Consider the following 144,179-nt stretch of genomic DNA (forward strand, 5'->3'; position numbering starts at 1 on the left):
ATCAATACTTCACAATACGTAACAAAGCGTAATAAACTGAATACTTCATTTCTGCAGAAATTAATCTAATTACATAGATAAAACTCAAGACTGACATAAAGCAGTAATATAAATACAAACTCCCACTAAACCAGAATGTTCTCAAATAGAACAACACCCATCTGAGCAGTGTGCTCATGAAAGACCTTGGGTGGTAGTCCCTTCGTAAGTGGATCCGCTATCATGGAGTTTGTCCCAATGTGCTCTATAGAAATCTGTCCACTCTGCACTCTTTCTTTTACAACTAGGAACTTGATATCAATATGCTTTGATTTTGTCGAGCTCCTGTTGTTATTGGAATATAAAACTGCAGACTTATTGTCACAATATATCTTAAGTGGTCTTTCAGTGCCTTCCAAAATACGCAACCCAGTGACAAAATTCCGCAGCCATATCCCTTGGTTTGATGCCTCATAACATGCTACAAATTCTGCAGCCATGGTGGATGAAGCTATGAGCGTCTGCTTTGCAGACCTCCAAGAAATTGCTCCGCCAGCTAACAGATAAATATAGCCTGATGTGGATTTCCTACTGTCTTGGCATCCAGCAAAATCGGAGTCGGAATATCCAATGACCTCTAACTTATCCGATCTCCTATATGTGAGCATATATTCCTTTGTTCTCTGTAAATATCGCATAACACGCTTGACTGCTTTCCAATGATCCATGCCAGGATTACTTAAATATCTGCCTAACATGCCAACTATAAACGCAATATCCGGACGCGTACATACTTGAGCATACATTAGACTCCCTACAGCCGAGGCATAAGGAATCTTCTGCATTTCTTGAATTTCAAGACTGTTCTTCGGGCATTGGCTGAGACTAAACTTGTCTCCCTTAGCAACCGGGGTTTCACCTGATTTACAATTTTGCATGCCAAATCTAATGAGTATTTTTTCGATATAGCTCCTTTGTGATAATCCCAGAATACCCCGAGAACGATCTCGGAGTATTTCGATTCCTAATACAAAGGAAGCATCACCAAGATCTTTCATTTCAAAATTCTTAGATAGAAATCTCTTGGTGTCATGCAATAAGTTTATATCGTTTGTGGCAAGCAATATGTCATCAACATATAAAACCAAAAATATGTGTTTACTCCCACTGAACTTGTGATACACACATTCATCAACAACGTTAGTTTCAAAACCATACGAAGTGAGAACTTGATGAAATTTGAAGTACCACTGACGAGAAGCTTGTTTGAGTCCATAGATGGATTTAGTCAATTTGCAAACCACATTCTTTGGGTCTCCTGACACAAAGTTTTCTGGCTGCACCATATAAATTGTTTCTTTAATGTCACCATTAAGAAAAGCTGTTTTGACATCCATCTGATGCAACTGAAGATCAAAATATGCAACAAGCGCCATAATTGTCCTAAAAGAATCTTTCGAAGAAAATGGAGAGAAAGTTTCTTTAAAGTCAATTCCTTCTTTTTGAGTAAAGCCTTTGGCTACAAGACGTGCCTTATACCTCTCCATATTACCATTTGAATCCCTTTTGGTTTTAAATATCCATTTACAACCTACGGGCTTCGCACCAACTGGTAATGAGACAAGTTCCCAAACTTTATTGTCTTGCATAGACTTATATTCTTCATTCATGGCTTCTATCCACTTATGAGAGTTGGAACTTTCCATGGCTTGACGAAAGTTGATTGGATCATCTTTCGACATTCCATTTTCTACCTCATGTTCCTGGAGATATACAATATAATCATCTGAAAATGCAAATCTCCTTTCTCTGGTGGATCGCCTTAATGGCACAGATTCTTGAGGTTGAGGTTGTAGAGTTTGTTCTTCAGGAACAATTACCTCATCTTGAATGGGGGTTTGAACTATATTATCTTGAACAACATTGTCAGGTTGAGGATCCGAAATTACTTCTCGAGCAATGACAGGTATAGGAACCTGTGATTGGTCAAAAGTAGTAGTAGGAAGTGGGATTACTCCTGCTTCCTCCTCAAAGACAATATCTCTAACTGGATTTCTCCCCCCAAACTCAACATCCTCAAAAAATGTTGCAATTCCCGTCTCAAATATTGACCTATTTGTGGGATCATAAAACTTGTAACCCCGTGATCGTTCGGCATAGCCAATAAAGTAGCTGCTAATGGTTTTAGAGTCCAATTTTCGTTCATGAGGTTTATAAGGCCTCGCCTCAGCAGGACACCCCCACACATGCAAATGTTTTAGACTAGGCTTTCGCCCAACCCAAAGCTCATAAGGTGTTTTTGCAGCTGCTTTAGTTGGCACCCGATTTAAGATATAAGTTGCTGTCTTTAGAGCCTCACCCCAGAGGGACTCTGGTAAAGTAGAATGACTGATCATACTTCTTACCATATCCTTAAGAGTCCGGTTTCGTCTCTCAGATACACCATTCATGCTAGGTGATCCTGGCATGGTGTATTGTGGGACGATTCCACATTCCTCCAGGTATTTTGCAAACGGTCCTGGACGTTGTTCACCTGATCCATCATATCTGCCATAGTATTCACCACCACGGTCAGACCTGACACTTTTAATCCGTTTGTTGAGTTGTAACTCAACTTCGGCCTTAAATTTTTTGAATACGTCCAAAGACTGTGATTTCTCATGGATAAGAAATAGATACCCATATCTGGAATAGTCGTCTATGAATGTGATAAAATAATGTTGACCATTCCAAGACGCCATAGGGAATGGGCCACAAATGTCCGTATGAATTAATTCTAAGACATCTGTAGTCCTATGGGCACCATATTTCTTTATTTTGGTCTGTTTTCCCTTGATACACTCAACACAGACATCAAAATCTGAAAAATCAAGAGAGTCCAAAATTCCATCAGACACAAGGCGCTCAACTCTAGATTTAGAGATGTGACCTAGGCGTTTGTGCCATAATGAGGCTGAATTTTCCTTAGTTAATTTACGCTTTGTACCTCGTGATTCCACGTGCAAGGTTGCATTATAAGATGCAATAGTTTCGAGCAAATATAGATTATCAAACACATTAAGTAAACCAGTACCAACAACATTGGAATTAATAGACATACTAAACTTCATATTTCCAAAAGAACAATAATATCCCAATTTGTCCAATACAGAAACAGAAATTAAATTCCGTCTAAAGGACGGTACAACAAAAGTGTCTAATAAATCCAAATAATAACCAGTTTTCAGTAATAATCTAAAGTGCGCTATTGCCTGCACTTCTATCGACTTGCCATCACCCACAAAGATGTATCTTTCAGCATCAGTTGGCTTTTGGTAGTTCAGGCAACCCTACATAGAAACACATATGTGAGTAGTAGCACCAGAATCTACCCACCAAGTGTTTCTTGGTACTGAAGCTAAATTTATTTCAGAACAGACCAAAACATGAAATGTACCTTTCTTTACACGCCAGGCGACGTATTTGGCACAATCCTTCTTTCTGTGTCCGGGCTTGCCACAAAAGAAACAACCATCCTGCACTTTCTGTTTCTTTGGTTCCGGACCCTGAGGAATAGCAACTTCCTTTCCCTTATGCGTTCTTTTGCCCGTATGCTTGGAGGTGCTTGCCAGATGAGCACTTTCAGTCCTTTCTTGCTTCAATCTCTCTTCCTCTTGCACACAAAATGAAATGAGCTCATTGAGAGTCCATTTCTCCTTCTGGCAGTTATAACTGACCTTAAATTGGTTAAATTGTGCAGGAAGAGAGATGAGAACTAAATGCACGAGCAAATCATCAGATAAGTCGAGCTTTAGTGCCTTAAGTTTTGAAGCCAGATGAGACATTTCCATGATGTACTCGCGAACATTACCCTTGCCTTTATACTTTATTGAAATCAAGCTTGCTAAAAGCGTGCTTGTTTCAGCCTTATCGTTTTTAGCAAAACGCTTTTGAATTTCTGAAAGAAATTCACCGGCAACGGTAACATCCTCTGTTATTGCACCCCGAAAAACTTCTGGAATCCCACGCTTCATGATCATAAGACTTAGCCTGTTAGAACGATCCCACTTTTCAAAGTACACAGTTTCCTCAGGAGTACTTTGTGCAGTGAGAGCATTCGGTTTTGGCATTCTTAATGCCAAGTCTATGTCCATGCAGCCGAGAACAATCAATATGTTCTCTTTCCAGTCCTTAAAGTTTGTTCCATTTAACATTGGAACATTGTTCATGTTGGCAGAGATTGAAGTAGTCGACATTAAAGCTGAATAGACAAGAAAATAAAAGGAATGCTCACATTAAGTTACCAAACAGATAATCTCTAAATAAAAAAATGACAACATCTCAAGATACCTAGCACAACATTAATACCAAACCTTTGGGTAGTGATATTAACTGTAAGTGGTATTCTTGTTGTAATGATCAAACATTGACAATAAGTTATGTCAAATAACAAATCTATCTTTTGATGGATTTATTATTCACATTAGGTTTTCTTGACAATTGGCACATGTTTATCACCACAAAATGTGTGTGTAATTCTGCCAAGTTTTAATCATGTCTTTGGACCGATAAATACCCGCATGAGATACACAGACATGAACTTCAAAACATTCCATATAAAACAATCTAGACAAGAGAGATCACTTTTGTGACATCTTGTTTGAATTGACTTATATTGAGAATGTTAGAAAATTAAATTTCTGTAGACGTTGTATGAAATTACATTAAATTTAAAGATTTCTAAATTTGTGACCCCGTATATGTTATATAATCTGAAGCAATTCCAATTATATATATACATATATAAATAGAATTGACGGGTCCAAAAAAAACTGAATCCACCGAATCATTTTACAATGCCAGAAAATAGATTGCCATTTTCACAGAACAAAACAAGAAAAAACAGAATTTACATCCATAATAAAATTCAGAATCTGATTCCAGGAAACTAAATAGAATGAATAAAGCATATCAATTCTGATAAGACACATGATATGTTGGCTCTGATACCACTTGTAAACATAAAATTTCAGAACATAAACCTTACACTTTGGATCATTTACCATGTGTATTATCAAGAGATCAAGACAAAATGACATACCTGAATCCATTGATGAACGGTTAAACGGAAGCGTCTGATTGTCAATAAAACCTTAATATTGACTTTGTTAGAGCCTTCTAATCCTTTCCCTTATGTGCCTTATGTTTCTCCTTGAGAGGATTTAGAAAACAAAACAATATTCTTGTTTTTTCACTCTTGGGAAGGAATAGGGACCATAACCTTTTAAAGGTTGTAATTGGTTTTCATAACTGAAAGGTAATGAAAACCAACTTTAACCAATATGTTTTAATTTCTATTTCTGCCCCTCATAGAAATAGAAATTATACAACTAGTATCTACACGTTAGGTCCATAACACATATACCCTTAAGCCTATTAACTAAATTGAATCACTTAAATTGTAGGCTTCTTATAAATGATAACACCACATTTAATTATGTGGTCCCATTGAGACATTATCTAACATCCAATCCTGATCGTACACGTGGTGATGATAATTGGTTCTCACATGGTCTGAGCAACATTGGATCAGTAAAGAAATGCAAGGTGACGTGGCTTCAACGGTTACTCATATTCAAATTCAAATACAGGAGGGAAACCTAACTGCAAATGGTGGCATAATGGAGCTACTTCTAAGGCAACATGATCAGCGATCATGGAGGGGCAGTTCGACGGTTCGAAGAGCAGTTTGAAGGTCATCTTTGACAAGTATAAATAGCAGAGAGACCCCTAGGAAAAGGGACGGAACTCAGATCATACACACCAGTCTTTATTTCATATTTTTACTTTCCAGTTTTACATTCCTGTACTTTCAATACCTGCACTTTACATATCTGCACTGCACTTCAATTCATAAGAGTAGTCTCAAGTAGATTCGAGTGGACTGTTGCTGTAAACCTCTTCGAGGCTGAGTTTGGACTATTGTAAGTTTTTCATTTTTATGAAATACTTCAATTGTTCTTCATATTAATTGTTATTTCTCTTAATTTCTCCTAAGTCGAGCCACCAGTAAAAGTCCTCTTCATTGAGGCTGAAAGAACTAAAACACAATCGTCTGGTAATTGGTTGGCAATCACAATTTCTGTAAGGACTGATTGATCCTTGCTGGCACGCTCACATTTACAAAAATACCCTTCGAAAAGCCAAAAAGCCAACATATATTTTTGGCACGCCCGGTGGGACCATTAAAGCATGGCTAGACGAAGACGACAAGGAGAAAATGAACGCTTGTAGGAAGGCGTAGAAGGAGAGGTAGAAATACCTAATCCAGAGGATAATGTGGTAACACATCCTGTGGAAACTCCCATGTTATCAGAACCTTTGGTCGAACAGACCAGTACTTCTGGACAAGAACCATATGCTCGTAGTATTGGACGAAACCAAGGAATTGGGCCATCCACCATTTCATCTACTCAGCCAACAAATCCATGGGATGGCTTAGTAGATGCTATGGGACAACAACTAATGAACACAATGGAAAAATAGGCAACATCCTTCTTGGATCGAATGAATAATCACCAACTAACAAACACAAGACACACGGAGGAGGTTTTAAATGTCCCTCAGCAAAGATTGGCTAGAGATAAACAGCCTATGCAAGTTAATGGACATTCTAATGGTCAAACTAGTACCCATAACTTGGAAAGACCATCACCTCAGTCTTGGTATGAACCTGTTTCGAGGCCTACAGTGAGCCAAAGTGCCTCAGTACTCAACAATGAGGCCACACAAATTGGTGGACCTGGCCAAATACAAGAAACTGGCATAAGAACGGTTACAAATCCCATGTTCGAAGCCATACCTGGTACTAGGGGGTATAATAATCCTTTATTCGAATTCATACCCGGGGGGTTGGAAGGTTTTCCCACAAATGGAAGGGATACAACATCTGTTCCAACACCTTTTGCAGGTCCTTTCACAGGACAGGCTCAAAGGGGTTACCCACACCCCCAACAGCAACTTGCACCACAGGGGCACCCAGTCCCAAATATGCAACCTTATGGACCAAGAGGACAACAGGCACAAGTTTGCCCACCAAACCCTGTGTTTGTCCCTCCAGTAGTGGTTCAGCAAGCACAAAATTTGGTTCCTAGAGACCAGATTGCTGATATTGTTAGGGAGATATGTGGACCAATGGCTCGGGGGGTCCAGACTCCTATATACAGAAAACCATACCCAGAATGGGTAGATAGGGTACATGAATACCCAAGAGGATTCAGAATACCAGATTTTACTCTATTTTATGGAACTGGAAATCAGTCAACTGTAGAGCATATTGCTAGATTTGCTGCTCAATGCGGTGAATTCACTAATCATGATTATATGAAACTGAGATTATTTCCAAATTCTCTGACTGGAGGAGCATTCGTATGGTACATCAACCTTACACCTGGGTCCGTTCAAAATTGGCAACAGATGGAAGAGGCATTCCATGCCCAATTCTTCCAATCAGAGCCAGAAGTTTCCATGGCAGACTTGGCTAGATTGAGTCAAAGGCCTGAGGAAAAGGCTACTCAGTTTATTGCCAGATTTAAAAGGGCTCGGAATAAATGTAGAGTCATTCTCCCAGAGCCAGAGTTTGTAAGATTGGCTCAAAACGGTTTAGAGTTCAGGCTTCGAAAGAAGTTTGATTCAACTGAGTTCAGGGATTTGGTCGAATTAACCTATAAGGTGTCTAGATATGAAGCATTATTAGAAGAAGAACAAGATCGAAATAATGCCTCGTATAAGACATATTATAGAGATCCCAATTATGAAATCGATGCAGCAGAGATTGTGGGCAAAGAACCTGTAATTTGTGAAGCATTGATTCATAAAGACACCACCATCGACCAGCAGTTTAAAAAGAAAGATTTCCACAGAAAGTATTCTTTCGATCTGGCAAAAGCAGATGACATTTTTGACCATCTACTTGCAGCCAATTTCCTTAAGTTACCAAAGGGAGTAAAATTGCCATCTCCAAATGAACTTAAAGGAAAAATATATTGTAAATGGCATAACTCTTGGTCTCACTCGACTAAAAACTGCATTGTTTTTCGAGACAGGATCCAGGAGCAGATTCGGAAAGGAAGTCTGAAATTCCCAACCAAAACAGAAAAGATCATGGGGATTGATAGTAACCCATTTCCAGAAGTTGGAGAAGGCACAGTTAATGTGGTTGTACCAAACTTCCAGAATCTATCTCTGCAGGAGTTGGAAGAGGTCAACGTGCAAATGCATACTGCCAACCAGACAACTGCTAAGAAGGAGACTAGAAACCCACCAGCTATTGGACAAGGTTTTTCACATCAGAAGGAGCAATCTGACGAAGAAGCACTAGATGACAATTCCTTGGAAGCAGCTGTAATGCAGAGGATGTGTCCCAGGTGCAGACTGAGTCATAAATGGTTGAGGGGACTTCCAATTGATGGAAAGCAATACTACAGAGATGTTCAAAGACATTCTAAGCCAACCAATGCTTACAACAAAAGGCCGTATCCAGGTAGTGATAGGCAGCGACCATCAATGGTTGAACCTGCAGTGGACAGAATGCATGCTAAAGGCAAGAGGTCCTTGTATGAGTCTAGACCACCTAACTACTACAGAGTAGAAAGCAACCATTCTGAAAGAAGATTGGGGAAGAGTTCAGGTTACGGGATTAAAGCCAGGGATTGGCCTCCTAGACTAACCTCACGCAGAACTGAAAGTGGCCACTTTCATCAAAGGCCATAAACAGACTCGAGACATGAAGTCAGGAACAAGCATCTACCTTCACAGCCAGTTTCGAAGGCGGTTTCGAAGGTAGAAAGAAACAGTTCCACATCTGGATCAGTAGGTTCGTGGGTGCCTGGAGTCCCAGACTGGTTTGTAATGCAAAACAAACCTAGGGAAGTGCTTGCTTATGGAGATGTTGTAAACCAAGGCAGGATGATCAAGCCTCCTATGGTGGCTCCGAATAACTGGGTGCTGCTTAAACACCCAAAGACGAGGGAACCAGACATGGTCCCAGTTATCTCAAGATCACAGAGGAGAAAAATTCAGCGCAGGTACACCTAGTACCAGAAAGATCTGAAGGAAAGTGGAGAAAATTCTTCACCAGTCAAAACGGAAGGAAGGAAGAACCCAAAGTCAGACCATGCTCCAAAGCCGGTTCCACAGAGCAAAGTGGTTTGCAGCCGAGAACAATTGGCTAAGGTTCATGCCGAACTAACAGCCAGAGAGAAGGCTAGTTTAGCTGGATTGGAGAAGGCTCTGATGGAGAGTGATAGTGAGACAGAAGAAGAGATTGGCACAAGCCAAAAGAAAGAAATGATGGAAGAAGAGATGTTCGAAGCCTTCATGGCTGAACAAACGTTTCTGACTAAAGAGCCAGTTGAGAAAGATCTTTCGAAGGGATCAGTTAGCAATGAAATACCAGAATGCATCATGCAGGATGTTTCTGAGGAAGTCGATCAAAGTGACCAAGAGGGGAAACAGGTACAGCCAGCCATCCAGTTTGGCTCGTTTCCCCCAGTATCAGTGAACATGGTACACATACTACCACAGGAATTCCAAGCTGGAGATGAGAATCAAGAGGGGCAGGAAGCTGATCCAGTTCAGATCTCTAGTGAAGACTCACAAGCAAGTATGGTGCAAGATAATTTCGAAATGGTTACCCCGATGGAAGATGAATATGAGAGCGAGGAAGTGGTAAGCATCAACCTATCGTATCCATTCGAGTATCCCTCGAATTCCATGACACAACATGTTAAGCCTTTGTACATCAAGGCTTTCTTCGATGGGATATAACTGAATCGAGTCCTAATAGACAATCGGGCAGCAGTAAACTTGTTGCCAAAATCTTCTTTGAAGAAACTAGGGAAAAGGAATCCCAGGTTGATCCCAACCAGCACAACCATCGCTGGTTTTGCTGGAGATAAGCAAATGGCTCAGGGGATTCTACCCATTAATTTAAGTGTGGGAACCAGGGATTGCATGACAGCATTCTTCGTAATCGACAATAATGCTAAATATAATGCTTTACTTGGAAGGGATTGGATCCACACTAACAAATGTGTGCCTTCTTCTCTGCATCAGAAAATCATGATGGCTTTAGGCAATGGAGAGACAGAGGAAATCGATGCAGATCCTCAACCCTTCATAGCCTGTGCAGACTTTGCGGAGGCTAAATTGTATATTGAGGGAGTGACACCGCTCAGTATACTGATGAAAGATGACGGTTCAGCCGAAGTGACGGCTGATGAGGAAGTGACACACTTGAAGCACTTAGTCCAAGAAAGTGCTGGTGAAGAGGTCGTTCTAAAGGATGACAATGATGCCTGGTTATAGGCAAAGAAGTGAAAAGCAAGAAGCCACATCCTTGGCTCTGATTAAATTCTCAACATTGGATATAGAAGCTATAGTCCAGAGAGTACAGGAGCAAGAAAGGGAGGCCATGATACTCGGCTGCAAGCAGAAACAGCAATAGGTCAGAATTTTGACCCTTGAGAAATATTGTGCATTGGACATTGAGACAAAAGTCCAGGAGATACAGGAGGAGGATGCCTTATGGACAGATTTTGTCTATGAGGAGGAGGGCAAGGATGTTGGACTAAAGAACCTAGGAGCAGAACAAAGCAAGAAGGCTACTTCGAAGGTTGAAGAAATCAAGGAAGAAGATTTGGTAAGTCCTCAGGCACAAGACCCTTTAGAAGAAGTAAATCTAGGGGAAGGTTCTGTACAACAGCCCACTTATATAAGTGCTTGTTTGAATGCTCTGGACAGAAACCAGATATTGGTTGTTCTGAAGAAATATAAAGATTGCTTTGCATGGTCTTATAATGAACTACTAGGATTGGATAGGTCATTAATGGAACATAGGCTCCCCATGAAGCCTAATTTCAAGCCTTACAAGCAGAAACCAAGGAGGATGAGTCCAGAAGTAATTCAGAAGGTCAAGGAAGAGATCCTTAGACTCCTCAAGGCAGGTTTTATTAGAACAGCCAGGTATGTCGAGTGGCTATCTAATATTGTGCCTGTAGTCAAGAAGAATGGCAAAATGAGGGTATGTATCGATTTCAGAAACTTAAATCTGGCAACTCCCAAAGATGAGTACCCTATGCCTATAGTGGACTTGCTGGTAGACAGTTCAGCAGGTCACCAAGTCTTGTCAATGATGGATGGGCATTCCGGCTATAACCAAATCTGCATTGCAGAGGAAGATATCCACAAGACAGCATTCAGATGTCCTGGGAATATTGGCACCTTTGAATGGGTTAAAATGCCATTTGGTCTAAAGAATGCTAGAGCTACATATCAAAGAGCCATGAACACTATCTTTCATGACCTCATTGGAGGGTATTTAGAATGTTATATTGATGACATTGTGGTTAAATCCCAATCTATGGAAGAGCACCTGTTTCACTTAGAAGCAGCCTTTGAAAGAATGAGAAGGTTCAAATTAAAGCTCAACTCTCTTAAATGTGCCTTTGGCGTATCATCTGGAAACTTCTTGGGTTATGTGGTACACAAGAAAGGAATACAGATTGACCAGAACAAAGCCAAAGCCATCATTGCAGCCAGGCCTCCATCAAGTAAGAAAGAATTGCAGAAGTTCCTTGGACAGGTTAACTTTCTTCGAAGGTTTATTTCTAACACTGCAGGGAAAACTAAAGTATTTTCTTCCGTGTTAAGGCTGAAAGCTGAAGAAGAATTCGTGTGGTCAGCAGAGCATCAAATTGCTTTCGAAGGTATCAAAGCCTACTTGGCTAACCCTCCAGTGCTGATGCCACCAAAGGGGAACAAGCCCTTGAAGTTGTACATAGCTGCAGCAGAGGATTCATTGGGAGCTTTCTTGGCCCAAGACAACGAAGAAGGCAAGGAGTAAGCTATTTATTACCTTAGTAGGTTTTTAAATTCTTGTGAATGTAAATATTCAGCTGTTGAAAAGCTATGTCTTGCTTTGTATTTTGCTGCAATAAAATTAAGATATTATCTTTTGCCTACAACTGTCTTGGTAATTGCAACCACAGATTTGGTTAAATACATGTTATCTAGACCAATGTTGAGGGGAAGAATTGGCAAGTGGATACTTGCCTTATCAGAATTTCATCTAGAATATGTCCCTCAAAGGGCAGTAAAAGGGCAGGTTTTAGCCAATTTTTGGCAGATCATCCATCTCAAACAGAGAACCAGGAGATAATGGAGCTTGGTATGGCTAATGTTGAGCCATGGCAGATGTAGTTTGATGGGTCGAAAGCCAATGGTTTAATTGGAATTGGTGTTGTAATAAGATCTCCACAAGGGGTAGAAACCACACATGGTTTCAGAGTAGATGAAGCCACTTGTTCTAATAATCAGGCTGAGTATGAAGCCTTAATAGTAGGATTAGAAATCCTTATTGGGCTACAAGTACATGCAGTTGACATATTTGGAGACTCTCAATTGGTGGTTAATCAAGTGAAAGGGATTTTCAAGTGTTAAAGCATAAGTATTTTGCCATATTATGTTGCTGCATTACATTTGCTTTCTCAGTTTCAAATAGCAAATGTAACCCATGTTCCAAGATTCTTGAACATTAGAGCTAATGATGTGGCTCAAAAGGCTTCGAACTTCAAGAGAAAGGATAATTCTCAAAGGGACATAAGTCAGACAACATACCAGAAATTGATACAACCTTTGAATAAAAGGAATATGGTCTTGGAAGCCAACCATAATGACTTACAAGAACAAGATTGGAGGCATCCAATAATGCAATATTTAGCTCGTCCATCTTCGAAGGCCAGCAGGAAGGTCAAATTGCAGTCCATGCAATATATGATATATGGTAATGCTCTTTACAAAAGAGGGGGAGATGGCTTATTGCTGGAGTGTTTGGGCCCAAAAGAAGCATTAACAGCCATGGCTGAGGTTCATGAAGGCATCTGTGGCACTCATCAGCCTGGTGTAAAGATGAGATGGTTGCTTCGAAGGCATTCCTATTATTGGCCAACCATTCTTAAGGACTGCATCGAATATGCAAGAGGTTGCCAGGCATGCCAAAAACATGGCGCAATAAGGCATGTGCCCATAACTGACTTACATGCAGTAGTGAAGCCTTGGCCATTTAGAGGATGGGCCATGGATATGATTGGCAAAATACACCCACCTTCTTCGAAACATCATTGTTTCATTTTGGTGGCCACTGATTACTTCACTAAGTGGGTTGAAGCCAAGCCATATAAGGCTGTAGATCAAACAGAGGTCATTGGATTCATTAAAGACTTGATCCATAGATTTGGCATCCCACAAACCATAACTATAGACAATGGGACTGTGTTTGATGGGAAGATGGTGAGATCTTTTGTGGCAGAATTTGGAATTAGTCTTGTTAATTCCACACCTTATTATGCACAAGCCAATGGTCAAGCTGAATCATCCAATAAATCCTTAAAAAAGGGTATACAAAAGGTTGTGGAAGATAATCCTAGGGATTGGCACAACCTTCTGTTGGATGTTTTGTGGGCTTACAGAACTTCTCCAAGATCAAGCACAGGAATTACTCCTTATGCCTTAGTATATGGGCATGATGCAGTGTTACCTGTGGAAATTAATATTAAATCTTTGAGGGTAAAATGCCAAGATCAGTTAGATCCTGAGCAATACCATCAAAGCATGTGCCTGGAGTTAGAAGGCATAGATGAAGCCAGAATCCTGGCTTTGAATAGCATTCTTTTACAAAAGAAGAAAGCAGCCACGAATTACAACAAGAAAGTTAAACACATTGGCTTTGATAAAGGTGATTTGGTATGGAAAACAATACTCCTAATAGGAATTAAAAGCCATAAGTTTGGCAAATGGTCACCTAACTGGGAAGGGCCATATCAAATTCATAGAGTTTTGCCTTTTGGAGCATATCATTTAAGAAATTTAAATGGTTATGTACATCCCAAAAAGATTAATGGCAGGTATCTGAAACCTTATTTTCCAACCATTTGGGAAACACAAGGAATAGGATAATACAAGAACACAAGGCTATTCGAATGATGCACAAGATTTGTTCTTTTATAAAGAATTAAATACGTTGTGCCATAGATTGGCCCAGAAATCATTACAATGTCTTAATTGTTTTTGTACAGTAGACTTTCTATTGCTAAGTAACGGAAATAATTGGATAGCTGCAGCCATGTCTCCTTTTCGATCAGTCAACTCTTGATTAGTGATGTGCAATTTGGTATCGGTTCGAACCAAGGCCCGGTTTACTGCAGCTAGCTCCTCTTCAAGTTGGGCTTTCTTCTCCAGCAGCTGAATTCGAAATTGAGAAGCAGAAGAGTGCTGTTCCTTGAGATCTGATACTTCAGTATGCACTCGAGAAACAAAACTCTGATCCTTAGCCAGTTTCTCGTCTGCAGCCTTAGCAGCATGACAAATGTTGAGGTAGAAGTCAACAGTAGCTGCTGCCTGAGATAGATAACTTGAAACTTTCATACCAGACTGCTCAGCGATTTTGCAACATTGAAGGAACCCATCTCTGATTATTGGCCTTTGCAGAGCCTCGAAGGGAATTCTTGAGAAAGAAATTAGCAGTTCTAGGCATGTGCCCATATCTATCAAAGGTGCAGAAGGCTTGCTGCTAGAGGAAGAACTCTCAAAAATTTCCAGCAAGGAGTCAGCCAAGACTAATGGCTCAACTTCGGCATTAAATGATGGAGAGGTAGAGGGTGTGTCGGAGAAACTAGCCAGTTTGGCTTTGAAAATGTCTACCTCATCCATAGACATGAGGGGTGCAGAAAGTGTTGTGGTGAAAAGCACAGAGGACTGCATGGGAACAGGAGAAATAGGTGGAGCATTTCTGGCAGCCTCTATGGTCTTAACCACCAATGAATCAAGTGAAGAGGGGCTGGAAGGGGGTAAAGATGATGAACCAAGAGTTGGGGAACTATCAGCACCCTCTGAAGGAGAATCAACTGCCATGTGAGATGAAGTAGCAGTAGGAGGAAGAGCGAGGATCGAAAAAGCAAACTGAGGCAGATCAAGAGTCAAGAAAGGGAGGTATGGCTCTAAGCCAAGGAAAAGAGATGCAGGGATACTTGGACTCGGAAAAGATGTATTGAATATAGGCTTAGGAAGTGGGAGCATGATTTGAATGGTTTTCACGCGTTGCATCTGGTCAACTTTAACTGAAATTGGGGAAGGTCTCGCTGGAAAGATGAATGCAGTGGTCGTTGCTGCAAAAAGAAGAAAATGTGAGGTAATGTCAAGTCTCAGTCTTGAAGATTCGACAAGAAAAGAATAAAGGCATGAAGAAAATTACTTGTTCCAGTGTATAGTTCGATAGTCTGTTGTTTTATTGCCATTTCCTTTGGTAATGCATCAACGGCAACGACCTTCTCTCTTAGGAATTGTTGCTGCTGCCTCCCCTCAGCCCTTTCAAGGACAACTATGGCTTTGGAATATTCTTGTTCTACAGCCTTATGGTTGGGGTCTTCAAACGAGCCGGTAGCTAAAGCAGTAATCTTCCTCCTCTTTTCTATTACTTGGGCAATTGTCTCGGAATCAGAATCTTCAGTAAAATCGAAAGGAGAAACAGTAATTTTTCTTCTCCTTTTCCTTTGAATTGATATCATTCGCTCCTCCATTGTCTTCTCGACCTCTTTAGGTTGGGATCCAGACTCTTCAAAAATGAGCTCCTCCTCTACCTTCTTAGCGGCCGTCTCCTCTTGAGCCAATTGGGGTACTCTTTTGCTTCTTTTCAAGGGAGACTCCTGTTCTTGATCTTCTTCTTCTTCTTCTGTTTCTGGAAGCTCAGTTTTTTCCTTTTCTAGCTCAAGGAGTCTCTTCTTCTTTTGTTGTTGACCACCTTCATAGAAGAAAGATTAGAGATAAGATAGCAAGCATTATGTGGAGAGGTTAGAGAAAAGGAAAAAGAGGTACATACTTCGGGTGACTCTGGGAGGAATTGAAGCAGCAGAAGTAAACTGAGTTGTAGCAGGTATTGTAATTGAAACAGTGGAAGAAATGACAGTCTCAGCTCCCTTGGGCTTGGGCACATCCAGCACCTCCAATAGGATCTGAGGGGGGATAGCCAAATAAACCTCCATGTTGCTCACCCACCAATTTTGGTATCTCTTCAATTCAGTACCTTGAGGAGAGAAATGGGTGAACTCAAAACTGGCCAAATCATCCATAAACTTGAAGGTTGCCTCTTCTAACCTTGATTTTCGAACCTTCAAATCCCTCTTAGTAAGGCTCAGATTGGTGTTGCTGCAAAGAGGGATTGGGACCCCTTGTGTGAGACCAAATTGTCTAGCAAATTGGGCAGGACAATAGGGCTCAGCTATACATTTATAAGCTCTAGGATTGGTGGTCCCGATGAATATCTCTCGAGGAATTAGAAGAGAAGCCCATATCTCCTTATGAACAGGTAAGGTGCAGAGCTTGTCACTTAGGAAATTATTCAACCAAGTTGGGCCAATATTGGATTCGAAGGGACGGAAGTAATGAAGAGGAGGGGTGGCTGGTAGCTGATGAAAGAAAGAAAAATAAAAGGAAAAAGTAGAGGGATAGAGTGAAGCATTGGCCAATCTTATGCCATGAGTAAAAGAAAACGGCCCAGAAAATTTGAGGCATTTGGATTGCAAGTCGGTGAAGTAGGCGAAAAGCCAAAGCTGAAGGATCCAGAATGGCCCTCCTTGGTTAGCATCTAAGGGTTTTTCACAAAAGAGAGAGCAAGCTCTATATGTATGGCCTAAGATATATGGGGCCAAGGCTACTCGTTTCCGCAAGACGAAGGCTTTGGCAAGAGGAGCAAATTCTGAGATTATTCTTTGGGAAAAAGTACAGAAGAGAAATTTGCAAAGCCAGTATAACAAGAAGGAAAAGAATTCCCTATCAGTTACCGGGCCCTCTTTTTTATTCTCAGCTCTAACAAAATCACTATAAGAGGAAGTAAAAGAAGGGAGAAGGAAAGGGACCGTTAAATCAGGGAAATCTGGGGTAATGGGAGTACCAATAGGGGATACTCCTAAAAGATGGCAAATGTCAAGGACAGTGGGAGCCATCATCCCACACCTAAACTGAAAGAAGTTGAAAATAGGGTTCCAAAAACATAAAGCAGCAGGAATTAGAAAAGGGTCTTCTGAGATAGTTACCCTAGATAGTCGAAGAGCATCGAGAAGGCAGAGTTCTTGAAGGTCCAGTGTCCTAGCAGGGACAACCCGGTCGTACCATTCTTGCCACTCTGGTCTCATCGTGGGCCAGCATCGGTGAGGACGATTGACTTTCCAGCCTTTCCAGTCGAAACCACCCTCATACAGAAGACATTGATTCTCCAAACGAGGATACAGGGCGGGAAGCTCAGAAGGGATCTCCTTGAAAATGGGCCCAAGCACGTACTCTCGCTGCACATGGCGACGAGGGATAAAGATACGTCCATCGATGACACTTTTCTTATCACGCTTGTATTTCTCACATTCAGCATCAATAAGCCGTTTCAAAGCCACAGATGAGCTTACGCGCTCTATGGTCGGAACTTTTGATGAGGAAAAAGCCATTGATAGTGAGTTTTTTCGAAAAATATAGAAGGGAGTAGAGAGAAATGGAAATCTAAAGGGGGTTTGAATGCGTAAGCAATTCCGGAGCACAGAGTAAAAAGGTTTTAAATAACTTTTGTGTTCGGGAATATATCTCGTAAGTCGTTAAGTACTAAAACGTGCGAATACAAGGAATCTCTTTCAACATCGATAATTTCTGGAGGGAAAAGCACATTGATGCCAGCTTCGAAGCCAAATTTTGGCGCTAAAATTTCAAACAACAACGGCTTCGAAATGCAGAAGCCGACTTCGAAGCATACTACATGCTTAAAAATGCTTGAATGCTCAAAGTATTGGTCTACTTCAAAAAGTCCAAAGACCTGTTTGAAGGTTATCAGTCAAAGTGACAACATTCTAAGCAAACCCTAGGACTCTTTGAAGAAGAGGGGCACTGTTCGAAACATCTAAAACCAATTATTGGTTTCTATATGTACAAGAAGGAATTGCCATGGGTTGCCCTTCGAAGCCAAAGAAATCAGCTTAAAATTGATTGGCTATATCAACCATGACCATATATTGGTTACAGTTAGTGTTGAAGAGTAAAATTGTTGAAAACGAAGCACTAAGATAATATCTGCCAGAATTGTCAATTTTACTCCATGAATTGGAAAAAGACATGATTGGTTCCTTCTAGTGTTTCATTATTACAAGAAAATGATTGAATATATAATTCGAAGGATGATGTTGTCCAATTCGAAGCTCTAAATTAGCTTTAAAATATAAAAGGAAGCAGAGTCGAGCAATGACGAGTGCAAAAGAACTTTGTTTGTATTAAAGATAAAGAGATTACATTGAATAACCCCATTTGGGTACAAACTCAAGTTCATAAAAATAAGGAATAGAATAGATAACAAGATCATGAAATTTAGTCCAACAATGGTCAATGAATTTCTGCTCTTTCTTTATTATATCTTCTATTTCTTCAAGAGTTGGCTGCATGAGCTGATGTGCTCTCACTTCATAATAGAGCTCTTCAGCCTTTATTTCAAAAGCCTCTTCCTTCAATCTTTGTTCCAATTCATCTACGATCAAATCATCCCAATATGCAGAATCTTTATTCTTGAAGTCGTCGAATTCTTCGGTGAAGTTTTCTGCTTCATACTGGGCCTGAATTCGCAGAGACGAAAGTTGGTCTAAAGATTGCATAGTGACCATGGAATTCCGATGCCAATAAAGGAGCGCTGGAAGTTGGTCCAAAAACAAATGAAGCTCTGCTTGGGCAAGAGGGTTGAGGACATAACCCCTAGTCAGGACATCACAAGCCCATCGAAAGTTTTCAAGAGGAATGTCATCCTCAAGAACATTGAAGGGCAGGTGGGAGAAAGCCGCAAGCAAAAGTTGAGCTTGCTTTCGCTCGGCTGGAGAAGGGGGTGACGGAGGTTGGTAAGGTGGAAAAACTTTGTCCATTGGAAGGGCAAGCCTTAGTTTCTCCATCCAGGACAAAGTAGGAGGAGGAGACGGAGTGGATGGTTCTGCTTCAAACAGTGAAGAAGAAGATGTAGATGCTTCAGCTTCAAAGGATGAAGAAGAAGGTGTGGATGCTTCCATTATAGGAGATGGCGCGGGAGCGGAAGGAACAAAGGCATTAATATAAGCAAGCCAGTCCGAAGAGCAGATCTTCGCCTTCTTGGCTAAGAATGATGGGGTATACCCTTGTGCTTCTTCTGAGCGCCGGATAGCAGGCATTATCTTCGTAGGTATAGAAGATGTATACCAAGCCACAAGCAAGTTCTCCTCCAAGCTACGTCGTTGGTCAATGGGCACATAAGGATAGACCACTGAGCTTCGAGCGTAGGAAGGAAATTCCAAAGGGTCAGTGAATTCAACGAAATGGTGATTGATTCGCTCCCTCAAATCACAAGTCTCAGGTGTTGACCAGTTGGTCCAGCCAGAGACCCCAGGAGATGAAGAAGTTGTAGCCTCATCCCATGCAGAATTTTTTCCTAAATCCATGGCTGCAAATTGCTGAATCGAGGGATCGAAAGCAGTTTGTTCGAAATGCAAGGAAGAATTAGAGGAAGAATTTCTTGTATCTATGGCTGTAGTTTGTCGAATCGAAGTCTTAAGGGCAATATATTCGTGGTCCAAAGGATGATAATTTGCAAAGGCATCCATAACCTGAATATAGGAAGGTGGATAAAGGTGGCTAATGAATGCGTGGAGGTTCTTTCGAGGGGGATCAGCATTACCCAATGACTCTTCATATGCTTGATCAGTAGAAAAGGGAGTTGATTTAGCCATGGTCTGTTTGAATATTAAGGTGTTGGGATATTCAACAGAATCAAAAGGGAATTAATGCAAATAATCATCAAATAGGTGACGGTTATGTTTCCTGGAGATGAATTCCATACACGATCTAAAAGCGCGGTAAAATCTTCTTGGTCCACTAATATCACCAAGTATTGGGTATATTAGTGCGGGGGGTAATGTTAGCTATATATTTTGTAAAAGCCAGTTACAGTCTGACACGTGGCAGAATAAGGGTATTATTGGAAAATAATTTAAGTCTCCAATCCTGATCGTACACGTGGTGATGATAATTGGTTCTCACATGGTCTGAGCAACATTGGATCAGTAAAGAAATGCAAGGTGACGTGGCTTCAACGGTTACTCATATTCAAATTCAAATACAGGAGGGAAGCCTAACTGCAAATTGTGGCATAATGGAGCTACTTCTAAGGCAACATGATCAGCGATCATGGAGGGGCAGTTCGACGGTTCGAAGAGCAGTTCGAAGGTCATCTTTGACAAGTATAAATAGCAGAGAGACCCCCAGGAAAAGGGACGGAACTCAGATCATACACACCAGTCTTTATTTCATATTTTTACTTTCCAGTTTTACATTCCTGTACTTTCAATACCTGCACTTTACATATCTGCACTGCACTTCAATTCATAGGAGTAGTCTCAAGTAGATTCAAGTGGACGGTTGTTGTAAACCTCTTCGAGGCTGAGTTTGGACTATTGTAAGTTTTTCATTTTTATGAAATACTTCGATTGTTCTTCATATTAATTGTTATTTCTCTTAATTTCTCCTAAGTCGAGCCACCAGTAAAAGTCATCTTCATTGAGGCTGAAAGAACTAAAACACAATCGTCTGGTAATTGGTTGGCAATCACAATTTCTGTAAGGACTGATTGATCCTTGCTGGCACGCTCACATTTACAAAAATACCCTTCGAAAAGCCAAAAAGCCAACATATATATATATAATAATAAAGGTGCATTAATTTTAGTTATATTTTTTTATTTGTTCAAGTAATTCTTTATAAATTAACAAATCTTACAACTCATTCTACTAATTAATGTATTAAGCAATAATAAAAAAATTTAAAATTAAAACAAACCTTTTTTTAATAATATGATTGATACCAGTAGTAATAAAAATTTGGAAAAATTACAAAAAAAAAAAAAAAAACCATGAAGATTTGAGTTTCATAACAAAATAAAATTTGAGTTTTTAATTTTTTTAATTTAAACCCTAACTCTTTTTACTTATTTTCAATTTAAACCATTTGTCTAAATAAAAATTGTCAAAAAATATATATTTTAATCAATAAACTCAATAAAAATGAATTTTTACACATTTCCTAGACTCTCATATTAAGTTTAATAATTAAAATATTTTTTTCAATAATATTATTTAATGAAAATAGAAAGATGGTTTAAATTGAAAAAAATTAAAATATTAGAATTTTAACTGACAAAATTAAAAATTTATTTTGTTATAATGTTAAATTTTTATTTTTTTTGGGGTAACTTTTCCTAAAAGTTTATATAAAATTTCATAGTTTTTATTACATTTTTTATTAAAAAATATTTAAAATTCTAAAAAATTTATTCAATTTTTTACTTAAATATGAGATATTTGGTTAAAAAACTCTCCCACGGGATTTAATAAAAAGGGTATTGTTAGAAATATTAAATTTTTTACTAAATAAATGACCAAATGTCTCATGTGATGTCGATAATTTTATAGACTCCATACTTATATATGAAATATTTAGTCACTTATTTAGTAAAAAATTTAAGACTTATAACATTTTCCTAATAATTTTTTTTTTGGTGTCTAGCATTAGACTTTTTTTATTTGCTCCTATCTTTTGCACTATGTTTGGGAACCTAAGAAAAAAAAAATAATTACTTAATTTATAAGAAAAAAAAAAGAAACGAAATTATTGTGATTTCTCTTCTTCTTGTTTCGATAAGTAAGAAATAAAATAAAAGAAATAATTGTAATTTCTCTGCTTCTTGTTTGGTTTGATTTAAAAAAAAAAGAAAGTGTTTTATGTTATATTAACAAAATAACTTCCAAGTCAATCAATCATTTTATTTCTTCTATTTTTATAGGGACAAAATTGATATTATAAAAATATAAGAATACGTAAGTTTCTTTTCACTTCTAATCTCTCTATTTTTAGAAAAATTAAAAATAAAGGTTATAAGAAAAATAGACTTCTTCCTATTTCTCTCTAATTAAATTATCCAAACAAATAAAAAAATACATGTCTCTCAATTTATTTATTTATTTATTTATTATTATTTTTTTCTCCAAATCGCTGATTCCAATGAGCAAAGATCCTCTAGAGTGATTTTTTCCTAAAGTTTCCTAAAGTGCTACAGTGTATGGTTGAGATTTACTGGCAAGTCAGATCAATTTTTCTGATGTGACTTGCCAATAAATCTCAACCATACACTGTAGCACTTTAGGAAACTTTAGGGAAATTTCACTCTAGAGGATCCTTGGTGGATTCCAATAGTGTTGTAGTTGTACCACACCACAAACCAAATTTTCTTCAATTTTCAGTGTGTCGTGTTCATATTTCTATATCACAGCCTCTCTTGTTGAATCGATTCTCGTCCCGCTTCGCACGTCGTACTATCAGCGCTTCACAGACCTCCGCTCTCTCTCTCTCTCTCTCTCTAGTAGAATCGATTCTCGCCCCGCTTCGCACGTCTTACTATCAGCGTTTCACAGACGTCCGCTCTCTCTCTCTCTCTCTCTCTCTCTTTATATATATATATATATATGTTATGAGTGAGTATATAGATAGATATCTGTGACAAAGAAGAAGAATAAGAGATTGCAGAGTGAGAATACAGAACCCTAGAATTTCAAATTCGAGGCGAACTATGGAGGCGAATGGTCCCAAGGAAGAAGATAACCGGCGGCAGGTTATTCCTGGACCGACCAATCCGATGGTGACGCCTCTGCTATCAGATCTCTATCAGTTCAGTATGGCTTATGCTTACTGGAAAGCTGGCAAGAACAACGAACGAGCCGTGTTAGTTCTTTTCTTCTTCTTTTTTTCCCCTACGCAAATTTGCTTCTCTACTCTCTCTGTCAATCCTTATTATTCGTTTTGATATAGTTGTCAAATATCAATAACATTAATTGAGGGTTTTGTTTGTTGTGGACAAATTCAATTGGTCTAGACCCTTTCCTGTAGTTAAATTTTTATTGAAATAATTACAATTTGTGTTGACTAAGAGAGGAGAGGAGATTGATTTCTTGCACATACAGAGATGAAAAACACAAGGAAGGATGAATGTGAGAGAATTGAGAGTCTAAAGGGTCATGGCTATGTTCAATTAATGCAAGTATGTTATATGATAGAAAATATCTTGCTATAAATTTTTTTGACTCATCTACACATGTTTGTTAGGAAAATGATATTGTTCCAGAACTTGTATACAGAATCTTCCATCAGAATGACGTGTTGGTAACATTTTTATAATTAAAATTGATCTTGATGGGTTATTTGTTTCAAAATGATAGTCCCACAATTTAGTCACGCCATTTGTATAAATTTAGGTAAACTACCTATACTTAATTCCTATGAAGTACTATTGAAAATAGTAAAATCGTGATTAAAAATAAATTTTTGTGACAATTTTTTTGCATATGTCGTTAAAAATTGACAATCAGTGACTTTTTTTCACAGTTTTTATAAGTTGTCGCTAAAACTTATAATTAGTGACGTTTTTATGTGTTGAAATTTTCAAACTGTCATTGAAGGTTAAAAATTAATGACTTTTTTGTGACAATTTTTTAAAATTGTCACTAAAATTTATAATTAGTGACATTTTTGGTGATAATTTTTAAACTGTAGTTGAAAATTAACAATTAGTGACATTTTTTAGTAGTGATTGATGAAAAATACCATTAATTCTCATATGACCTATTGGACAATAAGGCCTCGTTTGGCAAGAGGCTATTTTAGCCAATTAGCCAAAAAGTTACTAAATTAGCCAAAAAGCCAACAACCCATACCAAAAAGTCAAAGATTTTCTTTTCTCTTTACTTTTTGCACATTTTTTTGTAATTAGCCAAAAAGTCACCCCAAACATACAAGTTTTTTTTACCTACTTTTTTAGCCAAATAGCTAAAAAGTTACTAAATTAGCCTGTTCCCAAACGAGACCTAAGTCCACCTATTAGACCTACACGCAAGTCTCCCTAAATGTTTTAATTTTTTTTTTTCTTTTGTACAAACTCTATTTATTAACATTGGGAAGTTGGTGTTACATCAACGCATGCTTCACCTGTGGAAATCATATTTGATGCTACTTCTATAATTGTACATTGGTTTCACGTTGCTTTTAGGAAGTGAGAGCTTTTAGAACAGGTCTAGCAAACTTGATCATGTACTCATTACTCACCTACTTATTAAATAGATGAGCCTTGACCATGACTAGAGGTATTGTTGAATATGAAGTTATATATGCACATTTGTTGCACCGTATGACTTTAAATGATCAAGCAACTTGTGTAGAGGTTCAACAATGACTATAGATAGATGATTTCTGGAAACCCTTGCTGAAAATCAACTTTATGAATTAGAATTAGTTTTTTGATTTTTGGCTGCCAGTAGCCATTGAAATTTAAAGGGTGTTGCGTAAGTGTCTATCCAAAAGTACTGGGAAAACAAATCAATTTTTGATTTGACATTACATACACCTATGCTATGGGTGATCAAGCAAGAGAAATTTGACCATTGAATTGGAGAAATTATGAGGATATGAATACAGGAACCTGCCTCCCCCCAACAATTAATAAGTTAATTACTTAATGAAAAAGGCATCCTCCCTCAGAACTTGCGACATTTTCTCTACTGGATTGTTCAACATTTCTATAGCCCCCTGCAACAGATTGTCTCATGATAGCTACCAATCCATGGGCAACTTGTGTTTTCTGGAAAGAGAACAATAGAGAAACCTGCTCTCTTATGCATTCTTTCAAACTTCTAAACTTATTATGAACAATATTATTGACTACAAGCATATCCATTCAGTTTAATGTTTCCCCCCAAAAAGCTCTAAACTAGGGAGACAGAGAATGGGGGCTGGTGATTTTGGTCATCTCCAGATCCTATGCGACTCTATATTACATTAGTTAGGCAATTTGAATTTAATAGCATAGGTCTTGCAGTAAATTGTCATACTGTTAGTCTAAATTTGTGCGAGTGGAATTTACTGTTTGCCTCGTGACATGGTGAATAATTTTCTTTATCTCCCGTTCTTTATTTTCATAAGCTGTGTGGCGCTCCAGTTTCAGTCATTTTCTATTATGGATGTTATGTATATGTAGGTTGGTTTTTAAAAGTGCAGGTGTGGTATGGATTTTGTGTTCATTTCTTGCTGGACAACATTTAGTGAAACCTTCAATGCAAAAGCAACTATGTCAGCACTTGGGTTTCATTTTTTAAAGGAAATCAAAATTTGTTATTAAATGTAAATTTGGGTATTTCCATGTCATGCAACTGCCTTTTGCACTTTGGGCAATGAATCTGAGATAAAGTTAAACTGGCACGATGTTATTCCTACTTAAAAATTTTAAACAGTTTTCTTTCCTCTATATATACTATAATAAGCCCTTAGAGTGAAGAGCTGCCATGTGATGAGGCTTAGAGTTTTACTTGGTAATCTTTGTCCATTTTGAAGGGGTATCCTGTTAGTTTTTCCCGCCATTTTTTAATCTAACCCTGTTCTTTCCATGCTATGAAGCTATCCTCTTTGGGGCTATATCCTTTTGGATACTTCTAATAAACCCATAATTTCTAACGTTTAATATGTTCCAGGTTCGATTTATATTTTCGGAAGAATCCTTTTGGCGGTGAATATACAATTTTTGCTGGTCTTGAAGAGTGCATAAGGTTCATTGCTAATTTTAAATTTAAAGAGGAGGAGATTGCTTTTATCCAGGCATCCTTGCCTAAAACATGTGAGGTTGGTCATATACTTATGTTTGTTCTTCTTTGGTATCTATGGGTAAATAGTAAAAGCCTTTCAAGTTTTCTTTTCACATTTAATTTGTCTTTCAAAGGGAATTTTCAGTATAACTGACAACCCAGCTTAGAAAGATTTTTAATTTTTCAAAATATATAGGTGAAATGGGCTGAGTTACACAATCCCCACGAATACGCAAAAATATTTACATTTTTTATGATGTCTCAGCGATTTGTGCACAGTAAAGCTTTGCTGTGGAACATGGGAAACTGGACATTGCTGTAAACGCATATTTATGGGCATATATACAGTTGAAAGTAGCAACCTAAAAGTAACTACAATCTAATAATATGTGATGTCTAAACAATAAGCTAACACTTGAGAGAATTTTAAACGAGTGATTCTTGCACAATGCTGGGATGTATGTCAGGTACAAAATGGATGTGGTTGTTGACCTGTCTTAATACATTCTTGTATTAGTCTGACGAGTTTGTGGAAACATTGTCATTTTGAGAATTATGCATATTCTGGAGTGAGCGAGATGCAGAATTATGAATACAAGAAGAAATCAAATATAAGGCCTTGTTTGGTTTGTCTCTTGAGAGACAATTTTTTAGAAAAAAGTTCAAAAATTTGTTTGGTTGAAAATGTTTTAAAAAAAAAAAATCCAAAATCAATTCTCCCTACTGTACATCGATCAATCACTTTTTCTCTCTCCTCTCTCATTCTCTCACATCCTACACATCAATCAATCACTTTTTCTCTCATACAAATCTATTCAACTACAAAAAAAAAAAAATTAAAATTAAATCTTTCCAAACTCCAAAACTATTTTCAAAACATACAACCAAACAAATTTTTAAATTTTGTAAACTCTTTCCAAAAATTATTTTTCAAAATTGTTTCACAAATACAAACCAAACACGGCCTAAGTTTTCCTATATGCTAACTATTTCGTCCAGTTGCATTCTCACCAATCAGACACCTGTTTACTAAAATTATCCTATGCTAGAAAATGTGTTTTTTCTGCTGGTACTTTAAAACAATTTATGAGATATTATGCTGCTGTTCATACTTTATTAATCCATGACTTGTAGTTCTAATCTACCTGTATAAGTGTTTTGCTAATCAGTGCTGATTGATGAACTATAGGATGGCTTCTATGATTATCTTAGAGGAATTGATTGTTCTGATGTTGAAGTATATGCTGTTTCGGAGGGTTCTGTCGTTTTCCCGAAGGTACCTCTCATGAGAGTTGAAGGGCCAATTGCTGTGAGTACCTATTCACTTCTCCTTTCTACGTGATGATTGTTGGAGAATTGTTGTTATGCTCTGATGAATGAATACCTACAAAGCTTTCTCTTTGTTCAATGTTAAACTTAGAAACCATTTTAAATGTTGCTAATATTCTTCATCATCATCATGATACATCTTATGACCTTTTTGTTTTCTGTTCTTTCAGGTGGTTCAACTGCTGGAAACTTCATTTTTGAATCTTATAAATTATGCATCACTAGTTACCACAAATGCTGCAAGGCATCGTTCTGTTGCTGGAAAGTCAAAAATTCTACTTGAGTTTGGGCTTCGACGAGCGCAGGTTGTTGAGGTTTCTCTTTGATTTGAATAACTTATCAGGGTATTCATTTTCAATATATTCTGTACCTTTTTTTTCACATTTAGGGGCCCGATGGTGGAATAGGGGCATCAAAGTACAGTTATCTTGGAGGATTTGATGCAACAAGGTGATTCCTGTTTGAATATTAAATTATCACTTCAAAGCTGTGGTTAAGAATCTTATTCATTTGGGATTTCATATCACTTGTTGTGTTGGATGCTGTTTACTTTATTGGTCAGAAATTAATTTCTAAAACGACCTTTCCAGGTTGATCTTTATCTAGATTAATTAATTATTATTTTTTTTAATTGAGTGTGGCTTTAAATCAATTTCGCTTTATTTGTGAATTTGGGATTGATTTAGATTCTGAATCTACTCAAAATTTGGAATATATGGTTAATAGGGAGGATTATTCCACCTACCTGCCTACTTACAATGGACTGAATTAAGGGTGAAATGCTACCACCCTCTTTTTAGTCAAGGTAATGCTTGCCTTTGGCGCCTAGGCAGCGCCAGAGTACAGGCTCATAGAATGCACATTTAAAATATATAAAAGAAAAAAGAAATGGATTTTCTTTTCAGATAAATGGGCCACTGTTATTTATTTATTTATTTAAAATAATAATAATAATGCAGAATAGTCCAATGCAATGGTTTGAAACATCAAATAAAGTGGCCAACTTGTTTTGCATAATTAATTATATTCAGGAAGCTTGATTCTGTGATGGAGTATTCTTTAAGTCATCCTACCTTCTCTCCCTTTTTCCCCTGCTTCTGTTGCCACACGTGTATGAGAATGGAAGAGCTCTCAATTTACTTTAGTCCAACAATTGCTTTAATGGGGGAGCTATTAATGTAAGCTTGAGTCTTGACCTAAAGCTGGAAGACATTCTCTTTGTTTGGGGGAGCTATTAATGTAAGCTTGAGTCTTGACCTAAAGCTGGAAGACATTCTCTTAGTTTTTGGTTCTTCTTTCGGAGCTTTCAGGCAATCTTCATTCTGTGACTTAATTGACATGCTCCATTTTGTTAAAATCTTTGGCTTTCTTTGCCTTTTTGTATACCTCTTTTGTGCGTGGGCTTTATCGCCTTTGTTATCTAGTTAAATGTTCTATCAAGGAAAAAATCACTTTTAAAAAATAACAATATTTATAGCATGAATCTTGCTATTAGCATCACATATTCTGCTAGCAGTCAAATGCTAAAATCTAATTAGTATGGACACTTCTATGGATGAGGGGTGTCATGTTAGACACGACACTCTGCAGGCACTCCTAAAAGTGTGTTTGACACCTCTTCAATGTGTCTTAATTAAAATTTTAAATTCATAATATCGGACACTTCGGCAACACTTCTTGAACTCTCCGAACACGACCTTTGTGATGAATCTCTTTATAGTAATAATGTTTTGTGTTATTTTATAATGAATGTGTTAGTACACTTTTAATTTTAATGTTTTACAATTGTTTTGCATTTTTTAGAATGGAATTGTTACATGAATTATATCTTGACGTTTAAATTTTGAAATGTGGCTTTTTAATTTTTATTAGTGTTATGTTGCTTTTTACATTACCTTTGAATAAATTATTTATAAAATTGACATATAATATTTGTTTATCAAAAAATAAATAAAATTTTGACATGTAATAAATTTATAAAAATATAAATTTTTATCAGCGTGCCCATGTCTATGCTACTTAGGCTAACACCATAACTTGTGACCATTCTTTAAGTAATAATTAATTAAATAATTTAACATTGATCTGCAAGGCCATACAACTTAAGCTATTGTTGGTTCTCCTCCTTAATATGTTTTGTGCATGTGTTTTGCTACTAGTTTTTGCTTCAAATGTAACTCTAGGGGTGTGTGTGTGTTTTTTTAATTGGTCGCCTGTTTAATTTTACCATCGTCATGTTGATAGAGGCAAATCCTTCCTGCTCCTTAAATCAAGATTTGTTGTGGTATCTTTCATTCTGCATAGATTTGTAAATTTTTGTCCCTTGGAAAACTTTCACTACTGATCTCCTAACTTAGCACTGTAGCGTATGTTTTAATGTCTTAAAACCCAACAGGTGTGCATTGCCCTTTGTGAGTGATTTTGGGATGACTAAACCTTATAATCCTTCTTATTGTTTTCCATCAACTGCTTGATCAAAGTAGATTTCAGTGTGGCTCATTTTACTTGTTGGGTTGTGTTGACAGCAATGTTGAAGCTGGGAGGTTATTTGGAATACCAGTCCGTGGAACACATTCCCATGCATTTGTTAGCTCATTCATGGTAGGTGTATAGCTTGCAAGAAATTTTCATACAAAAGCTTGACATTTATTAGGCGTATCTTATAAACAAATGCTTTATCCTAGACAGACACTGGCCAAATGTGTCATTCAACCCACTGGATATTATATTTTCAACAATTCAGGAAAAGGAAAGAGGAACACCATTTTCTGTCTTTGTTGTTCTATTAGGGTTCATACTCCCTGTCACATGAGTTTAATTAATCCAGTGATCTGCAGAGCCCTGATGAGATCATGGAGAAATCACTTCAAACTCGTGATGGTTCAAGTACTTGTGAGGATTTTGTTAGTCTGGTGCAGACATGGTTAAGCAAAATAAAGGTGCCCTGGCTTTTACCCAATTGCTTTATCAATTTCTTCTTTCATCTTAGATTCACTAACACATGGTTTATCCAGCAATTGTTCTCATTATTCTTAAATATCTGTGTAATACTTCATCTGTAGCTATTAGCTAAACACAAAAGCAAGAATTCAAAAAGCGGTGTTACGTAACGGTTGCGGTGGTAAGCATTACCCGTTACACCCGCTTTTGCGATGTGATGGAAATTTATAACGGCCGTTTCGATGTTACATAACAGCCATAGCGATACTGTTACGGCTCATTACACACCATTACAATATTCTAATTAGTTTTCTTTCAAAAAAAAAAAAAAAAATCTTACAAAAAAAGAACAAATACTCAAGTGATCCAAATCCAAAGAAAAATTTTTATATGAATTTTTTTTCTTTATAATTTATTTTTTATTTTTTATTTTATTACATTTGCATGTAAAATAAAAAATATATAAACAGTGATTGTATTTATTTTTATAATCATTTCGTTTAATATTTAATTATAATTTTTTTTTATTTTATTACTATAATGTGTCGTCTAAAAAATATCTTTTAAAAAAAATTTAGCAACTCAAAAATAATTTTTGTTTATGGCACAATTTTTATTTTTATAATCATTTTATTTAATACTTAATTGTAAATAATTTTATTTAGTTAGTTGTAAAGTGTTGTCTAAAAAAATGTCTTTTAAAAAAAATCATTAGTTCAAAAATATTTTTTGTTTATGGCACAATTTTTTTTTATAATCATTTCATTTAATAATTGTAAATATTTTTTATTCAGTTAGTTCAGGTGTTGGTCAAAAATAATTTTATAGACATTTAAAATCAATTATTGTCATTAACTATTGAAATAAAATGTACAAAGCTCATTTTATAGTAATTTAAAAATATGAGATATATTAGATCATACTTAAAAACTAACAAAAATTGATTAAAATCTATTTTAAACCTTAATAAATGTGATTTTGAAAAAAATGTATATTGGTAAGTTTTTTTCAAATTGTGCAAAAAATTAAAAAATTCACTATTCTGGTTACCGCAACTGTTACGCTACAGCCTTTACACACCCTGCAACCGCAACCGCAACCGCAACCGCGCCACCGCAACCATTACCATGACCGCAACCGCTTTTCGAAACCTTGGGCAAAAGTAAATATGATTTGAGCTACTGTGTGTTTTTGAGCTCAAGTGGCTTTCACTTTATGATATTTCCATTTGTCACTTCTCATTCTGTTCTGGATTACTTTTCTGCTTTTGAGACTACCTTTGCAGATAACCATTTAGTTGAGCTAGCACACTATGCAAGACATGTAATAAAGAGTGCAATAATTTTTTATGTGCAATGCAAACTATGATAATGCAAACAGTAATTTTGAACCCATGCACTGGAACACTGAGAATGTCCATGCTTGCCTTAGAACTAAAATGAAAATTCTTATCTTGTATGATAATACATTGGTATAAGTTCATGTGATTCTAGTTTGTTAAAAGACCAGACAAATGTGGTGCTAGATAGTATGAATGCCAAAGTTGCATATTCATGCAAGGCAACCTTGAGTTCTGTAATTCTATTTTCTAACAAAGTGTTTCTTATTCCAATTGACCATTTTCTTGGGCATTGGAATTATTAATGAATGTAAGTGACTCTTCATATATATATATATATATATAAATATATTCTAAGATATCCACCCATGGGTATTTCCACACCACATATTCATTCCAATCCTGAAAAAGTTCCACATTGCCACATACACGGCCATGCCTGTGAAAGATTTCCTTAGGATGTTCTCTAAGGTTTGGAACTGCATACTAAGGCTTAAGACATAGAAGAACAGAAAAAGAATTGATTTGTGAATGATCTTGGCGATCACCCTTCTTTGAAAGTCTAGTAGCGCAGTTTTTCTTTCTTGCTAATTAATTTATTTTGTCAATATATCATCTAAAGATGTCAGACTCTTCAAAATTTGTGAAATACCGATGTTAGACAGTTGACACTTGGGTAAGGGTATGAGATATGTGTATGATATACTTAGTTGGACATGCACCCAATATATATGTACAAGTAGTCAAGTTTAGTATATAATTAAGAGTAAAACGTCCATTTTATACATAAAATGCTTTATTTAGTTTGTAAACATCATTTTACCCTTAAATATAAAAGTATTTAAGAAATATGAAATCTAGCTGTGTTCTGGTGTCCTTGACATGAGAATTGGATAAATCTGACATATAGACACATAACCTCATCTAACACCTGCCCAAGACCTAGGAAGCACGGATACGGATACGGGATACGGATACGATACGATACGGATACGGCGATATGACAAAATTTGAAAAACTAGGATACGGGTACGGCGGGGATACGTTTGTAAAAAATATTATTTTAACAATTTTTAGTAATGCAGTATGCATAAAAATAAAACCTAAAACAAAAGACAACTTGATAAAGAAGAAAGATTCTTATAAAACTAAGAGTCTTCAAGGTCAATAGTTTCAACTTGTTCCCCTTCATCATTGAATATCGCAAGACCTTAGCTAAAGCCAAAGCCAAAAAACCATTCTTAAATAAAAATTTCAGCAAATATACTTTTTTAAGTCATCAATTATAGCCTAGGAAGCACGGATACGAATATGGTGATATGGGGATGTGGATATGTTAAAAAATATTGATAGAGAGAGAAAGAGAATAAATTGTATTATTGATGGATATCTTGATGTATTACAAGATTGATAAATTACAATTCCTATACAATCTATATATAGAAGAAAATGTGGTAGTAGGTGTAGTGGAGGTGATAGTGGGTTAGGTAAAGTGGAGTGTGTGGTGAAGTGGAGTGTGTAGTGGAGTAGGTGTAGTGGAGGTGATAGTGGGTTAGGTGAAGTGGAGTGTGTGGTGAAGTGGAGGTAGGTGAAGTGGATTGCTGGACCCTTGTAGAAACTAACCGGAATCAATGTCGGGACAGTTTACAGAGTCTTGTCGGACCCATAAAGGAGCTAACCGGAATCAATGTCGGGACAGTTTACAGAGTCTTGTCGGACCCTTGTAAAGTTGCACCCTCAAAAGGTGTGCCCAAATTTGTCAAAAAGGCGTGCCATCAAAAGGCGTGTCCAATTCATCAAAAGGCGTGCCATCAAAAGGCGTGCCATCAAAAGGCGTGTCCACTTTGTCAAAAGATGTGCCATGAAAAGGCGTGCCAGTTTGTCGGGCGGCAAGAGGCGCGCGATACGCGTGGCTGCCTCGGCTATTTAACCAAGACGAAGGCTGAGGCTGAGGCATACCATTCTGAAACCTCTGAAACCAACCCTTCGCTGAAAAAACTCTGCCTCTGCGGAGAGAGAAACTGTGGAACACTTTGTTGCCATTCTGTCACCAACCCTTCCGAACATTACCAGTCTGAAATTGCTATTTCGCTGAAACACTTAGCAACCCAAAAACATGGCCTCTTCTTCCCGTCCAGCTACCCAGAACCTGCTCACGCTCTTTCCAGAACTGAACGAGCCCACAAGAGAAATAACTGGTGCGGTGGCCAGTGAACCTCAACCAAACACCTCTGGTTTTGCTCCATTGAACTTTCCGATGCGGTCGGTGGAGCAAAAAATGGCGGTGCAAACTGATATTGAGGCTAATCAATATACTCTGAAGTCATGCGTGGAAACCATGACGGCGGTCACAAATTTGTCAAACCGGCTGCAGAGTAGGACAAATGAGGTGCAGCATTTAAACGCCCAACTGGCTCTGCTCCAACGCATGTATAAGGATGCGCGAGCAGAGATAAGTGTGCTGAAAGCAGAAAATAAGGAGCTGAAGCGGAAGGCCACCGTGATGTTCCGATTTGGAGGTCCACCATATGCTGCAGTGGAGGAGCAGGGAGTAGTGATCATGCCCAGTGGAGTGGGAAACACGGAGGCAGCACCGTCAAGGGCCGCCCAGGACGGAGGCAAGAAGAAGAGACCGGCTGCAGAGTAGAGAAGAAAAAAATCCGCCAGTGGATGTGGTTGTTTTGTTTGTTTGTTTGTTTGTTTGTTTTTTTTTTTTTTTTTTTTTTTTTTTTTTTTTTTTTGTGTAACAATGTGATCGGGGTTGATCCCTGAGATGAATAAAATATGGGTGTTGTGCAAACTCGAATGGTAGGTATGGTAATGCAGAAAAATCAACAGAAAAATTGTTGCTCCTTAAGTTGCTTGGCCACATCTTTAGCAGAAGATCCAGAAACCTCAATCCAAGTTTTTTGAGAACAGTGCACAGGCTGACAGCATGAACTCTAAATAGAAGAGAGCATGAAAGGGATTGGCTGCCATGTCTGCCAAGTTTGATGGTGCAGTGACATAGTAAGCAAAACCACCAACTGGGATAGACTGGCCTGAGGAACAAACATCAATGACTGGAATATGAACAATAGGGTCACACATTAGAGGTGTGAATGGTAGGATCTGGGGTGAACTTGATCTAGATAGTGGCAACCTGACCAGTGGCTCAGGCAGCAAAGTAGGAAAATCCAGAGGGGGGAGATCAGACACATTAAGAGGTGATATTGGTGTCAACACACTAGAAGACCTTGTAGCTGGTAGTAAAGAAGAAAGTGGAGGTAAAGATAGTGATTCAGTGAATGACATAGGCAGTTGTGGAGGTTTTACTGTGTATTGAAAAATTGATGCCATAGGAGGGCACCAACAATAATAGGGAGAAAAAAGGGATGAGCCCATTGAAGGTTCTTGAGATCCTGGGCATAAAAAGGGTGGTGTACCAGACTTGCCAAGTGATTCCAACAAATTTGGAGAGAATAAGCCCATTCCAGTAGCTTCTGGATGTTTATCCTTTCCAGAAAGATTTGAACCAGATGCATCCATGGGGCTTACTGGTGAAGAAGCAACAGACAGGTTATCAACAACTGAAAATTGGATGTCCCCACGTCTCCTCAGCTTTTCTCGGGTAACACTTTTCAAGGAAGTTGAGTTTCTGAGAAGGTAGCAGATTATGTTGCTGAAAATCTGGGAAAGAACATTGTGAAAGCACTTGAATTTGTCAGAGACGAAGAAGATCAGTTAGAAGCAGCCATACATAGCGGCTATTTGGACACTGATAAGGAATTTCTTAGTCAGGGAGTAAATGGAGGAGCATGTGCAGCAAGTGTACTGTTTAGAGATGGAAATCTATATGTAGCGAAAATACTGTTTAGAGATGGAATAGGTAGAGGTCCGGCGGGCGGCCAAGGCGAGGCTGCCGCCCGCCGGTGAAGCAAAATGAGTAGGTTGTTAACCTTGCTCTGATACCATGTTAAAAAATATTGATAGAGAGAGAAAGAGAATAAATTGTATTATTGATGGATATCTTGATGTATTACAAGATTGATAAATTACAATTCCTATACAATCTATATATAGAAGAAAATGTGGTAGTAGGTGTAGTGGAGGTGATAGTGGGTTAGGTAAAGTGGAGTGTGTGGTGAAGTGGAGTGTGTAGTGGAGTAGGTGTAGTGGAGGTGATAGTGGGTTAGGTGAAGTGGAGTGTGTGGTGAAGTGGAGGTAGGTGAAGTGGAGTGTGTAGTGGAGTAGGTGAAGGTAAAGATGGGAAATTCTAACATGGCGATATGTCAAAATTTGAAAAAGTACGATACGGGTACAGCGGGGATACATTCATAAATTTTTTTTTATATAATTTTAATAATGTAATATGCATGAAAATAAAACTTAAAGTAAATTAATAAATAAGGAGAGGGATTCCTATTAACCTAAAAGTGCTCAAACATTCATAAAACATCCAAAACTAAAAGCAAAAGCAAAAGCAAATGCAAATTAAACATCATCCTTACATGCCAACACCAAAAAAAGAATGAGAGCAGAGAGAAGAAACGTGAGAGAGTGAAAAAGCGAGAGAGAAGTGAGAGAGACAACAAGGATACATCAATTTGACAAATTTTATTACTTTAACTCTCACTATATTCCTCTTATCAAAGAACTAAACAAAATATTATAAGTAATATATAACTTCGAGTATCCGATACTTCAAAATTAAGTATCCGATACTTCAAAATTAATAAAAAATTAATTAAGAAGTATCTGATACTTTTAAGAAGTATCCGATACGTATCCGCGAGTATCCGAGGAGTATCGGTATCCGATAAGTATCCGATACGGATACGTCACCCTTTTTGAAGTATCCGTGCTTCATAGCCCAAGACCATGTAAACATATAAATAACCACTGCTTTGTTTTCATGTGATGACAAATAAACTTCTTTAACTTTTCTCTCCATTGTAAATGAAAAAAGTAGACTTTCAATTCAGATAGGCATGCGTTTTTAAGCGTCTTGAATGTAAATATTATCAATTTATTTGTGTGCTTTATAACAGGACCTTTGTAATGTCTACTTTTGAGAAGATTTTCTGGCCTCTACAATAGGATTTTAAATAAATTTTGTTAGAGCCATGACAAACTTGAACTCAATTACTCTTTTATGTCTATTCCCTTCAGATGTGTTTCTTTTTTCCATTTTCTAATTTTTCTGTTTGTGAATACTTTTTCAGCGGTCACATGTATTACGCGGCATTTTTGGTGAGACGAATCAGAGCGAGTTAGCAGCTTTTACTTCATATGCCCTTGCATTCCCCAACAATTTTCTTGCTCTTGTAGACACATACGACGTAAGTATGAGCTTTTTAGATTAACCTTCTAATAGTTGGCATGACATTTTATTCTTATCTTCTGGATACCTAAATCTTTTGTCTATACTTTGTTTTTATTACCAAAAATTTGATCTGTAATGTGAAACTAATTTTTTTTTGCAATGCTTGGCCTACACATTTTTTGACCTAATAATTGTGTTAAGTTTGTTCATTTCATCTAAATTTTGGTTAGATAGGGTGCACAAGATTGTAAGTTCATTATCTAACTTCAGTTTCTCTTAATTTTATCTGATAAACTCTAGAGATCTGCTATTTAATTCAGGGTATTGATCATTTATTGATTGGTGGGTACTTGGGTTATTTCCTTAAAATATCCAACACCACCCATGATAGTTTGGTATCTCTGATGGGTTTAAGCTTTCCCTAGATAAACCATGAGCACCCTATATAAAATTAGTTGCTGATCTACAAAACAACTATAAGCTGGAAGACATTCTCTTAGTCTGAGTTTTGTTTCTTTGTTGGGATCTGTTAGGAAATCTTCATTTTGTGACTTAATTGGCATGTTCAATTTTGTTGATAGCTTTGGCTTTCTTTGCCTTTTTGTATACCTCTTTTGTACTTGGGCTTTGCCGCCTTTGTTATCTTGTTAAATTTTCCTTTTGAAGGAAAAATGTGAACATCAGAGTCTGATCATAATCATATGATAAAGAATCTCATTTATAAAAGTCTACCAAAAATAACCCAATGTTTATAGCATGAATCTTGCCATTAGCATCACATATTCTGCTAGCAGTCAAAGTCGTCTTCTTCTAGTTTTGTATAGTTGGTTGGAGGGTAGGGTAAATCCGGATTTATTTGTGTTTTTAGATTTTTTAGATGAGGTGATTGGTTAGCCCTTGTTTTATTGGTTCCCCTTTCTGGGGTGGTTTTTTTGTATTGGTTGCATCATCTTGATGCTTTCTTAATAATATTTGCTTACTTATCAAAAAAAAAAAATTCTGCTAGCAGTCAAACGCCTAACTAAATAATTTGTGGTCATTCTTTCAGTATTAATATTCAATATCTTAACATTTGCTTTATGTTGCTTCAGATTGGAAGTGAGATAATGTTACTTCGTTTTGTTTATTCATGAGCATAGTACAATTTCACTTTTGTGCAAGCCATACTTTCTTCATATTGGTGCGCTAATATCAATCTTTGTTTTCTTTAGTATAACAACATTCATTTCATTTTACCAGGTTATGCGAAGTGGGATTCCTAATTTTTGTGCAGTTGCTCTAGCCCTCAATGATTTGGGGTATGTGCAGAAGTTCTATGCTTGTATAGGCATCGTTGCTTTGTGTGAACACGGTTTTTGATGTGATACCAATTTTTTCCCGTTTCTCTTCATGCTTGAGATATCGTATCTAGTGTATTTTGTTTGAAATGTGTGCATTTTTTTTCAAAAAACAATCCTCATTACCAACTCAAAATGGAGGGTGTAAGCATTTATACTATAGTGATTGTGGTGAGGTGATGCTTAGTATTAGCAGTGATACTCTTGCTGTAGTAGGTTGCCTGTATAATTTAATAACTAAAGTTACCAATTAACTATTGTTAACTCAGGGCCTTGTTACTTTTATGAAGTAAACATCTTATGGAAAATAATTATAATTAAACTTAATACAAATGTTTGTACCGTGGTTTGTGAGGTTTGAATTACTTGTTCAATTGAGATGTGTTTCGTTATCTGTTCTGATGTTTCTGTTCTTTTCCTGCTCCCCATGGACTACATTCTACAGTATCACATAATTTGAGCAACCTGTAAAAATGCCTATCAGAATTAATGTAAGAGTATTGCATGTTGCTAGAAGCTAATGCACACTATAAATATAATTCATAATGATCCCATTTTATTTTGTAGTTATTTGATTGGTGTGAAAAGATGAATGTTGTATTAGCACAATTCTGCAAAACATATTCATGTTGATGAAGTACCTAAACTTTGCAATAGCTCATAATATAACAATATAATGTTTTTCTTAGTGACATTGCTATACATATTACAGTTTGTCTATAAACACTTTTTGCCAATGTGCCGCTTTCTTTGTTTGGCCATTTTCCTCCAAGATTTGAGCATTGTTGTTTACATTATCTTTTCCATATTACAACTCTCCTCCCCTCATTACCATTATTTTTTTATCTTCAGGACTTGCAATTATTTATTATTATTATTATTCTTTTAACTGTATAGTTTATGTAATGTGCAGGTATAAAGCAATAGGCATTAGGTTAGATTCTGGCGACCTCGCGTATTTGTCTTGTGAGTCCCGAAAGTTCTTTCGCACTATTGAGAAGGAATTCGGAGTGCCAGATTTTGGAAAGATGGGTATTACTGCAAGTAATGACCTCAACGAGGAAACTTTAGATGCTTTGAACAAACAGGTAAATATCTCTAGTTTAATGGTTCCATCATGTTTTCCTTTTTTCTGTTTATTGATTGTCAGAAGGTTTAGTTATGGACTTAAATATTTGTATTCAAGTGATTTTTTTCCTCCACAGGGTCATGAAGTTGATTCATTCGGAATTGGAACGTATCTGGTTACGTGTTATGCTCAAGCAGCTTTAGGTTGTGTTTTCAAGCTTGTTGAAATAAATAATCAGCCTCGTATCAAACTTTCTGAAGATGTTTCAAAGGTTTGATCATGCAATGAATTATTTCAGTGGCCTTATCTTTTATATCATAAAGGTTGACTATTTGTGGTTTTAGGTCTCTATTCCATGTAAAAAACGGTGTTACAGATTGTATGGGAAAGAAGGTTACCCACTTGTAGATATAATGACTGGAGAAAATGAGCCACCTCCAAAGGTATTTCATCTGCATGCTTTGTACCTATTAATATCTCTGTGGATATTACATTTAGATATTTCGCATTTTTTTATTTTCTCCCGATTATCTGAGATGTGCACCACAAATTCAGGAAAGCTGATGAGTTTTGGCTAGTACAAGAAGTACCTCACCCACTACCCTGTCATAGAATTTCATACTTCTGGGTGGGATCTACATTTCGCCAAACTATCTAAAATTTGGCTAAGAAAATAATAATTGATTTCAATTTCAGATTAGAAAAGAATTTCTATTAGTTACTGAGAAACTGTCAATTTTTACCTTTGCACCTTTGAAAGTTCTAGAGTTATTTTAGACATTGCATGGGCAATAAACATTTGAATGGGACTCTATATGTGGAACATATGATTAAATGACTGCTTATGCATCTGTTTTATGTAGTTATAGAATGAAATCAATATCCGTTTGCATGCAAGAGAGGTTCATATGCATCATCTTGGTCATTTCCTATTCAGCTTTTGGGGGCAGTTGGTTAACATGGTATTACTACTTCAGTTCTAAAAGGTCCATAGTTTCCTTGTATGTTTTTGTATGACATTATATCCGTTACTCTGCACTTTAGTTCGTATGTTAGGATGGCTCTTTACATGTAAGAGGAGATTACATTAGTGAGAGTGTGTGTGAGAACTTAATATGTATTGTTGGGCCCTTCACATATCAAGTTCTTTCATATATCGAATGTAGATACACAAAAATAGATACATGCATGTGTGTACTTGTGGAATATATGGTTAGTAGAGACTAGAGGGATCATATACGGTTATGCAGGATAATCAACCCATACAACCAATGTTCCTGATTCATCTTCAAACTTGGAAAGCTTCCTTAGTTGCATAAACTGCAGTCTTCTCTCAGTTTGTTACCATCGTGAACTATTGAGTTCTGACTCGTCCTTGTACCCTGTTAAGTGCTTGTTATTCAGGGGTTTATATAGCAACTTCTTAAATTGAGTTATAAACAGATCTGTGTCATTTTATTTTGCAGGTGGCAGAACGGATTCTGTGTCGCCACCCATTTAATGAATCGAAGAGAGCATATGTGGTGCCACAGCGTGTTGAGGAGCTTCTGAAATGTTTTTGGCCAGGGAGCCCAGGTGAGAGTTTGAGCATATTGAACTTAGATCTTCGAACTACTAAATGCATAATTTTGTGCTTTTATTATAATCATTATATTTCTAGTAGCAGAAACAATGTGTTGTGTGAGTTGGATGTATCAGATTTTCCACATTTCCTTATAATTTTCTTTTACCTCTCCAAATGTTTTCCCAAATCCAAGATCCAAACACAGCCTATCTTATTTATTAACATGGCCATTTTTTTGATCTTTTATTCATTTACTTAACCGTCTTATTTTACTTGTCTCCATATCTCTGAAGTTAAATGTTTGCAGTAATAGATTACATAGTTAACAATTTTATTTATTTATTTTTAATTTGGGAGATGAAAATTTGTTTTATAAGAATTTTCTTAACAATAAATAATATACCTTGTTCAAACAGTTTGCGACAGATTATTCATTTTGCTTACCACTTAACCTTCTTGTTGCCTCTTGAAGATAAACCACGAGAAGAACTACCACCGCTTAAAATGATTAGGAGCCGTTGTAGTAACCAGCTGGAACAAATGCGACCTGACCACGTGAGGAGATTGAATCCAACACCTTACAAGGTATTAAAAATAAATCTCTAGATTTTTTTTATTTGGTAAACCCGGAATCCATAACTTGGGAGAGATTCTTGACTGCAACAAGATTTGAACCCTAAACCTCATTAGGAGCAAGAGTTTTCATCAGAGGTTAGCCCAGTGGCCAAAATTCGTGTTCCTCAAATAGAGATCACGACCAAAAATAAAAAAATATCTTGGTTGCATGACTCATTTATGTATGTTCTACAATATTCCTGTGCAGGTTAGTGTAAGTGCAAAGTTGTACGACTTCATTCATTTCCTATGGCTCAATGAGGCACCTGTTGGGGAGTTGCAATGAGGAGGGCGCAATGGACAATTTACATTATGGAATCGTATGGAAGTGATGATTTCACTGCAGTTGGGGGAGCTTCTTCAAGCAAAATCAGGATTTTATACACATTTCAATTTAGATTGATAGATAAACACTTGTGATTTTCAATAACTGTGATTTGTTTCATCTTGTTGTCTAGTAAACAATAATAGCAACAGTAATGATATGAATAATAAATTATAATGTTTGCTTAAAATATTCTTGCACGACTATTAAGTAGCCAATGGATGGTGTTACAAGCAGTAGCTTCAGAAGCAATTAAAACAGTTTGCCATCCAGTTCTCATTGATTGGACTCATAGCAAAAGATGCATTTGATGAAGCTCGTCATGAACAAGTTTTTTATATAGGTCTCTAGCATAAAAACTTACCAAGTTGAGTTGAAAAAATTAACTAGTTTCAAAACTTATTGAAACTACTTATTTACATTAATAAGCCTATATCAAGAACAAACTTTCACAAGTCAAACATAAATCAAACTCAAATAACCTAGAAAGATTTGCATCCTTGAAATTAGCATCAGCTTCAACCTCATGCTAGTTCAGATAATCACACTGACAGTCAATATATTATCCATATCAAATTTCTCAAAATCAAGTCCAGACATGCACAAGGAACCAGATTGCCAGACCTGAAAAGACCACACACTACACGAGAAAACACCACCTATGCCAGTAATCCAAGCCAACAAATAAGAAACACATTTCATTTCATGGCCACCATAACCATCACCAAATTGGGTGACAAAGCCCTGGAAATTTATAGGGTTGGAGGGAAGGAATGATAGCCTCAGAGAATAGGAAACGAGGGATATGCTTTGTTCAGTCACACTTCATTTACAAAGCATTGCTGGCCTTGGATTTGTAGTAATCAATGAAATAAATGAAAACTCACTATGGTGGCCAATGGTTAGTTAATTTTCGTCCAATATTTACAAAACCGTGTAAAAGAATCATATCATCGTCTTTATGTTACATTAAGCGGTCAAATTGTGACGATGAGATCCTTCAGCTGCACCCACCCAAAGGCACATCGGTCACGGATCCTTTGTGCTGTTGATGCTGCCAAATCAACGAGTGGCCGGATTCTTGCAAGCTCCTTTTCTACTGGTATCCTGATGTTTTGCTCCACCTGAAACTCCCAATAACATGACAAGGTCAAAGTACTATTATTTGAAAATTTCTCCGGAATGTGGGGTGACAATTTTGCAATTAAAAGCCAAGGATTTATTTTTTATTAAATATTGAGAAAGCAACAATTATTTTTCTTAGTTTCAACCCTGTGACGTAGAAGGAATTGGAAAAGGCCCTGATCTTGATTGGTTTTCTGTTCTCATTTAGTCACATCATTTTGTACAAAAATTCTGTAGGGCTATTCTATTCTTATGGTTAAGCCCAAATAGTACAGGCAGATAATAGAGCTAACTGATGAAAGATACTAACCTTGTCAATACAGCGTACGGTATCCAAGACATGGCAGAAATAAGTAAGCTGTTTGTACAGATCCGCTTCCGTGTACTAATAATGCCAGGAATATGTTTTAGAGAATTTAAGAGTAAATAAACAACAGAAGAAATTCTAGGACTATATAGTTTGAACTTAATGCAAAAGAGGTGAAAACCTTTCTTATGAGATGCCCATTACAACGAGGATAATTGGGACAAACTGTTCCTCTTTCAGAATCACCAATTACCCGCAAGTTCAGACTACGAGTTGTGTACTTGCAAGTTTCATCATCACACTGAACACAAAATTCACCAACTAGTCAAATCAAAAATTGTCGCTGGACTCGTAAATTACTACTGCAGCACGATGATCCATAACACATACCGTCATTAAACCTTTGTAGTATGCTGAAATGAACCCTTCTGCTTGCCTCTTGACCTAACAGATGTTGGCAGATAATCAACCTCAAACCCAATATATGCATTTCCGAGCAGTATAATAAGAAACCTTGTGAACTAGAGGCGATGCAAAATGACCTCTAAATAGGCCCGTGTTAAGAAATTGTTGACAGCATAACGAATCTCAATCAAGTGCATCAAGATCTTATAATTCAAAATCTTAATCTTAGTGCCCTTAAAAATTCTACATTATTGAAGCTTATAGCATAAAACAGTCTGGAATCAAATCTGATCATAATAAATAAATAAACAATTAGACTTTGTGGATGTTTGAGAAGTGTGTTTTTATGTCGGTTTTTTTAGTTGTAGGATATTATTGAATAAAAAAATTTTGGTGTTTGAGAAGATAGTCGGTTTTTTTTGTGGTTGGATTGATATTTGTGAGAGAAAAAGTGAAATGATTATGGAGTTAGATGTGATATTTTGTTTGGATTTTTTTTTTTTTTTTTTTTTTTTGTTGAAAAAAGTGTCTTTTAGTGAAAAAAACAAAAAAAAAAACCCAACACACAAACTTCCCAAACACCACCTTTGTAGGTGGACTGGATAATAATTGAACTAGATTCTCTAAGGAAACAAATCTACTTGTTCAAAATAGCATAATTCAATAGATACCTGATTGGCTATCAGTGCTGAAGACATTCTGCCCAAATCACCTTCCTCTGGGCATTTAGGACAACGCAAATTGCCCCAGAAATTTTGAGAGGATTCCCCTCCTGCATGTGAGTCTGTTTGTTTTTCGTTGATTAATGTACGTACAGAAGTAAACACGGCTGGACAGTCAAATGTACTAGAACAACTGGGACATGACAAATGCAAAGGCTCACAACCTCCATATCTGCAATTCAGTTCAACTCAAGCATCCATCATTATATTCTTAAATCAGGGGAAAAAAAACAACTATACTAATACATTTGCATAAAATTCAGTACATAATCAGAATTTAAGATTTTTTTTTTTTTTTTTTTTGGAAGTGAATTTAAGAAATTGTTGGAATGGCATTCCAAAAAAAAGAAAGAAAGAAAGAAAGAAGAGCGTGAATGGGAAAAAAAATAGTAAGACAAGTGGAGAAGATACTGGAATGAAGGGGGGGGAAGGTAAAAATGAACCTAATCAGTGCTGGATGCTTGGACCATTCAGGTAGTTACAAAAATAATTCCATGTTTATTATTCAGACAGCTTTTTTTTTTTTTAATATATATATATGGATAAGAAATCTGGGCATTGTTGCAAGGATTTGGAGATTTGCAGAAAAACGTTCATATGAAGAGCAAATACAGCACCTCATAGATAAGAAAGGATTACCTCTCATCATCATCCACCGCACACAATAGTAAGTTGGAAGAATCATTATTGACACCTTCACTTGATTTACTTTGAAACTGAGAATCAGTTGTTTGCAATGTTAATTATAGACACCATGGCAACAATTAGTGAAGTGAATATGACACAAGCATGAGAACATGTTATTTACCTTGGATGAGTCAAGCCCTAAACAGTCAGCCAAACGTGCTGGGCTCGTACCTTGAATTGACGCACACAGACGTGATACAACAGGATGAATCTGTTCATAATAAACCAATGCTTTTAATCAAGGTGAGACATGAAAGTGACACTAAGTACAAACCTAGCATTAGTCACTACAGATCAATTGTATAGAAAGCCCAACCTGCTGTGACAGGTAATAATCAATGTCAATCATCCATTTTTCATTGTCTCTTTTCAATTCATCAGGATGTCTTGCCCGCTGAGCAATCCCTACGGAAGTACCTGAACCAGCCCCCTATTGACAAAAATGAATGAAAACATGGTCATCAAACATTGTTTCAATTTTGTGAGAACCACAATATGGTAGAGGTTTAGTGACAATTATTAGGCAGAAAACAGACACAAAAAAAAAAACTTTCACAACACACCTGCTCGCAGCAAATTACATAAGGAACTGTATCACCGGCAGAGCAACCAGTGGAGTAACCACTTCCCTTCAGTCTAAGTGCAACCTGGAAAATGACCCATGCACAAGTCAATGTTAGCCAGATAAAGTGGAAGTGAAGGGGGAAAAAATAAAAGGAAGAAGGATGGTTCCAAACGAGAACAAAGTAGTTTCCAGGACTTACTTCAACATGAGGTTGGTTTTTGCCATCTGGGTAGGCTTCTGGCGGTTTAGTTAACGACTTTGTGATGACATATTTCTCTAGTGCTATTTGTCCATTCCTCATATCCTCTTGTACCTGTTTAACTTGCACAGATAGTGAGACCACTAAATTCTACAATTGATAAATGCCTAGTTTTAGAGCATGACTTTGCTAGCAAATTCAACCTGTACTACAGCAAACAAATAAGGTATTCTAGCCGACTGCAAAAGATGATTAGGTCACAAATGCTATAGATAAAGGCATTTTGAAAATCTTAAGCAGCTATCCGGAGTTAACAAACACAATCAAAGGCATTTTTGAAAATCTGAAAGCACCTATTCTGTGGCTACGAAGCTCGGATACAAATGCAGACATGGATGTGGACAAGGGACACGACAATTTCAAAAAAACGAAGACACGGACACAGCAATAAAATATGTTTTCATATATTTTTATTTGCTATCTAGATTAATATTACATCCACAAACAATCAATATTAATAAAAACTAACTATAATTCTATCTTTTTAAATTAACACTTATAGGCCATGTTTGTTTGGGCGGACTGGATTAGCATTCCCATGACTAATAGTCCTAGGACTATAAATTTGTTGGATTATGTATCCTATCTTAACTAATAGTCAAGTTTAAAATAATTAATTCCTACTTCAATTGTTTAACCAAACATCGGATTAATAATTTTATTGGACTATTAGTCCAATCCCAAGCTCATGTCTACCCAAACAAACATGACCATAGTTTATATCTATTTTTTTATGGATGATCTATTAAATACTTAAATCTAAGAAAAAAATAATAAACATTCACCATTCATCAAAAGCACTAAATAACATGGGGAGAAAGACAACTTGGCATGTCCCAAGTGTGTCCCCGAAGCGTCCCGACATAATTAAATTAATTAAATAAGGAGATACACCATGTGGTGTGTCCCAGACATATACCCGAAGTGACTGTGTGTCCCTAAGTGTCTGTGTGTCTGACACGGATACTGCACTTGTTTTGAAATGTCGGTGTGGGCTATGGCCTTGGATCACAATTGTTGGGCAGTTGATAGTCATGCAGCAAAGTAGCACCAAAAACCATAAAAAATGAGTAAGCACATTATCATGGTCTTACCTTCATGAGAGCACTGTGTATTGATTCAACAACATCCTCACATGACCTGTAAGCAGAAGAGCAATGCAAATGATGAGGCTTGGAGAAGTAACAGAGATTTTGCTTGAATTACCAGTCAACCACTCACACACACACACAGAAGAAGTAATAGATGCATATATATACCCTCCGGAGAGTATTTGACTTAGGCAGAAATCTCCCAGTTCCTTTGATAGCAAGCTCCAGTCACGACGAACCATATCAAGACCTTTCCGTTCAATAACCTGCTCCAAGAATGCAATTCACCAGCATACACTGAGAATACATATTTTGAACAAGTTCAAAAAGTCCAAGAAAAATAAATAGTTTAAAAATCTACCTCATATGGTGTTCCATCCTTAAACTGCACTTTGACAGCTGCATATTTCTTTTTCTTGAGAAGCAGCATTCTCTTGTACAAGCCATCTAGGTCAATTTCTAAACACCTATATTTTTTGTTGACCTAAAACCAAAGAGATAGGAGAGACTTCAAACATCCATTGCAAAAAGAAATTCATCATAACGTTTTTGAAAGAGTATATCCAGTTTCACAGAAAACATGTCCTATAGAGAACAAGAGGTCCAAATATTCTCTTTAGATTATCTAAACCCTCATTTCATTTTTTTTTTTTTTTTTTGTTGTGTGTGTGTGAATTATAAATGTGTTCTTTTTCCTGGAGGTCAAAAAATGCAAGTGCTGGGTTTTTTAAATCATATTTCTGGGTATGAGTTGAATTTTAAGTATGACCATGTGCCAAGGGGATAATGAAGAAATTGCAACCTTGGTGAGCAATGGATGCTATGTTCAGCGTTTAAATCACAAAATGGAAAAATCAAGTGATTCAATTTTAGTAAAGCACAAATGGAAAGATCAGGAAATTCAATTTTAGTTCAGTAAATTATTTGCTGACTACCTACCTACCTTGAATCTGTTTGTTTGATTAGAGGAAAAAAATAAAAATAAAAGAAAATAATGCAATGAATTTCAATTTACAACCAAATCTCACCTCTTGGATGACCTTCCCTGCAATCGCCTTACATTTTGCAACATCATCAAGTCCACTATAAATCATAATTGAATCTGTATCACCATAGATCACCTGCCAGGTGGAATACAATACATGATTTAGAAGCCAAAGTATTTTGATGACTGAAATCAGGAAAAGGAGACGCGAGTTGAAATAATACATTAAAAAAATATGAATCTCAGCATTTAAGAAATAACCTCTAAGTTTAAATTAGTCTGAACTAGATCAACAGTACTTTGTAGGATCTCCCTTCCCTGCACAACAATGATGTAAGTTGCTTGAAACTAAAACAAGAAAACAACATTCAGCCAAAATCTGCGGACTTAAGCAAAGTTAATTATCAGCATCAAATTAAAAGTCCTACTTGTAGTGTTATCAGCTCTGCAAGCGGTTTTGCATAGAATCTGGAATTGGAAAAACCCAGGCAACCATACATACTGCAGGTGGGGAAAAAATTAAAAAAGAGTAATCACTGACACAACAAACAAGAGCTACACTGAGTTACAATGAGAAGCAAAAGAAAATGCAAGCCAAGTGAAACAGAAACCTGTTTGCAGTGAGTTTCAGTGCTTGCTGTTGTATGTCAAGCTGCTGGACCTTAAGACCAGATGCGTTCTTTAGCCATGACTTCACCATTCTCCTTCTCTCAACCAAATTTTTCAGCAACTACAATAGAGTATGTGAATTAACAAATTAAATAAATCCACTCACCATTCTTTGACTGACTAAACCAATGAACTTCGTCAAAATAAAAAATAAAAAACAGAGCCTAGTGTGGAACAAAAAAAAGAAAGAAGCTCAAATGCAAGGAACACGATGAGCATTGCATTTTCCTGAAATAAAACAACTAAAACTCTATGGCATTCAACAGATTAATAAATAAAAATAAAATAAAATAAAAAGACACGTCTAGAACTGCTGAAAAATAATTGCAGCGGTAGTAGCTACAAATTCCATTCTCATGATGCATAGGAAGAAGACTAATGCCTTGTGTGAAGTGTATTCCACAAGCCCCCAAAATGGAGTAAAATGAATTTCTTTTCTCCAAAAACTAGGCCACCCAAACACTTCTCAAATTATTGTGCATATTTTTATATAAAGCATATATTGCATGTCTTATCCAATAGCAATTTTTTTTTTCAGTCAAGACAATCAAAGTTCAGAGAGTCTGAATTCACTGGTCTCTAAGAACAATGTCACATAAGATATGAAACGAAAATAAAGAAGAAACATAAATAATAATAATAATAATAATAATAATAATAATAATAATAATAATAATAATAATAAGTGTAAGGATAAATTTGTATATATACAAGTGACCAAAAACATAGCTCAGCAGGGGGAAACAAATTTTGGTAAACCGTATCGGACTACTCATAGCGCCCTTGCAATGGTTTAAAATGGCAGCATGTTAAGAGAATGAAGGCATTTCATATGGTAAGCAAAGCCTTTTCAAGTGCAAATGGGCAATTCTATGAATCTGGATTTTGGATAACCACAAATTGATGGCATTAAGCCCCATAGTTGTTTAATGTTTATTTGGCTAAGAATATATATATATATATATATCAAGCGAATATTAGTGATGCTCGCCAAATTCCTGCACAACACAAGATTTTATTGAAGCTATGAATCCTAACATGAACCTTTCCTTTTAAATTGAAGTTACATCCTTTACATTTCCTTGCATCTACTCAGACAGCCAATTTTTTATGTTTTCGTGATCAATAGTAAGATCCAATCTCCTCAACATGATCATCATAAAAAAATAAAATAAACATCAGCAAAATACCTCTGGTAAAACCCCAGTCTTTTTACTAGATGGTAAACGAGGAACTGATCCATCTGGAAATCTCTCAACAGTTGTAAAGCAGATATTGTATTCCTGTTTTAAAAATTAAAAATAAATAAATTAAAAAAAAAGCATGAATGCACAGAATGTTTAAAATATAAAATATTGTCAATTGATATTCAACAAAGAGATCAAAAACAAAAACAAGAATAGCTTGTTAATTTACCTGAATGATAGAAGGGTAAAGACTATTGAAGTCCAGAAGTAAAACGTACTTGTCATACAATCCTCTTTTTGGCTCCAAGACCAATCCACCTAAATAAGAGGGTCCTTTCTTAGCTTTACCATGATCATTGTGTGGTAAATCATTCTCAAAATTCGCATTGTCAACATCCAAATCATCAATTTCTTTGCCCTCAGCACTGTGATTCACTTTACGTTTTGTCACTTTTGTTTCCTTTGGATGAGAAGAAAACTTGTCTGGGACCATATATTTCTTTGCATGGAATGCATGCAGCAAAAGATATTCTACTCTCTGCGCTCTAGCACCCTGAAATCACATATTTAGACGAAACAACTTTTGTCAAGTCAAGACCATAAAAGATTTGTAAGAAAGTAGATAATTTGAAGCATGTGGTGAAAATTCACCTGGAGAGTTTTTCCCCAAAGATTACCACTGATATTGGTTAGCTGACGTGTGAGGGGAAGAACACTCAAATGAAACATAAGCTCCATTGATAACCATGCATCTGTCTCACTACATTCAATCTGAACATAGTAAATATATTATGAGAAACATATTAAGCAGATGCATCAAAGGAAGTATAAATTTCCAATTAAGTAGACAAAGTAGATGAGTTGACCATTTCTCAGAAAAAGAGCCTCAGATCACCAAACTGAGAAGATAGATGATGTTTCTATCTGCCCAATTGATCAATAAGGATTAATTGAATCGTGATATTCGGCTATAGAGAGGGCAAGGCAGACATCATTAGTAAAATCTAAACATGACATCAATTGCCCTTAAAATGTGGCAAGACGATGATGGAAAGTTATTGCAGAAATTATCAAAAAGTATTTGACCTCAGCAACCTTACTGGTTTGGCAACCATGATTTTCTTTCGACAAGGAAATATGGAACTCTCTCTCTCTCTCTCTCTCTCTCTCTCAATTTTTATCTTTTATAATTGTCTCAATTTTCACAAAAAAATACTATTGATCTAACAAACTAATATTGAAACCCACCACAACTTGTCAAACCTTGTGTTTTCATGTTGTTTGTCAAATACAATAATAAGAATTATAATGACTAATGAAAGAATAAGAGCCTACAAGTTCCATAAGGGTTTCAGAACTTTGAAACATCAAGTGAACATCGTGCGGTGCAATCTCCTTCCGATCTTTGTTCAGCCTAGTCTTTGCAAGTTGTGTCAAAGAATAACTGACCTGAAAGAGGCAGATTTCAGGCATGAGAATTCATAACATGGTATCAGATGCCTTGTGGGATAACCAACCTCCTAAATATTTACCTCTTTCAATAGATCACGAGAACACAAATATGTATCACACAAGAGCCTCCCTGCAATGCAAGACATAATCCCTGGACTTGCACCAGACCCAAAAATTGTGCTTCCTTTAGTAAGCTTAGGCATCACAGAGCGCTTCAGACGGCCTATTTTGGACCACATGTTGCTAGGGACCCTGCAAGCCTGCATATTTAAGTAAAAGATGCATGGCATGGCCATCTTAGTTGCAATGGCATCTCATTTTGATGTACACCAGATGTACACTCAACAGGAAATTGTATATGGAGAATAAAAGGATGGTCAAAACAATATTGGAACATAAAATGAGGATGTTTAAAAAATAAAAGAAAACTGTAAAGACAATTATCAGTGTATATAGAAGTCATCTGTTGAAGCCCATTTTTCTTAGTCTGGATGCAAAGCTGACTGTAAGGTGTTATAATTATCACCATAAATAATTTTTAAAAAAAATCATAAATGGATATTAGGTTGTCTACTATTACTAGTACCACAAGATAATTACAAGGAAATGAATCGATGCATTAGCACACTTATTGAAAGGAAAGCACTATACTGATATTCCCACCTGGGCTCTGTGAAGCAGTACATCAAGATCAAACCCAGAAATATTGTGCCCAACAAGGACATCACTATCTAATTTGTGTAATTCAATCATCAGACGGTTTAACAAAGCCCTTTCACTGCAAATCAAGCAAAGCAAATAGAAAAACAGCACTTAATTGACTGGAAGTGAAACAAATAACACCACCAGCCAAGGTGACAGTGACAAATTGATAAAGAGGGAAATGAAAATAAACATGATTTATAACAAAAACCTGCCTGCTTTCAATACTGATGATATTTGATCCAGCTTTTGAATTTCTATCATTAATCTCTTTGGCAAATCCCATGGGAAATATGCCCCCATCAAGCTTACGTACAACAGTAAAATGGCTAAGCATACCAGGCCTCATCCATTCTGAGGCTAATATGGGAGTGTCAATCTGAAAGATCCAATCATGTAGCTGACCTTAGTAGAATACTACAATAATATAGATTAAACCAGGACCAATGAGTTTCCAGTTGAACAATTGCATCAGAAAAAAATATAACAATGCAAAAAGTGAACATGTTCTCAATGCAGCTAGCTAGTTGACCTTTGATAGCTCCAAGGGGGAATACTTGATGGAATTCTCTATTCTAAAACTATGATAAAAGATTCAAAAAAGTGTAGCCAATCATTCATAAAAATGTCCTCCACATTCCAAGTCCTGATACTGATGTTAAACTGGAGCACACACAACAGATTTAAGTGGTTTCAGGAAACATACATTTTTGTGGCTGCATTGAAGGCAAATAGAAAATTGACCATCTTGGTTTTAGGAGTTTTGTATGATAAGAATTGCCACAGAAAAAAAAAAGTTCATAGCAAAGCACATAAAGACTACAGCAACCAAGAAAAAATTCTCAATTTCCTGGCCCAAAGCCACCACCCTGTACCCCAAAACTGCTAGAACAGATGTACAGGGGAATACAAGTAAACCTCTATACATCTATCACAAAATCACTTCATTTGTTTCTCAAGAACAAGATAACCACCTAAGTCGCCTTCATGTTGTCCACATTTTTCCAAAGTAACTTCTGACTTGTTCAAATTAAATAAATAAATAAAAAGCCAACAGCACTAATCACACATCTATGAGTGGACAAAAATTTGTCCCCAGGGCAAAGAATCAAGGCCAGATAACTAGACAGGTCATGTATTTTGATGATGCCGTAATCAACACATCGAATGAATTATCATGTATAACAAATATACCTTGGCCTTGTGACAGCAGATTATAGATGCAGATACAATTTCGTTCGCATTTTGTTTTTCATTGACAATAGTTCTCATATTTATTGCTGTGACAACCACTGGAGGAATCTCTGCTACATTCTTTGAGGTAGTTGAAACTTGTATATCCTTTGGACAATCAACAATAACCTCAAATTTGCACCAGCTTACCTGCAAAATGCATCAAAGTTGTTGCGGTAAAAGAAAACTCTAACTTTCCTTCTGTGAATGACAGAAGTGAAATGATAACACAACCACAGATTTTGAGCCTCACACGCTGAGCTGGACAGGTGGAGAATTTTGAAACTGATAGCCAGGAAGGTCCCTTTATCTTCCTCTTAACAAGAAAAAGCTCCAAAGCACTGTCAACAATGATGCTGATCAGGATTCTTTTTTCATGTAATAGGTATGTATTAAATGGAGTTTTTCTGTTGCAGAGAAACTTCACTAGAGTAACAAATTTAACAATAGCAGTGTCACCTACTCATATAAGGGATAACAAAATTAAGTTCAAGGAATGGAATAGTCAAACTTCAAGATACTTCAAATGATAATTGACTGAAGAAGTACAGGATCCTTGAGCTTATAACAAGTAGGTAATCAGAAGACTTGTTCCAGACTTGGACCTCAAACCCCAAAGCAATAAATAAATAAATTTGATCTACACACAGTTCATATCGCTTTCTCTCCTTAAAAAGGAAATAAAAAGGCTGTTTAGAAATATAAAGTGAGATCCACCAAAAAGGTTTCAACACAATCAGATTTGTGAAAGATGAAGCTGAAATTTAGAAGTGTTCATTTCAAGCCATATTATTCAAGAAAAGAAACAAAGTTTAACATAAAAGTACTGGACACAAACAAAACACAAATAATTTACTTCTATCTTTTTGATTGACCATTGGCAACTAATTCCATTGTTATAGTAGAAATGTCCAAGCACCAAAAAGTTTACTATCCAACTCATGTCACTATCATGACACTCACTATCATGACACTGAACTCGATAAATGTTGAAATCATTTCACTACTCATCTGTCTTCTCAATTCCTTACATGAGAAGGGGTTTCACACCCTAATCTGGTTAGATTAAAAAAGTATAGAATGCTAACCTATGCCTCCTATCTATGAAGCACGGATACTTCAAAAAGGGTGACGTATCCGTATCGGATACTTATCGGATACCGATACTCCTCGGATACTTGCGGATACGTATCGGACACTTCTTAAAAGTATCGGATACTTCTTAATTAATTTTTTATTAATTTTGAAGCATCGGATACTTAATTTTGAAGTATCGGATACTCGAAGTTACATATTACTTATAATATTTTGTTTAGTTCTTTGATAAAAGGAATATAGTGAGAGTTAAAGTAATAGAATTTGTCAAATTGATGTATCCTTGTTGTCTCTCTCACTTCTCTCTCGCTTTCTCACTCTCTCACGTTTCTTCTCTCTGCTCTCATTCTTTTTTTGATGTTGGCATGTAAGGATGATGTTTAATTTGCATTTGCTTTTGCTTTTAGTTTTGGATGCTTTATGAATGTTTGAAATTATAAATTATAAATTTTTTTTTACGAATGTATCCCCGCTGTACCCGTATCATACTTTTTCAAGTTTTGACATATCGCCATATCCACATCCCCATATCACCAAATCTGTATCCGTGCTTCCTAGGCTATCATTGATGACTTAAAAAAGTATATTTGCTGAAATTTTTATTTAAGAATGGTTTTTTGACTTTAGCTAAGGTCTTGTGATATTCACTAATGAAAGGGAACAAGTTGAAGCTATTGACCTTGAAGACTCTTAGTTTTATAGGAATCTTTTTTCTTTATCAAGTTGTCTTTTGCTTTAGGTTTTATTTTTATGCATACTGCATTACTAAAAATTGTTAAAATAATATTTTTTACGAACGTATCCCCGCTATACCCGTATCCTAGTTTTTCAAATTTTGTCGTATCGCCGTATCCGTATCGTATCGTATCCGTATCCCGTATCTGTATCCGTGCTTCCTAGCCTCCTATTTATGACTGCACAACCACATTTGCCCCCAAATATGCAAGAAGTAATAAAATGTGCAGGAAAACCCCATTATAAAAAAATAATTAATAAATAAACAAGAAGAAGGAAGGAAGAAAGAAAGAAAGAAAGAAAGAAAGATAAACATGAGACCATGCATGAGGAACCAGCTCTGACAGGTGACCACTGTACCTGTTATGAGTTCCAAGCAAAGCAGAGAACAGTTCCCCCTTGAGGTCTGAAGGAAGTGGAGGATCCTGAAATTACAGAAGCCATAACTAATAACTTCTACAGACCATGCCAAATATAGCTTAACAACAATCATACAAATGGAAAAGAGCATCATTAGTTCACAGGCAACATTAAAAACATTACTTCCTAGTCTCTAAAATTGATTTTGAAATTAGATAAACCATTGACATATGAACATAATAACTCAGTAGTCAATAACACCTCATTGATTTGGTTCACACAACGAGCAGTATACCTTAAACGGATAGTTGATCTTGAGTACGTAATTCTCCCCAGAAGGTATGTCAGAAAGCTCAAATGCATATTTTCTCTATGAAATGTGAAGCAACAATATGAATGGTCAGCAAAAGTAAACCAACAAATAAAAATAAAAATAATTAATGGGAGAGAGTTATAGTTAACTTTTTGACACGTGAAAATGATTAAATCTGCAAACCTTAACAGGTGCCATGCTAAAACTTGAAACATTACGATCTAATAATTGTTTTGCTATTTCAGTCTTTAATCCTGATGCGATCTCCTACCAGAGAAAGAGAAATAGCATCAACATAATGTAGAAATATTTAAAATACATATAAAAGAATGCAATCGCAATAGAATTACTTGCAGCTTAGCACGGAAAGCTGTAGGAGAAATTCGAGATTCTTCTGCGTCTTTCTCAAGCTTCATAATAATTTCATTATGAAACAAAGAAGCATTTGGGATTGCATAGACACATCTTTGCATGTTCTTTACAATCACACAGCAACTGGAATATGTACTTCCTGTTTTGACCTGAATTACAATGTTGGATGTCAACCATCAATTGTTTACATCAGATCTATAACAACAACTAACCGAAGCAACAAATCAATGACATAAACATACCATGGCACATATTTGAAGATTTACACAGTAAAATCAACTATCATCTTTATCAAGCTTCATAATCACCATTGAGAAATATACAATCATTTGAAATTGCAAAGGTGCATATTTGCATGTTTCTTCACATTAAGGCAACATAAAATGGCATTTTGTCAATTATCAACTCTTGAGTCAATTGTTGGCTGCTGAAGCACAAACCAGTTATGTAAAGCATTACACTTGAAGAGGAGGGGGGGGAGGGGGGGGAGGCTATGTGGGGAATGTAGATTTTTATCTTTAGGATGATACTAGAATTGCGTTATGAACATCACCTATTGGAAAAGAAACAATAATACGAGTAATGGGAATGTAATTGGTTTGAAGTTTATGTCTACTGTTGGTTGAATTGGTTTGCCACTGTGTAGTTAGATCCCATATCTAACAGATCCTTCTTCATCTTCAACCTCAGTTGAACAAGAAAGGCCAAAAGTCATCCAACAAGATCAATAAAGACACTACTCGAATTTTCTGACAAGCCAGCAAAATTAGGCTGAGAAAATACATATGTATGTATGTAGAGTGTATGAAATTTACGAATAAAAAGTGACCATTTTCATCACATATCACAAATAAAAACGGAAACGCCATGATGTATTAATTGAGATTTTTGCTAGAGCACACTTGGAAGAATATTTTTAAAATACCAAAGTAATGGCAGAAATTTTAAAAGACTAGCTATAAGGGTCACCTTGTTTTCTAGATGTTTACCTAACAGGTCATATAAATTCAATATGCACAATGCATATGAAAGTTTCTATATTTGTAGGGAATGCACCATGAAGCCATGCTCCTTGCGTTTTTACACAAACCTAAATAGAGATTTAAACTGCATCTGTCAAAAAATCAAAAAAAGTGAACCAATGCACCTGGCTCTCGCTAAAGCGGGGTCTAAGGCCTCGTTTGGCAACTCACTCTTTTGGCCTAAAAATTAAAAAATTACTAAAAAAACTAAAAAACCAACAAATTATATTAGAAAGTCAAATATTCTCTTTTCTCTCTATTTTTTGCCCATCTTTTCGTAAAAAACCAAAAAGTCATTCTAAACATACTAATTTTTTTTACATCATATTTTAACCAAAAAAATCAAAAAGTTACTAAAATAACATGTTTACAAACGAAAAAATCAAAAAGTTACTAAAATAACATGTTTCCAAACGAGGCCTAAGAGGGCAAGATGTACACAACCTTACTTCCTTATGAACTGTATCTTTTCAGATAAAAATATAGATAGGAGAAGAAAACAATTTTATTGTCCCATGCTGTCTTTAACTAATTGAAGTAGCTGTCTTTAACTATATTTATTTTTCTATTCTTCTACCCAGTCCCAGTCATGAGTCGTTAGAAGAAAAAAAAAAAACTAAAGGTAATGCCAGATTAACTTAATGCTGATTAAACTACAGACATATATGACATAAACAACAGATATTGCAATGTCCTTGTAACAAAATTCAATTATAATTACATATGTATGTACATAGAATGTATGAAATTTACAAATAAATGGTCATTTAAACAGGAAGATATAATGGACAGCACTAAAATTACCACCATACCTTCCCAAAAAGATAAAGGTTACCCATGTTAGCACCATAAAACTCCTCATGAGCGTCGATTATGTAGAAAGGCAGTGACCCATCTGGATCCAGAACGAAATCTGGCTTTTCTTCGCTACTCAAACCAGGATTTGCCTCCACTTCATCACTTCCAATGCTCCCATTTCCAGCATTCCTAACTGCCTGCCACCCAGCAGTCGCGCTCAATGCCGGATCCTTTTCCTCTTTGATTTTCGCATTGAGAGCAAAAGACAACTCCTTCACCACCGCCTCCCCCTTCACTTCAATACCATTTGGCATGCTCTCCTCAACCACACTCTCCTTCGTCGAAGATTCAAGCGATTCAACATTCGGATGGTGACCAATTTCAGTACTCAAATCTTGGTCATTCTCAAATTCTTTTATCGAATCACTCTCTTTGGCAACTTCAATTTTCTGTTCCTTACGCAAAAAAGGTTCACTATTTGCATTAATCTTTGCCAATTCAGACCTAACCATCGAATCAACAACTGCAACGGGTTGTTTTTCACTCTTAATCAGCGGGAAATTCCTCACAGCCGTTGATGAATTCGTGTTTGCGTGTCCCCTCCGTCGCCTCTCTCGATCAGCCTCATCAGGGGCAAATTCAGCAATAACATCATCAACGATACTATCACTTGATAAATTCTTGGCTTTATCATCCTTAGGCTTCTTAAAAACTGAAGAAGTGAACATATTAGAGAGGCGTTGCTTACCCATTAGAGCCGCCGCAGCGGAGAGAGCAGAAGGCTTCTTAGGCGGCGGCTCCTTCTTCTCTGTCTTCTTCTTCTTAGGTCTCTCTAATTCACCGTCCGATTCATCGGAGGACAAAGGGACTCCGGCCTGGGACCAATCCTCCTCCTGGCCTTCGTCTCCGTAACCGAGACCATTGTCGTCGACAATGAAGGCCCCGAAATCTTCACGGCGTTTAGCGACGATCGCATCGTATTCATCTTCTCCGACGGTGTCGTAGATCGGTTCTTCGATCCTGATCTGAAAGCCACCACTTTCACGGCGGCCACCACTGCGGAGAGCTTTTAGGCGGTCGAGGGCGTCCTTACGAGCCGCCGCTTCGGCTCCTCTGCTCCTCCGCCTTCCGGCGACTATTGGCTGCTCCTCCGCCATCTCTCTCTCTCTCTCTCTCTCTCTAAACTCTCACTCTTTCTATCACAACGAAGATCAGAGGGGATATGAGATAGGATTTAGATTTAGAAGTAGATGACGTAAATGGCGGGAAACTGTAGTTTTCGCGCCAATGGAGTGTTGAAAAAAGGCGGGCCACAGAAGCCCTATTTTGTTGTCGGTTGAAATTCTTTGAATGGGCCCAATCCATTTGTTAATATAGGTCGGCCCAAGTCATGAGTTAGAAGTATTTGGGCCCAATGACTGACGTGACATGACACTACAAAATGAAAATAAACAATTACTGAACTTGGTTGAGTTTTCAAATTTTATTTTCTATTTTATTTTAAATAAAATAACAATTATTTTGGCACAAAAAAATTTATTTTCATTAAATCTTTTCTTTTTTGGAGAAAAATTTAATTTATAAAAATTTGAAATTTTTTCTTTGGTTTTAATTATGTGAACTAGTTTTTATTTTAATGGGGAAAAAAAATAAAAAATATATACATCGAAAATTCAACCAGGTTTATTGATATTATTTTAATGGGGTAAAAAAGGAAAAATAAACCATACTGATGACGTGTCATACAAAAACCCAGTGAACCACAAATAAATTACTATATGCTTGTGGCCCAAACATTATGTAGTGTTTTGAAAAGTTGGTAAAAAATTAATTTTTTTATTTTTTTATTTGTATAAAAAAATAGAGAAGGGATGTGACTAAAAAAAATTAAAAAACCAAAAAATTAACTTTTTGCTATGTTGCCAAAACGCTCCTCTATCTAGTTTTGTCATCATAGTCCGTGTTTTTTTTTTTTTTTTTTTTTTTTTGTTAAATGCCAACCTTATTGCAAGAAATAATGGACGTTTTTGTCAAATCATTAAGTAAAAATTTAGCAATGGACCACATAAAAATTAGCAAATATTATACTCAGCCCCATTTGGCATATGAATTGGGGTTAAATTATCTAACAAAAAGACAAAATAAGTTAATTTAATCAATATGACAAAATATTAAATCTAAATCATAATCATGATATTTTTCCTCTTATAATTATCAAATCAATTTTAAAAAATAAAAAAAAAATTATCCCACAATTTTTTTTACCAAGCCCAAAATAATTTTAAAAACCAAGTTAATTTTTTTCATCCAATACGGGGCTCAACACTCACACGGGCAGGCATGCCAAGTTGAATTTTTGTATCCCAAATAAATAGTGCCTCAATACTCACAGGGGCATGTCAATTAGGAATGGATGCCAGTCAGTTGCGGTCTCGAAATTTTTAATTTGTTATTTGTCTATTAGATTGGTAGATTAAAGAAAATCAATCCACATCCGTCTGTCAATCTGGCGGATGTGAATTGTGCGGATTGGATGATAGATGTGAATCGGTTTGGTGATTTAAAATTTTATAAATTTTCAATATAATTCAACTTGTGCACCTCCTAAAAAAAAAAAGTATTACAGTAAACGACTTAAAAAAGTATTATAATCGCATGCATCATCCAAATAAAAGAAGTTTGAAACTTTAGAATATTACAATCACTGCATGCCTCATCCACATATTATAATTACAGCATACCTCATCGACATAAAGTATTATATAAAGTATAATAATCTATGATTCTTAAAATATAAAAACAATTCAAAAATCAAAATCATAAATAGAGCAGTAGCAGAGAATATATGTCTCTGTATTGTTATATCTATATATGTTTTTAAAAATAAAAACCAACTAGCATATAGTTTATTTAGTATTTTTAAAGTTAGACTTAAAAACTAAAAAATATAGATAAATAATACATTTATTTTTTTCAATTCAAAAAATATATTCAACAGAATATTTAAACTCTTTTTCAATTGAAAATACAAACAAAATATTTAAATAAATTAAAAACACAAAGTCTTACAAATTACTAGGGGTGTTCGCGGTTTGGCGGTTCGGTTGGGACCAAAAAAATCTCAAATCCGTCATCCGTCCAAAACTAGGTGGATTAGAAAAAATCAATCCGCAACCATCCTCTCGTCATCACGCATCCGTCCAAAATGCGGCGAATTAGTTCGGTTTGATCGATTTGAACGAATCGATATATCCGCTACTCATCCTTGATGCCAATATTATGTAAGAATATTTGATACAAAATTTATTTTAGTCTCAAACATTTTTGGTGAAAGTTTTGTGATTACATGGTGTACTTATATTAAATTTTTGGAGAAATTGTACCCAAAAAAATTAATGATTGAACCTTGTAACAAAATAGTTTTTTATTTTGTCAATTTAAACTATAAGTTTTTATTTGTTTTCAATTTAGACCACTCACATATTTTTGGTAGGTAAAAACTTAAGAAAAATAATATTTTAGTGATTAAATCCAATATAAGTATACATAAATGAATCAATTGCTCTTTTTGGCTAGATTTAATAACGAAAATATTAATTTTTTTCTATTTTACTTAATAAAAATAAACAGATAATTTATATAAAAAACAAATCAAAAGATTAAATTTTAAATTAACAAAATTAAAAGCTCATGATTTATTTTATTTATTTTGTATTACCCGAAATTGTTTCTCTACATTGTCTACACAGCAACAAATTAGTCAACTTTCTCGCTCTTTAAATTATTATATTACAACCATGGACTCGTGGTCGTGGAGTTGTTTAAAAAGAAAAAAGAAAAAAATAAACATGGACTTGGGGATGTTGACACTATACCTATACAATAAGAATTAAATGGTACATGTTTAATTGAATAAAAAAATGCCTCCAGCCTCGAGCTCTGTTTTCCAAATCAAATACAAAATGGTTCTCATTCCAAAACAGATCCATGTGGTTCCAAAAACAACATAACAAATAATTTTTAACAAATTACAAACATAGTAAGACAAGTATGGTAAAAATTGTTCCGATCAGCCAACGCCTCACAGAATCACTGCTTGGCGCTGCTTGCGATGCTCCTCCTCCTCCAGCTGTGGTCGATGATGCGGCAGGCGGTGGAGGTGAGATCGTAGGGACATCACATGTGCCAAATGTCGCATTTACCTGTCCATGTGTGGAAAAAATTATTAGTCAGCTATTGGTTTAGGTTGAAGCATAGTATCAAATAGTCTTATCATATTAGACATGCACAAAGACAATGCCCAAATGGTTTAGGTATGAATTAGGTAGAGTTTTCAAATATTATATTGGGATTATTGCAACGGTGGTGATATATGATCATTAACGAAATGTTAGTCATACAAAATTTTCAAAGAAAGCTATACATGCAATATTGAGAGCATTCGTGTTACTTTTTGTGAAATTTTACAACTACTTGACCAGTAATTAGTTGTACTACACTTTTTCTTTTATTTGCATAAAAAATATTATACAAACAAATCTCCTAATCAATTCTTGGACGTCTAAAAGGACTCACTTTAAAAGATAATAATAATAATTGATTCCGAATTAAAAAATCAATAGGTTGAAATTAATTGACAAGGATTCATTAGTGCAAACAAAATTGTATTTATTTATTTATTTTTAAATAACAGAAGAAAAATATGTTATCACATTAAATATTTAAGCTGACTTATTATTTATCAGATAGAATTAGTAGCAAACCTTGCAATAAGCAATGTTATCACATCCACAAGTCAGATGACCATTCGCTTCATCCACGGCTTCTGGGGCTCCCCCACCATCACTCAACTAGAACAAGTCAATAATAAATCCATCAACCAACCGAATATTATAATTTTTGTTTTCTTTATTTTTTTTTTTAGCTACAAACAAAACATATCTCTATTGAAAGGGTCTATGAAGTGCAGGTCAATCTTCCCCTACCTGGTAAAAATCAACAGCAATGAAGTTTGGCCACCGTTTGCCAGATGCATGATAACAAGTATTTGTCATACTGATCAACGAAGCAGAATTATCAACGCAAGCGCCTGTTGTATTGGGATCAGTAGGAAAGTAGTTCTCAAGAACCAATGATATTGTTGACGTGTTCATAGGAGGTGATTCTGCACGGTTTGGACAGGTACCAGCTACCATTCCCTCATTGCCATCTGCACTTTTAGACACACACCATAAGAAATGTAAACCAAAAAAATGGGAAACAAAAACAAGCCATTTTTCACCGATTTCAAAAACACTTTCCACGCCAATGATCTCCTAATTTGTTTTTTTTTTTAACTTTTTTTTTTTAAACATTGCATATTTTCAGTAAGACTCACATTGATTTTCTACCACATATCTCCACTCATAAGCAATCCCCTCGGAAGCCTCCTTGGATTGTATTGAAGTGAAGACGAGCAAGCGCTGATTCTGCTGAACCATATCATCCACAGTAGGCCAATCGCTGCCATTTTTGGGCATCCGAGACACTGGAAACCAGTAATTACTGAGGCCAGAGGCATTGAAGACCTTTGTCAAGCCCTGCGGCGCTTTCACATAATCTTCAATGAAGATGGTAACTATTTCTGTCGGATTTGCTTCCATAAACACCTGAATCTCTTTCAGCACGTTGATGGCAGGTTGCTGGGAGAGAAAATTTGCACAAAATCAACTACAAGAGAAATGACAATTCAAAGTTTATCAACACACTGGCAGTTGGGGAAACAAACTTACAAATGCTGTATAGTTGTAACACTGTCCACGATAAGAATGACATAACCAGACGTCATTGTTGAAGTCATACATATCAAGCATGAGCCCTCGAACGCCATTCTATAAAAGAAACAAACACATTCCTTAGCAAACTATTTTTTTGATTTGAATGAGTTGCACATAACCTTCATCGAAAGAATCAAAAGTTTGCTGAAAGAGGGTATTGATCAGTTTTTAACAATTTCCCACGCAAATAAAGAACAAAATTACTTAGCAAATCACATCTGAAATCCAAGATTGGCAAAAATTCATCTTTTAAATTCATCGTTTGCCTATACGCATTAGCATGTGATCCAAATGCCATTTTTCTCCCAACCCAGGTAGATGCAAGGATTAGTTGTAATAAATTATATTAAAATTTAATGAAATAATTTTTAAAGTCAAACTTGACCATTTATAGGTTCAAACGACATGTCATAACACATTTCCAAAATGAACAATGTGGAATGATACAGGTAGGTGAGACTTGTAGAATGCTTATCTTATAATCTAAGCAAACATTTCCCAACAATCATTTCACACACACAACCACCTCTTCGTTTTCCCTTCAAATTGCAAAAATTCTGGTATAACGACATTCGGTGTTTTCAATATCATCATAATGGAAAAAAAGGCAAAAAATCGATTTTTTTATTTTAAAAACTTCATCTTAAATAACATGGCAGAGACATTTTCGATATTAACAAATGATTAATAATATTTTGCCTTGTAAAAACAGATAACAAAAAATTACCTACCATAATAACCACAAAAAATTATTGATTAAACAATAAATAGCTCTCTGCCATTTAACCAACTAGGCCTAGCCTAGTTGACCACCATGATTTCTTTTAGACTTAGTCCCAAGGAGTTCATGGGTTCAATTCCCCTTAGGAGAGTTGAATTGAATTAAGGAAGTGCAAGCACTTAAAAATTTTGCCAAGAGTAGGGAGTTACCAACTAACATTTGCCGATCAAAATAAATAAATAAATAACTCTCTGTCATTTAATATAAAAATTAGTTATTCAACCAATTAACTAAAAGGGAAGTGATTGAGACCCTCCAATCACCCCCGCATCACTCCACACACACGTGGCGGTTAGTGATTGGAGGAAAAAAAAAAAATTGATCAATCAGAGAGAGAGAGAGAGGGGGGAGGGGGAGGGGATCAAGGGGTGGGCAAAAAAGGGGTCCTGATCATTTTCTAAGAGCATCTCCAATGCACTAGGCATATAATACTTGTTAGTTAAAATGCCTAGTGTGATTCACTTTTTTCAATTCCAATGCACTAGGCATATGATTAGGCATTTTGGCTCAACTCATATTCACTAGCTACATGTAGCTAGCCTTCAATGCTAGGCAAAATGTATTCAATCATTAGGATCATTTCCCTCCATCTTTGTTGTTGACGTGACATTCTATAAAATTAATAGTATTTGGATAAATAGCTAAAATAAAGAGTATGGTTGGAGTAAAAACATAAAACAGTTGATAGGCAAAATAAAATGTATACTTTATAGTAATATTTAGATAGGTAAAATGCCTACTACCGTTGGAGATGCTCTAACTAAACAACACAGGGGTAGAATGGTAATCTTACTTTAAGCTGGTTGGTAACCGAATCGTCCTGGTTCGTCGGAGAAACAATAACCGATCCGGTGAGGGACTTGGCCCCGGACATAGCATACGAATTGTGGGTCGTTAGCCATGAGTACTTATTAAACGGTAGACCTTTCACCTGTCATCATCATCATCGTCATCAATTCACAAAACCCATCATACATATCCCAAATCAAAACAACAATCAAATATATGTATGCATGAACTTGTATATATATTTTTTATATGTATATACCTTGGAAGTGGGACTCAAGGGTTGAATGCGGGTGCATCTGAGGCGGGTGTTGCCATTTGCAGGGCATGTTTCGCATCGTAGTCCGGCGTCACACTGATTGTCGGAGGAGCAGGTTTCGCCGATCTGTTTATTTGTTGGTGAAATGAAAATAAAATTAGTATTTTTAGAAGATGTGTTGATTTATTTGGAGAAAGCATGAAGATGGGGATGTAAAAGAATGAACCTGGAGACTAGAACAATAGCCGAATAATAGACCGACTGTAATCAAGACGGCAAAAAAATGAATTCTCTGCAATTTAGAGAGAGAGACAGGGGGGTTAGTGTTTTACATTAACACAGAGAGAGAGAGGAGAGAGAGAGAGAGAGAATTGAAAGAACTGAAGATGCATTGTTAATGAAGATTTCATTGGAAAAAAAATTTTAAAAAATGAAGATTTCATTGCATGCCTGCATTTCCGGATTTCCGTCGATTTTTAGAGAGAGAGAGAGAGAGAGATAGAGGTCTCTGTTTCTCCTTCTCTATATGTGTGGGGATTTTAAATTAAGGGTTGGAAATAAGGTTTTTTTTTTCTGATTTGACTTGGTCTCTTTTGGAAGGGAGGCGGGGCAAACTGAAATTAACGACGTTGTACTACGTTTTTTCTTTGGTTTTTTATTACAAAAAAATAATAGTCATAACAACAATTCTGAGTTGGTAAGTATAGATTGGTTCAACCCAAACCAAATGAAAACAACAGAATATGAGAGTTTAGTAAGATTTTATACAAATTTTTATCATCTATTTATATTCATTTTATGAACGGTTATTGTATTTTTAAACTTACTCATTTGTCATGACATAAATTCACTATTTAGATTTATCTTATTTAAACTTTATTTATATTATATAATTAAATATAAAAAATTAATCGTGTAATTCAAAAGTCACTTAACACGAGGAGAGAGGGATTCTCAACAAAGAATGGAAGCATATCAACAAAGTTAGGGACTTAAAATTGTTCCAACTTACATGTTTTATATGTTATCTTAATGTTTGGTTGCTTTTATTGTAAGAAAATTTTCTTTTGTAAGTATTATTGTATTCATTTCTTTTAAAAGGCTGTTCACATTATACAGATTCTTTAATAGAAAACTATTCTAATGTGTAAAAAAATAAAAAATAATCAACACATTTGATGTAATCTCTTTGCATATGTATGAATTAGCTTTGTAGCATGAAAATACTCAATCAAATCAAAATAATATAAAACTGACATTTTTTAATATATATATATATATATATATTTATTTATTTATTTTATTGTAAACTGTTAGCAGGAAATTAGATTAATACGATTGGATATTTGATTTTTTTTTTTATAATCTCAAACTCAAATCTCTTGAAAAGCTTAATGCTGTGTTTGGTTGAGGTTTTTGGGGTGGGATTTGAAAAAGGAATGAGAAATGTAATCCTATTTATGTTTGGTTATAATAAAAAATATATAGGAAAAGAAAGGGGGTGAGAAATAAATAAAGAAATAGGAGACCTTTTAAGACATCAATTATATTTTATAACCAACACAACCAAACATAGTTGGGATTTGGAATTCTATTAATTCTTTCTCCTTTTCCTTTCATTTCCATTTCCCTTTCCATTTCCCTTCCCAAATCCCCCAACCAAACACAGCGTAAAGGTTCACTTGAGTTATGTACAAATTCAAATAATACTTTGATAGGTTTTAATTTCAAATGATAAGAGTTAAATGTCTCATTTATATATTTATTTTTGTTCTTAAATCAATATTCAAATAAGAAATGTGTAGGCACATGCATCAGTACATATGTAAATGTGTTCTCATAGATGATTGAATTTTGTGTGGAAAATTGACCAAGTCTGTCATGGTGCTTCTAGATAGGTATACCTAGTCGAGGGTCCGCAGACAATACATTAATAATATAATTTTCTCTCTCTTTCTTTGATTTAGTTCAAAATTAAAGAAGGAAAAATGACTTGGACCCCCAGCTGGGGGTGCTGGGGGTCGCCCATGATTGGGCAGAAAAACTGTTTTTTTTTTTTTTTTTTTTTTTTTTTAAGTTTCCGGCCAATCTCAGGCCAACACGTGGCACTGGGGGTCGGTGGGGGTCGTCCATATTGGGGGTCTATAGCATTGTTGTTAAAGAAGAATCGAAACTTATCCTTTTAATATCCATGCACATGGCAGAAGTTTAGACAATCCAATGAAATAGAGATATGTAAGTTAATTCGGAATTTCAGTTATCAAAAATTTATTCGAAGGAGATTATAAATATATATATATATATATTATATAATATATTTCAAAAATATCTAATAATTTGTTATATGAGATTCTAGGAAATGTAAAGTTTAGATGACTTTTTTATGATGAAGATACTTGAAGGTGTAACCGTGGAAAATCGCACAGTTCACTTTAGCTGGATACCTGGGCAATTTGGTGATGAGGATATTTAAATATCTAATTTTGTAGGATTTGATTAGGGTTTTGAATTTGGTATGTGTTTTGATAAAAATTCAAAAGCCTAAATCAAATTTGGTCCAACTTGGATAAAGACACCAAATAATCTAAATAACTCGAAATCCAAATTATACATATATAAATATTAGGGATGGCAATGGATAACCTACCCTGTGGGTATCCATGGAGACCCAACCCAAATACATGGGTTTTCCCCTCTTTTTCTTATCCATTGGGTAGGGTAGGTGATATTCTTTAAATACCCACAGGGGATGGGTTGGGGATGGGTACCCACTAATTTCCCCATATGTTTTTTTTTTTTTTTTTTTTTTTTTTTTTTTTTTTTTTTTTTTTTAAGATTCACAACTAAAACTAAATATACATTCAATCTTTTTTCTTTTTTTTATTTATTTATTTTTTCAGGTTCACAACCATTTTTTTTTTTTAAGATTCACAACTAAAACTAAATATACATTCAATCTTTTTTATTTATTTATTTATTTATTTTTTCAGGTTCACAACCATTTTTTTTTTTTTTTTTAAGATTCACAACTAAAACTGAATATACATTCAATCTTTTTTCTTTTTTTTATTTATTTATTTTTTCAGGTTCACAACCATTTTTTTTTTTTTTTTAGATCCACAACCAAAGCTAAATATACCTCTAATCTTTTTTTATTTTATTTTTAAGGTTCACAACCATTTTTTTTTTAATTTTTAAGATTCACAACAAAATTCGTGGGGGACTAAAGGAAAAAGATGGAGGATGGATTGGGTGTGGTAATGCATAGATATCTTAAAATGAGTGGTTCAGATTTGTTAAAGGTATAATTAGATTTTGGATAAATTAAAATGAATTGTTCAAATTTGCTAAGAGAAAGATGGTTTAATGTCTAAATTGTCCGTGGCTAACAATTCCTTGTTTATGCCCTGATGCAATTTAATATGAGTCTTATAACACTTTCTTCAAACAAACTTTTTGATTTTCTCAAAATTATATATTTGATTATTATAAAACAAACTTTTTAATTAATTAATTAATGTGCATTTGATTTTGTTGTTGAACCAAATAAAATAAAATAAGATTGAATGTATATTTAGCTTTTGTTGTGAACCTTAAAAAAATAAAAAATAAAATAAAAAAATAAGTTGTTAACATTAAATATATTAAAAAAGAAAGAAAAAAGATTGAAGGTATATTTAGCTAAAACCTTTATAAAAAAAAGACAAAAGAAAAACAAGAAGGTTGTTAACATTAAATATATTAAAAAAGAAAGAAAAAAGATTGAAGGTATATTTAACTTTTGTTGTGAACCTTAAATAAAAAAAAAAAAAAAAATTGTTAACATTAAATATATTAAAAAAGAAAGAAAAAAGATTGAAGGTATATTTAACTTTTGTTGTGAACCTTAAAAAAATAAAAAAATAAATAATAAATAAATAAATAAATAAATAAAAAATGTTAACATTAAATATATTAAAAAAGAAAGAAAAAAGATTGAAGGTATATTTAACTTTTGTTGTGAACCTTAAAAAATAAAAAAATAAAAAAATAAAAAAAAATAAAAAAAAATTGTTAACATTAAATATATTTAAAAAGAAAGAAAAAAGATTGAAGGTATATTTAGTTTTTGTTGTGAACCTTAAAAAAAAAAAAAAAAAAAAAAAAAAAAAAAAAAAAAAAAAAAGTGGTTGTTAACATTAAATATAAAAAATAAAAATGGGGATTAAAGTGGGTTGGGGAAAATCCATGCCCATTAAAAAATGGGGAGGGTGGTACCCATGGGGAATGGGGAATGGGGAATGGGGAAAATTTATTATAGGGGAATGGGGATGGGGAATTAATATCCACCCCATTGCCCCCCATTGCCATTCCTAATAAATATATAAAAATATTAACTATACATATAAATTATTAGTCATTATATGATATTAAAGTAATTTAAATCATTAAATCATAGTGAATATATTTTATATACATAAGTAACACAAAATATTGTCTTACTTATTTTCACTCATAAATGGTAAAAACTATCACCGTAGTAGCATATCTCTTATATTATATAAATATTTGTTTTAATATTATTAATGATTTTCTTAAAAAAAATGTAAATAAAGTATAATTTTAATAAATTAATAATTTAGCTGAAAAAAAAACTATAATTCATGTATAATTCGGCCATTTCAAGTTTAATTTGGTTCAGGTTTTATGCAGATAATCTCATGTTACAATTCGAACTTGTGCAGGCTTAAACAAGTTTAGCACAACTTTGATTGGGTTTGAATAACTTCCTAATCCGCTTGAACCCGTTGAGTTCCACCCTTAAATGTGACATTTGCAATTAAATTTTAAGGAGTTAGAACCCCATAAGTCATTTTTGGTGGTATTACATACTGTGAAAATTTTACCATGTCACGAAAATTTGAATTCATACTTCAAACATTAGGTAATGCTATGGCACCCTTATGCAACTTATGATATTTGTAAGTTTGATTATCACAAATATCACAACTCAATCCAATAGTCTTATAACTAAATATCACATAAAATATAATAAAAGAGATCTTGCATCATAACCAAAATAATGTCATAATCAACATCATAAAATCATAACAAATATCAAAATAGATTATAATCAAAGATTATAAAAATCGTAACTAAAGGTACATTCATAAGCAAATGTTCTACCAAACTAAATAAAAAATAGGCTACATCCCTCACGCTCATGTCATAGAGAGATACATTGCAACCTATTTCCATGTAGGACATTAATTCATTGTATTCTCTTTGGTATCCTTTTAATGGGGTCATTAAGGGATCGTTTGTTAACGTTTTTTATTTCTTATTTTTTGTTTTTATTTTCATTTTTTAATTGAAAATAAAAATTTGTTGGCTATTTTATTTTCGTTTTCAAAAAAATAAAATTGATTTCAAGATTTTCAAAAATTTTTAGAACACAAAAAGTTATTTTCACTTGTTTTTAAAGTAAGTTTTTACTTTCTCTTCTCACTTATCACCACACCGGCCATCGATCATCACCACCTGTCGCTGCCGGTGGGTTGTGAGCTTCGACCAACCTCCAGCAACTCCAATGGATGGGCGGTTACCATTGTGATCTTAGTCCACGCTTTGGTGTCCTTCAGGCCATCCCATGTCATCCGACGACATCCGACCACTAACACACACCTTTTGCTACCCCATCACTACTGGTCTGTCTACCCTCTATCTCTGACCATCAAAATTTAACAACTCATCAAATATATTTTTCTATTGTTTTTTAATTTTATTTTTAAAATATTTTTGTACACAAAACATGTTATACATTTTTGTCTTTTACAAAAATAAATAAAAATCTGTTTCTTATTTTATGTAAATTAAAAATATTAACAAACGAGGCCTAATATATTTTACTTGATCAATGTCTACATCTAATTACTTGAATACTAAAATTAATTCATTGTTGCTCACTAATCTTTAGTCATATGGATCCCATCTAAAAAAATCTTAGTCATATGGATAGTAGGCATTGAAATAACATGGGAGAGAGCCAAGACAACAAGCCCCATAAGCCCAATAACAACGAACTGGACTTCTATCCAACTAGATAAAAACCCGATCCAAAAAACATTACATGCGCCTGAATTTGTGACATAACACAATAACGCAATTCAAACAGTGAGTTGTTTGAAAAGATGGTTAAAATTTGATTTTTTAAATTTTTTTTGATTTGTTTTTTAAAAAATGTAAAAATTGTAAGAGATGACACTATAAGAAATTACATTTTTGGTGACCAAATTTGGCTACTAAAATTTGAATTGGTCGGCAATGTTTCATATTTTAGCTACTAATTTTTTTAGTAGCCGTATATTATTTATTGGCGACTAAAACATAATTAGTAGCTAAACAATGGCCCAAACAGCGACTAAAAAATAGTTAGTCGCTAAAAATAGCCCAATAGGCCACTAAAATACAAGTAGTAGCTAAAAAGTTACTCAATAGGTGACTAAAAATGACTTAGTAGCTAAACAATGACCCAATTAGCGACTAAAAAATAGTTAGTCGCTAAAAATAGCCCAATAGGCGACTAAAATACAATTAGTAGCTAAAAAGTTACTAAATAGGCGACTAAAAATGACTTAGTCGCTAAAAAATTACCCTATAGACGACTAAAGAAATTTTGGTCCCTAAATGTGTAATCTTTAGTTACTAAAAATAATTTAGTCGGTATTAATTTACTTTTACCGACTAAATTTTAGTCAGCGATTATAATTAAAAATTTTAAAAATTGGGCTTCAAATTTCGGAGGGAAATTTCATTGGCGACTATAAAAATTGGTTGGGAAAGAAAGGTTTAAAAAATACACTTCCATACATTTGCCTGTCTCTCACTCTGTGAGTTTATCTCTCTCTTTCTCACTCTCTCACGCCTCTGCCCTCCTCTAGCTCTCTCTCTCGCCTTTGTCTCCATCGGCGTCGGGTACGGGAGCATCACCGCCATCGCACACGAGCATCACCGCCATCACGCCTCTGCCCTCCTCCAGCTCTCTCTCTCTCTCTGATAGCAGCTCTGTTCCTGACACTGGCGAGCTCGGACACCCCTTTCATCGTCGCCCACAAGAAGGCCACTCTCACCAGGCTCAAGTCCGGTGTCGAACGTGTCTTTGCTATAACTATAGCTCAATTTGTGAGTGTTTTTCCCCTATTTTTAGGGTTTTAAATTTAGGGATTTTGCCTCAATCGCAGGAATGCTCTCTGTCGTTGTTGTCGATTTGCAGTACGACGCAGCAACGGCGGCTTCTAAGAACTCATGGGCATGTCAATTTCAATATTTTTCAAGATTTTGTTTAGGTGGTGTTTGGATTTTCCCTTTAATTTTACTAGATTGTATGCGTAGCCGATGGGCATGCTATGAAAATCAATCAGAGTGTAGGAGCAAAAAGAAAAACTTAAAAAATTATGGAGATATGAAATTCAAAATCAAGATCTGAGGTTGTTTATATTGGGGCAATTTGAGAATAGAAGGAAGTGTGACAATTCACACAAACTAAATTGAGGTGTATGCTTTATATAATATACAGATGGTATAGATTAGAATGCTCAATTATGTGTTCTTGAGGTGTGTGCTTTATGTAGACAAGAGGTTACGATGAAGAGTGGTTGTCATGGTTTAAAACATATATGTATTCATCTAGAAATTAAATCTTTGCAGTTGGAATCAACCCCCATTGTTCTATAGTTGGATATCGAAACTATTTTGCTTTGTTTGCTACTGCACACCTTAACTTCTTTTTTTCAGGATGGCAAAATCAATTATAGATGCTGTTTTGGGACTCAGCTTCGACGACTCACCTAGCAATTTGGCAGCTGCAGCTCTCTTTTACATTTTGACTAGTGACGTAAGTTGTCGATAATATGCTGCCAAAATGTTAATTTTTATTACTAATGGAGAACAATGGGTGTAATTTCTCTTAGCATTTGATGTCAAGTTGTTCAATTTCTTAGTGAAGAGCTGGTCATGCATAATTAAAGGCCAAAAGTGCTTTTTTTTCCTTCTTCTTTTCTTTATTGATTCTGTACTATTGCTGTGGAGAAGAATCCAGTTTTTTAGTATGTTATAATGCTCTCAAAGACTTAAAACTGCCCAAAACTACTTATGGTCTGCTATAATCATGATGGCGTATTTAAATGATTTGCCTTTGATTTGACAATGCTAGGGATAAGTTTCACTTCATTTGATCATATTCCAACTATTGGGTACAATTCCATGATTGTTCCTAACAAGAACATTAGTTTAGAAAGGGTCTGGCAAAGTTTTGACATTAATATATGCCATAAATTGGATCGTGTTCATACTTTCCTATTTTGGATGACTGAACTTTTTGAGTAGCCGAGCTATCCTTAGACACTTGAAAAATTTTGAGTATTACATTTAGTTTTTTTGGGGAGTATATGAAGGAAGTATGCCTTCTTTGCAGAATTTAATAAAATCATCATTGCATTGAGTGCCAACATGGTTTCTTTCCAAAATAGTGAAATGATATATATTGGGAATATCAGTCTTTGGAACTAATAACTTGAGGATGCACACGTTTTCTTTTCTCCAGTGTAAATGTATGTGATGTTTATGTGTCATTTGCAATAACATCATTTCTGGAAGCTTTGTAAATGGGTGCACTATTTGGCTTCTAACATTGAATTATAAATTTGCATTAGATACTGTGGGGATATATTTTCTGAGTACCAACACGTGGCAAGGTGATGCCGACGTGTCAGCCGAGGTGCCACGTGTCCTGGTCGTGACGCCGAGGTGATCTCAGCAGGGCCGAGGTTATTTCCGAAGATATCGGAATCCGAGATAAGTGGATAAAGGACAAGAGTCCTAGAATGAAGAGGGAACTCAACTTGGATATGGACAAGAGTCCTAGATTGAGAGAAGACTTCAGTTTGGGTAAAGATAAAACTCTTAGAGAGTTTATCCTGATCCCACTGGGAGTTCCAGATTAGCAGTAATCCTAAGTCCATTAGGGCCAGGCTCCTATTGGGACTGGGATTGTATTGACTATAAAAGAGAGGCACCCCCATGGGTCTAAGGTATGCTTTTGATACTCAAGCTTGTGAGTTTAGTACTTGATTTATCTTTGAGAGATATACTGACTTGATCGTCGGAGTGCCCTCGGGTGGTCGAAACCACCGCGGGATTCTTATATTTCTGTTACAGGTAAGACAGGGGCCATCTATTCTGCCAGTGCTCTCCAGCTGGTTACTAAGCGGGCAGTGTGGTCGGAAAATCACCCACACAATTTGGCGCCGTCTGTGGGAAAGAAAGAAGAATAGATGGCCAATGACGAACAGAATGACTAGATTAGAGACTACGCTCCTGCTGGGAGTGGAAGGCCTATTGATCTCGACGTTGAAGGCGACAATAGCAACACAGACACTCGTGACCAGAGTCACGGAGTGAAAGAAGCCGGCCAGGAAGGTGACGCACCAAAGACAACAGATCGAAGCAACGAAGACGACCTCCAGGTATGAAAGGATAGATACCTGCGGAGGAACGAAGACCCTTCTAGAAGGGATGCAAAGACAGGGGGCATGAGCGCTCCCAAGAAGATAACATTCAAGTATAGAAGAGCTCAACCTGAGTGAGCAAATCCCGGATCCCAGATCCCAGAAGACATGATCTCGGCCTAGATGAGTAGGTCCGAGAAAAGAAGAGCTCAACCTGAGTGAGTAGATCCAAGATTCCAGAAGATAAGATCTCAGGACCTGAGTCCGAGAAAAGAAGAGCACAATGAGCAGATCTCAAATCCCAGAAGATAAAAAGGAAACACACAAGATCAGACTAAAGTTGGCCAAAATTAAGAAGTATGCTAGGGCCGAGGAAGACATGCCAGGAACAAAGGCATCAGAACAAGAAAAGAGAAACGGCTCGCCGATGCGAGGCCGAAAATAGCGCTCAGGTTGGAGCCAAGTAAGATCAATAGAGAAACCAAGGCCGATAACCTCGGATTGAATTCAACCTCGGCGACAAGGTCGAAGCTACATGATGAGAACCCAAGTGGATTTTAAGTTCACATTGGGGGCAGAGAGAAGAAGAATGTGTTTACCACTTGTTGAAATTTGCAGCAATTTACAAGTTGGTTAAACCAAGACGATGCTTAACCGAAGTTAAGCCGAGACGATGCTTAACCGAAGTTAAGCCCAGATGATGTTTAACCGAAGTTAAACCAAGACGATTCTTAACCGAAGTTAAGCCGAGATGATGCTTAACCGAAGTTAAGCCGAGATGATGCTTAACCGAAGATTAAGCCCAGATGATGTTTAACCGAAGTGAAACCGAGACGATGTTTAACCGAAGTTAAACCGAGATAATGCTTAACCGAAGTTAAGCCGAGATTATTCCTTAATTCACTTGTTGAAATTTGTAGCAATTTACAAGTTGGAATTAAGCTGATTCCTTATCTTCACTTGTTGAAATTTGTAGCAATTTACAAGTTGAAGTTAAGCCGAGATTATTCCTTAATTCACTTGTTGAAATTTGTAGCAATTTACAAGTTGGAATTAAGCTGATTCCTTATCTTCACTTGTTGAAATTTGTAGCAATTTACAAGTTGAAGTTAAGCCGAGATTATTCCTTAATTCACTTGTTGAAATTTGTAGCAATTTTCAAGTTGGAATTAAGCTGATTCCTTATCTTCACTTGTTGAAATTTGTAGCAATTTACAAGTTGAAGTTAAGCCGAGATTATTCCTTAATTCACTTGTTGAAATTTGTAGCAATTTACAAGTTGAAATTAAGCTGATTCCTTATCTTCACTTGTTGAAATTTGTAGCAATTTACAAGTTGGAGTTAAGCCGAGATTATTGGTTCTCTTCACTTGTTGAAATTTGTAGCAATTTACAAGTCGAAGTAAAGCCGAGGTTATTGCTAAACACTTGTAGCAATCTACAGGTTGGTTAAACCGGAAAAGATGCTTAACACTTGTTGAAATTTGTAGCAATTTACAAGATAATGTTAAGCCGACATGTGATCATCTGTTGAAATTTGTAGCAATTTACAAGTTGGAGTTAAGCCGAGATTATTGGTTCTCTTCACTTGTTGAAATTTGTAGCAATTTACAAGTCGAAGTAAAGCCGAGGTTATTGCTAAACACTTGTAGCAATCTACAGGTTGGTTAAACCGGAAAAGATGCTTAACACTTGTTGAAATTTGTAGCAATTTACAAGATAATGTTAAGCCGACATGTGATCATCTGTTGAAATTTGCAGCAACTTACAGGTTGAGTAAAAAGCTAAGTATGTTGTTTAAATACTTATTGAAATTCGTAGCAATTTACAAATAGATTATTGTTTAACACTTGTTATGTTAATCCTTGTTGATCCCTGTTACAGTATATGTTAATCCTTGTTGAAATTTGTAGCAATTTACAAGTAGACTAAACCGAGATCACCGTTTAAACACTTATTGAAGCTTGAGACAAAGTTTGCAAAGTTAACATTGAGTAGTATATGTTTCACACTTGTTAGAATTTATGAAAAGTTTGCAGGTCAGTATCTTGCCGAAGTAAAAGTTTTTATACCCGAGGTATGTAACCTCGAAAAGGTTGCATAAATGAGGCAAAGTATGAAAGACATGCAAAATATTCTAAGTATAGAATCATGCAAGAGCAGTTAGAAGAAGATCAAAACAGAATTCGTCGTGATTAACATGCCTTCACCTTACACCATCATCTCGGGAAGACCATGGTTGCATGCAATGGGGGCAGTTCCCTCAACGTTGCATCAACTATTGCGGTTCCCCACAGAACATGGGATTGAAGAAGTTAGAGGAGACCAACTGCAGGCAAAGAATTGCTCCATGGCAGCAATGAAAACTACCTGCAACATTCGGGAACCAGGGAAGGCAGAGATTGAAGACGAGGACATGGAGGTCCTAGATGATGTCGGCAAGGAGCCAGCCAAAAAGAGTGAAGAGACGCTGAAGAAAATCCTCGTCCAGGAGGGCGACGAACAGTGCTTCATTTAGAGAAGGAAAGTTGAATTAGACATTCAAGAACAAGGAGGCACATCGGTCATATGCAGAGCTTACATTATCTAAAGAACAAAAAGGTACAAGAGTACAAGCGACAAAAAAAAAAAAAGAAAAACTTCAAAAATTGAGATGATGCTTAACCGAAGTTAAGCCGAGATGATGTTTAACCGAAGTTAAACTGAGGTGATGTTTAACTGAAGTTAAACTGAGATGATACTTAACCGAAGTTAAACCGAAATGATGTTTTACACTTGTTGAAATTCTGAGAGAATTTACAAGCTAAAGAGTGCACAAAGTTAAATGTCGGCAAAAGATTCTCCAGAGTCAAACGTCGTTTTGATTAGAACCACTAAATACACGCCAGAAGTGGTGACCAGAATTGTGAAAAGGAATAAATGCTTCAAGAAATAGCGATGATAGTTTGCAAAGGCCAAGAGAAAGAGGGTCTAAAGGGGGTGAATTAAATACCAGAAGTTTTAGTACATCGGCGAAAGAAGAACACATCAGGTCTGTGACTACAGCATGAAGCCCACTTCCCTAATGTGATCCTAAGTACAACTTGCGTTCACATTAGGGGCCAGGGAGAAGGTGTAGGGGGAAGGAATGATAATTAAGGAGCAAGGAACGTTAACACTTGTTGAAATTTTTGAGCAAATTACAAAATGAGTTAACCGAAGATTATGAAGTCTACCACTTGTTGAAATTTGTAGCAATTTACAAGTTTGGTATAGCCGAGATAACACTGAAAGACGTTTCCAAGATATGATCAACCGAGATGACCAACTAGCTTGTTAGGAGCTGAGAAAGTTGGCAAGTACAAAAATGAAGACCTTAAAAAACTAGGGACTGAAAGCAAGAACGTCGGACTAATCTACTTCGACGGACGACAATGGTTCAGCCTCGGCAGTCAGTTGGAGGAGCTTCTCTACCGCTACCTCGGCATCAATTTTAAGAAGGAAGCAAACTACTCGGCATCAGCGGTAGGTTATGTCTCACCCCCAGAAGACAGTTGGAAAGAACTTCTCAGCAGCCTTCTTAGCCACGAGCTCAACATCAATCTCCTGAAGAGTTTGATCAAAGCTCTTCTTGGCGATTGGCACCTCGAAGTTTTGAAAGCAAGGATTGAAAGCAAAAAATCTAGGAAAAGACACAGAAAACAGAAACAAGAATGTAATTCGTAAATCAAAAGTGGTGATGAAGCTATCAGGAAATTAAGACAAAAGGATTGCACAGGTGTGTCAAGCCAAGAACAGTGACAGAAATCAACAGATATGTGAACAGTGTGTAGCCAAGAAGATGATTTGGAAATAACGGATAAAACAAGCAATGGTGATTAACAATGAAGCAGAACTTCTTGGAAAGCAACAAGAAATAAAACCAGGAGGAACAGTGGCTTACCAGAAAGAGGGAAGCCAAAATGAGAATTGCCGAAGTCTGACGACAATGACAGAATGACGTAAAGCTTCACCGGAGGAGAGAAACGAAGACAGTTGAAGAAGCTTGAAAGCTTGGAACAAATGACGGACTTAAGCAAAAGAGCTAGAAAGAGAAGAAGCCAGAGGATTAAATGAGAAAAGAAAAAAATAGTCAAGAAGATGACAAAGTTCAAGAATAAAGCCAAGTGCACAGGCATTAAGTAAGTATGTGAAGAACAAGAAAGTAATGAACCAGACATGATGCTAGCAACAGAAAGCGGATATGACAAAGAACAGTTTCAGGCATTCTAGCAATAAGAAATCAAAAAATTGAAGACAGATGAGAACAGAAGGCCACAGATGGCAAATAAACAGATTCAAAGTAAATTAGAAGAGTTACGAAAGATTGAGCTTAATAAAAAAGTAAGAGTTTATGAACCTACAAAGTGAAGTGAACGCCGATATGAAAATCGCCGGAGTCAAATAGGTGACTGGAAATCGGGAACTCACCAGAGAGTGTGAGTGGAGCAGTCGCAAAGCTCTTGGAGTTTTCGAATTAATGGAACCAGAACCTCGGCTAGGAGGCGCTATTTCAAACAACTTGGAATGCATGAAACTTGACACTTGACACCAGTGGACAGCGAAGTCCAGGAAACTTTGAGGTCGGCAAGTTTGATCTCAGACAGAGGGGGACAGATGAACGAACAGTGTAGGTTCCATCACCTCAGAATGCCGAGGTAATAGAACCTAGGGGGCAGTTGTGGGGATATATTTTCTGAGTACCAACACGTGGCAAGGTGATGCCGACGTGTCAGCCGAGGTGCCACGTGTCCTGGTCGTGACGCCGAGGTGATCTCAGCAGGGCCGAGGTTATTTCCGAAGATATCGGAATCCGAGATAAGTGGATAAAGGACAAGAGTCCTAGAATGAAGAGGGAACTCAACTTGGATATGGACAAGAGTCCTAGATTGAGAGAAGACTTCAGTTTGGGTAAAGATAAAACTCTTAGAGAGTTTATCCTGATCCCACTGGGAGTTCCAGATTAGCAGTAATCCTAAGTCCATTAGGGCCAGGCTCCTATTGGGACTGGGATTGTATTGACTATAAAAGAGAGGCACCCCCATGGGTCTAAGGTATGCTTTTGATACTCAAGCTTGTGAGTTTAGTACTTGATTTATCTTTGAGAGATATACTGACTTGATCGTCGGAGTGCCCCCGGGTGGTCGAAACCACCGCGGGATTCTTATATTTCTGTTACAGGTAAGACAGGGGCCATCTATTCTGCCAGTGCTCTCCAGCTGGTTACTAAGCGGGCAGTGTGGTCGGAAAATCACCCACACAGATACTATTCTCTAATTAAAGTAGTGGCTACAAACAAATTACATGTTGACAATCTGTGCAAATTGATTATCACATGCCCCCACCAAAAGATATACATAAAATATTTTTTTAAAACATTGATAGAAAACCTATGTTCCTGGACTTCGACTTCAAACCTAATAACTTATGCAAAATAACTAGTTTGTGGATTCATATGCTATGGCCCTTTGAATCAAATAAAATAGCTGTGCTTTGGTTTAGATTTTCGTTGATCTGGGATAATTTCTGTGTTTTTAAGATATGGAATTTCAGACTTAATGGTTTTGTTTACCCTCTTCTACTTTCATCTATTGAAAGCACTTAATTCTTGGAAAATTAATTGTTTTTCTCTTCAATTCATTTAATTCAAGTAATGTGTGAAACAATCTTTAGATCATATTATGCAGGACCATTCAATATTGAAACGGGAGAGACAAAGGGAAGCCTTCCCAAACTACATCTCAATCCATACAGCTAGTCCAAGGTTATAAATTTGTTTTGAATGTCAAATAGTATTTATATTACCCATATTTCTTAAATAAGCTCCTAAATTAATGATCTTTGTCTGCCAGGTTTCCAACATCATATATTTGGACTCTCCAGCTGGTGTTAGATTTTCTTACTCGGGAAATAAATCCGATTACATTACTGGAGACCTGAAAACTGCTTCTGATTCACACACATTTCTCCTCAAGGTAATCATTTGAAATGGAATAACAAGAAAATGAAAACAGGTATAATTTTTTTTGTTTAAATATATTCGCTTTAAGAGTTGAAAATGTCATCAATTTGGGAGTTCCTAGTTTGTAGAATGTTGCCTCAATTGGTGCAAAGTTTAGTCTTGAATACGAAACGGACACTATGAGAACTGCTTTTGGTTAAGGTAGATTATGTGGGAAAAATAAGACCTATCATTAGGGCTGACTTTAATCAATACAAGAGACTACTGCAAATGAAGATAAGCTAATGAAGATAGACTAATGCAAATGAAGATAGACTACTGCAAATCAATACAATAGACTACTGTATACATATCTTGGCATCTCATCTTCATTAATGAATACAATGCCTATTAGAAATTTAAAGCTTACTTATGAGTTTTTAGAAATTAATAAAAACTCAAATCTCCTAAACTACCAAAATGTTGTTTATGCAATTGATTTCTTGTGTAGTTACTAGAGTTTGGTATTGAGTTTTCTTAACATTGAATTTCTATTTAACACATTTACTTGATTAATATTAACCATAGTAGCAACATGTTAAAAAACATAGTGTAATTTCATGTTTCGATTAAAGTAGCATGCTGTTTTGAACAGTGATATTTTGAATATTAACTCAATCATTACATCATGTCAAAATTTGATAATATTGCATAGTTCTTTGAAATATATAGATTTTGTGCCTTCAAGCATACATAATGTCGAAATCTGATAATATTACATAGTTATTTGAAACATATAGATTTTGTGCCTTCAATCATACATAATGTCGAAATGAAATTAATATTACATAGTGATTTGACATATATAGCTTTTGTGCCTTCAATCATACATACAGTACGTAAATAGGACTGGCAGATTGGGAGTTAGAGTTGAAAATGTCATAAACTTAGTCGAAAAAAGGGGTACGGGGGGGGGGGGGAAGCAAAACAGCCCCCGAACCACTGTTTTTACGTAACAGGAAGCTTCCCGGAGACAAATGTGACATATAGGGACGGACGGCACGTAAATAGGACACCTACGTTGGGAGTTAGAGTTGAAAATGTCATAAACTTAGTCGAAAAAAGGGGTTCGGGGGGCGAAAATTACGTAACGGGAAGCTTCCCGGTGACAAATGTGACATGTAGGGACAGACGGTACGTAAATAGGACACCTACGTTGGGAGTTAGAGTTGAAAATGTCATAATAATAGTCGAAAAAAGCGTTTGGGGGTCGACAATGTGTTTATGTGGTAGAACATAAAATGCCCATGTTGTGGGTAACTATTTTGGTAATACTATAGTTTGATTAACTCTTTCCTTATTAGTTAAACGTGGCACAATAGTTTTGGTAAATTGTTTTGTGCTTTTGTTGACTGTGGCCCTGAGCATTGCCATAAACACAACTTTTGACATTAATTCATAGAATCGATACTCGTCTACCAGTCCATGTTTGGGTGTCTTTCATTAATTAATAGCTATTACTCTCCTTGGCTTTTAATGATTGGAATTAATACAGTTGCTATACTGTCACGACCCAAACCCGCCCCTATGGGTTTAGCACCGTAACCGGCCAGTAAGCCGAGATTACCGAAGGCCTACTTAACAGTAATACAGTAATATAGAGTACAGGGGCTGGCGGAAGCCAATACAGTAAATAAACAATGTCCAATGAGCTGTGACAGTCTGTATGCCAAAAAGACTTTTCATTCAAATATATACAGTCAGACAAAACAGTATGTACATATATACGATCATTCAGTTCAGGGACCTAATCTCTATCAAACAGTACAGTAACAGTCTATACAGTTGAACAGGACAGATACAGAGACAGACGGGGAATTTAAAAACACCCCTAAGCCGTAGCTTGACAGGCTCAGAACCTCGCAGTGAGGCACAACGGTTGCCTTGACAAAACTGGAGTTTTCCCCGACGCTTCTAGTTGCGGTCTGGTGCCTGCACACCTACATATATATATGAACAGTGAGCTAAAGCCTGGTGAATAACACAATACGTAAAGAGGTTAAGAATGAATGTCCTTACAGTAATGAAAACAATTCATTAAATCAGTATTTCAGTCGTTCAGTCGATACAGTCATATATGGTACATCCATTAGCATAACAGTACAGTAAACAATAGGTCTTAAAAAGACTGAGCAGTAAATGATAGCCATCAGTCAGTAACAGTAGTGGTTCCAACAAGGGAACCGACAGAGATCTCTGTAGCAGTTGCAGTAAACAGTAGTTGCTAAGGATGCCATAATACAGTTTAGAATATAGGACATACATTCATTCAGTTAACAGAATCAGTTCAGAAAGCAGTACGTTTCAATTGTTCAGAAGATAATCATTTTGAACATATCTTTACACAGTTGTTACTCACAGAGTTCTGGGCTACAGTAAAGCTAGAGCGCGTCCCCAGTCGCCAACCCTACACAGTATACAGATTGAACACACACGAAGCTACACAGTTGGGAAAGACAATAACTTAATCCCTAATTGCCTCGGTGTGTTCTACATCTATATCCTCGTTAAAATGCCTTAAACTAGGCCTAATAATGCCTAGGATGAGATGAGGATGAAAAGATGCACTTTAAAAGCATTTTCAGAAAACAGGGGTCACGCTCGAGCGTAGGTTACTTCGCTCAAGCGGACATGCAGACAAAGGTTTACGCTCGAGCGTTCTGCAAAACAGTCAAAAGTGCTGGATAGGCGAAAATCATGCTCGATTGGGCGCTCGACACCCGCTCGAGCATGAGACACAATCCCCCCTCGAGCGTCAATTATTCCGCTCGAGCGGAATTCAAAACAGAACAGAATGCTGGGAGCACGATTTCCACGCTCAAGCGCCAGTCACCCCGCTCGAGCGTGAGTCCAAATTCTGGAAATTCCAGATTTGAACCTCAAGCTCAAAACCAAGTTTTAAACCATAAATTTCGATCCTCTTGGGCCAATTTTCCAGAAAACACATCAAAACTCATTCTTTAACATAATTCAAAACTCAATTTGTAAAATCAAAGCCCAAGGGTGTTTCAAATAAATCCAATTCAAACCAATTTCCATGAATATGAAGAACATGCAAACATGTATGAATTTAAACCATTTCAAGCTTCAATTTCATGCTCTACTGAGCCAATTCTTTCAAAGACAAGGTGAAAGCATGGTCTATTGTAAAAATATGAGCATGCATGTCCAATTTCATGAAGGACAACTTCAAAACTTCAAAGTAAAGGCATGCATGCATGAACTAGGCTCCAATTCAATATTATGAGACCAAAACTTGACTTAAATCACTAAAGACTCAAGAACCACGCATGAACAAGCTTAAATACAACAATGAGAGGTTGGAATTCCTTACCTAGGTCTTGAATTAGAGGTATGGAGGCTCAAAAAGGCAAATCTCTCACAATTTCTTCAAGATTCCAAGCAATTCAAGATGAATTCACTCTACCTCCCTATTCTCCCTCTCTAGTTGGTTATACACTCAAGAATAATGGCTGAGCAAATGTTTGTAAAGCAAGACTAAGCCTTAGACAAGGTTTGGTGTAATGGCCCACTCAAATGGCAAAGTTGTAGTTAAGTCAAACTATGTAACTTCTTAATAATTAACCTAATTTAATCATACCGAATCAGTTTTCAGATAAATATACCATAAAATCACATTAATTCTAAGGATCACAAATCATCAATCAATTTCGGATTCGGTCGCCGATAAGGCCTTCAATTTGCAATTTAAACATAAAAGCACGAACAGATAATCAAATAACCAAACAGATAGAATTACAACTAAACAGGTATACTCAGTCAATTCAGTTTCAATTTCAGTCGGTCAGTTCAGTAGTTTATTTAGTTCACTTATCAGTCATAATCAGTTCAGTTTAACAGTAATCAGTGGTTAATCAGTAAACAGTGACGAGGGTTGTTACATATACAGTTGAAATTAATACAGTTGCTATATTTATTTTTTTTTGCAGATGGTTTTAGAATACAAATGTGGATATATAATTTTTTGACAATTACGGGAGGGCATTGTTTTTATACCTCTATCCGTATATATAGTGGTTCGAACAAATTACTTTTTTGGTGTGATAAATATCCGATTAAATTTGGCATGGTAGAAATTAGCATAGCACGTGGTACAAAATAGTTTTGGGGCAGTACAGATTAAATTTTTGTTGTGGTACATATGTTCTTTTTGTTAATTAATTTGGTTATTCCTGTATTATGTATAGATTTAAATTATTGGCGTTGGATTAGACTTGGACTATATGGAATTTGTATTATATATAAAATTGGACGTTCAAAATTACTTTTTTGGATGCTTGGAACTGAAATGTGTGCACGTTGTTGAATGCTTTAATGGTTGATAATATATTTTAGTGTTGATTGATTATATTGTTTATACAGGGTACATGTTGTAATATAAATGAATACAGGTTGTTTACAATTTTTTTTTTTAAAAAAAAAACAAAATAAAAAATTATTTGGCCACCAAATGTTTTGGTAGCCAAATAGGTAATTAAAAGTTTGAGCTACTAATAATTTAGTAGCAAAAACATAACCCAAAACGTTTTTGCCACCAAATAATTAGTAGCAAAAAAATTTGAGAATGAGAGAGAAACTATTGGCCACTAAATTTTTTAGTCATGGAAAAAAGGGTATCATTTGGCGACTAAAACTTTTGGTGGCAAAAAGTAAAGAAATGAATTTTAGTAGGTTTTTGGCTACGAACAGTTTTAGTCGGCAAAAGTCACGTTTGCCGACTAAGGTAGAACTTTTAGTGACTAAAAATTTAGTCGCGGAAAGGTCACGTTTGCCGACTAACGAAGGATTCGTAGCTAAATGTTCACTTTCGGTGACCAATATTTTCGTAGCAAAAACGAACACCTTCCCCGACTACATGAGCGTAGTAGGCAAAAGTCACATTCGGCGACTAACGGTTTTAGTGGCGAAAAGATACCATTTGTCTACTAAAAGAAATTTAGTAGGGAAATGTTTCATTTTTTGGCGACCAAATGAAGTTTAGTTGCCAATACTATCACCGACAGGGTATGGGCAACGAACTTGGCGACAGAAATATTTGGTCGGTAAATCGTTTCAGCGACCAAATTTATGCCTTTTGGCGACCAATAGTTTAGTAGCCAAAAGTGACATTTCTTGTAGTGTGATATGATCTAAAATAAGTTAACAGTTGAAAAATAGTTTTTAATTATCTTTTCAAAATACCCGTATATACGAAGCTAGTAGGTTAGGATTGATCATTTTCTGATAAGAACACATATATGACATGACCCGATAATACAAATATTAAACTAGACAAATTATTATTAAATTTGTATAACACGAAATTGATACGAATAACCCATATAATAAAGAATTGGTTAAATATTTAATATTATTTATACTAAAGAGTCTCATAACATTTTTCAATCTCTTACGTAATTACAATTAATTTATTAAAAAAAATATAAAATAATAGTTTTACTGTAATATAGGTTTTGTTTTTACTTTTAATTGAATTTAATGTATTTTTCTGTTTATTAGTTGAGTTAATCTAGTAAAAAAAATATAATAATGAAATATAATTTTTATAAATTAAGAAAATAAAATTAAGTTGAAATCAAATTAGTTTATAAATATTTTCATTTAATAGAAATTAATTTTATTAAATTTAACTTGTGAAGAAAGTTTCAAATTTTTCATACATTTAATATTTTTTAGTAAGTAATGAATTTTTTTGACATAACATGATATAAATCCAATATTTATTGAAGATGACATATAATTTTAACACAAATCCAAAATAATATGATACGATACCAGCACGAACACCATGCCGACCCCTATTTTTTTTTATTCAAAGGAAATGTTACAGAAGAAGGAAAACGCAGCAAACAACAAACCAAAATAGGGCTAAACTAGCTTAAGCCCTCTCACAAGAAAGACCAACAATGTCTGCAACAAGCAGACTAACAAGATCATTGGGTGGGTCTTCTAGCACTACGAGGTTTTCTCCATGATGCACTCCCATATTTGCAAGACCATTTGCACATTGGTTGCCTTCACGGGGTATGTGGCTAACTATACAGTTGCATCTGTGCATGAGGAATTTGATATCCTCCAAGAGAGCTCGGTGAGGATAGTTGATGGTTGTGGGGTTGTTGATGTTGAACACCACAGTTGCTGCATCAGATTCAATCAAGACATCACACAAGCTTTTCTCGAAGATAATGGTGAGGCCTCGATAAATTCCCCAGAGTTCAGCTTCTTCGCTGGATGCTGACGCCAATTTTTCATGGTAGCCAAAAATCCAAACTCCCCTAGCATCTCTGAGCAAGCCACCATACTCAGCAGGGCCAGGATTACCTTTGGAGCATCTATCCGTATTAAGCTTGAGTTGACCTACACAAGGAGGACACCAATCAGTGTGAATGTGTAACGAGTTACCTGTGAAAAGGTCAGTGTGGAAAACCCGGTGGATTGCTTCTGCTTCGTTTTGAATCTGTCTCACAGTTTCATGAGGTGTGTATTCTTCTTGATTGAACACCATGTTGTTTCAAGCCTTCCATAATCTCCACAAAGACATTCCCCAAGGAATGTTGAAGCACTCTTTATTGTTGCTCTTAAGGTTATGTTGGATCCATGTAACTAAGGCCATATTATGGAAAGAATTTCTCCAACTGTGACAGGGGAAAAAGTCCCAGACTTCAGTAGCTTTTTTGCACTCTCTCAACATATGGTTCAAATCCTCACAATGGCTTTGACAATTTGGGCAAGTATCATCTTTGGTGAAGCCTCGAATCTTTCTTTGATGATTAGTGAGCACCTTATTATGCAGTAGCAACCAAATGAAACCCTTTAATTTTTGGGACCATGCCTATCTCCACGCCAGTACTTTATTATTTTACTTCGAATGAATTCTCATATGCGCACTGCCAGTGTTTGAAATTTGTGTAGAGAATAAATAAACTTTAACACAAAAAAGAGTTAGTTTTTAATAAAATAATTTTTTTTAACATAAACATACTACAAAGTTTTAATAAGTAAGGTAGAAAATAGTGAATAAAAAAAATATATCATCATATCATTTTTTAAAACTTTTTTATACATGTTTTTAATAAAAAAAATTAAATAACCTCTTCCCAAAAAACGTTTAAATAGTTTGTGAATTTTTTTTATTTTATTTTGTTTTGGTTAGAGGGTACACGTACACTTACCACTTTAGATCTTCATTGACTGACTATTATGGAGAATTCTGTTATACATATTTTTTATCATACACATTTTTAGTTATATTATTTTTTTTAGTTATAATAAAAAAAAATTTAATTATGACATTATTTTGAAATATTTAGTTATGTCTCATTTGTGTTTAATTATAATTTTTTTTTTAGATTATGACTTAAAAAATATAAATAATACTAATACACATTATTTAAAAGGTATGTACATAATCTTTCCCGACCATCAAAGCATCAACGCACACTGCTTCATCTTTACAGCTAATTTGACTTTTATTATTTATTTGACCCCGTCAGTTTTTGTTTTTTAGAATGGACAAAGCCAGAAAACAGATTATAAAGATTCAGAAATAACCAAAGATAGATAAAAGGAGTTTCCTTCATCCAAACAGTGAACCCATTGGTATGAATTGCCATGCCATCCGAGCCAAGCCATGGCTGCTCTGTTGCATTTGACCCGTCAGTTTAAAAGTTGTATTTTATACCTACTGTATGTAGGAGAGGGTTCAAGAAAAGAGTTGGAAAATTCGAAGATCTTCGAAGATCCTTAAAGAACAACTTCGAATTCTCTAGAATATGATGAGAGGCTTAGATTCTTCAATAATCTCAACTTAGGAACACAACAACAAAGGAGATGATGGAGATAAGAGATTGGGTGAAGAAGAAGGCAAAATGGCTAGAGAATAGAATAATGGCAAGGCTCTCCCATGGATCTCCCACTTTCACTCTCAAGGTTGATAATGGAGAAGGGAAATTAGTTCTTTCCCAAGAGTTAAAAATCTCCAAAATTCATCCCTTGTAAAGCTATGGGTGGGTGCTATTTATAGGCACCTCATGATGTAGGATGGAGCCCATGTGCAAGGCACATGGGGGATATTCTCTCTAACCACCTTGTCCGAGGAGGTGACCTCTCCGAGGAGGTGACTTCTCCGAGGATGAGAAAACCCCGAAGAGGAGATCACTCCCTCGGCGAACCCTTCTTCTTAGCCACACCTAACCAATGATCCCCAATCATCCCAAAGGGTCAGGGGTAGTCCCAGAGGACGTCCTGTCGCAAAATATTGCCGAGTCTCATGGACCCCCCGGGGTCGTGCCACCTCGACCCGGGTATAGGCTAGTTTAACCGAAGAGTGAATTTGTCTCCACTCACCGTCTTCGGGATCGGGTCCTTTGTTTGAACTCCATTACGCCCATGGTTCTGGTGCGTAGATCCCGGAAAGCTCTGAGCCCGCAAGTGTTCTGGGACTCATTAACGGAGCGACTTCTAGATTGCGTCTGAATCCGTTCGAAGCCAAGTACTTCGGATCTCTAGATTCGTGGATCCGAATCCTTTCGAGTCCGAGTGCCTCGGATCTCTAGGCTTGCTTAATACCCTTTCGAGTTCGGGCCCGAGTAAGTCTCTAGGTTCGTGGATCCGAACCTTTTCGAGTCCGAGTGCCTCGGATCTCTAGGCGTTCTTAATACCCTTTCGAGTCCGGGCTCGAGTAAGTCTCTAGGTTCGTGGATCCGAACCCTTTCGAGGCTTAGAGCCATTCAGCCCGTTTGACGGCGATAAATCCAAGCCCACCAATCTTGGACTTGCGATAAATTCGGGCCCATTAATTTTGGGCTATTGGGCCTAAATAATTTAGTGGGCTTAAATTAGCTCCTCTTACATTTGCCCCTTGCGTGTATGAGAAATTGTAATTTTCTCGGACATGCATAATTTCACCTTATCAGCCATGCTTCACATTATGTCTTCAGAAATATTTGGTCTTGACAGAGTCTAAGGATAAAGCTGGTGATTCACCGTAATTTACAGATAAAATCGACAAGTAACATTAAAATAAATAAATAAACATCTCCTTTTTTTTTTTTTTTTTTTGAACTCTTTTTTTTTTTTTAAAGAAAAAAGGAAAAAAAAAAAAACAAAAACAAACAAACAAAACCTGAATTCTTCAATTCCATGAATCAGTAAACATGAGTCCAATTCTTCTTTTTCTTCTTAAATAACTAAAGATCTATTTTCTTATCCCAAGAAAATAAATAAATAAACAAAAGATTAGAGCACCCATTTATAAGGCCCACACTCACACTTTGTATTATAAAAAGGCAAGGCTGATGCACTTTTGAGTTTTTAATTTGAAAAAAACAAAAACAAAAACAAACGGCAAACTCTTATATATATATATATATGTATGGAATATTTGAAGGTATATTTAAGAGAATATGTTTTTGACAAGAGCCCTAAACAATACATTTCTTTTCCTTTTTGCCTCCAGCCGCCAAGCTCTCCCTAAACAATACATTTCCTTTCTCAGCCGTCCCTCTCTCTCTAAAACAGAGACCAAGCTTCTTCATTTTCAAGAAAAGCTTTGCTTCTATAATATTAGACGCCACTGTCGTGCTCTCTTTCTTTAACAAAGAGAGACCCAACTTTCTTCTTTTTTTTTTTTTTTTTGGTCTTCGGCAACCCAGTGGCACAATCTCACTAACGATTTTTTTTTTTTTTTTTTTTTAATTTATTTGCAGGAGATCAAACTCCAAGGACCCATTTCGGCACAATTTCTCTCCAAACTGAGACCAACCCAAACTTCATCTTCTTCAAAGAAGCTCCGTAGCTGCCGTGCTAGATGGCCACTGCCGCTTGCTCATTCCGGTCGAGCCTGCATACCATCGCCAACTCTGCCCGTTGGTGTAACTCTGGGCGCTACCGTCAGCCTAAGCAAGAACCAACCACGGCGTTGTCCTGCACGTGACCACTTCAACTCACGTGGTTTGTTCGTCTCACGCCCAGCTCTTGCACCGGTGTTTCATTCATCGACCGTAGCTGATCAGTGACGACCACGCCGCCTACTCAACGCGGTGTTGGTCTGTCGATATACTTTCTCGCCCACTGTTCGTGCAAGCTACACATGCCGCTGCTGACCCGTTCTGACTGTCTTGGTCCATTTTGGTGCATGCTTCGGTCTATTTCTTGCTTTCATAGTGCTTGCTCCCGCCCATTTTTTTATTTCTTCAAAACTGTTTCAGATCTGTAAACTGTTTTTTGTCAAAACCCTCTTCTTATTCTTCTTATATTTTTGGATCTTTATGCTCATGAGCTTGGATTTGTGAAATACATATTTGGAATTTTGCAATCTTTGTTTTACAGAGGTAGCTGAATCACCGAGTTTGAACATAAATATCTGTTGATAATGCTTGATAAAATACATTTTGAATCCTCACTTGGGATCTGAACTATACTGCTGAGACTCGTTAAATCCGAGAATGATGAAATTTTACTGCTCACTTATGTGTTTGAACCACTGTTACCAAATCTTGAACTCATGTTGACAAATCTAACATAAATAGAATATTTGATGCTTGTATTGAAATATTGATGTTAAGAGTGGAGATGTGATAGGAATGATGTCACGCTTGATGCCTTGCGCCAAGACCGAACCAGCCTACCATCGGCCTCTCTTTGCTGAAACTCTTCCTCCGGCTTCGACGGTCCAATGCAAACCACACGCGTTCGCCCTCTCAACGCAACGTGTGTGGTTGCTGACTCTTCTGTGGTACCAGCGTTGCTTCCGGCTTCAACTTATCTGACGCCGACCACGCACGTTCGCCCACTCAACGCAACGTGTGTGGTCTTGCCAAGCCTAGCCCAGTCTTGTTGATCTTGATCGACGCCGACTCCGCTACGTCTTCAACACTGCCTTCGTCCTTAACTGTCCAACGCCGACCACGCACGTTCGCCCACTCAACGCAACGTGCGTGGTCTTGCCCAGCCCAGCTCAGTCCTGTTGATTACAGTCTGTAAAACCTTTCTGATTTCAACTTGAATTTCCAACATCGGCTTCGGATTTCACCCCTCTAACAGTCCCAAATTTGTGAGTATGAAATTCGGTTCCCTCTTCCTCTTGTTGAATAATAAAGATGATATATTGTTGTTTGTTTAACTTATGGATGCTTGGGAAAATACATAGCTGATGCCAAAATTTTGTGTGACCGTTGTAGCTTTACGTCGGCTTGAGAGGAACCAGCCCGAAGAGAAAATCTTGATTGTTGCATTTTTCATGAACTCGCTCAAAGGAATAAAATTGTAGTAGCTTAAATAAATCATTATTATTTGATGATGTTGTCCCATTTTGATAACGCCTGAATCATGATATGAAATTGATATTGCTCATCTCATTTGTCGGTTTTACTATTTCAGACAAATAAATTCTTGATTGAAATCCATGACCTCAGGGCCCTTAGAACCCGCACTAATGAGAGCAAGGGCTGTTCCTCGGAAGTCCGAACATAAGCAAGACTGTCCCTCGGGAGTCCGAAAGTAGCATACACCCTACTTTGGCAAGAAAGATTCCTCTGGAAGATAACCGAGTCTACCAAGCTTGCACCAACAGAAGTAAAGACTGTCTCTCAGAAGTCCGAGTAGAAGCAAGGCTGTCCCTCAGAAGTTCGAGCGGAAACAAGGCTGTCCTTTAGAAGTCCGAGCTGAAACGAGGCTGTCCCTCGGAAGTCCGAGTGGATGTGCACTTCTACTTCGGCAGCTAATGGAAGCAAAGGCCATCCCTCGGGAGTTCGAGTAAGAGTCCACTCTACTTTGAAAAGAAAGACCCTCGGAGCTCGTATTGATGAAATCAAGGGCTGTTCTTTGGACCCGCACGAATGAGAGCAAGAGTTGTCCCTTGGAAGGCTCTCCCTCAGAAGTCCGAGCAGAAACAAGGCTGTCTCTTGGAAGTCCGAGGGGATGCACACTTCTGTTTCAATAAGAAAGACCCTCAAAGCTTACATTGATGGAAGCAATAGCTGCTCTTCGGAGGTCTGAGTAGGAGTATACTTCTACTACGTCAAGAAAGGTCTCTTCAGGTTGGTAACCGAGTCTACTATTCCTCTTTCTTCTTCGAGGGGCAGTAAAAAATTGAAAACTGTTTCAAATAACATAACACAATGAAGATATACAATATAGAGAAAATAACTTCTAATGGAGATACATAATATGGAAGAAATAAATTTCTTCATAACATAAGAAAGATAGAACTTATTGGACAATGTAGTAAATGCAAATTGTAAATGTCATAGATAGACTTATTCCATGGAATGTTGAAATTTGCCCCTAGAGTTGCAAGATCATTTGGAAAGCTTTCACCAGCTGCTCGGGTTGTGGTCGTCATATACCATCATAGCCATGTCTTTGGATCTTTCTGTACAGACTGATATCCCCATCCCCGCAGATTTTTTCATGAATCTGTTATAGTCGGAAGCTTGCTTCTTGTTGGCCAACACACCGGGTTAGGAATCCGGTACCTCCTCGGAAGTAAAGTTCACCTTGAATAATTGTGAATTGGGCAAGCTTGGCCATAGTCAGTTTTCAAACTTTGCTTCTGAGTTGTTCGAGGACTTCTCCTCTCCAGTCCTCCGGAAGGTCTTTGTCTTCGGGTATTATTGAAGGTTCCGTTCTCTTCTTGATAACAATTGTTGCCTCTGGAATGTCAACTCTTGCCCCTAATGTTGAGAGGGCATCTGAAAACTTGTTGTCGGAGCGAGGCACATGCTCTATTTCGACCTTCTGAAATTTGTCAAGAAGCCTTTGGACTGCTGTTCGATATGTGGCCAAGGCAGGTTCCTTTAAGACGAATTGTTCTGAAACTTGCTTCACTATCAGCTTTGAGTCCCCCCGGATCCGAATCTTCTTGGTACTGTGCTTCTCAGCTGCTATCAAGCCTAAAATAAGAGCCTCATACTCGGCTTCGTTATTCGAACAATGAAAATCCAGTTTATAAGACAAATATAACTTTTCCCCACTTTTGCTTGTAAGGACTATCCCGGTTCCTCCCTTCCCTCCGGCTGCTGCTCCGTCAAAGCTCAATGTCCAGAAGCTTTCCTCGGAAGCCATAGCTGCGTGCACCTCTCCTCTTAATTCTTCATTCACTGGTTCATAGTCACCACTTGGAAATTGGGCAAGGAGATCAGCTAAGGCTTGGCTTTTGATCGCCTTGGGGGCTACACATGTGATCTCGAATTCATCCAGTGCTAACAACCATCTTGCCACCTTCCCGATTAGAGCAGGCTTGCTGAGGAGGTATCGGATTGGATCACTTTTAGTAACAATCTGAATTTGGTGTGCTAAGAAGTAATGTCTGAGCTTTTGGGCAGTGAATACCAAAGCTAAACAATGTCTCTCTACCGGAGTATATCGGACTTCTGCTCCTCGAATCTTCCGACTGATGTAATACACCGGGTGTTCTGCTCCATCTACATCTTGGACCAATAATGCCCCTATGGACTTGGGGGTTGAAGTTAAGTACAACATTAGAGGGACCTCGGGCTGCGGGGCTATCATGGTCTGAGGCGAGGTTAAGGCTGCCTTGATTCTCTCAAAGGCCTTTTGGTGCTCCTGGTTCCACTCGAACTTGGCATCTCCTTTTAACAATGAACCGAAAGGGGCAGAGATCTCTGCAAGTGCTGGGATAAACCTCCGAATATAAGACACCCTCCCGAGGAACTTCTTTAACTCTTTCTGAGAATGCGGGGGAGGCATTGCTCTGATAGATTTGACCTTGTCTTCATCTGCCTCAATACCATGCCTACGTACAAGAAACCCGAGGAACTTCCCGGCCGTCACCCCGAAAGCACATTTGAGAGGATTCATCCTTATTTTGAATTTCTGGCACCTCTTGAATACCTTCTCAAGGTCTCGGAGATGGTCTTCTTCTTTCTTGGATTTCACCACTAGATCATCGACATAATCTTCCACTTCATGATGGATCATGTCATGAAAGATTGCAGTCATAGCCCTTTGGTAAGTTGCACCGGCATTCTTGAGTCCGAAAGGCATGACTGTATAGAAGAAGTTTCCGAGAGGTGTTCTAAAAGCAGTCTTTTCTGCGTCCTCTTCAGCCATCTTAATCTGATTGTATCCACTGAATCCATCCATGAATGAGAACATCTGGTGTCCCGAGGTAGCATCCACGAGGGTGTCGATGTGAGGAAGAGGGAATTCATCCTCCGGGCAAGATTTGTTCAAATCTCGAAAGTCTACACATACTCTGATTTGGCCATTCTTCTTCTTTACTGGCACGATGTTTGCTAACCACGTGGGGTACTGTATTGGCCGGATGAAACCAGCCTGTTGAAGTTTTTCAATCTCCTCCTTAATCTTCTCTTCGAGATCTGGATGATATTTTCGAGCAGCTTGCTTAATTGGCTTGGAGTTTGGGAACACATCAAGATAGTGGGAGACTAGGTCAGGATCTAGTCCGGGCATTTCCTTATATGACCAAGCAAACACATCTGAGTATCGGCTTATCAACTTTAACAACTGTTCCCGCTTCTCTGGGCTAAGGCTTGAACTTACGAATACCGGCCTCGGTGCATCTTGTCCATCACTCAGATCTATTTCAATAAGTTGTTCGGGCTGAGGCTTCGGCCCATCTTGCATACATTCTGGAGCCACTTCAGGCTTTATTACTATATCATTGTCAGGAGGCTCTTCTTTTGACTCGGAGTCGGTGACTGAAGAAACCGACTCCCCGCACCTTCATACATAGTACACCATCTTGCCTCCTTCTCGAACTTTCATCACCTTCCGAGGAATAGGCGGATTTTCTGGTCTAGACATTGCCCGCTTACTCGACTCGGCCATTAGCTCCTTGTCATCTTTGATATCCTCCCAACGAGGAATTTTGACCCCTCGAGGCTTAGAGGTGGTGGGAACTTCTTCGACAGCCAGTTCGGTGAAGTAAATGGCATCAGAATAATGAGCTTCATGGATCTCGAAAGGCCTTTCTGTAGCCTGAATTGTCACCGTCTTCTTTCCCCATTTAGCCTTAACATACTGATGATAACTCGATGGTACAGCCCCATATCTATGCATCCAGGTCCTCCCTAGAATGATGTGATAATTTGCCTCAGAATCGATAATATGGAACTTGGTGGCCGAGCGAATCTCTCCAACGGCTAAATCAACTGTTACGCATCCGATAGTAACTCTCCTTTCTCCACCGAAGCCAATGATGACTATCGGCTGCTTCGCAATGCGTTCTTCAGAGATTCCGGCCTTTTCTAGAGTAGCGTGAGTCATAATGTTGATAGAGGCTCCACTATCTAGAAAGGCCCTTTTGAACTCAACCCCGTTAATAAAAGCAGTCACATAAAGCGGGCGATTATGAGAAAAAGGAAACTTTCGATCAACCTCGGAGAAAGTAATGGCACTAGATTGCTCTTTTGCCTTCCTCGGGATAGATCCCTCAGTCGACATGCATTCCTCATGGTGTGCCTCGGCTATATTAATGATAGACTTGGTGATTTCTGTTCTTGCCACCTTGGAAAGTCCAAGCTGGTCAAAGAACTGCTTGAACTTTACACAGTCTTGCAAGGTTTTGGCATAGTGATCCGGATCTTTTTCCACTCTTGGAGGCTCGTAGTTAACCATCTCCTCGGTCTCTTCAAAATAAGATGCCACATAAACATGGTGTCCTCCTCTTCCGTAGTACTCTGCTCCTCCTTTTGGATCAAACGGATCTTCGCCATGAGTCATAAATGTTCTGCCCTCTGGATCGAGAGCACTTCCATAGCAAACTTGCTCACCCTCTGGCTCGAGGATGTCGTCCAGATAACAATCATCGTCATCGAGATTGGCGATAGCCTCGATCATCGGGCCTTCATAAGCTATCATAGCAACATTCTTGCCCTTGTCTCGGTGTTGAGGATATGGTTGTTCTCGGATGTCTCGAGTCCCTTGCTTTTTGAACCTCTATTCGTCTGCCTCGACTTTATCTCTGAAGATTTTTCTGAGAGTCCAACACTTCTCTGTCGGATGTTTCAATGTACGATGGAAGACACAGAATTCAGGGCTCTCACGGTCCTTTTTTGATGGCATTTCTTCAACATAAGGCAATTTTAGCTCTCCGTCAGCCACCCATTCCTTAACTAGAGCTTTCACTTCCTCGATTCCACACGGATAAGAGACATTCCCCTTTTCACCATTATATTGCTTTCTCTTCTGGCCTCTATGACCTCCTCCTTGTGAATTTCGGGTATCTAGGGCAGAGGCAGCAGCAACAATAGGTCCACGAGACGATTTGAAACTAGTCTTGTAACTGGCCTTAAATCCAGACTCCTGAGCCTGAGGAATGCTAATGTTCCGAGCTGCTTCCATTAATGCCGAGAAGGTGGGTAGCTTGTGATTAACTAGAAACATTTTGTACCTGCTCAATGCCCCTTCTAGACAGATTTGAACCAGATAACTCTCCTCGACTGCTTCATGACAATCTACGGCCTTGTCCTGAAACCTTTTGACGTAGTCAAGGATGTCTTCACTTTCTTGTTGCTTCTCTTTACACAATGTAAGTGTGGTCACCTTCTCCGCCACTTGAAAGAACTTGGAGTGGAATTTGTTAACCATTTCCTCCCAACTTCGGACAGAGTTTGGGGCCAAATTAACATACCAACTGTATGCTCGGTCGGTGAGGGACTTAGAGAATTCTCTCAGTCGGAGGACGTGGTTTGAACGATGAATACCCAGAGTCTCGATGAATCGCACAACATGTTCTCGGGCATTTCCTTGTTTGCCGTCGAACTTGATGAACTTTGGCACTGTATACCCCTCAGGGTATGGATAGCTCAGCATCTCAATGGGGTAAGGCGGCTTGATGTCTGGATCAGGCAAAGAGGGTAAGGTCCTCTTGCCCCGTTCGAGATCGAACATGGCCTGCACATCGGCGAGAGTGAGAAACTGCTGAGGGAGAGAGTTTGGTGGTGGTATTCCCGGGACTTGGCTTGTGGACCCGAAGACTGAACTAGGGGCGACTTGGCCATTCTGGTGCTGCGAATTCATCATTGGTGAGGACATTTGACGATATTGGCCATCAGCGCCTATAGACAAGCCAGTTGGTGATGGGACATTGAATTGAGGCCCGTAAAGTCCACTGTACGGCGCCGCTATACCGGGTTGTGCTTGCAGATTTGTTGTTGGCACCAAAGGAGGCCCGCTTGGTGCTTGGGTAACATTTACTGGTGGCGTAACAAGATTAGGTACGGGCAGAGCTCCCTTTTGCGCCATCATGCTCCTTATGTTCTCCTGGACACCAACAGTCGCCGGAGCACCATTCATTACACCAGAAACTCCCCCAGTCATCATTGGATCTTGGCTTGGCACGCCATGGAGCCCGGGCATGGGCAAACTGCTGCCGCCTACTGTGGTTTGAGCATGTGTTACTGTGGCCGTATGAGCCATAGGCTGATTGGGGCCTACTTCTCCTTGGATTTGATTTTGCGCTCCGGCGGGAATAACTCCACCACCAGTTTGATTTCCGTTTGGTGCCGGTGCAAAGTTAGAACTCATCACCAACATGGTGTGAGTGAGATTCTGAAGAGTGGTAAGAATCTCTTGCTGAGTATTCTGTAGTCCTTGAATGGCCTCAAGCAAAAGTGGTAGATCTGGAGCCATGGTTCTGTCATCACCACCATTAGAGGATCCTTGTTGGTGAACTTCATCTTCTCCCGCCATCCTTGTTGGAGTTGTGTGGATTCCAGATCTCGTTGAGACCATTAACCAATTCGCCTCCCCAGCAGAGTCGCCAAAATGTAAGAGAGGGTTCAAGAAAAGAGTTGGAAAATTCGAAGATCTTCGAAGATCCTTGAAGAACAACTTCGAATTCTCTAGAATATGATGAGAGGCTTAGATTCTTCAATAATCTCAACTTAGGAACACAACAACAAAGAAGATGATGGAGATAAGAGATTGGGTGAAGAAGAAGGCAAAATGGCTAGAGAATAGAATAATGGCAAGGCTCTCCCATGGATCTCCCACTTTCACTCTCAAGGTTGATAATGGAGAAGGGAAATTAGTTCTTTCCCAAGAGTTAAAAATCTCCAAAATCCATCCCTTGTAAAGCTATGGGTGGGTACTATTTATAGGCACCTCATGATGTAGGATGGAGCCCATGTGCAAGGCACATGGGGGATATTCTCTCTAACCACCTTGTCCGAGGAGGTGACCTCTCCGAGGAGGTGACTTCTCCGAGGATGAGAAAACCCCGAAGAGGAGATCACTCCCTCGGCGAACCCTTCTTCTTAGCCACACCTAACCAATGATCCCCAATCATCCCAAAGGGTCAGGGGTAGTCCCAGAGGACGTCCTGTCGCAAAATATTGCCGAGTCTCATGGACCCCCCGGGGTCGTGCCACCTCGACCCGGGTATAGGCTAGTTTAACCGAAGAGTGAATTTGTCTCCACTCACCGTCTTCGGGATCGGGTCCTTTGTTTGAACTCCATTACGCCTATGGTTCTGGTGCGTAGATCCCAGAAAGCTCTGAGCCCGCAAGTGTTCTGGGACTCATTAACGGAGCGACTTCTAGATTGCGTCTGAATCCGTTCGAAGCCAAGTACTTCGGATCTCTAGATTCGTGGATCCGAATCCTTTCGAGTCCGAGTGCCTCGGATCTCTAGGCTTGCTTAATACCCTTTCGAGTTCGGGCCCGAGTAAGTCTCTAGGTTCGTGGATCCGAACCTTTTCGAGTCCGAGTGCCTCGGATCTCTAGGCGTTCTTAATACCCTTTCGAGTCCGGGCTCGAGTAAGTCTCTAGGTTCGTGGATCCGAACCCTTTCGAGGCTTAGAGCCATTCAGCCCGTTTGACGGCGATAAATCCAAGCCCACCAATCTTGGACTTGCGATAAATTCGGGCCCATTAATTTTGGGCTATTAGGCCTAAATAATTTAGTGGGCTTAAATTAGCTCCTCTTACATTTGCCCCTTGCGTGTATGAGAAATTGTAATTTTCTCGGACATGCATAATTTCACCTTATCAGCCATGCTTCACATTATGTCTTCAGAAATATTTGGTCTTGACAGAGTCTAAGGATAAAGCTGGTGATTCACCGTAATTTACAGATAAAATCGACAAGTAACATTAAAATAAATAAATAAACATCTCCTTTTTTTTTTTTTTTTTTGAACTCTTTTTTTTTTTTAAAAGAAAAAAGGAAAAAAAAAAAACAAAAACAAACAAACAAAACCTGAATTCTTCAATTCCATGAATCAGTAAACATGAGTCCAATTCTTCTTTTTCTTCTTAAATAACTAAAGATCTATTTTCTTATCCCAAGAAAATAAATAAATAAACAAAAGATTAGAGCACCCATTTATAAGGCCCACACTCACACTTTGTATTATAAAAAGGCAAGGCTGATGCACTTTTGAGTTTTTAATTTGAAAAAAAAAAAAACAAAAACAAACGGCAAACTCTTATATATATATATATATGTATGGAATATTTGAAGGTATATTTAAGAGAATATGTTTTTGACAAGAGCCCTAAACAATACATTTCTTTTCCTTTTTGCCTCCAGCCGCCAAGCTCTCCCTAAACAATACATTTCCTTTCTCAGCCGTCCCTCTCTCTCTAAAACAGAGACCAAGCTTCTTCATTTTCAAGAAAAGCTTTGCTTCTATAATATTAGACGCCACTGTCGTGCTCTCTTTCTTTAACAAAGAGAGACCCAACTTTCTTCTTTTTTTTTTTTTTTGGTCTTCGGCAACCCAGTGGCACAATCTCACTAACGATTTTTTTTTTTTTTTTTTTTTAATTTATTTGCAGGAGATCAAACTCCAAGGACCCATTTCGGCACAATTTCTCTCCAAACTGAGACCAACCCAAACTTCATCTTCTTCAAAGAAGCTCCGTAGCTGCCGTGCTAGATGGCCACTGCCGCTTGCTCATTCCGGCCGAGCCTGCATACCATCGCCAACTCTGCCCGTTGGTGTAACTCTGGGCGCTACCGTCAGCCTAAGCAAGAACCAACCACGGCGTTGTCCTGCACGTGACCACTTCAACTCACGTGGTTTGTTCGTCTCACGCCCAGCTCTTGCACCGGTGTTTCATTCATCGACCGTAGCTGATCAGTGACGACCACGCCGCCTACTCAACGCGGTGTTGGTCTGTCGATATACTTTCTCGCCCACTGTTCGTGCAAGCTACACATGCCGCTGCTGACCCGTTCTGACTGTCTTGGTCCATTTTGGTGCATGCTTCGGTCTATTTCTTGCTTTCATAGTGCTTGCTCCCGCCCATTTTTTTATTTCTTCAAAACTGTTTCAGATCTGTAAACTATTTTTTGTCAAAACCCTCTTCTTATTCTTCTTATATTTTTGGATCTTTATGCTCATGAGCTTGGATTTGTGAAATACATATTTGGAATTTTGCAATCTTTGTTTTACAGAGGTAGCTGAATCACCGAGTTTGAACATAAATATCTGTTGATAATGCTTGATAAAATACATTTTGAATCCTCACTTGGGATCTGAACTATACTGCTGAGACTCGTTAAATCCGAGAATGATGAAATTTTACTGCTCACTTATGTGTTTGAACCACTGTTACCAAATCTTGAACTCATGTTGACAAATCTAACATAAATAGAATATTTGATGCTTGTATTGAAATATTGATGTTAAGAGTGGAGATGTGATAGGAATGATGTCACGCTTGATGCCTTGCGCCAAGACCGAACCAGCCTACCATCGGCCTCTCTTTGCTGAAACTCTTCCTCCGGCTTCGACGGTCCAATGCAAACCACACGCGTTCGCCCTCTCAACGCAACGTGTGTGGTTGCTGACTCTTCTGTGGTACCAGCGTTGCTTCCGGCTTCAACTTATCTGACGCCGACCACGCACGTTCGCCCACTCAACGCAACGTGTGTGGTCTTGCCAAGCCTAGCCCAGTCTTGTTGATCTTGATCGACGCCGACTCCGCTACGTCTTCAACACTGCCTTCGTCCTTAACTGTCCAACGCCGACCACGCACGTTCGCCCACTCAACGCAACGTGCGTGGTCTTGCCCAGCCCAGCTCAGTCCTGTTGATTACAGTCTGTAAAACCTTTCTGATTTCAACTTGAATTTCCAACATCGGCTTCGGATTTCACCCCTCTAACAGTCCCAAATTTGTGAGTATGAAATTCGGTTCCCTCTTCCTCTTGTTGAATAATAAAGATGATATATTGTTGTTTGTTTAACTTATGGATGCTTGGGAAAATACATAGCTGATGCCAAAATTTTGTGTGACCGTTGTAGCTTTACGTCGGCTTGAGAGGAACCAGCCCGAAGAGAAAATCTTGATTGTTGCATTTTTCATGAACTCGCTCAAAGGAATAAAATTGTAGTAGCTTAAATAAATCATTATTATTTGATGATGTTGTCCCATTTTGATAACGCCTGAATCATGATATGAAATTGATATTGCTCATCTCATTTGTCGGTTTTACTATTTCAGACAAATAAATTCTTGATTGAAATCCATGACCTCAGGGCCCTTAGAACCCGCACTAATGAGAGCAAGGGCTGTTCCTCGGAAGTCCGAACATAAGCAAGACTGTCCCTCGGGAGTCCGAAAGTAGCATACACCCTACTTTGGCAAGAAAGATTCCTCTGGAAAATAACCGAGTCTACCAAGCTTGCACCAACAGAAGTAAAGACTGTCTCTCAGAAGTCCGAGTAGAAGCAAGGCTGTCCCTCAGAAGTTCGAGCGGAAACAAGGCTGTCCTTTAGAAGTCCGAGCTGAAACGAGGCTGTCCCTCGGAAGTCCGAGTGGATGTGCACTTCTACTTCGGCAGCTAATGGAAGCAAAGGCCATCCCTCGGGAGTTCGAGTAAGAGTCCACTCTACTTTGAAAAGAAAGACCCTCGGAGCTCGTATTGATGAAATCAAGGGCTGTTCTTCGGACCCGCACGAATGAGAGCAAGAGTTGTCCCTTAGAAGGCTCTCCCTCAGAAGTCCGAGCAGAAACAAGGCTGTCTCTTGGAAGTCCGAGGGGATGCACACTTCTGTTTCAATAAGAAAGACCCTCAAAGCTTACATTGATGGAAGCAATAGCTGCTCTTCGGAGGTCTGAGTAGGAGTATACTTCTACTACGTCAAGAAAGGTCTCTTCAGGTTGGTAACCGAGTCTACTATTCCTCTTTCTTCTTCGAGGGGCAGTAAAAAATTGAAAACTGTTTCAAATAACATAACACAATGAAGATATACAATATAGAGAAAATAACTTCTAATGGAGATACATAATATGGAAGAAATAAATTTCTTCATAACATAAGAAAGATAGAACTTCTTGGACAATGTAGTAAATGCAAATTGTAAATGTCATAGATAGACTTATTCCATGGAATGTTGAAATTTGCCCCTAGAGTTGCAAGATCATTTGGAAAGCTTTCACCAGCTGCTCGGGTTGTGGTCGTCATATACCATCATAGCCATGTCTTTGGATCTTTCTGTACAGACTGATATCCCCATCCCTGCAGATTTTTTCATGAATCTGTTATAGTCGGAAGCTTGCTTCTTGTTGGCCAACACACCGGGTTAGGAATCCGGTACCTCCTCGGAAGTAAAGTTCACCTTGAATAATTGTGAATTGGGCAAGCTTGGCCATAGTCAGTTTTCAAACTTTGCTTCTGAGTTGTTCGAGGACTTCTCCTCTCCAGTCCTCCGGAAGGTCTTTGTCTTCGGGTATTATTGAAGGTTCCGTTCTCTTCTTGATAACAATTGTTGCCTCTGGAATGTCAACTCTTGCCCCTAATGTTGAGAGGGCATCTGAAAACTTGTTGTCGGAGCGAGGCACATGCTCTATTTCGACCTTCTGAAATTTGTCAAGAAGCCTTTGGACTGCTGTTCGATATGTGGCCAAGGCAGGTTCCTTTAAGACGAATTGTTCTGAAACTTGCTTCACTATCAGCTTTGAGTCCCCCCGGATCCGAATCTTCTTGGTACTGTGCTTCTCAGCTGCTATCAAGCCTAAAATAAGAGCCTCATACTCGGCTTCGTTATTCGAACAATGAAAATCCAGTTTATAAGACAAATATAACTTTTCCCCACTTTTGCTTGTAAGGACTATCCCGGTTCCTCCCTTCCCTCCGGCTGCTGCTCCGTCAAAGCTCAATGTCCAGAAGCTTTCCTCGGAAGCCATAGCTGCGTGCACCTCTCCTCTTAATTCTTCATTCACTGGTTCATAGTCACCACTTGGAAATTGGGCAAGGAGATCAGCTAAGGCTTGGCTTTTGATCGCCTTGGGGGCTACACATGTGATCTCGAATTCATCCAGTGCTAACAACCATCTTGCCACCTTCCCGATTAGAGCAGGCTTGCTGAGGAGGTATCGGATTGGATCACTTTTAGTAACAATCTGAATTTGGTGTGCTAAGAAGTAATGTCTGAGCTTTTGGGCAGTGAATACCAAAGCTAAACAATGTCTCTCTACCGGAGTATATCGGACTTCTGCTCCTCGAATCTTCCGACTGATGTAATACACCGGGTGTTCTGCTCCATCTACATCTTGGACCAATAATGCCCCTATGGACTTGGGGGTTGAAGTTAAGTACAACATTAGAGGGACCTCGGGCTGCGGGGCTATCATGGTCTGAGGCGAGGTTAAGGCCGCCTTGATTCTCTCAAAGGCCTTTTGGTGCTCCTGGTTCCACTCGAACTTGGCATCTCCTTTTAACAATGAACCGAAAGGGGCAGAGATCTCTGCAAGTGCTGGGATAAACCTCCGAATATAAGACACCCTCCCGAGGAACTTCTTTAACTCTTTCTGAGAATGCGGGGGAGGCATTGCTCTGATAGATTTGACCTTGTCTTCATCTGCCTCAATACCATGCCTACGTACAAGAAACCCGAGGAACTTCCCGGCCGTCACCCCGAAAGCACATTTGAGAGGATTCATCCTTATTTTGAATTTCTGGCACCTCTTGAATACCTTCTCAAGGTCTCGGAGATGGTCTTCTTCTTTCTTGGATTTCACCACTAGATCATCGACATAATCTTCCACTTCATGATGGATCATGTCATGAAAGATTGCAGTCATAGCCCTTTGGTAAGTTGCACCGGCATTCTTGAGTCCGAAAGGCATGACTGTATAGAAGAAGTTTCCGAGAGGTGTTCTAAAAGCAGTCTTTTCTGCGTCCTCTTCAGCCATCTTAATCTGATTGTATCCACTGAATCCATCCATGAATGAGAACATCTGGTGTCCCGAGGTAGCATCCACGAGGGTGTCGATGTGAGGAAGAGGGAATTCATCCTCCGGGCAAGATTTGTTCAAATCTCGAAAGTCTACACATACTCTGATTTGGCCATTCTTCTTCTTTACTGGAACGATGTTTGCTAACCACGTGGGGTACTGTATTGGCCGGATGAAACCAGCCTGTTGAAGTTTTTCAATCTCCTCCTTAATCTTCTCTTCGAGATCTGGATGATATTTTCGAGCAGCTTGCTTAATTGGCTTGGAGTTTGGGAACACATCAAGATAGTGGGAGACTAGGTCAGGATCTAGTCCGGGCATTTCCTTATATGACCAAGCAAACACATCTGAGTATCGGCTTATCAACTTTAACAACTGTTCCCGCTTCTCTGGGCTAAGGCTTGAACTTACGAATACCGGCCTCGGTGCATCTTGTCCATCACTCAGATCTATTTCAATAAGTTGTTCGGGCTGAGGCTTCGGCCCATCTTGCATACATTCTGGAGCCACTTCAGGCTTTATTACTATATCATTGTCAGGAGGCTCTTCTTTTGACTCGGAGTCGGTGACTGAAGAAACCGACTCCCCGCACCTTCATACATAGTACACCATCTTGCCTCCTTCTCGAACTTTCATCACCTTCCGAGGAATAGGCGGATTTTCTGGTCTAGACATTGCCCGCTTACTCGACTCGGCCATTAGCTCCTTGTCATCTTTGATATCCTCCCAACGAGGAATTTTGACCCCTCGAGGCTTAGAGGTGGTGGGAACTTCTTCGACAGCCAGTTCGGTGAAGTAAATGGCATCAGAATAATGAGCTTCATGGATCTCGAAAGGCCTTTCTGTAGCCTGAATTGTCACCGTCTTCTTTCCCCATTTAGCCTTAACATACTGATGATAACTCGATGGTACAGCCCCATATCTATGCATCCAGGTCCTCCCTAGAATGATGTGATAATTTGCCTCAGAATCGATAATATGGAACTTGGTGGCCGAGCGAATCTCTCCAACGGCTAAATCAACTGTTACGCATCCGATAGTAACTCTCCTTTCTCCACCGAAGCCAGTGATGACTATCGGCTGCTTCGCAATGCGTTCTTCAGAGATTCCGGCCTTTTCTAGAGTAGCGTGAGTCATAATGTTGATAGAGGCTCCACTATCTAGAAAGGCCCTTTTGAACTCAACCCCGTTAATAAAAGCAGTCACATAAAGCGGGCGATTATGAGAAAAAGGAAACTTTCGATCAACCTCGGAGAAAGTAATGGCACTAGATTGCTCTTTTGCCTTCCTCGGGATAGATCCCTCAGTCGACATGCATTCCTCATGGTGTGCCTCGGCTATATTAATGATAGACTTGGTGATTTCTGTTCTTGCCACCTTGGAAAGTCCAAGCTGGTCAAAGAACTGCTTGAACTTTACACAGTCTTGCAAGGTTTTGGCATAGTGATCCGGATCTTTTTCCACTCTTGGAGGCTCGTAGTTAACCATCTCCTCGGTCTCTTCAAAATAAGATGCCACATAAACATGGTGTCCTCCTCTTCCGTAGTACTCTGCTCCTCCTTTTGGATCAAACGGATCTTCGCCATGAGTCATAAATGTTCTGCCCTCTGGATCGAGAGCACTTCCATAGCAAACTTGCTCACCCTCTGGCTCGAGGATGTCGTCCAGATAACAATCATCGTCATCGAGATTGGCGATAGCCTCGATCATCGGGCCTTCATAAGCTATCATAGCAACATTCTTGCCCTTGTCTCGGTGTTGAGGATATGGTTGTTCTCGGATGTCTCGAGTCCCTTGCTTTTTGAACCTCTATTCGTCTGCCTCGACTTTATCTCTGAAGATTTTTCTGAGAGTCCAACACTTCTCTGTCGGATGTTTCAATGTACGATGGAAGACACAGAATTCAGGGCTCTCACGGTCCTTTTTTGATGGCATTTCTTCAACATAAGGCAATTTTAGCTCTCCGTCAGCCACCCATTCCTTAACTAGAGCTTTCACTTCCTCGATTCCACACGGATAAGAGACATTCCCCTTTTCACCATTATATTGCTTTCTCTTCTGGCCTCTATGACCTCCTCCTTGTGAATTTCGGGTATCTGGGGCAGAGGCAGCAGCAACAATAGGTCCACGAGACGATTTGAAACTAGTCTTGTAACTGGCCTTAAATCCAGACTCCTGAGCCTGAGGAATGCTAATGTTCCGAGCTGCTTCCATTAATGCCGAGAAGGTGGGTAGCTTGTGATTAACTAGAAACATTTTGTACCTGCTCAATGCCCCTTCTAGACAGATTTGAACCAGATAACTCTCCTCGACTGCTTCATGACAATCTACGGCCTTGTCCTGAAACCTTTTGACGTAGTCAAGGATGTCTTCACTTTCTTGTTGCTTCTCTTTACACAATGTAAGTGTGGTCACCTTCTCCGCCACTTGAAAGAACTTGGAGTGGAATTTGTTAACCATTTCCTCCCAACTTCGGACAGAGTTTGGGGCCAAATTAACATACCAACTGTATGCTCGGTCGGTGAGGGACTTAGAGAATTCTCTCAGTCGGAGGACGTGGTTTGAACGATGAATACCCAGAGTCTCGATGAATCGCACAACATGTTCTCGGGCATTTCCTTGTTTGCCGTCGAACTTGATGAACTTTGGCACTGTATACCCCTCAGGGTATGGATAGCTCAGCATCTCAATGGGGTAAGGCGGCTTGATGTCTGGATCAGGCAAAGAGGGTAAGGTCCTCTTGCCCCGTTCGAGATCGAACATGGCCTGCACATCGGCGAGAGTGAGAAACTGCTGAGGGAGAGAGTTTGGTGGTGGTATTCCCGGGACTTGGCTTGTGGACCCGAAGACTGAACTAGGGGCGACTTGGCCATTCTGGTGCTGCGAATTCATCATTGGTGAGGACATTTGACGATATTGGCCATCAGCGCCTATAGACAAGCCAGTTGGTGATGGGACATTGAATTGAGGCCCGTAAAGTCCACTGTACGGCGCCGCTATACCGGGTTGTGCTTGCAGATTTGTTGTTGGCACCAAAGGAGGCCCGCTTGGTGCTTGGGTAACATTTACTGGTGGCGTAACAAGATTAGGTACGGGCAGAGCTCCCTTTTGCGCCATCATGCTCCTTATGTTCTCCTGGACACCAACAGTCGCCGGAGCACCATTCATTACACCAGAAACTCCCCCAGTCATCATTGGATCTTGGCTTGGCACGCCATGGAGCCCGGGCATGGGCAAACTGCTGCCGCCTACTGTGGTTTGAGCATGTGTTACTGTGGCCGTATGAGCCATAGGCTGATTGGGGCCTACTTCTCCTTGGATTTGATTTTGCGCTCCGGCGGGAATAACTCCACCACCAGTTTGATTTCCGTTTGGTGCCGGTGCAAAGTTAGAACTCATCACCAACATGGTGTGAGTGAGATTCTGAAGAGTGGTAAGAATCTCTTGCTGAGTATTCTGTAGTCCTTGAATGGCCTCAAGCAAAAGTGGTTGATCTGGAGCCATGGTTCTGTCATCACCACCATTAGAGGATCCTTGTTGGTGAACTTCATCTTCTCCCGCCATCCTTGTTGGAGTTGTGTGGATTCCAGATCTCGTTGAGACCATTAACCAATTCGCCTCCCCAGCAGAGTCGCCAAAATGTAGGAGAGGGTTCAAGAAAAGAGTTGGAAAATTCGAAGATCTTCGAAGATCCTTGAAGAACAACTTCGAATTCTCTAGAATATGATGAGAGGCTTAGATTCTTCAATAATCTCAACTTAGGAACACAACAACAAAGGAGATGATGGAGATAAGAGATTGGGTGAAGAAGAAGGCAAAATGGCTAGAGAATAGAATAATGGCAAGGCTCTCCCATGGATCTCCCACTTTCACTCTCAAGGTTGATAATGGAGAAGGGAAATTAGTTCTTTCCCAAGAGTTAAAAATCTCCAAAATCCATCCCTTGTAAAGCTATGGGTGGGTGCTATTTATAGGCACCTCATGATGTAGGATGGAGCCCATGTGCAAGGCACATGGGGGATATTCTCTCTAACCACCTTGTCCGAGGAGGTGACCTCTCCGAGGAGGTGACTTCTCCGAGGATGAGAAAACCCCGAAGAGGAGATCACTCCCTCGGCGAACCCTTCTTCTTAGCCACACCTAACCAATGATCTCCAATCATCCCAAAGGGTCAGGGGTAGTCCCAGAGGATGTCCTGTCGCAAAATATTGCCGAGTCTCATGGACCCCCCGGGGTCGTGCCACCTCGACCCGGGTATAGGCTAGTTTAACCGAAGAGTGAATTTGTCTCCACTCACCGTCTTCGGGATCGGGTCCTTTGTTTGAACTCCATTACGCCCATGGTTCTGGTGCGTAGATCCCGGAAAGCTCTGAGCCCGCAAGTGTTCTGGGACTCATTAACGGAGCGACTTCTAGATTGCGTCTGAATCCGTTCGAAGCCAAGTACTTCGGATCTCTAGATTCGTGGATCCGAATCCTTTCGAGTCCGAGTGCCTCGGATCTCTAGGCTTGCTTAATACCCTTTCGAGTTCGGGCCCGAGTAAGTCTCTAGGTTCGTGGATCCGAACCTTTTCGAGTCCGAGTGCCTCGGATCTCTAGGCGTTCTTAATACCCTTTCGAGTCCGGGCTCGAGTAAGTCTCTAGGTTCGTGGATCCGAACCCTTTCGAGGCTTAGAGCCATTCAGCCCGTTTGACGGCGATAAATCCAAGCCCACCAATCTTGGACTTGCGATAAATTCGGGCCCATTAATTTTGGGCTATTGGGCCTAAATAATTTAGTGGGCTTAAATTAGCTCCTCTTACATTGTAAAAATTGTAAAATTAAAATATATTTTAAAATTTTGTAAATGTTACACTTTGCACACTGATTTTTATCATCTGCAAAGTAAACAGAGTCTTTGTTTTTAGGGCATTGATTTAGACCCCCTTAAGACACCCACCCCACAACCCCCTCACACACATGGAGGTTGGGGATTGGGTGAGAAGAAAAATAAATAAATAAATAGTTGACCAATTAAAACTAAAAGGGGTCAACGGAGTGACCCTAAAAGAGGGTTTCAACCTTTATTCTTGTTTTTATTGTGAAAGAAGTGGCAACAATTACTAAAATTTTGGGAATTGAATTTTTTCTTTTATATTATAAAAAGTGTAATATATTGTAATATTACAGAAGCATAGATTGTCCAGCAGCTCCACAATGTAATATATTATTTTTATGACAATTTGTGCGAAAACAGTCAGGACATTTAATTAGGACTTTGGGAAAGGTATAAAACACAAAGAAATGCAAGTATTATTTTTAATTTTTTTTAATCCCAAATGGTCAACTTATTTCTATTTGTTATTAATTGGTTAATTATCATATATTTTTAAGGTAAATTACACTAACCTTCATCGAGTTTAAAAATTCACAACTTTTCACCACAAAAATTTTTACTTTTCTCACCACAAATGTTATAACAAAAATTATAAAGTGTCACAATTTCATTATTCATAACTTTAACATACAAACTACAAATTAATTATTTGTAATTTTGACACAAATTGTCATAACACATGCTATAAAAGTTCATAATTTTCGTCATAAAAAATCTTAACTTAAAAGGGAGATGCTACAATGTGTTCCTTAAAAAATGTGAATATGGTATATTTTTCATAATTTTAACACAAAATGTCATAACTTTTTCACTACAAAAATCATAATTTTTTTTCATTATAAAATGTCATAAAAAAAATCACAAAGTATAATAAAAAAATCACACAAAGTGTCATATTATTATCATCCATAATTTTAAGATACATATTATAAATTCACTATTTATAACTTTACAAAAAAGTACCATAACACACATCACAAAAATCGTAACTTTTATTATAAAAAAAATTATAAGTTTTTTATAATGTACACCATTTTAAAAGCTACGCCTTGTGAATTTTCCTTAACTTAAATCATCACTATATACTTCTTAGGCCTCGTTTAAAAACAGATTATTTTAGTAACTTTTTGATTTTTTGGCTAAAATATAAGAGATAAAAAAAATATGTTTGAAATGACTTTTTAATTTTTTATTAAAAAATATGCAAAAAGTAGAGAAAAAAGTGAATTTTTGATTTTTTGATATAAATTATATATATTTTGATTTTTTAATAATTTTTTAATTTTTAAATTAAAATAGACACATACCAAACGGGGCCTTAATAACAAACAACAAGGGAAAAGAAAGAAGTGTTTCTATATGTAACTTAAATTATCACTATATAGCAAAAAAACAAGGGAAAAGAAAGAGGAGTTTCTATTTGTTTTGGAAACAAATTTTGACCCCGCACACCCAAACCAAACGAAAAGAATGCAGCTGGATTGCAACAAGCTATATAAGGGGCGCTAATCATCTTGTTGTGTTCTCCTGATTTGCCAACACAACTGTCGCCAACTCACTTGTTGCCTTCAGTTGACAACTGTTGATTCCATGTAAATTTTTTCTTTTGACCCAAAAGAGAAGGGAAATAGAGAATGAAAGCAATAAATAACAAATAGGAATTAGTGGACCATTTGGGTTTTAAAGGGAAGCACAAATAGCATTTCCCTAAATAATTATTAAACATGTTTTATCTTTTATTTAAAAAAAGTGAATTTTTTATTTATTTTTATGTTATTAGGCCTTTTGATTGACAATAGCCAACATAATACCTCAACATCAAAATAAAATAATTAATCAATAAATAACAAATGGAATTTAAGTTGATCATTTGGGATTTTCTAATAAAAGTTAAAGCAAAGTATGCGTGGATGTTAAACTTATTTTCATTTCAATAAAAAAATGTCTCATATATGAATATATATATATTAAAAAGTGTGCACACTTATATAAATCAACAATGATTCATCCCCCTTTTCCCCACCCCCTTTGACCCCCTCTCTCTCTCATTGGTTACATTTTCTTTTTTTTTTTCTTTTTTTTCCTACTCCTCCAATCACCACCCGCCACGTGACAAAGGGGGGAGTGAGGGGGTGACCCCCAAAAGGGGGTCCCAAGCATTATTCTATATAAATATGCAGTTACATGATTAATGTATTTATTGGTGTGTTATTTTAGAAGAATAGTTGCAATTATAGAAGGTAATTGCTTTTGAGGGTATTTTGAAAAAGGGTCTGGCTTTGGTCTAGTCCATCGTTTTAAAAATCTGAACCGTTGAATGTGTAGAACTCTTCGAGTACTATATGTTTATAAAAAATCACGTTGATCGGATATCGATAGCTATGTGATCAAATCAATTTTTTGCCAACCATTAATTTATTCACTGTCTATTTTTTTATACAAAACTGATTTGATCACATAGTTATTGATATCCGATCAACGTGATTTTTCATAGGCATATAGTACTCGAAGAGTTATACACATTGACGGTTCAAATTTTTAAAACGGGACCCGTGGTGGACCCCACAAGCCCAACAGCACGGTCCAGTCCGATGATAGACTGGACCAAAGCCAGATCCTTTGAAAAAATAATAATAATAATAATTGGATAATTCTATTTTTACGCATCATTTGTTCTCTATGTATATTATCTCCCAAGGCAAACTCTTAATAAATTTGAAATATTTTATTTCTTTCAATCCACGCACAATTATTCCAATTATATTTTACCCAAGATAATATAGTACACATACCAAATTGTACTCAACGCCAAAAGGAGTTTTATTTAATATGTTTAATGCTTCAACCTTATTGTCCATTGAAGGCGTTCAAGACTCCAACGTACGCACATCTAACTATCAAACCTATCAATTTGTGATTGTTTCAATTTTTGATTGAACAAATCATTTTTCCAGACCCCAATTATCATTGGCTCAATAAGCCCCAAATCCATGCCAAGGCATATAATATACAAATTCATATATATATATATATATACAAAACTTGATAAAAAGATTAATCAAAAAAGCAAAAAAGGAGTTGACTTTCTATCATATATGCTTTCTCAAAAAACTTATGAACAATAGCAATAGATAAAAGTGGGTTGTGTACTGGGAAAACCCAAGTTCAATGTGGGTCGTGTAATCCTATCCATATTAGTAATTTTTTTTAGTAATAAAATTGTAATAATTTTTTTATTCATGTGTGCACAAAGAGAAAATGACGTGTGAAAATTGAAACTCTCATAAGATTTGAATGTTGATTTTATATAAAAGTATTACTAACAAGTGCAATTTGGGTATAAGAAAATGACAAAAGATATGTCAATAACAAGGCATTTATTATTAAATTTAATACAATTTTTATAAATTTCACAACACTTTATTAACACATTTTTTTTCTTTCATATTTCCAATATTAACACTTGTTAGCAATTGTCTTTATATAATAAGTATTTAAGTTTACAAAAAAATACTTAAAACATTATCCTTAAATTAACACTTGCACTCCGTTTGGATTGTGAGTTGAGGAAAACAAAAAATTTATTATGTGGAAAAATAAATGAAATGGTTATGGTTTCTCATCATTGTATTTGGATGAATAAAAGAGAAGATAATGTAATTTTTCACTTATCTTGTTTAGATAGAGTAAATAAGATAAAAATAAAATATTGTTTCATTTTACCCAAATAACTTTTTATATTAATAAGTTATTTTTCTAACTTCTTTCACCCTAGCCTAAGGTAATTTTGGTATTTTAAATTGTTTCATTAAACTCATTTATTTTATGACAAATTAAACTAACAATTTCTATAGTTTTGGACTCGTGTCACTTTGATTCATAATTTTTTAATTGTAACACATTCGACCCTAAATTTTGAATATTGTTCAAAATAAGAATAATTGAAAATATCATTACTCAATTTCAAAGGCAAAGTCGTCGATTTGATAAAATATTAACTAATTTGACAAAAATAAATGTCAAAAAAATATTTTTGAATTTTTAAAAATTATTTCTACCTACCAAAGATAAAATTATGTAAAATTGATAAATCTTTTACACATTTATTTATTTTTTTACCAAATTAATTTTTATTATGTGTTTGAATGATGATCATGTAATGGGTGGTTGCTACGCTTTTAATGTGTAATAGATATATTTAATATAAAGAATGTTTTTAGTTTTGAATTTTTTGATTTAATGAATTGGTTTAATAATGATATCAAAGTTGTCGCCATATTTGACTTTTGAAAATATAAAAACTAATTTAATGAAAATAAAAACAACCAACAATGATAGAGACCACTAATTTTGGAGCTCTAAAAAGACCACTAATGACATGGTACTCAATAAAAAAAGAAAAAAAATACAACACCAAGGCCAAAACATCAAATCATTCCTGGTAGGGCCCACTGCCACATCATTAGTGATAGCACTAATTAGTGCTCTCACTCATCTATTACACGATTATCATCCAAACACATAATAAAAATTAATTTGGTAAAAAAAATAATATGTAAAAGATTTATTAATTTTACATAATTTTATCATTAGTGAGTAAAAATAATTTTTAAAAATTTAAAAATATTTTTTGACTTTTATTTTTGTCAAATTAATTTATATTTTATTAAATTGACGACTTTACCCTTAAAATTGAGCAATTGTATATTTAATTGTCTTTATTTGAAGCAATATTTAAAATTCATTGTTAAATATGTCACAATTAAAAAGTTAGAAATTAAAGTGACACAATTCCCAAGTTATAAGGACATTTAGTATAATTCGTCTTTTATTTTATTATCAAATCTCACCACTTTTGGTAAGAAATAAAATACAATTTTAATTAGACTTGTTTCTTACCATTTCTCACATACTTAACCATCTAAATAAGTGAAAGAATTTTTTATTCTCAGCAAACCTCTCCATCCAAACGAAATATTAGTGACAATTGTGCTACACTAATTATTATATCAATTAGTGTACCAACACATTTTATAATATTATAATTTTAAAATTATAAACTCCACCCCTTTTATAAATTATAAAAACTCTTAATAATATGTATAGCTTTATTTGCGTTAGTAATGTTGATTCTCCGTTAATTTATTTAAAGAATTGATCAACTAAGATTAACCCATTACCATGTGAATGTGAATAAATATAGAGTTACGCTAGAAATCTAGAATAATTTATTAAATTTTTTATTAAAGTTTTCATATAAGGCGTGAGATACATGTACATGTAGATTTGTATAGATTTCATATTTATGTGAAAGTTTTAATAAAAAAATTGAGATACATGTACATGTAGGTTTGTATAGATTTCATATTTATGTGAAAGTTTTAATAAAAAAATTGATAAATTATTTAAAATTTTGAGTTATGTTAGAGACCCTAAATAAATTACCAAATCTGTCATATGAGGTGGGATCCACCCAAATCACATGTGTGTGGTTCTTACAAGTTTGCTAGAATATTTGGTAATTCATTAAAGGTGTGTTTGATTGGACGGACTGGATGAGGGGATATTAGAATCCATCGGAGTTGAGTTCTGGGACTGTGAATTCCCAGACTCTTTGGTTGGATCGGATATGTATTATGTGTTTGTTTTTTTATGGGTTTAGATGTTTGGAAAAAATTATTTTTAGTGAATCCAATGTTTGGTTGGACGGACTGGATAGAATAAATGAATAAAAGACTGTTTTATCATTTTTCAATTGTTTACTAAGTAATAGTAATATTAAACAGATCTTTAATATTTTAATTATTTTTAGTTAGATTAAATAAAAAATTATTTTATTTTATTTTTTACACAATTAAATAATTTTGTTTTTTAAAAAATAAATAAATAAAATATCAATAAAAATATATGTTGTTTTTTTAATTAAAATTTTAAATAAATTTGTTTTAAAAAATAATAATAATTAAACAGTGAAATTAAATAAAACATCTATTAACATTTAAATAATGAAATTAAATAAAATATAAACAAAATTTTAAAATAAAATATCTATAAAAAATTATTTTAAAAAAAAATAAAATATCAATAAAAAGTTAAATAAAATTATTTTATTTTTAAATTGAGACATTTAAATTTTATTAAATTTTACTAAATATAATATATAATTAAATAGTAAATTGACAAAATAGTAGAGGGTCATTACTGAGCATCAATTCCACTCTCAGATATTATGACTGCACAACTTTCATTTTTGATATTTTTCTACACATTTATTTATATAATTTTTTAATACATATTTTTTTATAAAAAATTAAAAAATTAATTCAAACATCTATATTTTTTTTTTCAACTTTTTAATCTAAAAAGACAAAAAAATATAATTATTTAAAACACCCCAAATAACCCCTAAAAAATTAATTAATAATAATTAGCCAGCATTTGTTTCTGATAGCTTTCCCTATTCCCCGGATTTACTGTACTAACTCCTCAGTTCTCACATTCACATACAAAAATAAAAAAATTAAAGAAAAAGAGCAATACATTACCTTGTGCTTGCTACTAGACCTAGGATCTAGACTCCCCAAACAGATCTCGCTTCTTTTCTCTTCATCTTCTCTCTGAGCTTTCTCAAGATTCAGACCAATCAATCGACACACACAACACAACAATGTCGATGCACGCCAAGACAGACTCGGAGGTGACCAGCCTCGCGCCGTCCTCCCCCACCAGGTCCCCTCGCCGTCCTGTCTACTACGTCCAGAGCCCGTCTCGAGACTCCTCTCACGACGGCGAGAAGACCACCAACTCCTTCCACTCCACCCCCATCATCAGCCCCATGGGCTCCCCTGGCCGCCACTCCCGCGACTCCTCCTCCACCCGCTTCTCCGGCTCCCTCAAGCCCGGCGCCCCCGCCTCCTCTCGCAAAGTCAACGACGCTGGCTCCGCCGCCCGCCACCACCGCAAGGGGGGGGCCAATAAGCAGTGGAATAAAGGGTTTGATGCGATTGAAGAGGAGGGTCTTCTCGATGATGATGATGCCAATAGGGGTATTCCTCGTCGCTGCTATTTCCTCGCTTTTGTTGTTGGGTTCTTCGTTCTCTTCTCTTTCTTTTCTCTGGTCTTGTGGGGTGCTAGTCGTAATCAGAAACCCATCATCACAATGAAGGTCAGTCATCAATTCATTCTCTCTCTCTCTCTCTCTCTACACTTTTTACCCATTTCATTTTCTTCATCCTATTTATAGATTTGTGATTAATAAATCCCTATTCCCAAATCTCTCTCTCTCTCAGAATTTTTAAGACACAACAGATTGATTTGGACTAGACATTGGAGCAAGATTCAGATGCATATATGTCGGCATTTATAACCATATAAATAAAATTTTCTGAAAAATGGGTGTTTTTGTATAATTTGCAGAGTATTTCATTTAACAATTTTGTGATCCAAGCTGGGAATGATTTCTCTGGAGTAGCCACAGAAATGGCAACAACAAACTCCACGGTCAAGTTCATCTTTCGCAACACCGGTACATTTTTCGGTGTCCATGTAAAATCAACACCCGTAGATCTCTCCTATTCTCAGCTCACCTTAGCCACTGGAAATGTAAGTCAAGTTCACACCAATCAGTCCCTAAATTTTCTTAATTTTGCTTAGTATGATTAATCTTTTCTAAGCATTTTCAACATGGGTTTTGTGCAGATCAACAAGTTCTACCAATCAAGAAAGAGCCAGAGAATGATAACGGTGATACTAGTGGGCAGTCGTGTACCAATGTATGGAGGGGGTGCAGATTTGAGTAGCAAAGATGGGACACCGACCATGCCGGTGCCATTGACACTGAACTTCATTGTTCGATCAAGAGCTTATGTTCTAGGCAAATTGGTCAAGCCCAAGTTCAACAAAGGTGTTCAGTGCTCTGTAGTGTTGGACCCTAAAAAGATGAATGTGGCAATTCCTTTGAAGAATTGCACTTACCAGTAAGTTGAAAAAATTGTATAATTTATTAAGACAGACTGCAGATCAAGAAAGCCAGATCAAAACAAAGAACCGACAAAGAAATAAGAGTTGATAATTTGGCCATACATCATTGGGGATGAGGGAAAGAACAGAGCTGTTTCGTGTAATGGTGTTATATGATATTATTATTATTATTTTTAAAATCAATTGTTTACTTGGGGAAAAAAGAAAAAAAAGAAAAGAAAAGAAAAGGGTGGATACAGCTATATGGAGGAGGTGGGAATTGTTGGGTAGATTTGATTTTGAGGGTTACGGGGCAGGAGTTGACTCAACTAGTTCTTGTTGCGCGAAAACAGGGGTTGGGTATTTACCAGGGTGGTTTTACTTGTAATTTTATTTTATTTACCGTTTTTTTGTAATAAGATTGTTTATTTATTCTTGATCTGCCATTTGAATATATAATGGAGTTGACTTAACAGTTTCTTTCTTATTATTATTATTATTATTATTTTTTTTTTCTTAAGGGGGAAATTACACTAACCGTCACTATAATTTGAAATTCATATCATTTTAATTTTTAAATTTTTAATTATGACATATTTAATCTTAAATTTTGAATATTATTCTAAATAAAGATAATTGAAAATATTATTATTTAATTTTAAGTGTAAAGTCGTTAATTTGATAAAATATAAAATAATTTGACAAAAATAAATGTCAAAAAAATATTTTTAAAATTTTTAAAATTATTTCTATTGACCCAAATTAAAATTATGTAAAATTGATAAATCTTTTACATATTTATTTATTTATTTGTTTTACTAAATTATTTTTTATTATGTATTTGGATGATGATCATATAATGGGTGGTTGTTAAGTTTTTAATGTGTAATCGATATATTTAATATATGAGATATTTTTAGTTTTGTATTTTTTGATTTAATGAATTGGTTTAATATTGATATCAAAGTGACAGTTATATTTGACTTTTGGAAAAATAGAAACTAATTTAATGAAAATAAAAACAATCACCTATTACATGATTATCATCCAAACACATAATAAAAATTAATTTGGTAAAAAAAAATGTGTAAAAGATATATCAATTTTACATTTTATCTTTGGTGGTTAGACAAAAATATTTTTTTGACATTTATTTTTGTCATATTTATTTATATTTTATCAAATTCATTACTTTTGTCATTGAAATTGAGCAATAATATTTTCAATTGTCCTTATTTGGAATAAGATTTAAAATTCAAGATCAAAAGTGTTACAATTGAAAAGTCAAGAATTAAAATGACACAAATTTCAAACTATAGGGACTGTAATATAATTTGCCCTTTTCTTTTTCTTTTTTTTTCTTTGTTTTTTTTTTTGGAATTGGAAAGTGGACATTGTGAGACTGGAAGAAGGAACAAAATTATTTCAATTTGATTTAAGTTTGTTTGTTAAAAACTCTTTTGAGATTAATTTGTTAGGTAAATAAGTAAAAGTTAGACACATTTTGAGATTGACTGGTTAAAATTTTGACCTTGATAAAAATATGTGTACTTGTTATCCGTAAAAAACAAATTTATAGCCTCCAAGAACATACTGTAGAAAGATGGGTAAAAGGGAAAACATGTTAGGGAAAATCTATGATTTCTTATAAGTAAATTAATTAATGGGAATAAAAATGAATGCAGAAAAATTAAATCAAAAGCAATACAAGAATTTTTACGTGGTTCCCTCAATATGAGGTACGTCCACGGGATCGAAATCCGATTCCACTATCAACCAAAGAAGTTTTCAAATAATTACAAACGAGACACGAATAGTCTCACAAACCACCCTTAGGTGAATTTCAAATAATCACAAATAAACAAAGAGGAAAGACCTCACCAAACAGAAGAACCAAAATCTTCGAAACCAGAATTGTAGAAGACCCAAAATAATTAACCCAAATCAACTTCACTAAAGCTGCCGAAATACACCACAAACAAACGGAGCACACACCATCAACTTTTTTTCCACCGAATTGGTTTTCTCAAAGTTGTAGCAGCCGCCCACTTTTTCTTGAGAAAAAAATATTGTGAATCTAGGGTTTATTATCAAAGCTTAGTTGTTTTCAAATTGAATTGGGTATCCACAAATGTAATATATAAAAAATATATTATACCTAAACCAAGTCAAATTAAAATTCTTTAACAAACCAATTGGGTCCCACACTCCAATAAGGAGGTATACCCAACAATTCTCCCCCTACTGACTTAGGTGGAGATATCAACCATACCTGCCAAAGTTCGACACTTCAAATGTTTGTCCCTCGACAAAGTCTTAGTCAACATATCTGAAATATTATCATCTGTATGAACCTTTTCGAGTTACAACAATTTCGAATCTAACACATTACGAATCCAGTGGTATCTCACATCAATGTGTTTCGATCTTGAATGAAAAGTAGAATTTTTACTCAAGTCAATAGCACTTTGACTATCACAATAAAGCACATACTTTTCTTGCTTTAAACCCAACTCTTGCAAAAATTTCTTCAACCATAACTCTTCTTTGCAAGCTTCTGTAATGGCAATAAATTCAGCTTCGGTAATTGAAAGAGCAACACATTTTTGTAATTTAGATTGCCATGCCATAGCTCCCCCTGCAAAAGTCATCAAATACCCCAAAGTAGATTTCCTAGAATCAATATCACCGGCTATGTCAGAATTCGTGAACCCATCAAGCATCGGCTTACCATCTCCAAAACACAAACACACCTTCGAAATCCCTCGAAGATACCTTAGAATCCATTTTACCGCTGCCCAATATTCTTTACTCGGATTAGAGAGAAAACGACTCACCACACCAACAGCGTGAGCAATATCCGGCCTTGTACAAACCATGGCGTACATCAAAGAACCAACTGCTGAAGCATAAGGAACTTTCAACATCTCTTCTTTGTCTTTTTCACTTGTAGGACATTGATTCGAACTAAGCTTGAAGTGACCCGCAAGTGGACAACCAACTGGTTTTGCTTTATTTATGTTGAACCTTTCAAGAACTTTCTCAATATAGCTTTCTTGAGATAACCAAATCAGCCCCTCTTTGTGATCACGAACAATTTTTATACCAAGAATTTGTTTTGCCAGTCCCAAATCTTTCATAGCAAAAGATTTACTCAACTCTAACTTCAACTTGTTAATCATGGTAGAATCTTGACCCACAATTAACATGTCATCAACATAAAGCAAAAGAATAATAAATTTACCATCCGGGAAATTTTTCACAAATACACAATGGTCCGAAGTGGTTTTAGAAAAACCATTATTTATCATGAAAGAGTCAAATTTTTTGTACCATTGCCGCGGGGCTTGCTTGAAACCATACAAACTTTTTTTCAATTTGCAAACAAATTTCTCTTTCCCTTTCTCTACAAAACCTTTCGGTTTCTCTATGTAAATTTCTTCTTCAAGATCACCATGAAGAAATGCGGTCTTCACATCAAGTTGCTCAACTTCAAGATTCATACTTGCAGTCATGCCAAGTACAACCCGAATAGAAGACATCTTTACAACCGGTGAGAAAATCTCGTCAAAGTCAATACCTTTCTTTTGCCCAAAGCCTTTCACAACAAGACGTGCCTTGTACCTTAGATTCTTACCATCATTCTTCAATTTGAAGACCCACTTATTTTTCAAAATTTCCCTCCCCTTAGGCAACTTCACTAAATCATAGGTGTGATTTTCAAGCAAGGAATTCATCTCTTTGTCTATGGCCTTTTTCTAATCACCTTTCTTTGCATGCTCAATTGCTTTTTGGTAGCTCTCGGGCTCCCCTTGATCAGAAATCAACACAAGCTCATTGGGAGGATACTTTCTCGAAGGTTGTCTGTCCCTTGTAGATTTTCTTAACTCAAATTGTAGTGGCGATTCTTGAGTTGGATGCTCTTCCTCAATTTCTGACTCAACTTCATTAGGATTAGCATCATCCTCCACTTCTTCAATAGGTGGCTGCACATCTCCCCCATTTTTGTCATCAACTGAAGATGAAGGAGATGGATCCATGTCAATGAGATCACTAGTTTTTGGCTCCAGTTGATCACCTTTGCCAAAGTCTTCAATTGTTTGGTCTTCAAGAAACACAACATCACGGCTTCGAATGATTTTCTTGTCGACCGGATCTCACAATCTATACCCAAATTCATCACGTCCATAGCCAAGAAAAATACATTGTCTTGACTTACTATCAAGCTTTGACCTCTCATCCTTTGGAGTGTGAACAAAAGCTCGGCAGCCAAACACTCTCAAGTGCTCATAAGACACATCTTTGCCGGTCCAAACTCTTTCTGGAACATCACCATTCAATGAATAGGAAGAAGACAAATTGATCACGTCAACCGCTGTCTTCAATGTCTCACCCCAAAAGGATCTTGGCAATTTAGCTTGTGAAAGCAAACACCTTATTCTTTCCACAATTGTGCGGTTCATCCTCTCGGCAACGCCATTTTGTTGAGGAGTCTTCTTAACTGTCTTGTGGTGCCGAATACCTTAGCTACGACAATACTCATCAAATGGCCCAATGTATTCACCACCATTGTCAGATCGGATGCACTTCAATTTCTATCCTGTTTCTCTTTCAACCATGGCCTGATAATGCTTAAATACTTCTAGAACTTGATCTTTAGTTTTTAGTAAAAAAACTCAAACTTTTCTTGAATAATCATCAATGAAAGTAACAAAATAAAGTGCACCACCATGTGTTATAAATTTTAAAGGACCACAAACATCCGAATGAATCAACTCCAAAATATTTTCTTTTTTAGAAGTAACATTTTTCTGAAAAGAAACTCTATGTTGTTTACCCACCAAACAATGAACACAAGTTTTAAGATGTGTACCTTTCAAACCGGGTAGAAGCTCTTTCTTGAACAAAACTTGCATCCCCTTTTCACTCATATGGCCAAGCCGCTTGTGCCATAATTCGGTAGAAGTATCATCTTGAAATGCATTGACAATACCTTTACAAATTTTTTCTTTCATCGAATAAAGTGTATGAGTCTTCTTGCACTTAGCCACCACCAAAGAACCCTTTGTGAGCTTCCATATTCCATCACCAAATTTGTTGTTGAAGCCTTCATCATCTAGCTTTCCAGTAGAGATCAAATTGAGGCGAATGTCGGGAACATGCCTCACATCTTTAAGCAACAACTTGCAGCCCAAATTTATTTCCAAGCAAACATCACCCATGCCAATAATCTTGGACAAATCTTCATTACCCATTCGAACAGAACCATAATCTCCTTTGGTGTAGGTAGTGAAGAAATCAACTTGAGAAGTCACATGAAAAGAAACACCGGAATCAATCATCCAATTGCTCTCTTGGCCCACAAAATTGATACAATCATCTTCACAAACGACCATGAGATCGTCGGTAGTAACTGCCGTTGTGTCTTCTTGCTTCTTGTCCACACTTTTGTCACGCCTTTTCTCCTTGTTCTTGAGCTTTCGGCATTCCCGCTTCATGTGCCCTTTTTTATGGCAATAATAGCACTCAATGTCTTTCTTTGAAAAAGAACCATCTCTTGATTTGTCACGGCTTTGATCACGACCATGAGGAGTCTTACTCCTCCCCTTGTTTTGCTTCGGCCTCTCACAACAAATACTTCCGAATGAGAGAAACCCGCTAATTTTCTTCTAGTTTTTTCATTCAACAAGCTATTAGTGACTTGGCCCATTGTGACAACTCCATCAGGTACCGAATTACTAACCGTCACAACCAAAGTCTTCCAACTTTCGGGCAAAGAACTAAGTAGCATCAAAACTTGCAACTAATCATCAAAAATAATTTTCATAGAAGCAAGTTGGTTAACAATACTCTTTATTTCATTCAGATATTCCGGAATAGGGCTGCCCTATTTATATTTTAAATTAACCAACTTACGAAACAGAAAAACTTTATTTGTGGCTGATTTCCTATCATAAAGGCCTTCTAATTTTTTTCATAAATCATGTGCTGAAGTTTCAGTAGCAACATGATGAAACACACTGTCATCAATCCATTGACGGATAACACCAACGACTTTTCGATTAAGCCTATTCCATTCATCATCTTTCATACCCTCGGTTTTGCCACTATCGCCCTCAATGGGTCCATACAAATCTTTACAAAATAATAGGTTCTCCATTTTAGTTTTCCAAGTTACCCAATTACTTCCATTGAAGCTAGACATACGACCCACATTCCCCTCCATTGATTTACACAAATAAATAAACCCAAATAAACCGTAAGCTCTGATACCAGTTGTTAGGAAAAATCTATGATTCCCCACAAGTAAACCAATCAATGGGATAAAAATTAATGCAGAAAAATTAAATCAAAAGCAATACAAGAATTTTTACGTGGTTCCCTCAATGTGAGGTACGTCCACGGGATCGAAATCCGATTCCACTATCAACCAAAGAAGTTTCCAAACAATTACAAACGAGACACGAATAGTCTCACAAACCACCCTTAGGTGAATTCTAAATAATCACAAATAAATAAAGAGGAAAGACCTCACCAAATAAAAGAACCAAAATCTTCGAAACCAGAATTGTAGAAGATCCAAAATAATTAACCCAAATCAACTTCACTAAAGCTGTCGAAATACACCACAAACAAACAGAGCACACACCCTCAACTTTTTTTCCACTGAATTGGTTTTCTCAAAGTTGTAGCAGCCGCTCACTTTTTCTTGAGAAAAACAATATTGTGAATCTATGATTTATTATCAAACCTTAGTTGTTTCCAAATTGAATTGGGTCTTTACAAATATAATATATAAAAAATATATTATACCTAAACTAAGTCAAATTAAAATTTTTTAACAAACACTACGCCAAAATAGGACATTAACGGCGGTTTTTTTAACGGCGGTAACGAAAACCGCCGTTAAAGGTACTATTAACGACGGTAACGAAACCCACTTTTAACGGCGGTAACGAAACCGCCGTTAATGTCCACTTTTAACGGAGGTAACAAAACCGCCGCTAATGCCCAATCATTACCGCCGTTAATGACGGCGGTCTTTGCCAGCGGAGCTCCAGCGAAACTCCGGCGTGCTCCGGCGAAACTCCGGCGAGCTCCGGCGAAACCATCTACAATAAAGTAAAAGTAATATTTAAATATTTATTTAGGGAATATATTTCATAAAGAGTGGCTATGGCAGAGTGGTTGGTGTTGGTGGATGAGAGGTCTTGGGTTCAAAATTTGGGGAGTGCAAGAAGAAAGAATTATTTTTTGAAAAATTGAACCTATTTACGGCGGTAAAAAACTGCCGTTTTTGGTCGACTTTTAACGACGGTAATTTGCCTTTTTACGACGGTTTCACTTTTTCCGACACACGCATAAACGACGGTAACGAAACCGCTGTTAATACCACCGTTAAAGGCTTTAACGGCGATAAAAAACCGCTGCTAAAGCCCAATTTTAACGTAGTGAAATCAATTGAATCTCAGACTTTAATAAAGAAGTATACCCAACAATTAATAGAGGCCGCGCTACAAAAAGAGGAGGAGATTGAAAAAAATAAATCGACCAAGGAGAGGAGATTAAAGCGAAAGGGGCAAGGGGAGAGTTCAAATTGAGGGGTCGATTTGAGAGAGAGGAGATTACAATGGTGTAGAGGTGGTGGCATTCAAGAGACGTCAATGGTGATTGTGTGATGACAGAGGCAAGCAATCGATAATGATGACGGCATACGTGGAAAGGAGATTGAAGAGTGAGAGAGAGATGTGAAAAGCAATAGTAGAATTTCTAGTGGTGACGAAAGTTGTGGTGGCGATATTAGCTCACTGCGAACTTTTTATGTTTGGCAAGTAACTTTTGCATAGTTTCTTATTATTTCGTCAAATTTTTACTTGGATAAAACTATTTTTTTATTTTGTCAATTTTTGCCCATATAGGACCAATAATTGTATCAAATATTGAATTCTCAATTGACTTTGGAATGGCGATGATATGAACCTCCTCTTCTGCATATATTCCCTTCCCTAGCCTTGGTTAATATAATTCATATATTTTTTACGCTGTGTTTAGTTAGAGAATTTAAAAAAAAATTTGGAAAAAAAAATAAAGAAAATAGGTATAATGTGAATAAAATATATTTACATTTCACTTAATTCTACATATCTTTTCAATTTCTTTTTCAAATTTTCTAACTAAATATAGCGTTAAAAAAATATCTTTAAAATTTTAGTTTGGCATAAAAACAATGTATATTTGTTGAATAAAATGATGTAGTAATCTAATACATCCCATATCAGCTAGATATTGAGTCTTAAGCAATTCCACATTGTAAAATAAAATAAATAAACTCTTCAAGAAACTAAAGCTAATCTCATATTGGAAAATCAATGATTAATCTAGTGGACGAGATGATAAGTTTCCTAAATTTGAGTCTTACTCATTACCTTTTTTTTGAGTCTTACTGCGTTACCTGATGTAATTTTTTTCTTCCTAATTTCCCTCCCACCAATTATGGAAAAAGGAAAAAAAAGTTGGGCTTTTCTCCAATTTGAGATTAAATTAAAATTTATTGTTGGGCTCATGAAGGCCCACCACGAGTCCTGTTTCGATAATCCGAATCGTAGAATATGTAAAACTCGCCAAGTACTTCATTATTGTAAAATATTACTTTAATCGGATATCGATAGCCACTTGATCAAATCATATTTCTGTCAACAGTAAATATGATTTTGAAAATAAATTCTTGGTAGAGATTTGATTCCATCAAGTAGTTATCGATATCCGATTGGCATAATTTTTTGCAAGAATAAAATACTCGACGATTTATATACATTAAACGATTTGGAATATCGAAACAGGACTCATGGTAGATCCCATAAACCTAAACAACATGGTCCAGTAGAGAATCTGAGTGAAAAAAAAAAAAAAAATTCACATTGGTTATGTGCAAAATATTCAGTGAGTTCGGTTTTAGTTTTTTGAAAATTTAGTTTTTTTATTTTTCATGTTTTGTTGTTTTTAGTAAATATTTTTAAAATTTTAAGTAATTTTTAAAATTTTTTTAGATGTACCTTACTTAGATGTATTTAAATAGTAAAATATTTGTGAAAAAATATTTTTAAAAATTAATAAATACATAAAAAATACGAAAAATATATTAAATTTTTAATTTTTTTTTATATTTTTAATATTTAGTGAATTCTTTAAAAAAAAATTTCATAAACATTATACTTTTTAAATGTGTTTGTGTTAAGTATGTTTAAAAATTAAAAAAATTACTTAAAATATTAAAAAATTGTTAAAAACAAAAAAATAAAAAGTATGCACAGCTCATGGTGTGCCATGTACCTTGCAAGTACCTATGTAGCCATTATTACTTCAAATCCAATTATTAAAAGTTAGTTTAAATTTATGCAAGCACATGGTGTGTCATGTAGCTTGTAATTAGTTATGGAAAAATATTTAAGAGTTTTAAAAATTATTTATAATTTTATTTGTACTAATGTCGTAAGATATGTGTTAATTTTTAATTTATTATACACTTCATGATGATGGGCCAAATTCTCATACCATATCATTGTATGTAAATTTGTGAATATAAATGTGTGGATCTCTAATATTACTCTTTTGAAAATATTATAGGCCTTAAATTTTTACCAAATAAATGACTAAGTATCTCATATGGATGTGGGGTTCGCAAAATTGTAAACTCTACACGCATGTGAGACGTTTAGTTATTTATTTGATAGAAAATTTAATATTCTAACTCTTTTACTTTTTGAACTTCAATTGACAAGCACAAGAAATTTGTTCATTTTCTTCGAACAATTAATTTATAATATTTTACTTTCGTTTGGGAAGAACTAATTTAGTATGACTTTTTAGTTAATTTAGCCTAGCTAAATTAGTTTTGTATGGAAAGAATTTTTTATTTTTTTTAGTTTGGATGTGAGGGTTGTGAGAGAAAAATGAAATTATTATGATTTGAATATGATATTTTCTCTTATTAACTAAATTAGTGTGTTTTGTTCTATTTACTAATTTAGCCACTTTAACCCTTCATAAACAATGTTTTTATCTCAAGACTCTCTCGCAAAATTGACGCTAGTTTGATATTTGGGGGGGGGGGGAACTAAATAAGTTCTATCTCACAAAAAATACTCCAATTAGTTTTAAATTTTTTCTATTGATCTGTTAAGTCCTGTTAGTGGAGAGTTTTATCTTGTGTAGTCCTATTTTTTATTTTGGTAGACGACTGCCGTTTTAGTAATGTGACAGGTATGATGTGACACTCCAATGTGGCAGGTATTAATGTGATACTCCAACATGGTAGGTATAATGTGACACTTCAAAAAAATTAAAAATTTCTTAATGTATTTTTCTCAAACGTGACAACGTGACGGGTATGATTTAAAACTCTAAATCATTTACTCAAAAAAAAAAAAGAATAAAAACTCTTTAGTTTACTTTTCTCGAATGTGACAACGTTGTGGGTATAATGTGACACTCCAAAAAAAATTAAAAACTCTATGTATTTTTTTTCAAATGTGACAACGTTGCGAGATGTGACACTTCAAAAGAACTAAAAACTTATTAGGAGTGTTTTAGGAAGATGGTTAAAAGTTAACTTTTTGACTTTTTTTGAAAAAATGTGTAAAAAATATGAGAGATGGATGTGACAAAAAATGTGTTAAAAGCTGGAAAGTAATTTTTAACCCACTTCCCAAAAGATTAGTGTACTTTTTCTAAATATTATAACGCTACCCAAATGTGACAACGTAACGGTATGATGTGACACTTCAAACAAACTAAAAACTTATTAGTGTACTTTTTCTAAATATGATAATGTAGCCCAAATGTGACAACGTGATGGATATGATGTGACACTCTCAAAAAATTAAAAACCCATTAGTCTACTTTTTTCCAAATGTGATAACATGACGAGTATGATATGACATACTAAAAAAACTAAAAACTCAGTAATGTACTTTTACTTTTTCTAAATGTGACAATGTGATACATATGTAGCACTCTAAAAAAATAAAAAACTCATTAGTGTACTTTTACTTTTTCCAAATGTGACAACGCAACGCGTATGTTATGATATTCCAAAAAAATTTAAAACTCATTAATGTACTTTTTCCAAATGAAACAGCGTGACGAGTATGGTGTGACACTCTAAAAAAAATTAAAAATTCATTAGTGTACTTTTTTCACACGTGACATGTGACACCGTAACATGACGGGTATGATATGACACTGCAAAAAATTAAAAACTCTTTAGTTTACTTTTTCCAAATATGACACTCCAACGTAGTGAGTATGATGTGACACTAAAAAACTTCTTAGTATATTTTTTTCAAATGTGACACTTCAATGTGGGGGATAAATGTCATTACACATCAAAAAAGACTAAATGGATTATAAAAAAAATATGGCATTATATGGATTACAAGTCCAAAAGAACTTATTGATCAATCTCATAATAATAATTATGGGTGTTGATTTTTTACCACACAACCAAGAGGGGGAACTCAACTGGAGAGCACCGGCAAAATAGATTAAGCCCAACAATCTACACAAGAAGATAAGAATCCGGCGGTGGTTCGTCCACCTGGGAGCAATCCGACGATCAAGTCAGTAATTAGTATCTCTTAAAGATAACAAATTGTTCTTAAACTCACAAGAAAGAACTTATCTCAGACCCACGAGAGTACCTTACTTTTATAAGGATCAGTGTCCAACTTCTCTTAGAAGTCTTACTTCATGGGATTCTATCCTTTACAAGGATAACATATATCACAACTCACACTATTTAGATTAAGATTAACTCCTTCAAGAGTCTCATCTCTATCCAAATAGGTAGCTTGATGTCATCTAAGACTCTAATCCTCTATCTAATTATCTTGGATTCCGGTATTACTGCACCATATCTTGGCACCATGGTCCGCCCAAGTGGCAGCTCGGCTAACAACCTTAGCCACGTGGATTGCCCAAAAAATATGTCCCCACAACTGCCCCCTAGGTTTTATTACCTCGGAAACCTGGGGTGATGGAACCTACATTCTTTTATCTTTTAACATGTTGGCTAAATAATATATTAGAGATACTCTTCCGACCAAAATCATGACTCGCCGATGTAAAGAAATAAGGACTCAAATGTCCACTCGTCAAAAATCAAGAATCAAGAATCAAGAATCAAGAATCAAGAACTAAGAACCATCATGTTCTATCTCATCCAAGTCCAACATCTCGACAGAGATCACATTATTAGTAGAGATCATGACAGTTCTGCCCCCTATACAATTTCAGCATCTCAACCGAGATCATCATTTCAACCAATATCAACATCTTAACTGAAATCATCATGTCAACCAAGATCGTCATATCAACCGAGATCAATATCTCAACTAAGATTGGACTTCTCAATCAAGATCATCATCAGATTGGAGCATACCAATCACATCCCCATTATGTCGCATCGGTTCTATCCACCGCCGCCTGATGTTAGCGCGGGCATGTCGAGAATCAAAATCATAACTTTTTGCCATCTTTTTCCAATCCTGGCAAAACCTTTTCATTTTCTCACTTCGTCTCTACCTGTGCCTCTAAACTCTCTTTCTCTTGGCCTCTGCAAACCATCATCGCTGTTCTTGAAGCATTCATTACTATGAATACTCCATTCGTGCCCAAGGTTCAAACTCTACCAGCTGAACCAGACTAGCAGCTAAGCAATTTATCAGCTACTCTACGTATCAATCACCATCTCAATGTCAGTGCAAACAACGACATAGCGATAATCCTGCCGCTAGGACTAGGAACAAGAAACACCAAGGTCCTAAGCTCCTAGCCTACGACCTTGACAAACCTCCAATCACCATATCTGCTGCATGCTAACGAGTAACCATCGCTGTAACCAATGACGACATGTCTCGCCGACCACTTGTTGTAGAAGACCTTCTTTACTGACATCCTTGATGTCATAACTGGGCAATCTACTCCACCTCCTTATAGTTAATCCAACATGCTCATGCATCTAGTAACTCAATATCTAAAAAGAGAAGCACATGAAGCAACAAGACCAAGTTACTATTGCCAAAGCTGAAGCCATTGCCAATGCCACTGAAAAGAAAGCTGTTGAAGTTGAGAAGAAACTAGCAAAGGCACTAACCAGCAAGGAGCAGATGACAAGGCCTACTCTGAGGGGCAGGTCAATGTGTGAAAACAAGTCAACATGGCTTGCAACAAAGGCTACTATCTCGGTTGGATGACAGCCCTCAAAAAGCTGTCTGTCCCCGAGGACTCACTCCTCCGTGACATCGGTCAACTCAATGTCCCTTTCCCTCCGTCTTCTAATCAATCTGAGAATGAGGCCGAGGAAGTAGAAGAGGCCGACGACGAGGAGACTGAAGACAAGAAAGAGGCTGAGGCCGAGGTTGCAGAGAGAGAATCTGAAGTTGCTACTGGGGTCAAGTCCTCTACTCTAAATGATCAAGTCCTGGACTTAATTGAGGAGGATGGGGATGAGGTCTCCAAGAGCGCCTCACCAAAAGAGGCCAACACTTCTGAAATCGAGATCACTACCACTGCAAAGAGCCTAGACCAGACTCTTCTGGAAATCGAAGCTGAAATCGCAGCTAAAAAGTCTGTCCAACTGTCTGCAGAGACCGAAACAATGCCAACAGCCGAGGTTGAATAGTCTGAGATCAGTGCATAAGATCCTAGTACTTAGGAATTTTTCTTCCCATTGTACTTTTTTTTCTTTGTAGTTGTATTTTCTTCTCTATTTTGAACAGCACCTATTTTGTCGACCCGATGTGCCTGTTTATGTACTTGAACAAGTTGTCTATTTTCAATGCAAGTCTTCTCTTTTCTTCTAAGTGTTGAATATTGCTCTCATGTATGCTTTCTATATTTTCTCTGTCTTGTATATTTTTTCATACTTAGAATTTTTCTTAACTTTTCAAGTCTGACAACTTGGTTCCTCACCTCGAATCCTAGAACCTCATATACATCCAAATCTCGGATGACAACTCTTGTTAGTTATCTCGGCTAAATTGCACTTATAACATTTTTTCATCAACTTTTTACAAGTGTTTTTTTTCACTTATACCTGTTGTCTTCTGGCAGGACTTCACATTTCCAAGTCTAACAACCTGGTTGGATATTTCGGATAATTACACTTCAGGTACAATACAGTATTGCCATCTCAGATTGACTTATCTCAGATAGTGTCACTTGTTAATGATCTCGAATAAGATCAATTTGCAAATTTTTACAAAAAATTTCACAAGTGCTATGCTCATTCCCACTTCCTGTCCCCTAATGTGAACCTAAGTACCACTTATGTTCACATTAAGGACGCATCACATGGTTATCGCCTAAGTCTCTCTTAGACATTCTTTGGCTGAGGTCATTATGTTTGGCTCGCCCAAATGAAGCACTTAAGGCATAACCTTAGTGCACTGAGAGTACCATACTCCTCGGCTTTCTTTTCAAACTGACCAAGTCATGGCCAGTTTCGCCTTGTTCCATGCTAAAACATCGCAGACTTAGTTCAACTCTATCATCACAGAAAGTCTAAGTTAGTCGTCATGTTTCATGTCGAAACATCGTAGACTTAGTTCAACTTTACCAATATGGCAAGTCTAAGTTATTCGTCATGTTTTGTGCCGAAGCATCGCGAACTTAGTTCAACTCTACCCTCATGGAAGGTCTAAGTTAGTTGTCATGTTTCAATTGGAAACATCGCAAACTTAGTTCAACTCTCCCATATGGTAAGTGTAATTCAACTCTACCATATGACAAGTCTAAGTTTATTCGTCATGTTTCAATCAGAAACATTGCAAACTTAGTTCAACTCTACTATATGGCAAGTGTAATTCAACTCTACCATATAGCAAGTCTAAGTTTATTCGTCATGTTTCAATCGGAAACATCGCAAACTTAGTTCAACTCTACCATATTGCAAGTGTAATTCAACTCTACCATATGACAAGTCTAAGTTATTCGTTATGTTTCAATCGGAAACATCGCAAAATTAGTTCAACTCTACCATATGGTAAGTCTAAGTTATTCATTATGTTTCAATCTGAAACATCGCAAACTTAGTTCAACTCTACCATGTGGCAAGTCTAAGTTATTCATCAAGTTTCAATTGGAAACATTGCAAACTTAGTTTAACTCTACCGTATGGAAAGTGCAATTCAATTTTAACATATGACAAGTCTAAGTTTATTCGTCATGTTTAAATCGGAAACATCGTAAGCTTAGTTCAATTCTACTATATGGCAAGTGTAATTCGACTTTACCATATGAAAAGTCTAAGTTTATTTATCATGTTTCAATTGGAAACATCGCAAACTTAGTTCAATTCTACTATATGGCAAGTGTAATTCAACTCTACCATATGGCAAATCTAAATTATGCATCATGTTTCAATTGGAAACATCGCAAGCTTAGTTTAACTCTACTATATGGAAAATGTGGTTCAACTCTACCATATGGAAAATGGCCAAGGACTGGATATAGGGTTTAAATCTACTGCTGATTCATGTATCAAAGGCGTAAACCTCCGACATTTCTCGTATTTTTTGACGTAAGCTTCAACATCCTTTTGCTTGTAGGGCCACCAGCACCCTTGAGTAATGGCCCTATGAGTAACTAATCTGTCCCTAGTATAGCTTCCACATACTTTTTCATGTATTTCATACAAGAAGTCTTCAACCTATGAGGGGTGCACACATCTCAAAAGGGCCCCCGTAAAGGACCTTTTATAGAGATGGCCTTCTGCTGTTAGGCTAAACCTTGTCGAATTCAATTTGGTCTTATGCTCCTCTTTGCAATCATTTGGCATCTTGTCGTCCCTCAAGAACATTACTATTGAATCCATCCAGCTTGGGCTTATCTCCACACATATTGCTTCATACTCTGTGATCAGTGGTTCCACACTTGGGCCAGACAAATAATCAACCATTATTGTCCTTGCCTCTCTTGATTTCATTGCACTAGCCAGGTTAGCTAAGGCATCGGCATGGTTGTTATTATCTCGGCAAACCTGCTGTTACCGGTAATCCTGGAACAAGGCTAACAGTCTAACAACTTCTTTGACATAAGCTATCATTCTTTCATCTCCGGCTGCATACTCGCCTGTCGCCTGATTCACAATAAGTTGGGAGTCACAGAAGACTACCACCTCATCGGCTTCCATTACTACTGCTAACTTCAACCTTGCGATCAGGGCCTCATACTCTGCTTCATTGTTTGAGGCCTTAAACCCTAAACGAATAGATTGCTCTAACATTCTCCCATCTATCGATACTAACACCACTCCTGCCCCGGCTCCTTGGTGGTTTAAACTTCCATCAACAAATACGCAGAAGGAGTTACTGATGTAGATGTCGCAGGGCTTTGGTTTCTCTTCTTTCTTCTGTTTTGCTTGAGTGGGGTTCTTGGGCCCCATTTGGGTTTCTTCTTGCTTCCCTGGGCATCCCAAGCCGCGGCTTGTCGAAGTCCGATGCGGGATGGCACCAGAGGTGAACTCGGCTACGAAATCGGTCAGAACTTGGCCTTTAATTGCTGTTCTGGACCTAAACTCCAAGTCATATTGGCCCAACACTATTCCCCATCTGGCTACCCTGCCTGTAAGATCTCCTTGCTGTAATAGGGACTTGAAAGGATGCTCAATCAGTACCACAATCTTGTGGGCTTGGAAGTAAAAATTCAATTTTTTTGAAGCCATTACCATAGTGTCAATTTTTCTAGGGGTAAGTACCTGGTGTCTGCACTTGCTAAGGTTTCACTCACATAGTATACTGTCCTTTGTTCTCCCTTATCTTCTCTGATTACCATGGCACTTACTGCGTGCTCTAAAGTTGCTAAGTATAGGAGCAATTCTTTTCCAGGCACTGGATTTGACAGAACTAGGGTTGTTGTCAGGTACTTTTTCAAGTGGGCCAAGGAGACTTCGCACTCTTCCGTCCACAAAAAATCTGTGGCTTTCTTTAACAAACTATAAAATAGCTTACACTTATCTGAACTTCTGCTTATAAACCTGTTCAGGGCTGCGGCTCTTCCAGTCAACATCTGTACTTGTTTTGCCGATGTCGGGCTCTTCAAGTCTATAATGGCCTTGATTTGATCTGGACTTGCCTCAATCTCCCTTCTGGTGACCAAGTACCCTAGGAACTTACCAGACTCGACTCCGAATGCATATTTCTAAGCATTGAGTCGGAGCCAATATGTTTTTAGGATGTCGAAAATTGCCTTCAAGTCGGCTAGGTGATTCTCAAGTTCTTTGGTCTTCACGACCATGTCATCAATGTACACTTCTACTATTTGGCCAATCAGATGTCTGAATATCTTGCTCATGCATTTTTCAACCCAAAAGGCATAGTTCTGTAGCAGTATATCCCTTTTAGGGTGATAAATGCAGTCTTCTCCTCATTAGGGAAATACATTGCTATTTGGTGGTATCCCCTATAAGCATCTAGGAAGCTTATCCTGCCTTACTCTGAAGTAGCATATACTAACTGATCAATCTTGGGCAGTGGAAAATTGTCTTTAGGATAAGCCTTATTCAGGCTAGTTATAACAACCCCGATCCGTAATTAGCTACTAATCTGTAATTAAGGATGTTAATTAAGTGGGTAAAGTAAATTATATGTTTATTATGTATTTTGCATGATCTTTGGCTTTCTATCTGTTACTTGTGGAAATACCTGTCTAGGATTCTGTTTTAATATGAAAATTGAAAGCCTTATCGGCATCTGAAAATCAGAATTAGTTACATTAATATGTTATTTGAAATTTTTAGAATCATTTGGCAAATTTTATTAAAAATTGATTCAGATTGATTAATTAAGCTGTGTTTGGATGGACCAAATGCTCTAATTAATGTATTAATACATCACAAGTATATAAGTTGCCTTATAAGCTCTTTTGTGCACAACAAACTTGGTTCAAGTGGGAAAATCTGAGAATTCATTCTAGAGTAAGAGTGAAATTCCATTTTAGAGAGAGAAAGTGTAGGTTCAAGTAGAAGTTGAAGATTTTGCCAGAGTAGCTCAAGTTTGACAAGGATCTTATGTAATTGAAGGCTTTTGGTGAGCATCTAATCTATAATTCATGAAGAATTTGTGTTATAAAGATGCATTCATGGAGTTGTTATCATCATTTGCATATATTTCTAATGGGTTTATCAAGAAACTGAAGAATTGGCTTATAATTCTTACATGCATGGAAGTAAGAATGTTACATCATCATTTTGAATATAAGCCTTGTTATCATGTTGAGTTGAGACCATGAAATTAATATGCATGCATACTAGATCAAGCTTTGAAAGCAAATTCCATGTTTGATGAGTTTTGTAAAGAAGTTTTCATGCATGTTGGGTTTTGCCATATCAAGTGTAATTTTGATCCTTCATGTAGAAATTATAGATAATTGGCTCATGCATATCTGAATCATCACTTAATGCCTTTTAAATCATGTTTTGAGAAAGAGTTTTGTATATGTTGAAGTCTAGAAGCTCAATTTTTCTATGAATATGGACTTTGAGGAAAAGAGTTTTTGAAACATACATGCATGGAGGTTTGAACTCAATTTTGGCTAAATCCATGAGTTTTGAGCTAAGGGATTGTAAATAATTATATATTTGTGATTTAGAAAACTTTTCCAAGTGTTTTGAACAAGCCATCCACGAATTTGCCATTGAATTTGCATTTGGAAGCTCAAAGCACTGTTTTGGAAACCCAAAATTCTTTAAGGTCGTTTGAGCGGGGGATTTACCGCTGGAGCGGACATTTCGTGCATCCAGTAGTTTTGCAGGCTGTTACAGCCTGCTTGAGTGACCACTTGGACGCTCGAGCGAACCCTGTGCATAATGTTGATCCGCTCGAGCGTGGAAGTTGTAGCTCTAGCGTATATTGAGACCAACCAGTACTTTCTCCAAGTTTACAGACCGCTGGAGCGATGAAAGTCTCGCTCGAGCGAACTCTCTCATGTTTGCATGTCTGCTCGAGCGAGGAAAGATACGCTCGAGCGGGGACCTTATTTTCAAAAAATTTACCAAGTGTTTCAATTCATGTTTTGGTATCCTCATTGCATCTTAGGCATTCCTAAGCCTTAATTAAGCCATAGTGATGAGGTTTTGGAATAAAAACACACTAAGAAAAGAATGTACTAAGTTAAGAGATTACAAAAGTGTGTTTGGAGCAATGTGTTAAGCAAGAAACCTATGTGATGAGAAGTTAAGCCGTGTTGGCTAGGTGTATGTGTAATGATACAACATGTTTGCGTTATGTACCTTGTGGTTGTAGGTCAAGACTCGAGGATCGGTTGACCATTTACGGGAACCACTGTGAGTAACATTTCTGTAAAGGTATGTTGATATGAATTATGTTCCAAACAAGTTATGATTCCTGAGATGATATTGTTTACGTGAACGATTGTCCTATGATTGAAATCTATTATGGCATCCATAGATAGTCCTAAGTCATGGGCGACGGCATGTAAATGTGGGTCCATGACATACATGTGATTACGAGATCTCGTTAGTCACTTCATTGTGGTGATATGTGTTTAATCGGTATTCGGAACCGATTAATCTAGTCGGAAGACGATATGTGATGTATTCTATGGGATGTACCATTACTATGTTCAGATACGAGAATGATTATGTTATGATTTGTTTTACGCTTATGATATGTTTGGATTTCGTTCACTAACCTCTTTACCTTAATATTATTCACTGGGCTTAGCTCATTGTGTGTATAGATATGTATAGGTGGGCATTTTGGAGACCGAGCCTAAGGGCTTTTGTTTGGATTTGTGTTTTGTTGTCAGCCAACCATTGCGCCTCACGTGGAGGATTCGGACGTGTCGCATGTTATGAGTTCTAGTTACTTATGTATATCAGACTTTGATGTTTTTGTTGGCTGTACTTAACTATGTGTATGGGTATAATGCAAGGCTGACTTTTGGTTATGTATATAAAGTTTTAAATATTATATTTCATGTAAGTTTACACAGCTCTTTGGACAACTATATTTATGTATTTGCTTCCGCTAGCCCCTTAATTTTGTTAATCTGTTCAGAGGCCTTCGGTAATCCAAGGATTACTAGCCGGTTACGATATTAAACCTATAGGGGCGGGTTTAGGTCGTGACACTAGTGAAGTCCATGTAGACCCTTCACTTGTCGTTCTTCTTTTTTACTACCACAGTGTTGGACAGCTAGGTAGGGCAGTTCAGCTCGCGAATGGTTTTGGCTTCCAGCAGTTTGTCCACTTCCTCCTTAACCGCGTCAACATGCATCAACGTTCGCCTCCTCACTCGCTGGATGACAAGTTTAGCCAACCTATCTACATTAAGCATATAGCATGTGACCTCGGGGTCAATACCTGACATCTCGTATGGCATCCAAGTGAATACTTTTATGTTGGCCCGTAGGAAAGCTTCTAACTCCCTTTCCTCATCCTCGGCCAGGCCTAAGCCGAGAAGGAAGAAACGCTCTTTATCCCCTTTTTGGACTAAAATTTTCTTCAAGGCTTCCTCACTCTTCTCGGTTGGTTTTTTGCCAACATCATCTATAACTTTCATGTCTTCGTCTTCAATTTCTGCTATTTCTGTCTCTCGCACATTGCAGGTGGATTTCATTGTTATTGTGGAGCAATTTTTTGCCTGTACTTGATCCATTCTAACTTCTTCAATTCCACGCTCCATTGGGAATCGCAACAACTGGTGCAGTAATAAGGGAACAACCCTCATTGCGTGCAACCATGGCCTTCCCAAGATAACATTGTAAGGGAAAGGGGTGTCAATTACTATAAACTCTATGCTTACTTTCCTGGTGCTTACCTGCACCTCAAGATTTATTGCTCTTAGAGGCCATGTTGGCATTCCATTGAACCCGACCATTAGGTTGTTGGACTGGTCCAAATCATCGCGGTGAAGGCCAAGCTCCTTATAACATCTGACATACATGATGTTGCAAGAGCTACCTTGGTCGATCAGAACGCACCTTACTTAGTATTCCCCCACCTTGAGGGTCACCTCCAGAGCATCGTTGTGTGGATGCTGCACCATGTCTAGCTCTGCCTCAGTAAAGGATACCATCTGTCTCTGATACTCATTTGTCCTAAGTCTCTTTTGCTGAACCTGACACACATGCTGTAAGTGTTTCACCTTTCGGTTCTCTCCTCGTATATCATTCTCATTAACCTTCGAGTGGATCACATTGATCACTTGAGGTTCTGCTTGCTGTGGTTGTGGCGGAGGTGGTACTACCGGTGCCTAAGGTAGTCTCGCCTGCTTTTTCCTCGTTCTGGCCTCATCTACTAGGTCCCTCAAGTGACCTTGTCTGACCAGATCTTCCAAATGCGTCTTCAGGGCTTTACACCCCTGAGTCAGGTACCCATCCTCATTGTAATAAGCAGAATGCTTTCCAAGGCTTCTTCCTATAAACTCGCTAGGAATCTTCTCCGGTGCTCTATAATATGGCTGGTTCCATTTTTTCTAGAACTTTATAAACCAGGATCTGGAACACAGTGGTGACTGCTTATGCGGTCCTCAACACTGTTTCTTGCCTGTTAAATCCAGTATTACCTCGGCTTCGCTTCGGCGAGCCGTTTCTCTTCTCTTGCTTCGGCGCCTTTGTTCTTGGTGTATCATTTTCTACTCTTGTAACGTCCTGAAAATTGGGCACGGTATATCTATTTAAGCTACAAAACCCACCTGATAGACAAACACATATGTATAGCTAACTATTTCATACATCCACTTCCATTAAATTCCAAATGCCAAATACATGCTATTCACATCTCAATGCCCCAGTTCCAATCCCAAGCATACATTTTACATGTATAAAATGGAAGCCAAACAGATAATAAGTGCCCCACAGGTTTACAAATTTATCCAAGAACATTCTTGGTTACACAAAATGGAGTTTCAACTCAACGCAAATTCAACCCTATGCTTACATTCAACAAATAACAATAAAACAAAAATGAAGCCTTAGCTCCGAGTCCTCCCAAGTCAATGCCTTGACGGAGGCATAGCACTTGTACCTAAAATAATTTTTTTTATAGGGTGAGCCACAGCCCAGTAGAGATATACTACACAACATATGAACCATGACAAGACTAAAGAAGAGTATGCCCATGCCATGCTCATGATAAAACAACTTATCTCTCTTTTTATAAAGCATGCAATGCTGAGATGTAACAACAGATATAAAACCATTTCCATTTTAAACCACATCTGTTACATGAATACAAGCTCTGTGAATCTCTAAGTGAGTGTTTACAAGTAGGCCCTAATGCACTACCACTGTCATTTTTACCAGTAAACTGGAAGGCTCGACACCTAACCGCGAGGTTCTACACCCTCTACCTAGATTCACCAAGTATTCAACTTTTCGCAAACAAATACATTTCCAAAGCATTTCTCAAAAACAGATACATTTCCAATGAAATGAATGTAATGCAATGTCCAATGCAACAAATGAGGAAATGTGGTTCAATTTACCTAAGTCTCATGCATTTCTACAACAATCATGGCTATCCTCCACCGATAACTCAAAACATATATTTCTAAATAGATATTTAAACAATTAAATTCTAAAAAATTTTGATAAATACAATCTATTCCACATCTCATCAAATATGAACAACTACACTATTTTTCATATCACAATCATGTCCAGTAACCTCTCAAGGTCCATTTTTAACCGTGTTGGTTTTATTCTAACAGATACATTAAATAAATAAATACCGTTAATGCCCAAGAAAGCATCATTTTCGTTCCAAACTCATTCTCCAAGCATTATTCAGTTATGACATCCTATTTTGATCGAATGCCCCAAAAATTAAACGTAATTCCTTTGTTTGCTTTAAAAATGCTCTTTTGGTCACAAATCGGTAAAAATTTCAAAACTAATCGAATCGAAGTTTGTTTTTGTTCAAATTTAAAACATAACTCTTTCGTAACCTTACAAACATATTCCAAGTTTACACTTTCACAATTTGGGCATCAACTTTTTATTGTTCGTAAAATTTCTCTTTTAAGCAAATAAATCACAATTTTTTTCAAAAATTCTAATTAAATTATATACAACTCTAAACTTCTTATAATCAAGTAAAAGTGCATAAAGAAGTGTAGAAAAAATCCCTACCTCAAGTATGAAGAAAAGCTAATCCAAATTTTCAATTTTGTCGGATTTTGATCTCCATCGATCAAAATGTTACTCTCACCAAGCTCTTCACTTTGGCCTTAAGAACTGTATTTATTGAGCTCTTCAAACTGATGGATACATTGCTCTTTGTTAAGATATCCACAATTATTTTTATCAGTGAGATTAAAGACTTTCCTTAATATTCTTTTCCTCGTATGGTCTTTTTCAGACACTTGTTTTGCAAGCTGACTTTTGAAGCAACGTGAAGCCTTGTATGCAGGAATCCAGGCATCGGGATTGTTAGATGTGGTGAACAAAACAAACGTTTGATACAATGTTGTGCCGAAAGAAGTAAAAATTGTCTTTCCCTATTCGGTATCTTCAAACATGACATACGCTACCCAACTGGAGAACAGAAGAAATAAAAACCCAAGTGCTACGACATTGAAGTATGTGCCAAGCATTCTAGCCAAAATGATGATGCTCTCCCGTAATTCCCTTTAATTGATTAAGATGACTTTTCTAGTAGATAAGAAATCCTTCATAAGAAATGGAAAAGAAGGTATGTATCATGAGAATGATAAGAGTTACACCATCATAAACAAGACTCTGCACCAGTTAAGTATGGCAACTGTCCAAGAAAGTAGTACTCTCTATTACTGCAAGAATATGCAGAATACTCAGCACACCACAACGGCTTCTCAAGGAAATTTAAAACAATCAAAGCAAAGAAATTAAGGGCCCAAAGTAAGTCAAATTGAACAAATATGAATTAAAACTTTGTTGCAGTTTCATAGCTTGACTGATCAAAAATTTGCTCAGGAAGACTAACATCATCTTCAGCCAGATCAACAAGAGCAGCGGCCTTCTAGTAAGGTAAGCCATGAGCGATGGCATTTGATCTTCGAGGGAAGTGCGACGACCGATCTCTACTCCCACCACCAGTGCTTTCTCCTCCAAGAAAAGCTTCTTTATCCATCTTCTTCTTCTTCAGATGAGGGAAAGATCGAGCACACACAAATTGAGAGTGAATTTAGAGATCAGAACTAGAGAGAGGGGCCAGAGAGAGCGAGCAGTGCGTCCTCCCTTCTCTGTGTGTGTGTGTGTATGAAAACCGAAGTCAAGAAGAGACTTTTTTTTTTTTTATATATTCTTATTCTTTTCACCTAGACAATGCTTGCCCAGTTCATACACCACCTCACCACACACAAACCCAGCACATTAACCTTTTCTTTTTTTCGTTTTTTTTTCTTATCATTTCTCCTCCACCTCGAAGATGCTCTTTGCCCTCACTAAAAAAAATCTTCTTTTATAAAGAATAAACTGTCCCATCCCTTTCCCTTTGTCTCTAGCAAATATTCTCCACTAAAAACATAATTATCTTCTTGACTCTCTTCCACCACCCACCAAAAACCATAATAATATTCTCTACATCTTTTTTTTTTTTTCCCTCAAAAATACCCTATCTGACCATACTATTTTTAACAAATACAAAACCGAACTATTTTCGCATAGAATTTACACAGCAATCCAATTCAAAAATTTGCTAATTAAATTGTGCGCTGCCTTTTAAATTTTTTTTTTTAGGTCATTACAGCTTTGGCATATTTCTCGATCCTTGCCATAAGTTCTTCCATACTTTTTGGTAGAGTCTTTGCCAGCGACTTTCGAAGCATGCAATCATCCTCTAGGCCGTTCTTAAAAGACATGATTGCCAACTCCTAGTTGCATTCCGATGTTCAGTTGAACACCTCATAATACCTTTTGGCATAAGCCCTGAGGCTTTCACATTCGTTAATTTTCAGAGCCATCAGGGAGTCTACCTTTAGTGGCTGCAACTTGTTTGTAACAAACTTGGCCACAAACATCTCAACCAGGCCTTCCTAACTTTTCACAATTCCTTTCGGCAACTTGTGAAAATAATCCGATGCGATTTTCCCAAAGGATGAGAGAAATACCTTACACAACAACGATTCGTTCCCAGTATACAAAGCCATTGAATTTAGATATAAACCGACGTGAAAGTTCGGATCGAACTTACTGTCATAAATTTGGAACCTCGGCATATGAAACCTTTTTAAGGCCTCAAACCTATCCAACTTCACTGAGAACGGCGTTCTCAGTTTGACGGGGATGTGACCTCGACATTCTGCCGTTTCCTCTAGAGGTAGTCCCTCAGATCCTCCTTAGTTCGACCCGGAGCTCGGCTGTCAACAGATTTCAATCTTTTTGGTGCGCTACTCCCAGTGTCGTTGTGTGTCCTCTTGGACTTCTCTTCATTCACCGTGTCAAAACACAAGCCCTTCCCTTGGATATTTTGGGCTTCTTTCACATATGTTCCCTTGGTACGAGGTGACTTCTACGACTCACCTCTGATCGACTCTCCTCACCTGACCTTCCGTGAAGGCCGATGTGAGTGCTTCTTTTTTTTGCCATGCTGCGGGATTGCTGGGATTGTTTTCTGCCCTCCTTTCTAGGCATCAATCTTGGCCCCTGGCATCAGCTTGTCCTGTAATGGGAACGGTGGTTGCATGACATTGTTCTACATCATGAAGTTGACAACCGATTGTAAATCTGTTAACTTGTTGGCCATTCCCTTCATCTTGTCGTCCCTCCTCAGGCATCTATTTTTCCATGCCTAGAGGTTGCTTTCGTTGTAATACTTATCTCGGCCTGATTTCTTCGGGGTGTTTCCATCTTTGCCGACGTCTTTGTCCCCGGAATTCTGATCCTATGCTTCTTTATTATGGTTTTCTTCCTCGGTATTAGGATCGGCATGTTTACTACTCCCTCACGGGACGTCGTCCCCAATCTTTTCTTTCTACTCGTCGTTAGCCATCTATTCTCTTTACATTCTTACAGACGACGCCAAATTGTGGGTATTGACTTTTGACCACACAACCAAGAGGGGGGAACTCAGTTGGAGAGCACCGGCGGAATAGATTAAGCCCAATAACCTACACAAGAAAATAAGAATCCGGCAGTAGTTCGTCCACCCGGGGGCACTCCGACGATCAAGTCAGTAATCAATATCTCTCAAAGATAGCAAATTGTGCTTAAACTCACAAGAAAGAACTTACCTCAGACCCACAAAGGTGCCTTACTTTTACAATGATCAGTGTCCAACTTTCCTTAGAAATCTTATTTCATGGGACTCTATCCTTTACAAGGATAGCATCTATCACAACCTATACTATTCAGATT

The 144,179-nt window shown here is 37.0% G+C and overlaps 6 protein-coding genes and 1 pseudogene across 7 annotated transcripts; 2 read left to right on the top strand and 5 right to left on the bottom strand.

Moving 5' to 3' along the window:
- Positions 1-3,062: 3,062 nt before the first annotated feature.
- LOC145802838 (uncharacterized) lies at positions 3,063-4,182 on the bottom strand. The gene is made up of 2 exons (XM_082895629.1): positions 3,416-4,182; positions 3,063-3,308 (listed from the first exon to the last, which is right to left on the bottom strand). The coding sequence occupies exons 1-2, from the start codon at positions 4,170-4,172 to the stop codon at positions 3,280-3,282; spliced, it is 786 nt and encodes a 261-aa protein (XP_082751755.1). The 5' UTR covers positions 4,173-4,182; the 3' UTR covers positions 3,063-3,279.
- Positions 4,183-22,288: 18,106 nt separating this feature from the next.
- Positions 22,289-41,749, top strand: LOC114312595 (nicotinate phosphoribosyltransferase 2). 2 transcript variants are annotated; one of them, XM_028258841.2, is made up of 15 exons: positions 22,289-22,830; positions 25,626-25,773; positions 26,926-27,045; positions 27,236-27,370; positions 27,454-27,515; positions 29,591-29,666; positions 29,903-30,004; positions 36,549-36,665; positions 37,889-37,947; positions 38,900-39,074; positions 39,192-39,326; positions 39,400-39,498; positions 40,522-40,630; positions 41,092-41,204; positions 41,443-41,749. In XM_028258841.2, exons 1-15 carry the CDS (start codon positions 22,679-22,681, stop codon positions 41,518-41,520), a joined length of 1,680 nt encoding a protein of 559 aa, XP_028114642.2. In that variant the 5' UTR covers positions 22,289-22,678; the 3' UTR covers positions 41,521-41,749. The 2 variants fall into 2 exon arrangements, with proteins under 2 accessions (XP_028114642.2, XP_082751762.1); XM_082895636.1 differs by lacking the exon at positions 41,092-41,204 and having other exon boundaries at positions 22,294-22,830.
- Positions 41,750-42,244: 495 nt separating this feature from the next.
- Positions 42,245-58,874, bottom strand: ICU2 (DNA-directed DNA polymerase). The gene is made up of 31 exons (XM_028258840.2): positions 57,658-58,874; positions 55,802-55,972; positions 55,635-55,718; positions 55,434-55,508; positions 55,139-55,203; positions 53,202-53,289; positions 52,910-53,098; positions 51,931-52,094; positions 51,677-51,791; positions 51,094-51,273; positions 50,897-51,010; positions 50,213-50,332; positions 49,791-50,114; positions 49,565-49,657; positions 48,317-48,435; positions 48,134-48,206; positions 47,967-48,023; positions 47,749-47,841; positions 47,082-47,204; positions 46,889-46,986; positions 46,724-46,769; positions 45,570-45,683; positions 45,369-45,452; positions 45,122-45,235; positions 44,927-45,016; positions 44,758-44,834; positions 44,068-44,290; positions 43,382-43,435; positions 43,173-43,292; positions 42,995-43,069; positions 42,245-42,683 (listed from the first exon to the last, which is right to left on the bottom strand). Exons 1-31 carry the CDS (start codon positions 58,798-58,800, stop codon positions 42,537-42,539), a joined length of 4,632 nt encoding a protein of 1,543 aa, XP_028114641.2. The 5' UTR covers positions 58,801-58,874; the 3' UTR covers positions 42,245-42,536.
- Positions 58,875-61,585: 2,711 nt separating this feature from the next.
- On the bottom strand, positions 61,586-66,074 carry LOC114312593 (PI-PLC X domain-containing protein At5g67130-like). Its single transcript, XM_082895639.1, has 9 exons — positions 65,736-66,074; positions 65,512-65,577; positions 65,289-65,411; positions 65,034-65,171; positions 63,415-63,513; positions 63,021-63,324; positions 62,629-62,852; positions 62,407-62,493; positions 61,586-61,845 (listed from the first exon to the last, which is right to left on the bottom strand). The coding sequence occupies exons 1-9, from the start codon at positions 65,739-65,741 to the stop codon at positions 61,672-61,674; spliced, it is 1,221 nt and encodes a 406-aa protein (XP_082751765.1). The 5' UTR covers positions 65,742-66,074; the 3' UTR covers positions 61,586-61,671.
- A 50,233-nt stretch (positions 66,075-116,307) lies between these two features.
- Positions 116,308-118,294, top strand: LOC114312592 (uncharacterized). Its single transcript, XM_028258838.2, has 3 exons — positions 116,308-117,027; positions 117,279-117,464; positions 117,561-118,294. The coding sequence occupies exons 1-3, from the start codon at positions 116,530-116,532 to the stop codon at positions 117,840-117,842; spliced, it is 966 nt and encodes a 321-aa protein (XP_028114639.2). The 5' UTR covers positions 116,308-116,529; the 3' UTR covers positions 117,843-118,294.
- A 15,572-nt stretch (positions 118,295-133,866) lies between these two features.
- Positions 133,867-134,654, bottom strand: LOC145822526 (uncharacterized). Its single transcript, XM_082919747.1, has 2 exons — positions 134,610-134,654; positions 133,867-134,460 (listed from the first exon to the last, which is right to left on the bottom strand). The coding sequence occupies exons 1-2, from the start codon at positions 134,652-134,654 to the stop codon at positions 133,867-133,869; spliced, it is 639 nt and encodes a 212-aa protein (XP_082775873.1).
- A 4,932-nt stretch (positions 134,655-139,586) lies between these two features.
- On the bottom strand, positions 139,587-142,972 carry LOC114312573 (two pore calcium channel protein 1A pseudogene; annotated as a pseudogene).
- Between the last annotated feature and the right edge of the window lie 1,207 nt (positions 142,973-144,179).

This window comes from Camellia sinensis, chromosome 1, assembly GCF_055761805.1.
Source record: "Camellia sinensis isolate YWXY chromosome 1, ASM5576180v1, whole genome shotgun sequence".
Classification (NCBI taxonomy): Eukaryota; Viridiplantae; Streptophyta; class Magnoliopsida; order Ericales; family Theaceae; genus Camellia; species Camellia sinensis.

Bases quoted from the DNA above. Each gene is read 5' to 3' on its own strand.
- LOC145802838 (XM_082895629.1), bottom strand. From the start codon at position 4,172: ATGTTAAATGGAACAAACTTTAAGGACTGGAAAGAGAACATATTGATT. The intron at 3,309-3,415 runs GTACATTTCATG...GTTTCTATGTAG, and splicing joins CGCCTGGCGTGTAAAGAAAG to GGTTGCCTGAACTACCAAAA.
- LOC114312595 (XM_028258841.2), top strand. From the start codon at position 22,679: ATGGAGGCGAATGGTCCCAAGGAAGAAGATAACCGGCGGCAGGTTATT. The intron at 36,666-37,888 runs GTAAGTATGAGC...TCATTTTACCAG, and splicing joins CTCTTGTAGACACATACGAC to GTTATGCGAAGTGGGATTCC. The intron at 39,327-39,399 runs GTTTGATCATGC...TTGTGGTTTTAG, and splicing joins TTTCTGAAGATGTTTCAAAG to GTCTCTATTCCATGTAAAAA.
- ICU2 (XM_028258840.2), bottom strand. From the start codon at position 58,800: ATGGCGGAGGAGCAGCCAATAGTCGCCGGAAGGCGGAGGAGCAGAGGA. The intron at 55,973-57,657 runs GTATGGTGGTAA...ATTGTAATTCAG, and splicing joins ACCTTTATCTTTTTGGGAAG to GTCAAAACAGGAAGTACATA. The intron at 48,436-49,564 runs GTATTTTGCTGA...ACTCTATTGTAG, and splicing joins AGACTGGGGTTTTACCAGAG to TTGCTGAAAAATTTGGTTGA.
- LOC114312593 (XM_082895639.1), bottom strand. The intron at 63,325-63,414 runs GTAAGTTTGTTT...TTTCTCTCCCAG, and splicing joins GTTACAACTATACAGCATTT to CAACCTGCCATCAACGTGCT. The intron at 61,846-62,406 runs GTTTGCTACTAA...ACACATGGACAG, and splicing joins ATAACATTGCTTATTGCAAG to GTAAATGCGACATTTGGCAC.
- LOC114312592 (XM_028258838.2), top strand. From the start codon at position 116,530: ATGTCGATGCACGCCAAGACAGACTCGGAGGTGACCAGCCTCGCGCCG. The intron at 117,028-117,278 runs GTCAGTCATCAA...TATAATTTGCAG, and splicing joins AACCCATCATCACAATGAAG to AGTATTTCATTTAACAATTT. The intron at 117,465-117,560 runs GTAAGTCAAGTT...GGTTTTGTGCAG, and splicing joins TCACCTTAGCCACTGGAAAT to ATCAACAAGTTCTACCAATC.
- LOC145822526 (XM_082919747.1), bottom strand. From the start codon at position 134,654: ATGGTAATCAGAGAAGATAAGGGAGAACAAAGGACAGTATACTAT. The intron at 134,461-134,609 runs GTGAGTGAAACC...TCCCTATTACAG, and splicing joins AACAAAGGACAGTATACTAT to CAAGGAGATCTTACAGGCAG.